This window comes from Megascapheus bottae, chromosome 8, assembly GCF_031878675.1.
Source record: "Megascapheus bottae isolate mThoBot1 chromosome 8, mThoBot2.hap1, whole genome shotgun sequence".
In the NCBI taxonomy this organism is placed as follows: domain Eukaryota; kingdom Metazoa; phylum Chordata; class Mammalia; order Rodentia; family Geomyidae; genus Megascapheus; species Megascapheus bottae.
Genome location: NC_143516.1, coordinates 7,103,330 through 7,247,508, shown reverse-complemented (window position 1 = coordinate 7,247,508; position 144,179 = coordinate 7,103,330).

The following is a 144,179-nucleotide window of genomic DNA, read 5'->3' as shown; positions in this document are numbered from 1 at the left end:
GCCATGGGCAGGCGTACACTCTCCTCTGGAAACCAGAGCTTGTACAGAGCTACAATCAATCCAGAAATTACCAGGCCCAGAGTACCACCAAATGCAAGGCCAAACCCATGAGCAAATCACCTGCAGCACAAAGGTGACAGCAGCTCTCATCCTTGGGGAGTGTGGGGGGAGGCCTAAAATCCCCACTGGATCCCCCTCACATAGTCCTTAGCCTTGAACATCAGTGTTTCCATCATAAATACACACTCACACACACACACACACACACACACACACTCGCCTATTCTGTTCAAGAAGCATGGTGACTGCCCTCTGACACACCTGGATACCAGTATCTTTACTCCAGCATATTGGGACCACTATGCATAAAGCAAAGATCCCTTAAGTGCAAACACTGAAACCACAAGAGTCCACCGAATAACCAGGCTCCAGGCAGGACAGACAGGGGGCAAGGTGCCCTCATGCTGAGCCTTAGGATGATTTTGTGGGTGTGGTGTTATGGATGGACCCAAAGTCTCAAGAGTGCTAGGCTCTCCCTCTGAACCACATGTCCAACCTATGAGTTTATTTCCAATATACTATTTATTTCCATTTACTATTATAGTCCCCAAAGTTGGCCATGGGGAGTCAGAAAATATAAGTGAAAGGAGATCACTAGACGGTCAGGCAGAAGAAGAATTTATAAAGGAATTACCCAGGGTGTTTCCAAAGTAAAAATTTCTGTCCCCACCAGTGGTGGTGTTTCTGGCACATTGCTAGTGTTTTCAGGTAAAGATCTCAAAGGTCCCTTCAGGAATCACACAAGCTACACACCTGCTCCACTCTGCTGTCTTGGGCCACGTGACCCTCTGGCTCCGTCACACAGCCGGCTCAACCTGTAGCCCTCATCCATGTCACAGGCAAGCTTAAGCTTCCCACAGTGGCCAGATAAACCATAGTGAAACCCATGTTCGGGGAAGAAATCTTCAATGCCATATGACATCAAGGAATCCCTTAATTCTGTGCTTCCATGACCTCATTCATGGCATAACAAGAAACCATCACAGGCCCTGAATAGCACATGGGAGAAACTGAATTTGGGGTGAAAGATACTCTCTCATCCCTGCACCCTACACAACCACAGTCAACACACTGAATAATCACATTGTTTTCTTTTTAAAAGACATCATGGAAATTGGCCCCTCATCCAGGTCTGCACACAGCTGTCCATTCCCATTCTGTTCTCTGCGCCTCCATGAGGAAGGGTGTGATACATAGTATATAGCCTAATTCTCCAGAGGCCAGTCAGCGAGAGAGGAGGGCACCGATGGGACCACTGACAGTGAAAGCGCAAACATAGCAACACATGGCATTAAGTGGTTTCCTATCAGAAAAGGAGGGTTTGCTTTACAAGAGCATTGATGAAAATTGTAAACTATCAAGACTCTGAATTATCTTTAATCATTCATTAGGAATAAGGTAGCTTCAAACCCAGCCAAGGCCAGACAGTGAATTCTAGGATGTAGACACACTTGGATGCTTGTCATTCTTTTCTTTTCTGTCAACTTGGCAAGTTTCTTGACCCACGCGGTTCCCTAAGGCTGGGCTGTAGCCCCTCACCTTGCCCCTGACTTTTTCTCCCTAAGGGATCTCTTCCATTTCCATTCTGTATCTATACTCTGACCTCTTTCTGAGCTTCAACTGCTGGTCTTTCTGCAAGCCAGGCTGGCATGGGTAGAATTGAATCACACCAACCACCCTTCCCTAAAAGACACATTGAAGTCTTAACCATGGCACCTCTATCAGTGCCATTCTTTAGAGAGAGGGTCACTGAAGGAACAATTAGCTACGCTGAGGTCACACTTCCAGGAGAGCAGGCTCCTAACCGAAAACGACAGGCGTCTATGAAAAGACGACCCTATGAGGACAGACACATGGGAGAGGACCTCGTGACAGAAACACGGGAGATCACCAACCGCATGACAGGGACACAAGCGATCACCATGTGACAGAGACACAAGAGACCACCAGTCATGTGACAGAGAGATTGAGTACTGTGTGGAGGCGTGGGCGACAGGAGTGGAGCCACTGCGCCTGAAGTTCAGACTTCTAAATCTCTGAACGAATGGCAAAAGAATACATTTCCAAGTCTGACCGTCTGGGGGTGCGGTACCTGTTCTAGAAAACTCATACAATGCCCATATCTGGTCTCTCCTCCCCTCACTAAGTCGGCCTTCTTCCCAGATGCCAAGCCCCGGCAATGTCTCACTGCCCTCTTCTTTTGCACATCTACCCTGGCCAAGATCCTTCCATCTCCACCTTCCTGCTCACAATCACCACCACCACAAGGTGACAGCCAGCGCCACCCAGCCAGCTCCATCCTCTCCTCAGTCCCGAACCCATAATCGTCGTCATCACACACACACACACACACACACACACACACACACACACACACACACACACACACACACGGTTATGCCATCACTTGGCCCTTTACTGCCACAGGGATGCCATTCTGTGGCAGATAAAATGCACACACCTCCTTGTGACCTGCAGAGCCCTGAATGACAGGGTCTTGGCTGCCCCTACTGGCTTCATCCAGTCTCCCTTTACAGGGACATTCTTTTTTGTTGTTGTTTTTTGTTTGTTTGGTTTTTTGTAGGTCATGGTGCTTGAATGGCCTGGGCGCTGTCCCTGAGCTCTTCAGCTCAAGGCTACCTCCCTACCCTTGAGCCAAGTCCCCCTTCCTGTTCTCTAGAGGTTCATTGGAGATAAGAGTCTCGGGTCCTTTTGTGCCTGGGCTGGCTTTGAACTTTGATCCTCAGATCTCAGCCTCCTGAGTAGCTAGGATGACAGGCGTGAGCCACCACTCCAAGCTTCTGGTCCCCATCTGTGAGTCCTCAGCCTCAGAGCCACTTCCTCCTGTTGCCAGCCCTACTGCCACAACCTCTGTCCGCATGCCTGGCGTTTGTCACAGCTCTGAGTCACATATTTCTTAGTGAGGGTTATTTGCTGTGGCTGCTGCTGCCTTTTTATGTCTTTCTCTCCCTCACTATGGGCCCCATCTGAGCAAGAACAATATCTATTTGTTCTCCTGGTGTTGGCAGAAAGCAGAACAATGCCCGACTCCTAGGAGGTGCTCTATAAATATTTGTGGAATGGTCCAACCTAAATGCCTCTTTGTGGCACGATGAAATATGGAGACATGCTGGCTCTCAAACAAACAGCATTAGCCCAGCCCTCAGTCTCCTCACCCTGGGAGGCTGAGTGAGCTGAGACACTGGGGAACACGCTGTCACCATGGCCTTCTACCACCCATGATGCTTTGGGAAGCTCTTCCTCACGTGGTCATACACACCCATGGCGGAGGCCAGGGGGAGTCTCAGGATGCCATGTCACAGAGGAGTGGATGGGTTCCCAGAGCCCAGGACCTGACCTCCACAACAAAGGGTGACCCCATAACTTAACAGGAACCAGTGCTGCCTTCACTTGTGGCTTGGGGATAAAGCAGCGCCTCCCTGGCTGGGAACTGCTTCTGTCACTCAGAGCAACATGTTGCACTGCACCATCAGAAGCTGTGACACAGGTCTACACAGCTCCTGGAACAAAAGAACACCAGGGCTATTCCATCATCCATTGAAAATGAGACAAATTAGACTTGATTTCCCCCCCCCCCGCCACACACACACACACACACGGAAGGAATTCTCCTTCTACCCGGGGAGCCGGGGAAATGGCTTCGTGAGGAATTCACTCATCCCTGCCACTGAGCCCAGGTGTCTCTCCTTGGCTTCTTTGGGGAGAAGAGCCAAAGTAAGGCAAAGCAGAAGCCAAAATGTGTTGGTTTGCCAGTCCTGCCCTCTGTCAGGTCCCCTGGAATCCCAGGAAGGATTTATGCTTCAGCTGAGAACTGGTCATGGCCCAGAAGCAGGGTGCCTGGACCCCTGCTTCTGCCCAGGGAGGCGGGGGATTGGCCCACCCCAGGGCTGGCACCACACCATCCTTTCCCATCAGTGCCAGCTGTGCTAGCGCTCTCCTCCCCAGGTGCCTCTTGGCCACGTCTCCCTCTCAGCACAATCCCTCTCTTCCTCTAGGGCCCTAGTTCTAACCACCTTTGTGGCCCTCCCAGACTGCCCCCAGGACCCTAGCTGGGTCCCCTCCTCCCTGAAACCAACCCTATCACAGAACAGCAGCTGAGGCCCTGGGCTCTGCCATGATCTCACGGGGCTGTATGGAGGATTTTAAACCATTGAAGGAAAAGCATGTCCAGGATCCCATTGAAAAATGACCAGCTCAGGGCAGCCTCTGCCCCTGACAGATCTAATGGGATCTGCCCTGCAATGCTATCCATCTGTGAAGCTGGGCATTCCAGATTTGGGGCATGGACATACCTTCTGATATGCCCAGAAGAAAGAACACAGAGATGCAGACAGGTGCTTGCATCCCAAGGAACAGAGCAGATTCACAACGGGTCAGAGGTGTGAACAATCCATGTGTTCACTAACGAATGAGAAGACGTGAAAACATGTGGTATGCCCATCAAATGGACTATTATTTGACCTGTAAAAAGAAAGAAGTACTCACATGTGCTGTAACACAGCTTAACCTTGAAAATACCATTTAGGAAGGTGAAAAGGGGCCACTTGAGAAAGAAGAAATGCATCATTCTGCTTACGAGCAGTGACAGCGCAGTCAAATTTATAGAGACAGGAAAAAGAGTGGGGGGAAGGAGCGGAGGATAAGATGGATGCATGCCTTTTTCCCCCCAAGATGATGAAGCCTTGAAATGGACGATGGGTGATTATGACTAATGCCATTAAATTAGACCCTTAGAAACAATGACAAGGTTTGGAAATGTGCCTTCTGTATATTCCTAGCATGCATGAAGCTCTCAGTACCACATAATTGGAAAAAGTCAGAAGTAGTGCTGTGGCTCAAGTGGTAGCCTTGAGCTAGGACAAGCTCAAGGACAGTGCCCTGGGTTCAAACCCCAGGACCGGCAAAACATAACATCAAATAAAATGAAAACAATGGTAAATGTCCTGCTGCATTTTACCCCCCCCTCCATGTACAAAACTAAAAATAGTTTGCAAAAATCCAGGTGAAAGCCAAAATGAAAGCAGTTATGTTTCATCTTTTAATCCAAGCTTTGAGAAGCTACTGTACCAGTGATCATTAGCGAATGGATGGAAATTCTTATTTTTCTTTTTCATACAATGCAAAAGGCCCTAAATCGTTAGACCACATAAATCCCTATTGGGCCATTTGAACACAAATACTTAATCAACTATCATGTGTTCTCTTGGCCTCAGGCTATCAAGAAGGACACTAGAATGTTGTGAACGGAGACAGAGTCTTCCAGGCTTGCTCACCCCAAAGCCCAACCCCAGCCCTCATCCATCCCCCATTTGCAGTAATGAGGGGGTACAGGGAAGAGATCAGATGATGCCACCAGGAAGCAGTCAGCAAACAGAAACCATGGGCATCCATACAGGAAGATGGAGGCCAGTCCAGCAGGCAAACTGAGCAGAAATGAGAAGACAAGAGAGAGAAAGAGGAGACAGGGAGACTTAAGAGACATATCTACTCTCTGCAACCTAGGGGCTGTATTGGATCCTGGCTTCCACCTTTAAAAATGCAATGGAACGTCAGGAGAAATGCAAGCACTGCCTGCATACTGGCTGATGTTTATTCATTATCCATATAACAATATTGTAGCTCTGATTTTTTTCATTTTTCTTTCTTTTTTAAATTAAGTAGTTGGAAAGGAGTTGCCATTTGACAGAGTAGTTTATGAATATTTTCTGTTTTGATCAGTCACCCCTTTCAACATCCTCACCCATCTATGCCAAGCCACCCCTTCCCTCGTCTTAATTTTGTAGGATATACATTGGATTCTTGACTGCATTCTCCCCTTCTCCTCTTCATGTGGCAACACCCCACTCCCTCCCCCCAACTCCTACTCTTTTCCCCTTGACCCCACCCCAACGCTTTTGAGTACCTACTTCCTGGTATTTATTTTGCTGAACTTTTTGGCTTTCCCTTTCTAAGGAACCACACCACTTGAGTTCTCGCTTGAATCCACCGTATGTCAGTTAATATATTGGTACACATGTGCATACCGCACAACGTATTTACTCATGGGTCTGTGAGCTAAATCTGGCTTTCACGTATAAGGGAAAATATGCATCCCTTGCCACTCTAGGCCTGGCATACTTCACTGAATACAATTTTTTCCAGGTCTTTCCATTTCTTTACAAAACTTTCTCAGAGAAATGCTTACACTTGGGACATGTGAATTTAGAATTCTTCAACTTTAGAGCAACAAAATATAAAAACACAGTCATTCATTTTTTTTCTCTTTCTGTTGAAAATTCAATAGATTACCTGAGATGTTCAACCCTCTATTTATAAAATAGGCTTTGAGTTGGATGGTTTTGCCCAAGCAGAGGCCAAAGTAAGAATCCTGAGTCCACGTAATGCACTAAACGAGCCTGGGCTGGTGGCTGGGTGAGGGTGTTAAACGGATTTTCAACGTGACGGTATTTTCAATTTAGAATGGATTGATCAAGGCTGTGCAGGAGCACCTGCACTCTAAGTGGGGAGAAAGAAAAAAGGGAGAGAAGACAGAAGGCCAAAACAACCACAAATTGCTCAGCCTGAGATCTGGTGACCGGCTCGGAGAGGGTCAGCTTCGATTCGCCCTGGCTCCCTTCTTTTGATGGCTCCTCGCACTCAGGACCAAGGTCAGACCAGGAAACACAACTTCTTCCTCTGCCCACCTCCTGCCTGGTTGACGGCAGACTCCACGTCTACCCCTCCTTCACAGCCCTTCCCCTCCTCTCCAGAAACCAGGCCCGTCCTTAGGGTCTCAGCACAGGCCCTTCTCCCCCTGGGGCCTGGCCCAATGCCTTTCCCCTGTGTCTCCATAGCAACACAGTTTCCCAGCCCCAGGACTTTGTACCTCATACGTGAACTTCTATGCGCCCACTGGTCCGAGTGCCAACATCTATCTCGCTCCATATACACCCATCCAATGAAGCACAGGATGCCTGACCAAACAACTGAATAAATACGATTACTGCCATCATTATTAATAGCTCTCACCGGTGACAGATTACCACCCCATCTGCCCCTTCTCAAAGCTTTTGTTAGGGAAAGAAATAGAATCTGAGCCTCCCTGGGAGAAGGACTGCAAAAGGCCCGAGCGTGGAAGCTACCGCACTGAGTCAAAGACAACCAAGAGTCAACCCAACAGGAACGTGTCTAGAAAAGCCAAACCCTTGCCAAGCAATAACAGGGCCTGAGAGGGCCCAGCCCAGCTATGGGAATCATGGCTCTAAAGGAACCCAGGCCTGCACTTCAGGCCCCTTACCTGACTCTGCAAGCGGCTACTGTGGCCTCCACTTCCTCCTCTGTCTCTGAAAAGCCACTCCCAGGCCTGAGGTCTTCAGTGCATTTCCTCAGGACACTGGAATTAGTCACTGGTCACTGGCTGTGCCCAGCCTGACCCCCGACTGAGTGCCAGGCAGTGAAGCTGAAGCTAAGGTGAAGCTGGCCGAGAAGGGAAAGCCAGGGAGAGACACGACTCTACCCATGCCAAGCCGGGGCCCTTGGGAGCCTGGCCGCAGAGGGTGGGGGGTGCGGGCAGGCGCTGTTCTTGGGGATCTTCTGGGTTGGAGGTTCCTCTGCAGGGTGGGCTCTGGGTCAGCAGGTGCCAGCTCAGGCGTGGCTGCCAACCTCTAGGTTCACAGGGGACAAGAGGGGCCACTGCCTCTCTGCTCTCTTCTCCTGGAAGAAAGCAAGCCCTCCCCCGCCCCAGACGGCAAGAAGCCACCTGCTGCTCCAGCTCCAGTTCCCCAAAGCCAGCGGGCCGGGGTCAGGGCCCGGGCCAGGTCCACCGTGGCCGGAGTAGATCATGGCTCACCTTCTCTCCACAGAGGTGGCTGACTGTCACCTGTCCCTGTCACCTCCCTGCTCGGCCCCCAGCGGAGCCTCCGCCTGGCTTCCTGCCTTCCTGAAGACGCAGGTGCACCTGCTCGCTTCCTAATTCTCAGGAGTGTGGGGGATTTTTTCTTCTTCTTTAATCTAGAATGATGCTTATCAGAAGAAAAACATCTGTTCCACTCTCTTTAATCTCTACTTTATCTAATCTCCCTTTGTAAAATAGGTAGATTGCTAATGACGAATTCCTGCCAAGGGAACCCAAACGCTCGTTTCAATGACTTGGTCTTCTCATTGGCTTCCCCCTCGGAGGGGCGATCTCACACAGCATAACCATAACGGATGGGCCGCTTTCTCCCTGACAACCCCATCGCCGGCCACTAATAAAGACACTCGGAGAGGTGTCATTTCCCACCAGGAACGACATTGGCAGGAGGAGATGTCGCCTAGTCCAGGCGCAGGCCTGGAGCCCTGGACGGGGGCGGCCATGACCGGGCGTGGCCGGCAGAGGGCGCCGCCGAGCAGCGCTGCCCGCCCCGTCCGGGCTGGGATCGCCGCCGCCGCCAAGGCCACGCCCGCGCCGCCCAGGCCACGCCCACGCCATTCCGGCCTCGTCCGCACCGCCCAGGCCACGCCCACGCCGTCCCGGCCTTGCCCGCCCCGCCCCGGCCTCTCCCGCACCGCCCAGGCCACGCCCACGCCACCCCGTCCTGGTCCACACTGCCCAGGCCACGCCCACGCCGCCCAGGCCACGCCCACGCCACCCCGGCCTTGTCCGCGCTGCCCAGGCCACGCCCACGCCGCCCAGACAGGCCACGCCCACTCCGCCCCGCGCCGCGGGTGCAGACGCCCCGGGAATTCTCTAACATCCTCTTACTCGCGTTGCCCTTGTGTGCTTTTTTTTAATGTTTTAAGTTACAATCAACCGTGCTGTGCTTTTGTGTTTGCAAAACTAAAGATCCTGCTCACGCACCTGGGTGGAAAGGTGCATGCAATGGGAGACTGGAGCGCTGTGGGGAGAGGGGGAGAGGCAGGGAACCCCACACCCGACCCACTCCCTGCAGCCTGCTTGCTGTCCAGTCTGCCCACCTCCACCGGGCTTCAGGCGCCCCCTCCCCTCTCCCTCAAAAAACAAAGACACGGCCCTTTACAACCCTGAGTGTGACGTGTGGAACCTGCTGTGTAAAACTTTCTCTTACTGTTTTCATTTCACGTTAAATGCACATCATATAATACTTCCTATTTTGGCCTCTTTTTTTGGGGGGGAGGACACTCAATGTGGAGGGACGCGTTAGGGACAGTAAGAACATTCACCTCCGGGCGTGGTGGCTCACACCTGTCATCCTGGCTACTCAGGAGGCTGAGACCTGAGGATCAAGGTTCAAAGCCAGCGGGGGCACTAAAGAACCGGAGACTCCTATTGCCAATTAATTACTAGAAAAAGGGAAGCAGGGCACTGTGGCTCAAGGGTAGGGCAGTAGCCTTGAGCTGAAGAGCTAAGGGAGAGCGCCCAGGCCCAGAGTTCATGCCCCACAAAAATAATAATAATAATAACATTTCCAACTTCACCTCCTAGGCAGCCATCGCCACCATTCCTCTCAGAACTTTCTCTGCGTTCAGACTAACCCCCCAGACCTGCCTCCCCAGCCCCTGATCATCCATCTTGCCATCCCTATCTGCCTACTCAGGATCTCAGGCCAGAGACTCATGCAGTGCCTGTCTGGCTGTACTTGGCCCAGTCGTTTAGTACATCACTTGCAAGGTGTAACCACAGTGTGGTAGAAGCCAGGACTCCGTGTGGACCTTCTGTGGCTGAATAATACCTCAGCACATGCTGCCTCGTTGGTGAAAACCCCAAGATGCTCAAGTGAAGCAGAGACCCATCCTGGTCCTCAGCCTTCAGCTGAGAAACTTGACCCTGGTGCTCAGGATCTCAGGCATGCCACCCTCCCCTACGTGTGTGGAGATGAAGCCAAACAAGGAGCAAAGCTCCACACTTGCACAGAGAACAGAGCCCTCTTTAGATCTTGCCTTGGCTGGGAGGTCTGTGCCAGGGACGCCAGGGACACCTGGGGCCCAGGTGAGGCTTCCAGGTGTGACAGCTCCCAGAACCAAGCCCCCTGTTCATAGTGAGATCCAGCCAGAAGCAGCTCAGGATGCCTTCCACCAGTGACATTCGTGGAACATCTCCCACGTCTCACAAAACCCAGCCATGCAGACTGTGATGCCTACCATTCATTCCAGCTCTCCAGCCAAGTTCCCAATGGCTGAGCTTCAAGCCCTCATGGAGACCCTTCTCTGCCTCAGACAGATGGAAGGTGCCTGGAAGGGGATTCACCCTCCCACCAAGGCCAGGCCTGCTCGCTGCTCTCTGTAAGCCCTATCCAGACACTTGCTTTGCGCCAACACAGCGGCTATGAGGAACGTGAACACGAAGTGACCCTGCACTTGCAGCACACATCTACGCAGTACGTGCTGAGCTGTACTGGGGTACCGTGAATGCTTTAAATCTTTTTGATTAGCAAATATTTGTTGTACAAGGGTTGTTCCTGGGACTTTTTCATACATGGATGCCATGCCCCCTGCCACCGCTCTCCTGCCTCCCTCCAGTAACATGAAATTGTGACCAAAAAGCAAACCCAAAGTTTAGCTGGGTTCTGGTTCTGAGTGAGTGTCGGGTGGGAAAACTCACCTTGATTCTTGTAAACACACTCTGGCTACACACGCATTTCCCAGGCTTGTCCTAGGTGGCAGAAGCTGGTTCTCCAGAAGACTCATGTTCTTGTTACAGTAACTCCAGCCCCTATCACCTGGGCCAGGAGGGTATGGTCAGGATTCCAGGTCCATAAATTCAGGGAGAGTTCTCTGAAACCATATGTTCTCTAGGAATCCCGAGAGATACAAAACAGGAAACTTGGGGCCCTCCTGCATTGCATTCTAAATACTGCTCGTTCTGGAACACTTCTAATTGTCACAAGGTGAAGAAACACTCGGAGAAGGTTGGCTTGAATCCTTTCCAGTGGGCCAAAGCCCTCTGCTAATTTGGCTCTTCAGGAAAGCACTGGAGATGTTTGCACTGAGCCTCTGCTGGGGAGGTGGCCGGCTCTGGGGTGGAAAGAGACAGTGGGAGTGACTGGCTTTCACACGCTCATGCCCTCAGCTCCCACCCCAATGTGGTCCTGAGGAAAAGGAGGCATATTCTCCAGTTCAGAGAAAAACAGGGACATTTCCTCTAATAACTGAGAAACAGAAAACACAAGCACTCCTCCTAAATAACCTGAGACCAAAACAGGAGAAATGTACCACCTGTGTACAGGATCTTGACTTACTATCCTGACCTCTCTAGCGCTGGGAAATAAACGCACACATACACAAAGAGTTTCTCTGAGGATAGCTTTGGGGAAATGTTCTTATAAACAAGGTAGTAACATTGTGCCCCAACAGGCTTGGTGCAGCCTGAAGCTGGGCATATTCTAAACCTGCATTAACCACCTTGGTATGTGCCTCCCAAATGCATCTCAAACCACTGTGCTCTGGTAGCTATAATCCCAGCTACTCAGAAGGCTGAAATCTGAGGATCATGGTTCAAAGCCAGTGCTGGCAGGAAAGTCCATGAGACTCCTATCTCTAAATTAATGCGCAAAAATAGTCACAGGGCTGTGGCTCAAGTGATAGAGCACTAGCCTTGCAAGGAAAACAACAAAACAACACAAGTAAGAGCACTTGGGCCCTGCGTTCAAGTGCAATCTTCATGAAACTCATGAGACAAAGAAGAAAAATTAATTGGGAGGGGGGATTTTTGCAGAACGGATTGGATTGGCTGCAAAATAATACACTTTTTCTGAAATTCTGCAACTCGAGTGTCTTAGTGAACTCAGCCAACACTTAAGCAATATCAGAGGGAAGAACTGAACGTTGTGCCCTCTTGCAGGCACAGGCAGAGGCCCACAGATCCTCTTGCAAGGTCGACCTTAGCTGCCACCTGCTTCTCCCTCGGGCAGGCCCAGCACTGAGCTCACAGACTGCGGTGTCATGTGTCCCTGCTCCACCCTGCCCTGCCTTTGGGCTCTCTCCCTGGCATCCAGAGCCACTTCCCTCTGATCTCAGCTGCAGGACACAGCCGGGAGCCTGGCAGTGAGGCCACGATGCAGACAGCTCGGGGACCCCTACCTCTGCGTAAGGGTGCCACACATCCAGGTAAAGCCACGTGCCGTGCACCTCAATCCTGTAAAACCCTTGCCACCACACCCCAGGGGCATAGGCACCTCTGTTCCATCTCTGTGTAGGCCTGAGAAGCCCGAGCAGCTAAGAACAGCCAGGCTGCCAGCAGTAAATCACTCTGTCAGGCTGGGCTTGGCGGTGCCCAGCTGTCCATTCCTTGCCCTGGTCAAACCCATTGATGTTCCTAAGTCTGAAGGCAGTAAGACTGGGGTGTTGCAGCCCCTTCCCACTGCCCTGCTGGGCGTCTGTGGTGCAGAGAGCTGGGGTGGACACCCCAGTCCAGAAGGATGGCTGGATCTCACTCTGATCCAAACCCAGCTCCGGCCTTAAAATGTACATTTCTCACCTCATCTCAATTCTTCACACTTGTTTTAGGATGTGATTTAACATGAAATGTGAAATATTTGCATTGTGACACATGGCTTTGGGCCACACAGCGTTCCACGGGCGCTAATCCCCTCAGAGAGGCACAATGTTAAACAAGCTACGGAAAAACACCAAGCTGGCAACCCCTGGCTCCCTGGGGAATGGCAGCCCCTGCTGCAGACAACCCAGGAAAGGGAAGAGGGGAGAAGGAGGGCAAGCAGCTGAAAGCAGCCAAGGCCACACCTCCCCCAGAAGACCTCGACCCCCCACCAGCGCTCACAGGCCCCCAACCTAAGACCATTTCCCCACCTTCCCTCCGGTCCTCCTTGCTAGGTGCAGAGCCCAGCTTGGTGTATAGTGGCTAAGACAACGGCTGGGAGACCCGGATGTTGGCTCACACGTGCAATCCTAGCTACTCAGGACACTGAGACCTAGGAGATAATGATTCAAAGCCAGCTCAGGCTGGAAGGCCCACAAAACTCCATCTCCAAGATAACCATTATTTAAAACAAACACCAGAGTACAGGCATGGCTCAAGAGGTAGAGTGCCAACCAAGCAAGCAAGCCACACAAGAGTACAAGGCCCTGAATTCAAGCATGTGCATGCACACACACACACACACACACAACCATGGGCTCTTTCCCTCTTGTTTCTCTGAGAGGCAGCTCTAGCAAAGTCTATAAAGTGGGAGATCATAGCTGCTTGGGAGGCTAAGAATGGGAGGATCATGGTTTGAGGCTAGCCTCTACTGAAAAGTTTATAAGACACCCCTCTCGACTCTCAGCTAGGCACAGTGGTATGTACCTGCCATCCCAATCTTCATGGAAGGCTAGGACTGAGAAGACAACAGAAAGTCCACAAGGCTCATCAGTGGAGAAAAACTTGATGTGGAGGAAGACCTTACCTCAAAATTAACCAATGAGCTGGGTGCTAGTGGCTCAGGAGGGTTGTGGTTCAAAGCTAGCCTGAGCAGGACTAGCAAAAAATAAAATAAAATAAGGGGCCGGGAGTTTGGCCTAGTGATAGAGTGCTTGCCTAGCATGCACGAAGACCCAAGTTTGATACCTCGGTACCACATACATAGAAAAAAGTCGGAAGTGGTGCTGAGGCTCAAGTGGTAGAGCTCTAGCCTGGAGAAAGTCCAAGGACAGTGCTCAGGCCCTGAGCTCAAGCCCAGGACTGGCAAAAATAAATAAATAAAATAAAATAAAATAAAAAGTAATAGCCAGTGGTAGGTAGAGCTGGAGTCACAGCTCAGTGGTAGAGCACCCACCTAGCAAATGAGAGGCCCTGTGTTCAAACCCACTGCTACCAAAGAAATAAAGCATATAGGTTTGTGAGGCAGCATGTACTTCTCAATGTCAGAGAGCACGTGTAGTGTGTGTGAAGCTCTGGGTTCCATCCCCAACACCGAGGGGAAAGGAAGAACGAAACCATCAGATTCCACACTAGACTTATACGCATCCTGAGTCTTCCAACGGCAGTGGTACCTTGAGCAAACCAATTGAACCTTGAAGCAGATTTAGTTTCCTCCTCTAGCATCTGGGAAGACAGTAGCCCTCGGCCTGCTGGTTTTGATAAGGACTAAATGGGTAGTTTGCAGACAATCCCAGGACAGCATGGCAGATAGCAGTCACTGATCAATGGCAGCTACTTTCTAAGAACTGTTTATCATGATTTCCTAAAAGGATAAAAACCCAGGATGAGTTTCATGGTGGTTATGATAAAGATAGAAAAGCCCAGTCGCGATATTCATTTTATAGGTACAAAACCAGCATTTCCGTCACTTGTGCAGAGCAGATGAACACGAACAAGGAAAGCTCAGCTTGCTGGTTCTCAGCATACCAGCCCCAGCTGGTGGACCAGCACATGGTGGGGCTCCCTTCCCATGCTGAGATGCCCCTCCTGCTAGCTGGGAGGAAGGGAGAGAGAAGAGGAATTACTTTGTTCCCACTCTTTCCCAGCCATGTGTGTCAGAGGCGAAAGCCAGAAAGAACAGTCATGGGAGCAGCCAAGAAATAAACACACATCATCATATCAGAACTTCATAGTGTAAGGCTGTTGTGAGCTCTAGGCCCTCGGGTGACCACTGAGGGAAAGAAGATATGGAATAATGTTTAAGTCTAGAATGGGCCAGAAGACAGGAGATAAAATGGAATGCGGGAGTAGAATAGATAGCAAATGGATAACAACTGCAGGATAACATGGGAGGAAGTCTTTAGAAATCGACAGCTGGGGGAGGGGGGTTAAGTAAATTACCTGAAATCACAGAGCAGAAAGCAAACATGGTCCCTGCCTCTCCGAGCCCACCGTGCCCCAGCCCCCACAGGCCCTGGAGTCCCCCTCTACTTCCTCACCCCGGGCTGGCACGGCAGTGGAGCCTCCAGCCTTCTTCCACGGTGGCTTGTGATACCCACATTCTACCTCTGCAGTTAGACTGCTCTCCACCGAAACGAGCATGAACCTGAGTCCACCTCGGCTGGTGGTGAAGTGTGACTGTTCCCAGAACGCCAGATTGCCACCCAAAGAAAAGCCGCCATCCCCACAATCCAGTTCACACTCAGAAACATCCCACAGGCGCACACACCGGTGCCAGTGCATCCAAGATGGCTCTAATGCCAGAGGCCCGAATTTGGTCTGAGGGCCAGACGGCAAGGAGGGTGGAGGAGGGAGGGGGAGGGAGGAGGAGGGAGGAGGAGGGAGGAAGAGGGAGGGGAGGGGGAGCACCAGAGCACATCACAGACTGCTAAACACACACCGCTGTAGGAAATGCCAGTGACTTGATGGCTTTAAGAACCAGTGACCTCCCCTTTTCTACCATTTGATAGTGTACTTCCAACATCTAGCCCACAACCACAAACAGAACTGGAGGAGCAGGAAATAATTGAGGAAGATGGGACAAGATCATTGAGGAAGCAGAAGCACCAGGCAGGAATCCACAGGGCTTGCCATGACGCCCTGGCCAGAGCAGACCTCAGGCGTCATCTAAAAATTCCGGCCCTCTGCTTCCCCTCTAATACACTGAGGTCTGGAAGTGGAGGGAGGTCTGCATGGGGTATGGGATGGCCCATCTCTCGTTCTTCTTCATCGCCTCGTGATAATATTGGTGACTTTATGGCTTTATGGTGGCTTTCCTGTTCCTAATCTCCGTATGTCCCTTCGTTATTCTTCATTTCTTTCCCTACATTTACTTTGTTTGTATATGAACTTTGATGATCATTGTCAGCATGAAAAATGAGAACCAAGGGAGCAGACATCCTCGCCCCTCCCCAAGACTTGCCTTGCCCCTCCCCAAGACCTGCCTTTCCCAGCATCATGCTAGCTACCGGCACCATTTCCAGCCAACTAATGCGTGCTGAAACCCACCATGCGCCGGACATGGCCAGAGGCTGAAGCAACAAAGATGGAGAAGGCCTGGCTCTGTCCCCGCCAGCAGCCCTCAGTGCAGTGATAGCCTCACGGTGATGAAGGCCTGTGGATGCTTCATTCAGAGACGGTAGGTGGAGTCCTGGAAGACCAGCCTGGCCGCTGCTAGCGGCCCTTCCTCCCCTGGCTTGCATGGGAAAGCATTTCACATAACAAGTAGAACTCTCGCACGGCTGGTGGGAAGACAAAAACGATGTGAGCAATTTGTAAAACTGCTTTCTAGCTTCTTTCAAGTTAGAGATACATTTACCATATGACCTTCCAATTCTACTCCAGGGGTTTTTCCTCAATAGTAGATGAAAATGTGTGGCTACACCAAACCTATACTTAAATGCTTATAGCAGCTGTGTTCATTGTAGCTAAAACTGTAAACAACTCAGATGCCCAGCAACCACTGATAAGATAAACTGTGGTGATTCAAGACATGGAACACAACTCATGAATAATAAGGAACAAACTAGGAATACACAGCGCACCGGCGGAAGAAGTCACGCACAACATTTCAAGGCAAAGAAATACATATAAAGGTATTGAAATGGACAAATCATTTTGCATTTGAAATCTTTGGGCTTTCAAAAGCTCTATGAACATTGTAAAGTTCATTCCTGAATGTTAAAACCAAGATGCTTTCTTTTGTCTGACCCAGACTTGGAGGGAAACTATGGCCAGTTATATAGGTAAAGACAAGCGGACCACAGGCCAGTCCAGATTCAACTTTATAACTAAAGTAATGGTGTAGTTTTCCCCAAACCCATGGTAAGGCCATGTATTAATAAGATCTTATTAAGGGGCCTGTGGAAATACATTCTCTAGCGTTCAGCTGGTACCATTCCTGAGTGGCTCACAAATCCAGCACAGGTTGACATCTAAGTTTTTGCTCTGGAAGTAATTCTAATGACAACAAAGTAACAAGACATCAGAAAGCCAGACCAAACACTTTCCTTTCATTCTCTGCAGTTAATACATTTTTGAAGTCAAATTCAATCCATGTTACTAAAAGAAATATTTTTAAAATATATGAGTAGACCTGGGCTCTCCATCCACCTAGCCTGGCCTATTGGGCCATGAGAGAGAAGCAGACACAGAGGGGTCCTGGGAGAGATTTGAGTTCAGAAATACTCAGTCATTGAAGATGCTAATGGATACTGCTTGCCTCTGCTGCAGACTGAGCATCTTTGGGGAAAGGATTTGGAGATGTTGGTATCACCTGGATATTGATGGTGACTACTTACTTCTACTTCCAGAAGAATCCCCTAAAGAACTGTGGCATAGCAGGAGCAGAAGGACTTGGGAATTTTTCAAGGATTTCGAGACATACCAAGAAAATGCATTTAAAGAGAGAGAGATGGTGAGGGAAGAAGAAAGGCTCCACCCCTGGTATGAGGAGGTTAGGTACATAGCGGTGGAGAGCAAGCCCTTTTGAATCTCACCATAAACTGAACAGTGAATGTAACCTCAGCTCCAGGGCTTGCCCAGATAGAAACCAGTTGGTGCCCATCTTTCACACATCACTACCTTCTCGTCTCAGGTTCCTCCACATAGAGCAAGACTTAACAGGAGCTGGGAGTTTCCTGAAGGTCAATATGCTTTAGAATCTGGTGAAAGGAAGACTGCATGAATGGCGGCCTGTGGGCTGTGACCCAATCTCCAGTTTATAAAGAATCTTCATCCTACGGTGTCCTCGGGTGTCCCATGAGGCTGGAACACACTAGAACAATGATATCTGACCTTTATCCTAGCATGGTGTCACCACAGCCAGTGATGCCACTTCATATACTGTGGGTGAGAATGAACAGCAGTGCAGCCACTTGGAAGAATGATGAACCGGACATGATATTGAGATAAAGCCCAAAGTCAGACAAGCACTGTTTCTTGACATACCAGAGTCTACACCTAGAAGGAAGAGGAGAAAGAAGAGGAAGAGGAGGAGGCAAGGAAGAGGAGGAAGACAAATCAGAGGAGGGAGAAGATAGAGAAGGAGAAAACATGCAGAATGTAAGACAGACTATCTAGGGAAAGCCAGCAGGAGAAATGAGGAAAAGAAAGATGATGGAGTTGTGAATACACCGAAAACACATCACATAAGTATAACGAAGCCTCTTAAAACATGAGAAGAAAGTAAAGAGGAAGGGGAGGGTATGAGAGAGTGAATTTCATCAAAACATATTATAAGTGCTTATGAAAATATCACCATAAAACTCCTCAGCGCAATTAATATGTACCAATAAAAATGTTTCAGGGAAAGACTCTTGTCCAGAAAAAAAAATGTTCTGATTAATTTTTCATCACTGGACACTTAAACATCTAGACAACATAAAAACATACTATCGTGTCATCATATTCCAACTGCAAGAGATTTTTTAAACAGGAAACTTGCATTTAACCATGGGGATGAGAAATCACATCTGCTGAAGAATATGCAGAATAGGATCAACCTGTAAAGTCTGTGGGGAGACAAAGCACCAAGAAAGCATTGCTCACCTCCAGTGCACAACTACCGCTGCCCAGAATCCACCTTCCCTCAGACTGACTGAAGCCTGAAATGCCACGGCGGACATTACCCTCCTATGTTTTCACTCAGGTCCGTGCCCCCTAGCTGAAAGTTGGAGAAGAAAGGATCACGTGAAAGCTGGCGCGGTAATAAATAACTTCCAAGCTCCCTATTTCCCTGGTGCAGGCAGGTATTGACCATGGATCCTGCTGAGACCAGATGAGCCCACACCATCTTCAATCAGCGCTCTGGACTGGATCTGCTCTTGATTTTATCTGTCACTTCCAATATTGGGTCCATAAACATTGACTGTAGTCCACAGTAGACTGGGCAGGATACTCAGATGGTTTCCTGAGAACAAGAGTGGAAAAACACAAAGCATCAAAACCAAACTTTGGCCTATATTTTTATCCTACAATTTCACCAAAAGTTGGCCGGGGTCAAGCTAAAGATTGAATGCATATGAAGAGGAAAATGAATACACAAATTATACTACATCCACAGTGTAGAATACCCAGAAGTAAAGATTTAACTATGGATCTGTGCTCCAACATGGACTAGTTATAGAATACAATGAATAGTAAAAAGGGGGGGTGGGGAGAAAAGCAAAACTAAGCCCAAAGTCCCTCTAAGGAAGAAAGACAGAGGATAGGAAAAAGTCACTAATGTAAAACAAGTTACAACCAATATTTGTGCGATGAAAAGCCTACTGTCACAATAACAAAATGTTGGAGGAGATTATCTTATAAACAAGGTTTATAAGGGGCTGGGAGTCTGGCCTAGTGGTAGAGTGCTTGTCTAGCATGCACAAAGACCTGGGTTCAATTCCTCAGTACCACATACATAGAAAAACTGGAAAGGGTGCTGTGGCTTAAATGGTAGAGCATTAGCCTTGAGGAAAAAGCCCAAGGACAGTGCTCAGGCCCTGAGTTCAAGCCCCAGGACTGGCTAAATAAATAAATAAATCAGGCTGATTTCAGGTCAGGAGTTTTTGGCCTGACACTGGAAGGGCCCCCATGCTCTGAGCCTCTGCTGGGGCTGCCATTCAGCAATAGTGGAGTGTGTGACAAGGCAAACCTGCTTACCAACGACCAGGGAGGTGGGAGGGGGCTGGCTCCCACAATTTCCTTCAAGATGCACCCCAAAGACCCAGATACCCCTGACTTCCTCACCTTCTCCAAGTCCCATAGCCCCCCAATCATACCATCCCACCAAATCCCCTAACACATAAGCTTTTAGGGAACACTCAGTTCTACTTATTGGGTGAATAAAGGATCTTTGGTGTCCATTGTAGTACAATAAATCCTTAAAGCCAGGTGTGGGTTAAGTAATGAGACTGTGGCATGAAAGAAGGACTATAGGGGCCGGGAGTTTGGCCTAGTGGATAAAGTGCTTGCCTAGCATGCATGAAGACCCGGATTCGATTCCTCGGTACCACATACATAGAAAAAAGCCAGAAGTGGTGCTGAGGCTCAAGTGATAGAGCTCTAGCCTTGAGAAAGTCCAAGGGCAGTGCTCAGGCCCTGAGCCTAAGCCCAGGACTGGCAAAAAAAAAAAAAAAAAAAAAGAAAAGAAAGAAAGAAGGACTACATACAATCTAGTTCTTTGTGCTGAGCCACGGTGAGACAGACTATAGTAACCTTGTCATGGAATAAGGATAATAAAAGCCACCACCTACACGACTCCAAACACCAGGAGTACAACTCATCCCCACAATTCCCTAAGGACAGAATCTGACAGGTAAGAGACACAGGCACAAAGGACCAGGCATGATGCTCCAATCCTTAGTCTGACAAAAACAAATCCTAGAAACCCCAAAGTCAGTCAATTCAGTGAGTTAATTTGCATTACTCATATTTTTTCCCGACTTTCAAAAGGAAGTTGGGAATACCCTGAGGAACGCTTTAGTTCCTCAAAAATCAAGAGAGTAAATAGAAAAAAATGTTGTATAACTTGTTTCTAAGAGAACTAGATGAACAGATTGACAGTATTCATAGGTTAATTAGGAAATTTGTTGGTGCTGGTGGGAGACTTGGCATATTTTAATTTAGATTGACATTCCTCAAGATATAGATATAAATGATTTTCATTCAATAGTTGTGAGATGTCACAGAGCCTATGAGAGACAGATGTCTAGAAAAAGCAGTCAAAGAATCCAGAAAATACACTCTGGATCACTTCCGATGTTTTCAAATCACAGCCTCGTCCTTGGGAAAGGACTCAGGATGTGAAACGGATGCATGCTTGAGATAAAAGAAAAGACTTAAAAGAGAAGGGCTATTAAGCTGATTTGAAACTAGTTTAAAAAGAATTCTCTAACCAGGTTTGAACTGTGGCTAACATCTTAAAGATGGTCACCACAGCTGTAAAAGGGGGGCTCGAAAAAAGCTGCTTAATTATTTAGTGTGTTATCTATTGGACTGAATTCTAAAGAGTGAGATAAAAAGAGTAGACACTTGGCAGGAGTGCTGCAATCATTTCTATACAGTCACTCAGAAACTATTTCAGAAGTACTTGGATCTCTCCTTGGAGTTTTTCTACTCATCACCTTACCTTAGTCCTCCCAACAACCCTAGGGGCTGAACGCTCTCCTTATCCATATTTGTGATGAGGGCTACAGAGATAAGTACCTTCAGAACAGTACTCCAGGACAGAAGCCTCCTTCAGCTGGAGTCACTACCCAGTCTTCTTAAGCCAATATGGTGGCAGGGGTGCAGAACAGTCCCCAGAGAGCTATGCTGGAATCAATGGGAAAAAGCGTAGACCTGGAGAAGAGGTCCAATGCGTTCCCTTTGACTGGACTATTTGATTTCTTATGAGTCCTGCTTGCAGCTGAGCCTGGTGGCCTCGTGTGTAAAGTCCCGAGTTCAATCTTTTCAGACCATGGGCACTCACCTTCCGCTCTGGAGTCAATGTAGGAGGAGAAACACGCTTCATCAAAACAAAAAAAAAGAACTGGCAACCAATCCTCCTGTTTTTCCCTAAAACCCCCTAACTCCAGTTCTTGAGGCTTCATTGGACCTGTGACTCCATGCAGCCTACATCTGGTTTCTTACCCACAACGCTTAGGATTTTCTTTGTCTCTTCTGAAACATCTGTGACCATAACTGTTCACTGTGCAATCTCCAATAGGGTGACGTACAGGGAGTCAGTGAGTATGTTTTCAGGTTCTCTTTGTCCTTCTAAAGCTAGGCCTTCTTATTCCATTATTAACACTTTATGTAACATTTTGGAGGAAACATGTTTGTGTAATCTACCATGCTTGACTCTTCTAAAACAAAACTGTGTATATTAAGCCATGTGCTGGAAGCTCATACCTTCAATACTAGCTACTCAGAAGGCTGAGATCTGAGAATCAAGGTTCAAAGCCAACAGACTCCTGTCCTGAAATACCCAGCAAAAGGACGGAAGTGGAGGCGTGTCTCCGTAGTAGAGTGCCAATCTCGAGCAGGAAAGCCTGAGGCCCTGAGATCAAGCCTTAGTACTAGCACAAGAAAAATAGTGCGTATAGAAAAGAAAGAGGTATGTCTAAGCCTTAGGTGTGTTTTACACATGTGTGTTTTCAGAGCCACAGCTCTGCTTGTAAACAGGTGTTCTGTGTCCTTTCTGCAAACGTATTTACAACTATAACTACAGATGCCCCCTTCCAAGCCTGGAGAAAAAAATGAGAAAATCTGGCCCAACCATTCTCAGTTGTCCATCTTTGCAATAACCAGGTCATCACTGGCAGCATGAGTTGGGTTATTTTTTTTTTTTACAAAGCTTACCACGGCTATTTTAGAGCTAGACTATGAAATGCTGGAGTCTACTAAATTGTATCATTCCCCACCGCTCCAGACTCTGTAACCTACATTTTGAAATTGCACAATAGAGGAATCATATTTCACTTGAAAAGAGAATACATGCAATTTCTTGCCACTGTTTATTAACACCAAAGTCAAGTCAACCAACCTGGTTGTCTGGGTTGTGTTTCTGTCACCCTTTAAAAGGGAGGACTTCACTGATTTCTGATGTACAGCTATTGCACCTGACCTTGCTCCCTAGTCTGGACAGCAGCCAACAGGCGAGAAGAAACTTGAGCAGACAATAACCATGAGGCTAAATTCCTGACACTTCCCCTCAGACGCACAGGAAGAGAAAAGCTATGACAAAAGCAATGTATGAGATGCCACCTCTAAGCTTACCTCTGTAATGCAGGAGCCCACAGTCCCTGGCCTGAGGTTGTCCTGCCTGCAGCCTTCCTATCCATTTACTCCCCATCCTCCTCCCTTCATTCGGAACCCTGAGGCCCACAAAAGAATATAAACAAAGCTGGGTGCTGGTGGCTCACACCTGTAATCCTAGCTACGCAGGAGGCTGAAATCTGAGGACAGTGGTTTGAAGGCCGACCAGTCAAGAAAGGCTATGAGACTCCTATCTCCAATAAACTACTCAAAACACCAGAAGTGATGCCGTGGCTCAAATGGAAGAGTGTTAGCTTTGAGCAAAAGGAGCCCCAAGACGGCGCCCAGGCCAAGTTCAAGCCCCAGGACTAACATTATAAAAAATACATGATCTCTTGATCCCTGCCCCCCTGCCTTTGGAAATCGTACTGTCAAAGACAGAGCCTAGGAGACCAGTGCCCACCTGCAAGCCGGCATCTGGGCAGGGCAAGGCCACAGCAGGCACTGTGTTCCGTCGGCAATCAGCTAGACGTCACCCACGGCAGGTGTGAGGCTCAGATGCTGTCATGGTGTCCAGGTCCACGTAGCTGAACACCCGAGAAAGGCAGCTGGAACAATGTGAACATTTCCAGCTGAAATGTGAGCTCCCCGAGGACCCCTGGAGACGCAGCCTGCTTTACTACTGGATGAATGAATAAATGATGAACGAATGAATGAATGAAGGATGAGCTTACAGACTGGCTCACATCGTAACCACAAGTGAAATACCAAACGCAGGCCATCTGTCACATCATCAACACATTACGGAGTTTATTTTCTTCTCTTTTTTCTCTGCTCCAGGACTGCCTCTCCACAGGGGCAGCCAAGGTTCTTCTGGCCCCTGGAGTAGCTAGAGGGAGAGCTGCCCTCACCTTCCACCACCCCCTCCTCCCCCAGCGTGTCCTGGCACCCTGCCACATGTCCCCAGGAAGCATGAGCTGGATTCAGAAAATCCTTGCAAAGCCCCATTTTCACACAGGAGTGTAAAAGAACCCCACAGGGAGCCCCAGCATCGTCACAAGAGGCAGGCCATCCCCCCCAAATACCACTTCCCAGTGTTTCCTACAGGGGTCTTGGGAGTCCATGGCAGCTCCCCTTCCGAAGCCCTCGCCTTCCCAGAGCCCCACCCTGACTTTTTGACGACCTCCCCACACACAGACCATCTGCTCCTCTGGCTTCTTGAACTGTCCACACTGCACATAATAGTACTTCATTCATTCTCTCTTCAGTTCTAGCATGAAACACACACTCGTCCTCCCATCCCCATCAGCAGGTCAGAGCCTCTCCCCTCACTTCTGTGATCAACCGAGGAGCTTCGCCATATTCCTGGAGAAGAATCTTTCCCCTCAGCATCAAGCGTACATGGGCCATTGCTCTTGGTCAGTAAAGACTGACGACTTACCTCCTGTCAAGAGCTGGAACCTTCTAAAAACAGGATCATTCTGCATTCCCTTTCTTATCCTTCCCATGCCCCTACCATGGAGCTTGAACTCTGGGCCTGGGCGCTGTCCCTGAGCTTCTTTTGCTCAAGGCTAGCACTCTACCACTTGAGCCACAGCTCCACTTCTGGCTTTTTTGTTTTGGTAGTTTCATGGAGATGAGACTTCCTTTCATGCCTGGGTTGGCTTTGAACCATGATCCTCACATCTCAGCCTCTTGGGTAGCTAGGATTACAGGCATGAGCTGCCATTTCTCAGCTGTATCATCTATTCCATTGTGTCTCTAGACTAGAGGGCAGGATCTATGCCTTTTTGTGCCTTTTTCATTCCTTCCATAGCTACTAGCTTGCTGATTGATGTGGCCAAATAATTGGTAACTTCAAAAAGGCTTCTGAGAACTTTTCCACCTTCCCCCCCACCCGCCCCCTGAATGAAAATGACTGAGCAGTCAGAAGATAAGCAAGTCATCATTGAACACAAAGGACAACTCTGTGTGTAAATATATGATAGGAATAGTCATTCAAACATGAAATTGAACCTGAAGGACTCATAAAATAAGCTGTAGGTGATCTGAACGGCTTCCGCGAGTTACCAGTCAATTAATTCTACTGACACCCTACACAGAATGGTTTCTATTAAAGCCAGTTTGGAACTGGCCATGCTAAGTCATTACCCATTACCCACCTTCCCCTAACGTGAGAGTGTGTCTAGCTGCTGAGCCAGATGTGGCTGTGACTTGCCCTGCTGCTGTGATAAACCCCAGCTGGAAGGGATTATGCCTAGAGTCCAGCCTCAAGGAGCTTGTCTCTTCCTCTGGCCCCCCCAAATACAGAAGATCCCCCAGAAAAAAGGAGGAGGAGGAGGAGGAGGAGGAGGAGATGATGATGATGATGATGATGATGGAGGAGATCAGTAAGGCGCAAAGAAAGACCCTAGCATTTTGCGTCATTAGTACCAAATGGTGTAAGACCATCGAATGCAAGAAGTCCTCGGGGAGGAAGGAAGGAGACTCCACAACATTCAGACAAGCTCTTCACCCTAGTACAAAGCCACTCCGCAGAGTCCACGGGAGCTGGGTTGTGATGTTGTTTCCTGGCACATGCTCTGTGACATGTAAATGGGCAGCACATGCCTGGCAGGCAGGGCAGGGCAAGACCCCTCAGCCCTCCGAGCCCTGTCAAGTGCAGTTCACAGGGAGCAAAATAAATGCTGTAAACGAGAGACAAAGTTCACTTCTGCGCAGCTCTCTAATGGGCAATTACCTCTTCTCTGCTTTCATTGCTTTCCTCCCCCCCCCCCGCCTCCTCCTCCCCCCAGTGCTAAGGACTAGCGGGCAGGAGAGGATCTGAGCGAGACGGCAGTTTATTTAGTCTGCCTAAGAAGGCAGCTTTTATGCATTTCTGAGGTGTGTATAATTACAGGTGCAGTTAATGTGCTTAAGAGCTTAGGGGAAGCAGTTGTATATGAAAGATAACTTCCTAACAGACAGCTTCATTACAGTGGGCCTGGCAGCGCTGGGCTCCGGAATTATGCACATTTCCCCGTGTTTTCACCCCTGGTAGGCTCTGCAAGGATGCTATCCCCTGTAAAAAAAAAAAATATATATATATGTATATATATATCCAACTGGGACTTCCGCAAGGCCCTGAGAGTCACACGTATGCACCATACATGTCCTCCAGTCTAATGGGCATAAAGAGGTCCAGACAAGGGTAGCTGGACAGAAGACCCAGCCATTAACCAAGCATGACACTGACCCATCAGAGACAAGACTGATGAGAACACACGGATGAGAAGCTTCATTGTAGACATTTTTTCCATGAAAAGGTCATTACAGAGCCTTTAGTCACTGCGTCAACCCAGCTATATATGCTTGTAGGAAAGGACAACAGTCAGCACCTACTGTTATCTGTCCATCCATCCATTACACCAGGCCACTCTGTTTGCCCCTCAACCAAGAACCTTCTCCATAGGGTGAGACTGTCCAGTGGGAAACCATACCCTACCAATGCAGGCTGAGCCAGAATAGGGAGAAAGAACCATAGATATGGGTGTGGAAAGGACCCTGTGTTTTCATTCTTGCAGAGAGAGACGTGCAAAGATCAACTCAAATGGAAGGAAGATCAAGAAGGATGGAGAGATAGGAAGAGTGAAAGAAAGAAAGGATCTGAGTGTGGATGGCTCATACCTATAATCCTAGCTACTCAGGAGGCTGAGATCTGAGGATCATGGTTCAAAGCCAACCCAGGCAGGAATGTCTGTGTGACTCTTATCTCCAATCAACTACCAAAAAGCCAGAAGGAAAGCTCTGGCTCAAGTGGCAGAGCACTAACCTTGAACAATAAGTTCAGAGACAGCACCCAGCCCTGAGTTCAAGTCCCACGACTGGAACACATTCAAAAATATAACACGACTATATAAAACCAATAGACAGACACCTGAGTCCCCCCATACACACACATTTCATATACATACATATATGTGATTATGTATATGTGTGATTTGCACACACATGTTGCCAACAACTATATCACAAGAGGAAGAAAGACACAGAACCTGAAAACCATATTCTTAGAGACAGATGCTAAAGCTAAGGGAGAAAAGTTCTAGCATGAACTCCCTCACGCCTTTGTGGACTGAGGCAAACTGTTAGGCAATATCAGAGCAGTGGCACTGGTGTGAATGGAAACGCGATGAGTGACATCATCTCCTGGTACTTACTACACGTTCTGGTTACACTGGGGCTGAGGACACCCTGTCCCTATCCACACAGGTTGTTAATGGTATGGGAAAAGCAACAGGCGAGGCAAGTTTATAGCCTCACTTTGCAGTCCCTTCTGACAATGACTCTCTAACTTTCTGTAGCAGCACAGACAGTGCAGCCTGTGCATGACCTAGGTTCTTGGTCTTTCAATGTGTTTCTTATTTACCAAAGGCCCACTGACATGGCTTTCCATCTGTCTCTCTCCCTTCAAATTATATTTGTTTTCATGACAGATCTAACACTTCCTCCTATCCTCACAGCCCCATGCCAGGTTTCCCACTCCAAAAGTGTTATTTTGGTTAAGTATTATTTTTTTTTTAATCTAGCATGATACTGTTTCTACTGCTGGTGCCACAGAAAAACCACTGAATATCGGTTTTCTGCTTTTCCATTTACCTTGTAGCTTTTGCCTTCAGTGTCACCTCATGGTTCAAAAAAATAAGCCACTGGACCTACAACTGACATGTCCACTTAGAAAGGGCAAAAGGGGCCCCTCTTAGCTGGGCCAGCTCTGCCTAAGCAGCCTTGCTGGCAGCTCCTGACAATTCTGCTTCAACAGGGCTGGATCAACATGGACACACAGTCAGACCTTTCTACAAGGGAAACCAGACAATCTGGTTTTTACTTAGCATATTTTCACTCTATATACTTTTATTAAGGACAATAAGAAAATCAGGTATTGGAAAGAACTTAAACGAAGCACGTTCTCATTCCTTGAACAAGTGCTTATTAGTGCTTATTGGGTGACTGGTCTGTGTGGGGGAACTTCTGCCCAGTCCATGCCTGGTCTGGATCAGAGAGGGAAGCCGCCCTCCCCTCCTGATCCCAACAGGGGCTGGCCACACCCACCTGTCCATGAGACCCCATCAGGGTGCTGTGCCAGCAGGCAGGAATGAGTACCGCTCACTGCTTAGTCTTCTCTTAGAAGATGCTCAGCTCCCTTGACCCAAACTCTGCGGCATAAACTGAGGAAGTCTCCCTCCTTCCTCTCACATGTGGGCATGGACCGCGGAACGCTGCACATTGGTGTCCTCTGCAAAGGCATGCTCGCTGTCAGCCTCAGACCTCCATTGTGGCTTTGTGCTATTTTTTTTCCTGAGTTCACTTCCTCGACAGTTCTGGGCTGGGGTTACCCAAAGACACTCAGCTCAAGATGTAGCAGGAAGACGTGATAGCAGCTGTGGCTCTGATGTCCTGAAGGGCTGCTGGCTGCTGGTAGATCTGCTGCCTTGCCTGGTTGCCGGGACAACACACACATGCCCAGCTTCTGCAGTCGTAGCTGTCAGATCAGCTCAGCCTCTCTGGTCCTGGGCTAAGAGAACCTCCCTGGTCCTCTGGTGAGTGAACAGCTCCATAGCAACCCGTATCCATGTTTCTGTAAGTCACCTACCGCATTGAGCTGGTACGAGCCAGTGGTCGCTCCTGGCTTGCCCTTGAAGGTTCCAGTCGTCCTTGTGGGCCCCAGGTCTCATCTTGTGAGGAAAGAATTAGAGAGAAAACTAAATTAATAAAAAAGTAGAAGAGACTAAATCCAAGAAGAATCAGAGTAAAGAAAAAAGAAAAGGAAATCTACAATCAGAGCTGGACCCCTTTGGGTCACACTTGTAATCCTAGCTACGTAGGAGGCTGAGATCTGAAGATGGGGGTGGGGGGTTCAAAGCCACAGAAGGCAAACAAACCCAAGAGATTCTTACCTCTAAATAATCAGCAAAAATCTTAAAAGTAGAGCTGTAGCTCAAGAGGTAAAGCACAAGACTTGAAAGAAAAAGTTAAGTAGCAGCACAAGGCCCCAAGTTTAAGCCCCAGTACGGGCACAAATGTGTATTTATCAGATAAAATGTTTCTAGTGGAGAAAGGAATAGTGAATATATTCAGAACAATGTATTCAAGAGTAGAACAAGGGAAACAGAAAGAACAGGTAGGGTTTGGATGGATGGTGGCTAAAAGAATGATGGAAATAACACAGATCAAGATGTATTATAGTCACAAATTGACATGTTGAACCAAAATACCTTTGTAGGACTATCTATAGATAATAAAAGTAAAGACAGATGCTGGCGGCTCACGCCTGTATCCTAGCTATTCAGTAAGCTGAGATCTTCAGATGGCAGATCAAAGCCAGCCAAGACAAGAAAGTCTATGAGACTCCAATCTCCAATCAACCACAAAAAGGACAGATGTGGAGGAGTGGTGTAGGTGATAGAGTGGCAGGCCTTAAGCAAAAATGCTCAGAGATACTGCACAGACCCTGAACACACACACACACACACACACACACACACACACACACACACACACACACACACACACAGTTAATAAAAATAAATTTAATGGAGTCTCAGATTGCTTTTCAAAAGTTAAACTCTGGTCATGTAGAATTTTTGTTGTTGTTTGCCTTTTTTTGGTTTTGTGCTGATACTAGGACTAAACTCAAGGTCTCAGGCTCTTGCTTGGCTTTTTCACTCCAATTGTGCTTTATGACTTGTGGCTACCAGGAGTTTGTTTTGGGGGTTTTTTTGTAATAAATATGCTTATAATGTCCTGTTAACAGAGAAATGACTATAAAGGAATAGAGACAAGGCAAAGCAGGGAGAGAGACAACTAAATAAAGACTGGCTTGGCCACATATGAGACAAAAGAAGACAAGCCAAAAAGCATAAGCAGAGAAAAAAGATACTTACTGCCTAGTTACAAAGGCAAAGCTCATCTGGAAAACATTATCATGTTAAACTTATATTCAGTTAATAAAGTAGCCTCAAAATATATAAAATTGCTAAAATTACAAGGACAAATACACTAATTCAAAAACATTGTGGGAGACTCTCATGCATAGCTCTGAGTGTTTGGTAGGTTTAGCAGAATACAATATAGGAAAGACATCAAAGGTCCCTATAGAAAACTGCAGAACACCGCCCTTACCCAGGGGAAATGCCCATTTATGCATCCTGAATATTTTCAAACACATGGAAGCCATTTCTAAAGTACTCACAGTAGCAGGCAAGATCACCAAGTTTCAAAGTCCTTGGCACTTGCAGAGACTCTCTTGAGTCTCCATGGTACGTGTCCGACATTTATTAGAAGCACCATGTTCTGTGCAAGCTGTCTAACTGGAGAAGGAATGAGAACAGTGAGGAGCTAAGCGGAGGCCAAAGTCTTAGAAAAGGACTCTTTCAAGCCAAGCCAGTAACCACATGCTTATATAGGTTTGTTTGTTTGTTTGTTTTATGGGGTAAGATGAGAATTTGTTTACACTTCAGAACAAGCCCATAGACTATAGGAGAATCCCCACAAGTTCTCCATTGAAGTAGGACCAAGAGAAAGGGAGTGAGGACAGAGAATCCAAGAAATCACATGGCTGAAATTTCTGGTGTCCTTGAGAACTGAGCCTCCCTCCCAATCTCTCATCAGCTTCCCGGCCTTTTTTGTGTTATTGTCTGTACACCTGCTCTGTTCTCTTTCCTATGTGGCCTTCACATCCTAGCAGCATGCTCCCATTGTCAGAATTCCAAATCACTGGAAAAGGGCCAAACCATACCAAGCCCAAGTCCTCAGACAGCGTGGAGCCTGGAGCCCCTCCCACCATCACCCAGAGCCAGGAGACGTGGTGGATTTCAGGAGTGAGTGTGCATTCACTCTTCCTCTGCACCAGTACCACAAATTGCCCTACCCTATTTCCAAGAAGAATGTAAGAGTACAACTTACAAAAAGGGAGATACTAGGGGTCATAAATAAGAAGTTAGCAAAGGAACTGTAATCACCTGGCTATTCACTCAGCCAAGGTTTATTGAACACTTAACCATGTGCCAGGAAGTAAGCCAGGGAAGGGAGATACAAAGGCAGGAAGTTCTGCCTGAAAAGACCTACAGTCTTGTATGAAGCACATCATAAAGGAGAGCTGTGCTTTCACCCCTCTAGGAAACAGGAGATCTAAGCTCCTGGAAACATTGGAAATCAAGGCACCGAAACTACTTGAAAATACTCCCCTTGAAATTACACCCAGCCCTCACTTGCTCCTTATTGTGTGCGTTTGCCTCAAGTTTCTTGGAAACAACCATCTCATCTTAGGAAAATGCCTGTAGAAAAGGTTAGAAATAAATCCAGCCTCACCTTTGGGTTTGGTTTTGTTTATTTTTGGTAAGGTCATGAACCATCCAGTCAATTTTATCCTCAAGTATATTCGGCACACAGTCAGAAGGAGGTGGAGTCAGCATCAGCTCAGCCGTCCTGCTGACACTTTGTATATAGGACTCCTGGCTCTAAGCTGCTCAGAGATCACATAGATTCTCCCTAGCTCACTAGTACCTTTCTACAAGGATATGAAATGCTGTTTCTTGGTAGAAGAGTTAAAGCACAGTTTGGGGACTCCATTCGCTGCACAGAGTTAGGAAGGAGAGAGTTCAGAGCTCCTAACTCTTAATGTCCTATGAGAAATTTAAAAGAACAACACCTCAGCCCACCAATCAGAAGTTTCCAAGCAGGATCCCAGAATCCCCTGCTTCTCGCCCTATGTGTGATGACAGTTACCTATGGTGGCACCTCAGAGCGAGCACAGAACCTGCTCACAGCAGAAGCATCTTTGTGGAGGGTAGGGCCTCCAACAATGGCAGACCTGGTTTTTCTCATCCCTTCTCCACTGGCAGATGATGTTTCTTTGAAGGCACCTTTGTGTGCTGCAGGCCAGAGCCCAGCTTTCTGGGGCCGTGGGCTGCCATCCACAGAAAAGCTGGAGGCTCTATGCAAAGGCACTGGGGTGTGGAGAATCAGCATGCCACAGTGTAGAACCTGAGCTCACTCTGCATCTTGGAGCCGTTCCAGGTGGCTCCTCACCAAAAGCAGCAGAAGGGCAGCTTTCTAGCCTGGCTCCCCATCGTTGGTACTGTCTCTGTGACTTGTTTCCCTGTTCTGTGCCTGAGTGGTCACTACACCTAATGGATCAAACCTGTGGCAGCCTTCCATGTTTGTCCTAGTCACCTCCCTACCAGAGGAAGACCTATGCACACTGTGGTCACACCTCCTCCTGTATACACACAGCCTCCAGAGACACAAGCCTCGATGGACACAAGCCTGCCTCCCCATCTGTCCCAGGGAGACCCTAGCACTAGCCACCTCCTGGCCGGGAAGATTCAATGAGAAGGTGCGACTCGCCTACCACAGTAATAATTATTCCGAGCAAGGAAGCATCAACAGGTAGAGGGAAGGAGGGGAAGAAAACAGGATATTGAAAGGCCCTCCAGGATATAGAACAAAAGCCATTTAACGAGTGATTGTTATCCTTAATGTACTATGTTCTCTCTCATCTCTTTTGCTGTCCCTTGGTTATCTCATATTGTTACAGCATTTCACCTGGTTATCTGATATATTGGATGTATGCGTATTTGGTTATGTGAAATAGGATAGGGAAGGCGGGAAAACAAAAGGGGTGGGGGTGAGGGGAGGGAAATGGGGACCAAGACATGAGAAAGGGTATCAATGTTTGTGAAGTAATGCACCTTCTATCTGGTGAATATAATGTAACCCTTCTGTTAATTACAATAAAAATGTATGGAAAAAATAAAATACCTTTCCATTAAAAAAAAGAAAACAGGCTATTTACATAGCTTCAAAAACTTCCCTAGGTGGTATCTGTGCAATACCAAGTTAAAAATAGCAACTTTACTGAGAAGAAAGTAACAAAACCACCCTGATCAGGGCTCCTACTCAATTCAGTAAATCCTGCTATTCCATAGCTCCTTTCTTTACAATTTCCACCATCCACGGTCAAACACTGCCAGAAGCTTCGAGAAAGATACAGTCTTTCAGTTTTAAATAAATTCCATAATAGCATTTGTTATCATTATTCTATTTTATCATCAGCTAATATTGTTGCGGTATCTCGTCTATAAAACTTCATCACAGAAATGTGTGCAAGACTATATATACACATATATGCATATATACATATATGTGTGTGTGGATATGTATGTACATATATGGCTTGATAATCTCTGCTTTCAGGTACACACTAAGGTCTTAGCTGAACGACGAATCCACAGCACCCACAGTCATGGAAAGACCTGCAGCATGCTGCTTCTCTAACATAGGAAGAACACGGAGTATTCCTGCCAAAACTACATTTCCTAAGTCTAGCCGTATAGAAATAGAAGATAAACTCTTAAAAGGGGCACCTACGAAATAAGCACCTCATCTCATTTGAGGAGAGACTAATAGCTAGAACTTGTAACCAGATTACCATTCATGGCAAGAATGAGTCCTTATAAATCTAGACATTTGCATGCATTGACTGTGAGGACCTAATTGAATGTCATCAGACCTGGCTTTACAGGCAATGGTCAGAGCTGAGAGCATGAAAGACACATCAGGAGGTGTGTGGACGTAAGAGGGACTCAATCCAGCACTCCTGACCTTGTAGATGGACAAAGGGACCCAGGTCAAGGGCAGAAGTGCAATCTAGAAGCTGGGAGAGCCCGGAGGCACTCAGCCCAGCCCCCACCATGATTTTAGCCCAGTGACATTGCATTAGACTTCTAATAACTCTAAGACAATGTACTTGAATTGTTAAAATCACTATTTCTTTATCATGGCAAATTGCCATACCACCAAGAAAAAAAATTCATATAGCTAGGAAAGACCTTTCCTGCATAGAGGAGAGGTATGATCCTGGATTGAATCCTGAACCACAAAGTAGGAGATGATGAGTACGTATCTGTCATCCCTGTGATAGGAGGCAAGTGATGAAAGGCAAAAAAAAAAAAAAAAAGGAGAGCCTACCTGAAAAGGAAGCCAAACGAGCCAGGGCAGGGCTCCAGCGAGCAAACACTTGCCTAGCAGATTATCCCCTGAATTCATTCATCAGTACTACAGAAGAGGTGGGGACATTAGTACAGCAATTGGAAAATTCTGAGCAAGATCTATAGTTTTCCAGTGTTCCAGAAAAAAATGCATATGTAAACGCACACATACACATGCCATATACACACCAACAAATGTATACACACTTGCAGAGAGAGGCAGACAGAATAAAAAAGACAGAAGTGTGATAGTACATTGATATCTGATCATATGTAGTTAAATGACAGTATGTACCACTGGGTGATCTACATGTCTCAAATTTTCAAAAAACAACTCCTGAAAAAGTAGGGAATGTGTGTAAAGTGCTTATCACCCAGCAATTCTCAAGGACTCTAGACTGAGACTGGCCCCCTCCTTGCCTGTGGTAGAGGGAACCAGGAAGGGGCACCGAAGCTAGAGCTGGATGAGGTGTGATTATTAGCTTTGCCACTTACTGAACGTGAGGCTTTGAACAAACCACCTCACCATGCGAGCACTGGGTTTTCCCATCTGTGAATAGGGGAGGTAGCTAGCCATGAAGTTGTGAGGATTAAATGATCTGTTGGATAAGAAGCACACAGAGCAGCCCTGAGCATGCAGTGAGTTCCACATAATTCAGGCTGCAAATGGCTCCTACCAGCTATTGGGTTTCTTTAGCCCTCACTCAGGATCTCTTAATTACCCAAATCAACCGGGTCTTATGCAAATCGGCCTTTCAGAGCCTCTATTAGGCACAGAGGCCTATGATGAGAGAATAATGCTACACAAAAGGATGAGTTCTAAGCAGTGTGACTTCCTTGTGGGAGAATAGTAGTAGAAAGTTAGATGCCAGCCAGGCGCTGGTGGCTCACATCTATAATCCTAGCTACTCAGGAGGCTGAGATCTGAGGATCGAGGTTCAAAGCCAGCCAGGGCATGAAAGTCTCATGAAACTCTTATCTCCAGTTAATCACCAGAAAACTAGAAGTGGCGCTGTGGCTCCAGGGATGGGCAGTAGCCTTGAGCTGAAGAGATCAAGAACACTGCCCAGGCCTAGAGTTCAAGCCCCGCAACCAACAAAAGAAAACCAGATGCCTCAAGGAAAGACAAATTACTACAAATCCCCAAGTCTATTTTGAAGCCATCCAATGAAGTGAAATGGAAAACAAAGGAACTAGAATGAGACTAACGACTGACTTCTCAACAACACTGAATTCAGGACAACAATGGAGTATACCCTTAAAATACAGAAAGAAAACTATGAACTCACTATGTTCTGGTTATCTGAACTATCATTTAAAGGTATGACCATATCTTACCTTCTGCTCATATTCTCTCTTGGTTCTCCACTGATAGGACTATAATTTCTTCTGCTACATTTGTTCTGGTGTTGGCCTTGAACTTAAGATTGGACTCATATTTGTTCCTATTGGTCTCTAATTGGAATATACTTTTCAAAGAGACTGTTCATGATAGTACATCCTGGCCTTGTCTTACATTGTGTAACTTCTTTTGGATTTACTTTTTTTTATTGCTTTTCAGTGTGGGTCTTTTACAGCAAACATGGTTTATCTTTCATTCAGAACACTTTTACATAAATCACAGTAGTGACTCAAGAGGAGACAGGACAGGGAGTGCCACAGGATCAGAAGAGTCCACTGTCAGTGATGGGGCAGTAACCCCAGGAACAGGCCACATCGAGAAGGAAGCACAGCCAGGACGCAGGCCACAGTCCATGTGGAAGAGGCAATACCCCAGGAACCAAACAAGTTCTCCTTCCTGGAAATGCTTCAGGTCAGCACTTCACTTGTAAAGCCCAGCTTCTCTCACCCTGCTACAGAGTCAATCTGGATCCTCTGGATCGAGGAGTGAGAATTTTAAACATACTGGAGCACTTGGTCGTGGGAAGGTCTGGGGTAGAGTTGTAAAGTTCCCAGGTGATGTTAGAGTACACCCACAGTGAAAAGGAATCTGTACGGGTTGTAATGTCCCATCGTAAGTACAGGTATAGACAGACAAGTGTCATTCGGTGCCCAGGGTCAGACCAGCAGGGATTCTTCGTTTCCTCAGTGCTAACAAAGTCTAAGCTCTTCCCTGCCCACTGCAGCATCCACTGCCTGGACTGGTTTCCAGTTAAGGGACAACCCTGGGCTGTCCCAAAGTTCCCTAAGGGGAAAGAGCCATTCATCCTGTCATCTCCTGGTCATGCCCCACCTCTGCCCGACAGTGTCCTCCAGGGTATTCTGTTATGGGTTTGTTGTTGTTGTTGTGGCTTCTGCTGCTGCTGGTGATGGTGATAGTGATGGTGAGTTCCTAGCTCTCATGTTCTCCTTGAATGTCGAAGGCTTCTGTAGAGTTGACTTCAAGAAAAGGAACCAGAAGCCCATGTTCATTCACATTTAGCAAAATCCCCTAGCTACCCAGCAGTGTGGCCTAGTGGTAGAGTGCTTGCCTAACATGCACAAAGCCCTGAGTTTGATTCCTTGAAACCACATACACAGGAAAGGCCGGAAGGGGTGCTGTGGCTCAGGCGGTAGAGCTCTAGCCTTGAGAAAGCCCAAGGACAGTGCTCAGGCCCTGAGTTCCAGCTCCAGGACTGCCCCCTCCCCCCAAAAAAATCCCTAAGCCTGAAGCACAAGGGATTGTGTTTGTAAAGACACAAGTCCAGAGAGCAAACAGAAGTGGAAAATTATTAGAATCCAGAGCAATAAGTACTCACTGTCCTAGCACACCTGAAAAGAACAACTTTCCAGCCAATAGCAGTAGAGGCCAAGACAGATTGACTCTGCAGGCTCCTTAAATGGCTCAGGTAATCACCAGCCAGACCTCTACTCCATAGTTAAGAGATGAGCCCCTTTTTTTCGGGACAGGCTGATTAGTCCAAGAGGAAAGATGGTGACTCTGGTGTCAGATCCCTTAGCCAATAGCTCACCCACACCATCCCACAATAAAGCTTCCGACTGACAGGCTTTACCCAGACAAGTCCCCATCCCACTTTATCCAGGAACAGAAGAACTGTGATGACAGACCTCCAAAGACACTTTCTAATATAGAAGACGGAGACCAAAATAAACAGGAGGCATCAGTTTGAAGGGAAAAAATACAAGGGAAAGAAACTTTTAAAAATATAACTATGATTCAAATCTCAGAGACGTAAAAACAGATCCTACATCCAAGACACAGAATAGGTTTCTGTTTGCTTTTTGAAGAAGGAGGAGATGGCATTTAGACAAGAGACAAGTCTCTCTTGGAAATTAAAATCCTAACAGCAGGCAACAGCTTTAAAAAGAATAAAATACATAAGAATTTTCCCTAATTTTTTATAGAATGCTTAGGAGAAAAGGAATTTGCACACTGAAATCTATAAGACATTGCTGAAAGGGATTTTAAAAGTTATAAATAAAAGGAAAGATGCCCGGTATTGGTAGCCTGTAAAGAAAACACACAAAGCAGGGTGCCAAGTCAATGCATGCCCTGTTAGAGTCATTCTGAATTTGAAAAACCTATCCTAAAGTTCATATAAAATCTCAAGGAATGTAAAGTAGTCAAAATAATCCTATAAAAGAAAAAAAAAGGAGAACTCAGAACTTATGTGAAAGCTAAAGTAATCAAAACAAAGTGATACCGACCTAAGGATGAACACATAACAATTAAATGGAAGAAAAAGCCCAGAATAAACCCTCACACATATGGTCAGCTGGTTTTCAGCAAGGCCATCAAGACCATCCGCTGGAGAAAGAGGCTCTTGACAATGCACAGTGCTCAGAATACTGGATATGCACATATAACAGACTCCACTGGACCCGAACCCGACTCAATGTACAACAATGTATAACTGAATTAAAACCTAAATTTGAGAACTTTGTGAAAAACTGTGAAGTCTTAGAAGCAAACACAGAAAATCTTCAGGACATTGAATATGACAGGGTTAATTATCTATATCAACAAAAGCACAGCAAAGAAATAAAAGACAAACTATATCAAAACTAAAACTACTTTGCATCACGTCTCTACCAACACAGAAAGATGATATCCACAAAATGAAAGAAAATAATGTGAATCATGTATCTGATAAAGGATCAATACACCTGAATAGAAAAAAAATGGTCTTTTTCTCTATTTCATTGTTTTAAACTGCTATGACTCAACAACCAAAGCCAAACAACCCAATTCAAAAGTGAGCAAGGGACTTGAAAAAGTCATTTCTCTAAAGAACATAAATAAACAAATGCGCAATAAGCAGAAGAAAAGATGCTCAACATCATTAGTCATTACAGAAATGCAAATCAAAAAACTACAAGCAATTACTTCAAATCCATTAGGATAGCTATTAGCAAAACGACAGAGGCTGGCAGCTCACGCCTGGCTTGTTATTCAGGAAGCTGAGATCTGAGGATCATGGTTCACTAGTCTGGGCCGCACAGTCCAGTCTGTAAGACTCTTACCACCCATTAACCACCAAAAAGCCAGAGTAGAGGTGTGGCTCAAATGGTAGAGCACTAGCCTTGAGCAATAAAGCCCAGCCAGAGCATCAGGACTGGGACAAAAATTGATAATTAATTTTAAAATAATCAAGTGAATCGTTTGAAATCCCCTGTCAAAGGTGGCTTGAGCTCTATGTCATCCCTAGGATCCATTTGGAAAGATTCCATAAAGTAGGAAAGCTGGGAAGAGGGGGGGGGGGCCTCCCTTCATTGTGTTCCAGCAGCCTTTTTACTCTACAAGATCAATTAATTATCAGCTCAAGCACTCCTGTGACGTCACAGGCTTTTAAAGGCTAGATTTTGGAGAGCCGCTGCTTCCGCGGTGTGACCTGCCTGGTTGACTGTCCGTAATGGCCATGGCAGACTGAACAGAACCCCACTCACGCTGTCCTTCCTGGTCCTTCGGCCCTTAGCAGGAACTCTCCATTGAACTGACGTGTCCAGTGGACTTTTCCAGTCTATCACAACTCAATGGAGGAACTTGGGTGTGTTTGGAACAATCCATGGAGATGCTGAAACTGCCCTGTCTCAGTTTCCTCCCAGGCTCAGCCTTCTGAAATTGAATCTGCAGGATGCATCTTAACTCATGAGACGTGCAGTAGAGCCAAGGGTATTTGCTCTGGGCATCAGCCAAAACCTCGTGATTTATGACAGGATTTCATGACACACTGCTGTGAGGACAAGTTTTGCTCACTCACCAGGTATTGTGTACTGACTCATAAATTTTCAGGAATGAGGCTGTGGGTACCAGGAAGAGTGAACTACTGCTTCCTTTTCCCCTCCTAAAATGCTCTTACGACAAAAAGATGGCTGGGGAAACTGAGGCATGGGAGCCCAGCCTAAGGAAAGGGGATGAACCCAAGCTAGCACAAGTACATGCTAGGCATATGACAAATCAAAGCCACAACCACCGGACGGGGTGTTCTTCCTCTTCTCACCACTGTGGCAAGAAACCCACAGCAACAGAACAGAGCTTCTGGAAAAAGCCAAGCTCTCTAGGGGGAAGAGCAAAGCCCAGTCACGTCTCTCATGCCTGGAGCAGATGGAGTTCACTGGCAGGGTAAGTTGCTTAATAAACACAGAATTTGAATCAACCTACCGAACAGGTTAGGTTGTGTAATGCCTGTTTGAAAGATAAAGTCGAAAGCCCTTTCTACGAAAGGTACATGAAACAGGTCTTTTGTACTTGCAAGATATTTATGTCAGGATTTAAAGAACTAAAACTGCATCTGAGTCATTTTAGAGGAATAAAGGAATAGCCTTTCTTAAACCGAGCATGCTATATAATAATTAACAAATACAATATCATTTCCTGATCAGCCTGATGACACATCCTAGCCACCCAGAAGCTAGAAACAAGAGTATCACAAGTTTGAAGCCAGCCTGGGCAAAGTTAGTGAGAGCCCATCTCAGAAACAAAATACAAAGAAAAGGACTTAAGGCAATGAGTGCAATCCCCTGCACCACACACACACACACACACACACACACACACACACACACACACACACACGAGCTACAACTCTTTTGTGCATTTGATATCTTTATAATAAAAGACATTTTAAGGTAGTAATTTCTAATTGGTTGTATTACACTTTCACTCAGCTCTGCCAGACCCTCTATTAGGATTTCCACGGGTCCCCCAAGAGTGAAGAATTGAGAGGTGATCCCGGGAGCTCTGCTCACACTAATGGGTAGATGGCCACAGTGGTGACTGAGCTGGCAGGGTTTCCACTGCAGAAGGAGCTCCTGGCTCCCGCGAAGAGTGAGCTGGCCCCAAGTTCACAGAACCAGAAGTTCATTTCTCTCCCTTATAAATTACCCAGTCTCTGGGATTCTGTTACAGCAGCACAAAATGAGATAAAGCGTCCTCAAAGCATTGGAGTCTGCTGAAGTATTAAATTTCTCACATTTACCTCCCCATTTAGCCGTTTGTTTTCTTTATCCCAAAGTATTTTTCAAGTTCTTTTTATCATTCCTTAATAAAATCTAACCCTGGTTTATCTTTGTATGTCACAAAATGTCTGCTTATGCACTAACTCATTTGTTCCTTACTTCATTTATTTTGGAACAAGTTGCACCCATTTTGATGAGTTTAATTTTAAAATGCTTAGAAAATCTCTACCACCATCAGGATATAGAAGATCCCAGTCACCCTGGAAGATTCTTTATGCCCCTTTAGAGTCTAACTGTAGGCAACCACTGACTACAGACTTGTTGCCAGTCCATATAGATGCCAGTACTGGGGCTTGAACTCAGGGCCTGGGTGCTGTCCTTCATTTTTTTCAATCAAGCCTCGTACTCTAGAACTTGAGTCACCGCTCCACTCCTGGCTTTTTGCTGCTTAGTTGAAGACAAGAATCTCGGGAACTTGATCTGGGCCCCCTGAGTAGCTAGGATAACATGCATGAGCCTTCAGCACCTGACCTCACTAGAGATTATCTTACATATTACATGCGTGAAATAATAGAGCATGCACTCCTTTGGGTTTGGTATGATTTTGTTCTTGTGTTCAGAATAATACAGTGAGTTGCTTTATTATGTTTCAGTGGTTGACTCCTTTTTGCTACTGAGTAATAGTTCACGTATTATACTTATCTACTTACAAGTTAATGGAGATGAGGATGTTTCTAGGTTTGACTCCTGTGAGTAAAGCCACTCTGGACATTTTTGGATAAACAGTATGAACACATTTTCATGCTTTTCACTCCTGTACTTCTCTCACAGCTAGGCATCTAAATCAGCTTTACATGCATTACTGGCATTTATCTTCTGAAAATTTTGCTAAAATAGTTGGCTGTCTGTATTGGATTTTCTGGGGTTTTTTTTAATCTATTGTTCAGTTATACGAGGTTTTCATATATGTATAGCAAATACTTTCATCTATTCTTTTCCTCTGTGCATTTTTTGTCTCTTTTTTTTCCTGCTTACACTAGGATTTGAACTCATAATCTCATGCTCATTTGATTTGCTTGTTCAACTGATTCTCTACCACCCGAGCCACACCTCCAGCCCAGCTCTTTGTTGGTTATTTTGGAGATAAAAGTCTCATAGACTCTTCAATCCATGAGCCTCCAAGTCTCAGCCTCCTGAGTTCAGACATGAGCCACTAGTAACCACCTCCAATGTCCATACTACCAAGCAAGATAAATACCATGTGGATGATTGAGGCCACAGCTTATTGCAGCTAAAATCTTTCCTGAATGGTACAGGAGGTTTTTCCCCTCCTCGTCCTGAAATGCATCAGCCTGGATTCTGGGAGGCCTGCTGCTCAGAACCCAGGCCTCTTCATTCCTTCTTTTCAACTCTAAGCCAGAGGGAAGCTGGGCTACAGACACCGCTGCTTCCACAGGCCACCACAGATAAGCAGTTTGCTACCTGCAGTCATTCCTGGTGGGTTTGCCAGAGCCTTCTCCACTTGTAGTCATAGGCATGGAAGAATGACTTCCAGACAGAGCCTGAGAAAAGCTTCATCTCTGTTCCATACCTGACCTGAAATCCCAGAGCCAGAGTTCCTCCTCTACCGCCTCCAACCCTGGGTGTCCTGGCCCCCAGCCTCTGCCACACTCAGGCCTCCACCCCTGAGACCAGGCCTCTAGCCTTCTCCACCAGTGCTCTGTGCAGGGTCCAGGCTTGCATCTTCTCTTCTGCACGCAGAGCAGGGCTAACTCTGGTTTCTAAGTTGTTCCCGACTATAAATAGGCTTACTCTCAATAAAATTTGGAAACATAAAGAAATATAAAAATAAACATCAACATTAACTCACCACTCTGCTAATGTTTTGATACACTTACTAGTCTTTTCTCCATGCGTATCTATAAACATACTGTTCCTTTATTTAATGTGTTATAGATGCTTTCGTAGACATTTACAGACGATCCAGACATCTACCATAACTTTCCCCCCTGCCCTGCTATGGAGTTTTAAATTCGTAGCTACTATGCATAATGTTGGATGATAAATATTTCACGATTTCCTTAGGAAAAGGGCCTAGAAATAGGATTAATTAGACAAAGGATATAAACATTTTAAACACACAGATATATACATATTGCCAAAGCATTCTCCCAACAAATGTTCATCCTTACAAACTCAGAGTATAATAATGTTTTAAACTTGCCAATTTGATAGACAAAAAAGTCTCCGTGTTCTTTTAATTTACATTTCTCTGATCCTCATAAGTTTGAACATTTTTCATATGGTAATTAGCCATTTGTCTTTCCTCCCAGTGCATTTTAAATAAGACTGTATTTACTTACAGCTCTGCAAAGACAGCTATTTCACAAATCAAATCAAAATACTCTCCACTCACACAGTCAGTGAGTAAGCCTGGAAAATGAGTTTGTGTTGAGATCTCTCTTTGTCAGGCTGAAATGTCATCCTCCTCTGACTTCAGGTCCTGGTGTTAATTGCACTCACGCTTACAACCACAGATATAGGGCTAGAGGATGGCTGAGTATGTAAATACAAGTGACCACATATGAATGTACATTTATGTATATGTGCATATTCACATAATTAACCACAGGTGCAAACGCTTTTATGTAAACTTCAATCCGATTGTCTCTTTCCTTAACCTCAGGTCATGTATAAACTCGTTTTGAAAACCATTAAATAGTTGATACACTTATTTGGAAATTCTGACTATCTTGTCTCAGAAACCATAAAACAAAGCTTGGAATGAACTAAAGGCGACTGCTACAGGGTCGGTAAGAAACATCATACCATGCTGCTCTCAGGCTTTATTACCATACCTAAAGCAACTTGCGCCCTTTCCTGCAGAGCTGGAGGAGGTGTTCTGCTCTTATTATTAACCATGGCGATACAGGACAACCAGCATGCCGGGTTCAGCGACCACCATAGGAGAAGGTAGCGAGGTTGAGTAGGAACTGGTAAGCCACACTTGGGGCAACCAAGTGAGTGAAAATGCGGCACAGACTCCCCCAGATCTGGGATGTAGAACACAAGCAAGAGGTGTTTTACAGCCAGAGGAAAAGTCACCTGACACAGGGTAAGAAGCTGTGGCCTCCAAGGCTAAGCAGGGATGAGCTTGAGGCCCAAGTGGGGAGCCGGGGAGGTGCACATGGCAAAGACATCTTCGCATGGTGCCTTGCTGGCTTTGAGGTGAGCTGCAGGGAGTCAGGAAGTCGTGATAATGATCCCATACTCCAACCGCGCAGTATGTTTCTGCACATGGTCCTTTCCTCAGCACTGTTTGCTTCCCACGAGCCTGGCTTCTCATAGGAGGCCCGATGGGAACAGTCCTTCACCAAGTCTGGAGATCATCCAGAGTTTCAAAGTTCAAGAGATCCAGCTTCTCAAAAATTATGTTTAGGAGGCTCACACACAGATAATGCCAGATAGATAAGAGTGCTTAGAGCTACCCGGTTTTTACAGCTCTTCAAAGCAGAGAACCCCTGCTTTATGAGTCCCTATCCAAGCCAAGTTTTGTGTTAACACACGTAGGTTGTGTTCACCGATTGTGGAGAATACATTAATTTCTCATTCCCTTCTTTCCTCCTCAGATCTGCTCCTTTTCCTGTTTGCACATGCCACGCTGTGGCAGCAGTCACACAGTCAGGCCACATTCTCCAAATCCAGGGTGCAATGGAGGGATGTAAGCGTGCACTTGGGAGTGAAGATGAAAACCTGAGTTGATAATTCCAGCTTACGTGCATCTGCTTATCATGACGGAAGAATGAATCCAAGGAATGACTCTCTCCATGTTTGAGGGGGGAATTGTGACAAAGCTTAAGCTTTTTCATGTCTTCAGAGCAAGTAACAGAAATTCCCCTTTCTCCCTCCTCTCCCCCCGCCCCCTCCCCCGCCAGTGTCCTGTGTGACTCAGGCCTGCTTAGTAGCAGAGCGAGATGTCTGTATCTATGGTGCCATTTTAATCAGCTGTAGTTTGAAGTTTAGTGAATAAATGGTTGCGTAAAAAGTGGTGATGGGGTCACGAAAGAACAAGCTATCAAATGTAGACAAGTTTCATGCTGTAATCTTAGCTCTGCATCTATGAGGACATCAATACTATCACATCTAATGGGGGGGACAGACTGGCAAAGACATTGAGAGACAGACAGACAGACAAGAAGACAGATAAGATAGAAACACTACAAAGGTTAAGGGCAGACTCAGTTCAGGGACGGCCTCACTACGCAGCATGCAGTAAGCTCCCATTCGTTATCTCCCTTCCTGGTTTTGCATCACCTTGATTTACTCTCTCAGGAGAATAAAAAAGCACAGGTTTTCATCAGAGAGCCTCGAAAGTCATGATCTATCTGTGAACCTATGCCCACAGCCCCTAGTCCTACTTCCGGCTTCCTCTCAGAACCTCAGCCTTTGTCACCTTGCAAGAAATCAGGTTTGCAGCCAGAGGTACCAAAGGAATCCCTAATGACGAGCCAGTATCTGCTGTAAGTATGGCTGCTCTGAGGCTCAAGCCCTTGATATACCCGTCAGTGGCTCTGTTCCCCACTCTCTCGGTATCGTTCAGGAACCACTTTCTTCCTGGTCGTCTTTCATACTCATCTTCCCCCGTACTCCCTGAGCAATGAACCTCCATTCTTAGCTCATATTGCTAGCATAATTCCAACTTCTCCCCTGTTCGTGATGCTGACATCTGGCCTATGTTACTGCCCGTGGCCACCTCAGATAAATTTAGCTCCCCCGCCTCCCCCCACACACACACACTGCAGGAGAGGGGAACAGATCAATGTTAGGGGTGATTCCATCACAGAATACACTCGAACACGTTCTACCGAGATTAACTGCAAGAGGATCCTGGATAGGCCACAACAAGCCAGGTCCCAGTGGGTCACCAGCAAGATAAGCACAGAACCGGGATTGAGCATGGGATCAAACTTGATTCAATGACAGGGCCATGAATACAAAGATGAACCCAAACCAGGAAGCTGCCTTCAAAAGATGGGGACCCAGCTCAGATGCAAGGGTCTGTTCCAGTTAGAGAAGCACAGGCAGCTCAGAGGCATTTGAGATGGGCCCCAAAATAAGCCTGGAGGCTGAGTCCTGCAGGGGCTCAGGACAGGTGAAGCCTGCGGGGCCAGGGCCCAGCCTGAGTAGGGATCTCACGCCAGGCTGCAATTGGAATAGTCGTGGCAGAACGTGGCCAGAGCTCCTCAGAGAAACCACAGCTTCCTGGTTCAGGAAGTCAGATGCTAGAAACAGCAACAGTCTGGCAGTGTTAAATGCCTCTCTGTGGCCAAGCCAGGCCTGAGGTAGGCAGCCTGCACAGTCCTCCACAAGAAGATGTGTCTGCCAGCGCCAGCCTGCACCCTGGCAGGTGACTCAAAGCCCACGGGCACACTGGGATTTTCCCATGGGACCTTGCTCTGCCAGAGCAGGTGTCCTTGACAAAGCCCCAGACTGGGGGCGGGGAACTGGTAGGAACAAAGACAAGTTTAGAGACTTACTGGCTGTCTGTACAACAGGCCAGCAGGCCTCGAGGAAGCCCAGGATTTCAGGGATGGCCGATAGCCCTCCACTTCACAAATCCCTCCTCAGAAGTCTGGACCGGCAAGAAATACACTGGCAGACTGGACACAAAATTAAGGCAAAGCAGGAGGAGAGGGCTGCTAGTTATCCACAGGCTCATGGAAGGGGTTCCTGCTGTTGTCCCGCTTGAAGCAGAGACAATGGTGGAAACAGCTTCGGCCCAGTATTCCTGCTGGATGCTGGGTTGTGTGTGTGCGCGTGTGTGCACACATGCATGGACATGCACACTACCCATGCACACACCATGAGGGTGGCTTGAACTCAGGGCCTGAGTTCACTATCCCTGAACTTTTTGTGCTCATGACTGTCATTTGAATCACACCTCCACATCTAGGTTTTTGGTGGTTAATTGGAGATAAGAGTCTCACAGACTTTCTATCAAAGGATGCCTTCAAACCTTAGAATCATCTTCAAACCTTAGCTAGAGCTTCTTGAGTAGCTTGGATTTCAAGTGTGAGCTGCCCGTGCCTGGGTGGACGCTGGATTTTTTCATGTGGCCTTGCTTCCTACCTAGTCTTGATGAGTGACCATCTATAGCTAGATTTTACACCAAGATTGGTAAGAGCCTCTGTAGGTTCAGTTACCCTCATATAACACATCTATCCAGGCTTTTAACAAGCACTAGATCCATGCGTGTCCGGACTCCTGACTCCTGACCCACTGGCTGCCCTTGCCTCAGTGTCTGCCTCCCCAGGCACCAGGCCTACAAGAAATCTGGAGTTGGCCCAGTTCTCCTGTCAAGAAGAATGCTTGCCACAGCCGTGGCCGTGACGGGAAGAACGGCATCATCCTGAAGCTCTGCCCCAGACAGACTCCTCACTTAAGAAGCTGTCGGGATTTCAAGTGCGGCTGCTCAGCTACCGACATCCAAAACGCTTCAACCTGAGAGAGAGGCAGAGCGTCATCAGCAATTTCAGCCCAAGCCCTTCAGCCGACTCTGTTTTCATACGCTTCAACTCCAATCCCTGTGAAAATAAAGCTCTGCTCCTGACTGTTGCCCCACGCCCTGTGATTCCAGGTGGGAGCAAATCTGCTGACTGTGCTGGCCTCTGAGCACCAGAGGGCGGGGAGTGGAGTGGCTGCATGTCTGCCCCTTTGTCCTATGTGGGTCGAAGGAACCCGCTCACCTCTGCCTCTCCTATCTTCTTTCAGACTTGCATTTTGCCATTGCAGCCAGCCTTGTCCGTTTTCAGTGCTAATGGATTGTGATGGGGTGTCAGGGGAAGTCAACAATCAATGTTTAAAAAAAAAAACAACCCAAAACCGCTAGTGAGTGGGTGTCCTGTCACCACGGACATGGCTAGCCAAGGACAGAAACACAATGGTGTGCTTTTGTAGAAAAATTGTCAAGAAACTCTGTGCTGTGTGTTTCTTTTTTGCTTGTTCTTTTTAATCTTCCTATAGATTTTTGTCCTTTTGAAGGCTAGCGGCCTGCCTCTGTCCCAATTGAAGCGGGGAGATCAGAAGTCTAGGAAACTCTAAGTGGCAATGTAGTTAACATGGGGATTCGTGTGGTGGGAGGAAGTTATTTCTTGTGGGAAGATAAAGCAAGATAGGTAATGTCTGCTGAGACAGAGGCCTGGAAGAAAGGTCTGGGGTGGCCAGGGCAACTCGGCATCTGGCTTCTTCCAGGAAAAGCCCATTTAGACCCAGTAGGTGTGAGACACGAGAACGCCATTACAGTAATGCTCAGTGCAATGATGCTGATGTGGAGAACATCCGTGCCCGACTGCAATTTACATCACTGAAAAGGTTTTGCCAATAATACAGTAGAGCCGTTACGACGCTGGTGCCAGAATGCAAAGTGATATTTGACTCATGGGTTGTTTTACTCAGCTCATCATGAGAGCTGACTTGACCCGTAACCAAATGTCACATCGCCTATGATAGCAAAGCACTTGCTAAATGAAGGCTTATTCTACTTATTTATGTGGATTACAGTCATGCCCGGAATCTCAAAGTGGTGATTAAGTAAAACCACTCTGAGCTGACTCTGTATAACACATGAGGTCCTGAAAAGCATTAGGTAACTCAGAATAAAACTCAGTCACAGATTTGTAAATCCAAATCTGAACACACCATGTTTCTTTAAAGGAAATCCATCTCTACTCGTCTTTCTTTTTTAAATTCAAAATCTTAATTACCAAGAAAGCTGTGGATGGAAAATATCTAAAGGCATAGTGACATAAGAAGCTTTCTTAACCCCACATAGACATAATACATGCATATACAACAGGTATTTAGTAGTTAGGAGTGAAATAACGTAAGTGAACCCTTTTGTCATCCACTAGCAAGATAGAGTAGATGTATTTTCCAATTCCTTCCACTAATTTCAAACAAAATATATATCCACTACCTGATTAATGTAACTGTAACCCCTTTATACATTACCCTGAAAATAAAATATAATAAAAAAATGGGCACTGTGTGTTTGTGAGCATGTGTATATGTATATGTATAAATAATATATGTGTATGTGGTATGTGTATAAATAAATGTGAGTGTATATAGATATGCGTATGTGTGATATAGATGTATATTTCAAACAAGACAGACTGAGCAGTAGTGAGAAGAAGGCATACTAAGTGCAGACCTTAGAACCTGAAGAATGACAACATTGGGTTCTTGGGATTTTCGTTGCTTCTCGTGCCCCAGACATTGAACTGAGAAAGCTAAGAGCCTAAAGGACCAATAATTGCAGACAAAAGTACCCCACCAGTAGTTTTTTCTCCTTAACCAAGGGACCTGGAATGGGCCTGTTATGCTAGACAGAAAAATGCTAGGAAATAATCACAGAAACCTCCTAGTACCACCCATGTCCCAGGGGTACAGTGGGGAGCCCCCAAGCAGAGACTTCTACTTGGTAAGACAAGAGTAGAATGAAAGAAGCAAGAAAAAAGAACCAGGCCTGCCTCCAGCCCCCCCACCCAGCCAGTCACAGACAGACACTCCTGAAAACAAGCCTCCAGGAAGACAGTGAGGGGCTACAACACCACACACACACACACACACACACACACACACACACACACACACACACACACACATTTGACAACTTACACAAAATGGACCGCTTCCTCAAGAAAAAACACCAACTGTCACAACTCACCCAGTATTAAATGATCATTCGAAAAGCTGTAAAACTATTCAGAAAATTGATTCATAATTAAATTCTGAAGGAAACAAAAAGAGAGGGAGAAAAGAAATTTCTGGGCCCAGATGGCTTTGTGGAGAATTGTACCAAACATTGGAAGAAGACTTAACACCAATTTGATATCATCTCTCCCAGAAAATAAAAGACAACATTTCCCAATTTGTTTTGTGAAACTAATGTTATCTCAAACCAGAAACCAAAAACCTAAAAGCAGAAAAAAGACAGTATAGCTCAACAGATGAATATTCCTCATGAATGTAAATGTGAAAACCCTTAAGAAAAGACTAGCACATAGAACTGAGTGATACACTAAAAATTACATACCTGCCCAATCAGAATTTAACTTGTGGATACAAATCCAATTGAGTATTTAGAACTCAATCAATATTAACCATCACCAAGTACCATATTGCCAGGCTGAAGAAAAGTCACAAGATACACTCATCAATACAGAAAAGGCATTTGAAAACTCTTTACATCTATCTGGAATTTTATGAAAAATTAAAACGCAGGAAAAAAACACAATGCACAGTTTTATATGGCAAATTTTCTTCTTCAATTTTCTGGCTACGTGATGTAGGGCACAATACTTAATCTCTCTGAGATTTCATTGACTCACTTGAAACACAGAACAAAATCAACACCTGAATCCAAGTGATATCAACTATTCCTACATAACTAGTTATTATAATTAATCAAATGAAAGTAGGCTCATTAAGCTGAAATTTTGTTTCTGTCTGGTAGTAGCAGTGTAATTTGAACTCAGGCCCTCACACTTGCCAGGCAGAGGTCATCCAGCCCTCTCCTGGAATGGCTACTGTCTTGGTTTTGTGCACTATGAACAAGCAAAATTACTTGGCCTGCAAAATCAGATAAAACTCTCCAGCCTGGAGAGGTGGCTCAAGGGGTAAAGCACCTGCCTATCAGGTTCCAGGCCCAGAACTACTAAAACAAATTGCCGTTAATGATACGGATAAGATTCACTCGGTTTGTGTTCTACAACCTGATAGGGCTCTTTAATTCAGAATGCCATAAAGAACATAAAACATAAGTTGTAGGTAAATGAGATTTAAAAAAATAAGCAATTCCTTTAGGCAGTTTTCCCCACAACAAACAAAGAATATATACTTCTAGCATGTATTATAATACTGCTGACATATAGTCACTGTGGACAGTAACCTTAAAGGATGTTGTAAACTTTTAGCCAAATATAAATAATAACAGCCACAAAAGATCTACTGCTCTGTCCATTTCTTAGGGTTCTTACATTTGCCAACCCTGCTCTCCTCCCGGGCCGGGCCCGTACAGTACCCTTCCTAGAACAAGTTGCACCTGTCTCAGTGAGTTTGCTCCTATTTGCAAGAAAGTTCTTGATCTTTGCTGAAGTGCTTGCTCGCTCTGGAAGTATCACTGCATTTCTGCACAGCCTGCCTCACACACTTGCATACAGTCACCCTGCCTTGCACACTTACATACAATTGCCCTGCCTTACACACTTGCAAGAGTGTCTGCCTGGCACAAGGACCTGCCTGTGGTGCTCACCCTGAGTTCAACCAACTGCACTCTGAACATACTTGAGAAACACTTTTATTTATCAAGAGTAGGTACAGACCTTTTCAAGTCCTTATTCTCTAAGCGATACATATTTACCCAGCTTCTACACTGTGTTAGAGTAGTCACTGAAGGATAACTTCAAGTTTGTAGGAGAATGAGTGTAGGATGTATGCAAATTTCATGTAGTTTTATCTAGGGGTTTTGAGCATCTCTGGCTCTGGTAGCCTCATGGGTCCTGGACACACACTCAATTATAACACACTATGATAAAATTTGTCACAAGAGCGAGGACTCAATAACTGCATACCCAAAGCTATGGACATGGCAATGGAAATATAAACATAACTATATAGACATAAAAACCTATGACCCTATAGACATAATGTTTTATTTCATAAATTAATATGTTTCTATGACATACAAACCCTTAGCCTAATTGTGATTAAGTTCTAAATACTAAGTCCCAGTGATTGTAAATAGAGATTCCCTTCTTGAACACTGGTTTGTTAAACTTGTCATTTAAAATAGGATGTAAAAATCAACGTTAATAAATTCTTTAAAAATAAATAAATAAATAAAAAATTGTCCCTTGTGGCACAGAAATGGAGGAACAAAGATGAACAAATGTCATAGTGGTACTCACGGGACATTATGTTGAAAATGCACTCTCCGACTTGTGGGTGGAGATCAGAGGGAAAAACTGTGTGAGGGAAGGGGCAACATTGTCCAAAAAGAAATGGCTCTAGATCTGACTTATGTAACTATAATTCTTCTGTACATCACCTCTAATAACAATAAAAAATTAAAAACAGAAAACAAAGCGACTATTGTTACAAAGCCTCATTTAATTCTTGACACACGAACAGTGCTGCTTCAAAAATGCGTAGCAGAAAAAGAAAATGTCCTTCACACACCTTCTCCTGTGAAAATGCAGGAAGATACTACATGCTAAGATGGAGGGGCGGATGCCACGGGCGCCGCATTAGAGTGTGGGGCCACAACTGCCCCCCACCCAGCAGTGTGACGCTGGGTCAGCGGCCGAGGTGCTGATGTCTTGACAGTCCCGTCCATCCCACGGTCCTCAGCAGATGAAGGTTTTATTTGAAGGAAGCTTTTGGAAGAGCATCGCGGTCAGAACGTTCTTTTCAACTCCTCAGCCTGTTGCTCCAGAGACTGCAATCCTTCCTTCAACAACCATCTGTGTGCTCACCACCACCCGGGCGTGAGCCAGGGTTTGCCCATAGATGTCTGTACAATTCCAAATGCTTGGGCTAATTTTTGTGGTGTCCCCACTGCTGGCTCTGCGTCTTCCTTGTCTCTCTTCCTCTGCAGATGGCTCAACTAGTTCTTCCAGCTTGTCTGTTAACCCCACTCATGAGGCACGCCAGCAAATCCTTCTCTACCCACTCTCTCGCTGCATGAATGATTTCCCTAACTGCTCCATCAGCCAAAGACTCCTTTCAAATGATGCCCAACTTCATTCTATTTGTCCTTCTGACAGGAATGTTCAGTCTCTGGGTTCTATCACATCACCTTCCTGCAACTTGGAGGAACAGTGTCGAGTTAGTGGTAGGGTAGGTGGTGGCACAGAATCACGTGTAGCTTAGAGCTTTGAACCCATAGCTGTTCCATGACATAAAACCCTAGGTGAGTTTATGAAGCCTCGACAAACTGTATACTGCCTGGATCTGGGGTCTGACGTAGTGAAGCTCTCATCACACATACACTCAAGATGCCTGGATGCAGAGTTCATTATTGGCAGGTCCTTCTATCCCAACTCTTCTGCTTCCAAGTATTATTTTACTGCTGGGATGGATGTCACATCTGTGAAATTATTCCATAAGCCAGACGGTCACCACTCACACGCTCTGTTTTTCTTGCCAGAGCACCTGGGTTCTTCTCTCTGTATGGTACCTCTACTCTGTGCCTGGCTTCCGCATGCTCAGTGGCTTGCACGGAATCTGTCCTTCTGGGTTTCGTATCCGGGCACCTCCCTGGCACTTTTAGAAGTGCCAGATTCTACTGGGCATTTCTTTCAAAAAAGCACGTGGCCTACCTGCTTCCCTCCCTCCCCCCTCCTTCCTCTCTCTCTCTCTCTCTCTCTCTCTCTCTCTCTCTCTCTCTCTCTCTCTCTCTCTCTCTCTCTCTCTCTCTCAACTGAAGACTTGCTTTGGGCAAGATTATTCTCCTGAGTCAGCTTCTCTGAGACTGCTGGATATGTTTCTTCATTGTCAGGCCCATGGTATCCTATAATTTTTATATATTTCAACCCAAACCCATCACTAAATGCCTTCCTCCTTCTTCACAGCTTCACTGGTAGAAAATGACGATGTTTAGCTGGGCACGGTGGCTCTTGCCTGTAATCCTGGCTACTCAGGAGGCTGAGATCTGAGGATCAAGGTTCAAAGCAGCCCAGGCACAAAAGGACCTGAGACTTTTATGTCCAATTAACCTCTAGAAAAAGAGAAGTGGAGCTTGGCTCAAGAGTAGCCTTAAGTTGAAGAGCTCAGGGACAGTGCCCAGGCCCAGGAGTAGGGTGGTAGCCTTGAGCCAAAGAGCTCAAGTCACCTCTACACATAAAGGAAGCCCTTACAGGCTTCCCAGCAAATCAAAATCGCCAGCCTTTTGGCTGTTGCCCTGGCGAGGCCATCGTTAAATAAAATGAAGGTTACTAGAAGACGAATGCTGAGATGCTGCCAGGGCAATTCTGATCATGGGATGATGAGTAACTAAGAGGCAAGTAGCAGATTCAGCATAGACAGACTAGATAAAGCAATGACTGACGTCCTGGGCTGGAAGTTGCTGGCTGGCACAAGATTTTACCAATGAACTAGCACAAAGCCAAGCTGGAGATGGGACTCAAGTCATAGAATGCCAGCCATAGTCAGGCAGGCCAAGGCCCTGAGTTCAAACCCCCTCACTAGTTAAAAAAATATCTTAAGCCAGGCACCGGTGGCTCACACCTTTAATCCTAGCTACTCAGGAGGCTGAGATCTGAGGATCATAATTCAAAGCCAGCCTGGGGAACGAAAGTCCATGAGACTCTTATCTACAGTTAACCATCAGAAAACCAGAGACAGTACCAGCACCCAGGCCCAAAGTTCAAGCCCCATAACCAAAAAAAGAAAAAAAACCAACAGACTTCAGTCCATTACTTATATTACTACTACTACTAATAGTAATAATAATAATTCTTCGCAGTGAGTCCCTTACGGTAGATACCTCCATAATATAGTATCATGAAATATTGCCTATAAATGGAACAAAAATGTTTGCCACGTTAAAGCTGAAAAAAAATGACAGAATTCTCAAAGTACAGGAAAGAGCTGTGTGGACCAGTGAATATAAATTTAATCAGATTGAACATGTGGCGGTGGTTTGAAGGAAAGCTCCATTATTAAAGAAAACACATCGCAGGTGGCACGGGCTCTTTCTTAGGCTCTTGAGCTTATGAGTTCACATCACAGTTACCCACGCACTCATACGTTTGCTGTTGGCACTGCCCTGATTCTACTCCAGGCGGAATATGTCGTTTATCATGGCCTCGTGTCAGGAAGGACGAGACTTCTTGGTACATACACCGTCACCTGGGCGAGTGTGTGAGCCAGCCCCTCCCCACAATGTGATTCTATTTACACCATGTCAGGAAAAGACTTTTCAGAAACATTGATTGTGTAAGTGGGGTGGGGTGGGGAGCCCTTTGGTCGCCACACTGGTGTCATTCCTGTAGTCACCATGTGGCAGAGCAGTTGTGCCACATACCAGGAAGGACACGTCACTGGGACGTTGCAGGAGCGATTCCAGAGAACGCGTGCCCTGGGCTTGTGTGTCATCACTTCTACTCTGTCCAGGCCCCAGAGCAGCGCTCAGAAAAGAGAGAGGACTCAGAATACAGGCAGCAGGAAGGTAGGGGTGCATATTGGAAACGCAAGGCTAGACAGCTCGGTTGCCTGGGCGAATGGAAGGTGACGAGGCTCCAAGAATGACTATGACCAAGTTCTAGGTCATAACGTGCGTTAAGAAATTGAGACTTGCTTCTGATTAGGTCGCACTAAACAAGCAGCTCAAGGCAATGGCTCAGTTGGAGGAATGGCCCTTGAGAGAAAGGGAGAAGGTAGAAACCGCCCAGAAGATTGCAGAGCACTCCCAATCCAGCCCTGTCCACTGACCCACTGTCAGAGCCACCAATGGCCCCATCCTGGGACAATCTCGGAACAGATGGCTTGTCACTTAGCGCCATTGTGCTCAGGGCACCCCTTCTCCATTGGGCCCTCTATGCATGCCAGATTCTGCCCTTCCCTCACACCCGGACAAGCTGAAAAATCTGCCCTCAGCTCCCTCTTTCTATGCAACACACCCCAACAGAGACCTCATGAACTGGACCGGTGCACAGAGGCCTGTCAGGTCCACACCACCCTCACACCAACCAGCTCAGAACGGCCTCTCTGTTGATGGAAGCGCCACCCAGCACACAAAGCACAAGAAGGGAGGAGGCTGAGAACAAAAGAGGGTCAGATGCAAGTTGGGTCAAGAAGAGGAAGAAAGTATTCATAACGAGCATGGAGCTGACCAGTCAGAAGACACTGGACCTGGACAATCACTCGGGGCAAAGTTCTCGAGGTGAGAGGAGCTAACCCTGCTCCCACAGATTTACAACCTTCCCAGAAAGCACCTCCAGGCAATGGGAAAATGATATTAAACGGTGCTCAGTGTGACGATGTCAGCCTCTTCATTACCACGGTACCATCGAGGGGATTTCAACTGCTATTTCTCATCTACCATAAGAATGGCTAACATCGAGCCAGGCATAGGGATGGAACAGCTATAGTTTCAGGCTAAGGCAAGAGGATCTCTGAAGCCAGGAGCTCAAGGCCAGAGGGAGAAACACAGTGAAAACCTGTCTCAAAATTAAAAGAACAACCTGGCTAACACATACCACCCATGTACTGTGCTGAGCTGCTCCCATTTCACCCACCTCGCATTTTAGCCCAGCAAAGTCAGGCCTGCTGTCTCCTGACAGATCAAGAGATCAAGGTTGGGAAAGGAAAACTTCCCAACTAAGCAGCATTCAAGAGCCGCTCAACATGGCAAGCAGTCCCAGAGCGCGGCGGGGCCTGCCTGGGCTCTGCTTTATGGTGCAGCATAACTGGCAAATACTACCAAAAAAAAATAAAAAAAAGAGTCCATCATGCTTGGGGAGGACTGAAAAACACATGCCTCAAAAACAATTTTAAGAAGATTACTATTCAAACGGATGAAAACAAACTGAATTTTGGTGCTGTGGGAGGTTCTGTTTCAAGTAATCTGAAAACGATGGTGATCTGAAATGACGCATGCCCAGTGCTGGAAAATGAATGAAGAGCTTCTGCACTTCCACGCTGGCGGTGGGGGCAGAGCAGCCACGAGACTCGTCGTCTTGTCAGGCTGGGAGGGTTACAAAGATGGGTGCAGACATGAAGAGAGAATTCAAGAAGCATGTGGGAACACTGTCCACACAGCGTGGCCCTGTCCCTCGTCCATGGCATCATCAGTGCTCAGGACTCAACGGTGAAAGGCCAGCACATGTGTCACGGTGATACCCTTATTTCCTGACACCAACACCCGGCTCTTGTGCTGGAGCTCCTGACTGTGGAATTTGGTGCAGCCAACATTAGACAATAAAGATGGACTGCAGCCCTGTGTGCAGGACGCGGCATAGTCGAAGCAAATGGCTTCTTCTTGTCTGCTGTATTTATGCTGTGTGCAGAAAACCAGTAAGTGCATGGCCTCCAGCCCCACACACATTCTCTAAACAGACTTCCGCTTTAAGGCAGCAAGTCAGCACTGGTCAGGAGAGCAGAAGAATTTTCATTTAAGAAACATGTACAGAAGTGGCACTGTGGCTCAAAGGGTAGGGTGGTAGCCTTGAGCTGAAGAACTCAGGGACAGCACCCAGGCCCAGAGTTCAAGTCGCACAACCCACAAACAAAAAAAAGAAAAGAAAAGAAAAAAGAAACATGTAAGATTCTCTACTTCAAGTCTTTCTTTATTATTATTATTATTATTATTATTATTATTATTTTCTTTTCTTGATTTCACAAAGTGTACTTGTAGAAATAATATTCTCTTTTTGGTTTGGGGTTTTATTTGTTTGTTTGTTTGTGAGCTAAGCCATCAACACAAGAATCTTCCTACCAGGATGGGAGCTTATTTTATCTAAGTGTTGGAACTGTAACATCGACTGCAGGGACCTACGCCATTTCTGATTCTTATCAGTCTAGCTAGAGGCCCCATAATTCTGGTTGAATTCCTGTCTGACCTCTTGACTATCTCAGACATGTGGATATATGGATGGACAGAAAGACAAATAATGAGATCCTGCAGGTCAATACCCACTTTCGAACCAATGCTATAATTAAGAAAGCCTTTGCTTTGATTTTCCTGCTCCAACACAATTCTTGTTCAGGGCTGAACGAAGTTGAGACTGATTTATGCCACAATCCATCAGGAATGAGGCTTTGGAAGCAGAGATGCATTGCAAGCAATGTTATATTTAATGTACTTATATATTGATAAGCTCTTAGCTTCCCCTCAAAACCCCAGAAACAGGCACACTCTCCATTCAGTGCTCTCCTCTGAGAGGTGCCTGCACCTTCTGATTGCCCAACATTGGGCTGGGGGCGGGGGAGGCTGGATTTTCAGAGATGGATAGAAAAGAAAAGGATGTTGGGGAGAAAGCCAACTGACGGAGATTTGTGGACATCGTTTGTTACAACAGCTGGAGCATGGCAGTGTTTCAGGCCGAAAACCACCTCTTCCTTTCTCCACCCATGAATCAGTCAAGAACAAAAGGAAACAATTCTGAACTTTTCCTTTCTTTCCAAACACCTTGGGAAGAGCCAGGCATGGAGCCAAGAAGAAGAAAGAAGAGGGGCTTCACTGAGGAAAAACACCACTCTGCTTGGCTTTGATGAACAAAACCAAAGCAAGCATGCCATGTACAGAGGCTTGAAGGATGTGCACAGGAAAGGAGTGGGTTTTTGTTTTGGTTTGGTTTTTGTTTTTTGTTTTTTTACAGATGGCTGCCATGGGCGAAATAGCAGATGGAATCAAAGGCTCTACACCCGTGGATATGCCCAGCCTCTGGGAGAAGGGAACTTGTACAAGGCCGGCTTTATCTGCGTTCCTTCTTCAATTCAACACTGTAGATAGACAGCCTTACTGTGGATAAAATATTCCTCACAGCCTTTCTGTCCTCTACAAGAAGGAAAAAGAAATTCATCACTAAGACAAACAATGAAACCTAAATTAGTATCACATTAATATCACCCAGGTGAATTGGATGGGAATTCCACGCAGTCCCCTTGGGAACGGCCATTCTGAACTGCCTCTTCCTTCCTCCTCCTCCCTCCTTCTTCCTTCCTCCTCTTCCTTGCCCTTTCTAGTTTCTCTGTCAAGCAGCTGCTGGATCAGTGGCGAGCTTCTTGGTACCGAGGAGGTGCAGCCGCTCGTCCGTCCCCTCTGCATGCCATCCTGTCCTCCAGGCTCAAGGGCCTCCGGGAGCCCGCCTCTCCAGCTCCTGCTCGTCTTCATGGGCGATTGCATAACACAGTTGCCACACACATTTGGGAACGTCTGAATGGGAAACAGGCCTGAACAGGCAGGAGTGGGAGTGGAAGTGCAGAGAGGAGGCAGGGCTTGACTCCTCAAGGCCCTGGAGAAGGAGAGGGGCTCTCCCAGGGGCAACATCTGCCCCCGTGCTAGGAAACAGCAGGACAGAGCCAGAGATAAAGAAGGAAGCAGAAGAAGACCAAGTTCTATTTCTACAGGGCCATTACCAGGAAGATCTCTGGATTTCAGAAAGTCAGATCAAAGAAATTGAATCCCCCAGGGCACTCAATCTCTAGACCCCAAATTCCTTATGCTGTCTCCACACAATACAACAAGGGTGGCTCAGAACTCATAGGCTTTTGCAGCACACCGGGCACTAAGCTGAGTATTTCAAGGATTAGCTCACACACTTCTGGTAGCTCCCCTCTGCCACACAGGCCAGCACTATCCCACTTCTACAGACTCTGGGGAAGAACTTGCCTGAAGCAGCCTAGCCAGGAAAAAGTCAGAGCTGGGATTACAGCCAGCCACTTTGACTCCAGCATTCACCTCTGATTCACAGCATTCTGTCAGAAACAGCCAGAAAAACTCACTGCTTCTAAACCCAAATGTGAGCTCCAGCTAGGCTGGACTCCATCGAGTCTGCCAAGATGGCAGAGTAAAGATATCCCCAATGCCTTTTCTGTCTTACTTAGCAGATGCCAAAGTGCGAGGAACATAGAGATGAGCTGCATCACCACGCAACCCCTGTCAGAAAATAAAATACACAGGTGGAGACTAGGAAGCCAATATCCTCTCATTACTAAGTTCTAACATTCAAGACATTTTTGAGATTATTGGGGGGGGCAGTAGTGGATTTGAACTCAGGGCTCTCTATTACTAGGCAGGTACTCAACCACTTGAACCATGCTTCCAGCCCTACTTTTTGCTGGTTATTTTGGGGATAAGAGTCTCTGCTGCTTTCCTCTTCCTAACTGGCCCCTCCTAGCCTCTCTCTGCCTCTGTCCCTCCTCCTCTGCTTGAAAACCCATGCTACCTGATTGAGCACAATAAATGAACAAGTTAAAAAAAAAAAACTATAACCTTTCTTCCACCCTTGAGCCTCCTGCAGCAAGATCTGCAGAACTCACTGAGTCACCAGATGCCCAAGGTCCTCAGTCATCACTGGGATTCCCAGTATCCACCCCCACCCCGGGGCAGGGGGGCAGGGGGGCAGGGGTGACTGCAGGCAAGTTTGGAGAACACCCCTGCCGGGCCCTGAGCACCAGCTTCTCAATACCTGTCTCATGCACGTGCAGGTGGGCACACACATGCACACACACACACACACACACACATGCATACATACACACACACACTCACACACACACACGTGCAGCATCCTCCCTCTGTCAGCTCAAGAAGGTCTCTCCTGCAGGTATTGTGCAGGGTGACAGCAGAGCGAAGGTCAACTACAATCTGAGGACCCTCACCTGCACAGTCCTGGCTGGCCAGCAGAGGACTGGCAGGTTTGGAAGGCAGGAGTGAAGCAGCAAGCAGGCGCTCCAGGGTTCATCTTGCACCCTGGCTGCAGCTGATCTGCTGGCTCTGGTACTGGCCTAGGGCCTCACTCAGGCCCAGGCTTCTCCTCCTGCTAGAGTTCCTCCTCTGGCTTCTCTGATCCTGGGCCAAGCACTGTGCAACTCCCCAGAAAGCACGCCAGCCACTTCTGTAGGTCACACACACACACACACACACACACACACACACACACACACACACACATCCCCACAGTGGACAAGAGGCAGCAAAAGCAGGCAGGAGGGACAGTCTGTCCTTGCTAGTGCACTTCTCCTCCCAGGCTCCCCTGTCTCCCCAGCACTGGGTCTAGTTTCTCTTCCTAACTTACAGCCCTGCATCAAAGAGTATGGAGCATCTCCTAAGTCACAGAGGCGGCAGGCTCCCCCAAACTCAGCCCAGCTTCCATGGCTGCATGTGGTCCATTTATCCGTAGGATACCTCACATAAAAAGGCGTAGGACAAAGATTAGCAGTAGAGCACTTGACCAGTGAGTACAGGTCATAGGTTCCATCACCAGCACCACACAATAAAACAATAGCATAAAAGCCACCGCGGCCATGCTTCTCTGACCAAACCCTCATCACTCCAAACATGGCCAACAAACTCAGTGGTAGAGACACAGAACTTCAAAGATGGATTTTTGACCTGGAACTGGTGAGATTTAGAGACATTAATGTCCCTGATACCAATGGCAGCCCATGGCAAAAATAGTTAGGGAATTTGTCACCAGTAACCCAGTATCTAAAAGCCAAGGTTTTGGTTAACCAAGCAGTGGCCACTAAAATACATTGGGGGAAAACAAACAATACAATGGAGGCATGTGCCTTTGAGAGTCCTCAAAAACGTAGCCAAAGAAAATGATGCACTTGTATTTCTAACTGGCAGCTCAAAGTCTGGAAAGATAACAAGACTTCTAGGACATCTCCCCGCGCTGAAGGATCTCTTGTTTCTTGTAGCCAAGATTTCTGAAAAGAAGCCTGAAGCGCGATCTTAAGGATTGATGAATCTCAAGGTGCATTGAATTCGCAGTCCTTAAGGTTTCTGATGTTAAAATCTGGGGTCCAGGCATCACCGTACTTGCCTGAAATCCCAGCTGCTTAAGAAGTAGGAAGAGCACCATCTGATGCTGCTCCAAATCAATGCATAGGAAGCCCCTATCTGAACAAATCAACTAATAGCAAAAGGACTGGGGTGTGCTTGGAGAGGTAAAGTGCTTACCTAGCAAGTATATGACCCTGAGTTCAATATACTGATGGAGCTATGGCCTGTCCATCTTTTCTCCTCCTAGCCTTAGTCCCTGAGCCTCCTATACCTGAGCCCCCTGCCTTACTCTGCTAGGTCTCTGCCCTGCAGGTAACTGCTGATTCTCTACCAGGTCAACCCACAGCCTCTTACTTCTCCTCATACGATCAGACTGAAGTCCAGGCAACCTCCATAGCGAAGGGTCAACATGTGCCCCGCAAGGACAGAAAAGAAGACCCTGAGTGCTTACCAGCAGCCTCCTGAGAAACAGGTACGGGGATGAGTCTGAAGGGTGTTAGGCCAGAGTACAAGGAAAGCACAGGCTTCCGCCAACTGGTTGCTGTGGCGGACACCCAGCAAAGAGTCTGGACTCAATCCTAATTCATGCAGCCAGAGTGGCTCTCAGAGTTTGCGCAGTTGGTCTCCCAATACACGGAAACCAAGTGGCTGGTGTGGTCTAAAGCTGAAACTTCCTTCGTGAACTTTAAGACAGCCAGAGCATCTGGGTGGATCAGAACTGTGGATTCCACTCATCCTGGTCCTTGAGGTAAACATTAGACATTTGGAATCCTTTATCACTGTCAGTACTATCGGATAGATTATCATTCTATGCCTGCTTCTTTCTGTCTCCACACAAATCATGCCATCTCCCCGGTCTGTCAGCCATGTAACATCAAATATCCTTGACACCACTTCTCTCTTTTCCCACATCTAATTAGTTACAAAATATTAGCCATTTGCACCATGACTTCCCAACCCCTGCTCAAATCCAAGGTCTCTCTGAGGAACTGTCACTGCCATCCACTTCCATGTCCACTCCCTGAGGCAATCTAAGCTACTCCCACAAGGGCACATTCCATGTGGCGTGTGCAAACCCACTATTCCGAAACCCAGCCAAGAATCCTACTTAACCACCACATGGAGTGTGAGGTTCCGAACTGGGTGTGTTTGTTCTGTGGTTCACATCATCACACATATGTATCATTTCTATCATCAAATGTCACTGTCCCCAGAATATGTGTAACTCACACACCCCCACCCCCAGGCCTTTAATCATCTGCCATGCCTTCCCCCTTCTAGCTACTGACAATACAGATTGTATTGACCATCTCCCATGAGCAAGGCCTCATCGGGGCATTATTCTTTTGGGGAATGCTTAGAATCTGGCTCACCGGCATCCTGCAAGTCCTTCAAGGTTTGGGCTGAGTGTTAGCACCTCTACCCACTTTGCCATGCGCTTCCAGCCAGCAGCCTCGCTGGCTGGTAGGTCTTCACCCTCCAAGGCCTTTGCCCTCCCCCTGACTCAACATAAGCAGTCTAAGCCTTCACCTCTTGCAGTCTCTGTTCAGTATCACATCCTCCATAATCACCCTATCTAAAATATCTGCCAGTCTATACCCTGCTTCCTTCTTCTTCCTAGGCTTTGTCAGTAATGTACAGATGAACTGGGGGAGGGGGGCAGGGTGTGCACACGCATACTTCATTGAGTGTTAAATTCCTTCATCACTAGACTATGCCTGCTATGGGAACCACAATGCTGAGTCCTAAAATGGTTCATTAGAAATAGCAGTCATCATTCTCGAATTCTATCTCTTACATTCATAAATACAACTATAAAACTGGAGTTTACATGTCTTTGAATGGATTTTCTTTCTCCTAATACGCATTACTACAAGCAGGAACGGGAAAGGAAATAATTTATCACCTTCTTTTGTTCCATTCGTTGCATTTGACTTTCTGGTTAAATCCTCTCCCCAAGCTTAGCTAAGTCTCATGGAAGAACTTGATCAATGTCTCCTAAGTGAATCCCTCTACCCATCTCCTCTACAGCTCAATACCCTCCAGACAGCCTGCAGCATGGGTGGCGCTAACCAGGAAGGCCAGGACCATTTCCCTGGGGGACCTACAGCATCACTGATTTTTCAGTCCTTTCTTTCTGCCCCATCAAAGGCTCTGCGCCATGTTGGGCTCTGTGACATGGCGGACCCTCTTGACACACACTGCAGTTGCCTACATCAGCCAGCTTCCCACAAACCAGAGAGGCACCGCTTCTCCACTTCTCCAACAGCTGCTCTGTACCTGTGACTTAGTTCTCTGGCCAAGATTAATTCAATTCACTCCAGAATCATGCCAACTGAAAATGGTCCATTCAAAGAAGTTCTTTGCACTACTCTGATGTATTTCTGAAGCTAATGCTGACTGTCACTTTTACACAAGCCATTGGATTTCAGTGGGCCTGGCACAATCAGTCATTGGTGACTCTATCCCTGGCTACATTTTAGAATTACCACAGCTTCTTGTAAAGCAACTGTGGTGCCTGCACCCCTCCTTTCCAGACCAATTAAGTTGGGATCTGGGGGACAGGGATGGAGGCCAAAGCCCTAGTATTTTTTTAAATGTTTCCAAAGGAACATTAACTGCAGCCAAGAAGGAGTAACCATCAGATTGGATGATCTTCAGATACCCACTCCACAAGGCCCTTCCACGTGCCCAGGGCAGCTGGCATGGGCTGTGTGGCTGAGCGTAGAGAGGCACCACTGCAATGGCTCACCCTGGAAAGCAAGCAGGCGACCTGACACTTGACTCACTTCTTGATGCCCTGTTGTTGAAAGGAAAGAAATTCAGGTCCACCAACATGATCTCCACAGAGAGGTACTATGTTCCTGGAGAATGTGCCATCCACGAGCTTCAGGATCCTCACTCAGCCAGGCAGCACCCAGAAGAGAGATGCAATGACCCAACGGTGCGGTGTTCAGAGCACTGCTTTTTGTGGGTGCCTCATACCCCCTCCCTGCAGACACCAGCACATCCACCTTCAAGGCCCACCCGATCCCACTTCTCCATGCCCGCCTCCTTGCCCATCCATCAGTCATGCAGCAGTATCCATGAAGGGCTGGCTGGTTAGGAAGACAGTGGTCTAGGAGCACGGGGAGATGAGGAAATAGAAGCCAAGGCAGAGGAGGGGAGAGCAGGTAAGGCTGAGGAGCGCTGGGACGCATCGGGGTAGAGGCTGTTGACAGAACAATGAGGTAACGCTCAGCCACCATGACAGGGTGAGATCTGAGCAAACACTTGAGCCTGTGTCTCTCAGTTCTGCTCCACAACCCTGTTCTCCTCAGAGGAAGTGAGGGGCCCCACAGTCATACCAATTCCTCCATGAAACGCAAAGTGAAGGGATGCGACTGAGCCTGCGCTGAAACTGCTCAGCACCCAACGGGCACTGAGTGAAATCAGCTTCCTTGCAGGACAGCCCATTCCTCCATCCTGCACACACACCCCGCACCCTGAAGGTTTTCCTTCTTCTACCTTTAGATCAAGTGTGCTTTCATATCCTAGAATCCTGGCATTTTAGACCAGAAAGAGCCCTCACACATCATCTAACCCACATCTTCCATGCTATAGACAAGGAATCTGCAGCCAGAACTTCTGTGATTCTCCCAAGTGGGCAAGTGGCAGACATTCCCAAAAGCCACAAAGGTCACGCTGTTGCTCCAGGAGCTGTCAACCCACTCAGGAGCTGGCAGCCCCTCACCCACAGCAAACATGGCGACAACACTGAGCTGAGGCGCTCTTGTGTCTCCATCAACTACAATCCCAGGGCCACATGGCTCTCCCCAGACAGCAGTCCCCTCTGTTTGTTCCAAATCCAGAAACTGGGCCAAATCAATCTCTAGAACAAAGCGTTTTCTCCATGTTTTTCTGTAATCAGCCTGCCTGCACATTGGCATCTTTCTTGGCAAAGATGTAGATGGGAAAACTTGCTCTAAGAGAGATGTGACTTCGAGATGCAAGAGGAATCCTTAGTAGTCTTTCAGACCTTCGTTAGTCCTTGTCCTCTGTGGGTCGGTGCAAAACACATTATTTTCATGACCATTAAAGCTGCCCAGTGAACCACAAACCACAGCCAGTTATGAAGCAGTCCTATTTAAAAGGCATTTCTATACTGAAAAGATAGTTTACCTTAAAATGTATGTAATTAGTTAACATAAACATGAAGCTTCCCTGCTTATTTGCTCTTAGCTTGTTTAGGAAAAAATTATTTTATTGTTTTCTAATTTTCAGAGTATAGAAATACCATATTGCTAATACTTTTCCAAAACTACCCAGGGTCTCATTTTTTTATGTCAAAAATTTTAATGGCAAAAAGTTGGATTTTTCAACTCCGATGACCTAAGAGTTAAATGATGCCAAGAAGCGCAGGAGTTTTGGGAATAAGCCTACAGCTTGGAACCAAGCACCCTGGTTTTTAATTCTGATAATAGAGGCACTTGGCAAGAATCACTTTGCTAAGTCTGCATGCTCTGACTCTAATCAAGAGTTCTGAAGCCTCTGTCTATGTCTTGAGATTCCTGAGCTCTTAGGGTCTGGCTCCCATACCCTGCCTGGCTAACATACATGGAAGATGAATAGACACTAAGCGCCATGTATGTAGCCTTAAAAAAAAGATTTATATGTCTGCAGTCTGCCAGAAGCTTCTAAGAGACCTTCAAATAATAGCCAAACAGGGAACTCAGTGAGGACTGGTAGTTGCCTCTTCTGTGGGAAGAAATCATAATATTGTCAAGTAGTGAGAAAAATGAAAAATTGGGAATGTTCTGGAGAATGATGGACAGAACTGCAGTCTGTATTACACGTTGCTGTCCTTGCGCTCCAGGATAATGTGCCTGACAGCGATTGTTCAAGCCGCCGATATGCCTTAAATACCAATGGGAAACCAATGGCACCTGCCGTGCCATTCAGGTTCATGATTAATCTGAAGCCACTGGTCCAGAGCTTGGGATGTCAGCCCTGCCCACTGTGATATGGTTGGCTCAAGGCTCTGATCCCCAAAAGCTGGTGCTACAAAAAGTAGCACAGAGGCTCATTCTGCCTACAATACAGGAAACAGCTAAAGTACAGGACACAGCTGAGCATCGTAGTGAAGCAGGTAGAGTAGAGACGCAGTAGAAATGGTGGACAGGCCTTCAGCCGGGCAGCTATGCTCACGTGAGAGGAAGCTCTATCTCAGCTGCCATCCAGCGAGCACCTCCACCAAGAAATGTGCATGCAGCAAGGCCTTAATTCCCACAACAATGATACCAACTAAGAATTACAATTGTCATTTACACACCAAGAAACTGATGTCCAGAACAATTGGATTGGCTGTTAATATGGCCAAGGTTAAAAAGTTAAAGACTTCAAGTTTCTGGTCTGGCAGGTTAGAGGCTGGAAAGACATCATTCCATCCTGACAACAGTGAAAAGCTGGAAAAAAAAAAGAAAAACCAACAACTCTTAGATCCTTCAAACAAACTGACACATCTGAGATTTTAAAATTCCAGGGAGAGCCACTCGAGGAGAAGAGCGGACTTTTGTGAGTTATACCTCTCGGGGGCTCAGCTGGGTCTTCTCAGTGAATGTGAAGGGAAATCCCTGTGGGTTTCCAGCAGAACGAGAGAGGGAGCCAGGTTTAAATATACAAACATTTTTAAGGTCTGCCCTCGGGAGAACCTATTATACCAGAGTCTAATCTGATGGATATTTTTCAGAGCCTAACAGAGAAATGAAACAAAAGATTAAGATAAGAGCCTAACTGTAGGATGAGAAGCCTCACCGTCCCTCACACCTGAGCAGTCATTAGCAAGGCCAGTTCCACCTTTTAACAAAAAAATCTTACAACGTAAACTAAAAGGCAAAAACAGTTCTCAGACTGAACCAGTATTAGAAGCACAGTAGCTGTGGCAGGGGGGTTAGAACTTCAGAAGTGAAAATCATTTAAACTATAATTAACATGCAAAGGACTTTAATGGCGGGGGAGGGGCATAGACAACATGGAAGGGCAGATGGATGATGTAATTAAAGATGGAAAAATTTAAAAATAACCCAAAAGAAATGTTATGAAAAAAATGAAAAAGAAATACTGTGACTGGGAGCCAGTGGCTCATACCTGTAATACTTGCTACTCAAGAGGCTGAGAACTGAGAGTTGCAGCAAAAACCAGTTTGGGAGAGAAAATCCAATGCAACTCCTACCTCCAATATATCATAAAAAAAAAAAAAAAAAACAAGTGGAGCCATGGGTCAAGTGGCAGAGTACTAGCCTTGAACAAAAAGCTCAGGGACAGTTCCCTGAGCCTCACAACCAGGAAGGAGAAAGAAGAGGAGGAGGAGGAGGCGGAGGAGGAGGAGAAGGAGAAGGAGGAGGAGAAGGAGAAAAATGACAATGGACTCATGGATAGATTGTACAATGCTAAGCTAATCATCTCTGAGAGGATATGAAAAATAGAAACTTCCAGAGCAAGAATCAAATTTTTAAAAAATACTGAAAAAGAAAAGCTAAATGGGACAACCAAGAAAGGTGTAACTCACGGTGGTAGGGTCGGGAAGGAATGGGGAGAGATGGACTATCTGAGGCAATAACATGAATTTTTTTCAAAAATTTATATCTGGCCCCAAACCAAAAAACTCAGAAAACACAATGCAGAATAAACATGTGAGAAGAAAAAAATTACATTTTCACATATCATGTTTAAACTTCAGAAAAATCAAAGAGAAAGAAAAAAATTTTAAAGCTGGGCAGGAAAATAACTTGCGTATAAAGGAACAAAGCTAAGAATTACATCTGGTTTCTCAGAAGACACCCAAGTGAGAAAAGAATAAGATACTTAAAGTATGACTACTAGCCTAAGAATTCTGTCTTGTGAAATTATTCTTCAAAAGTAAAAGAGGCAATTTAGGAAAGGTGAAAAATAAGTAGAGATAACAGATCACTTTGTGGTTACCTCATATGGAGCTCTCTTCTGCTAAGTCACAGACTAAATTCTTTTTCTTTTTCTTTGTTGCCACTCCTGGAGCTTGAACTCAGGGACTGAGCGCTCTCCCAGCCTGTTTGTGCTCAAGGTTAGCGCTCTACTACATAATAAATAAATTTTTTTTTCAAAATTTTAAAAGTAAAGGAGAAGCAAAGTCTTCCTTGAACAGAAATTGAGGAAAAGTATTGTCAGTTGAGCACTTTGTAGGAAATGTAAGCAATCTTCAAAGAGAAAGAAAATAATATAGGTATAAAATACTTAAATCTATATAATGAAAGGAAGACCACTGAGAAAGAATAGTGAATGTAAAATAAAAACTTAATTTTCTTCTTTTTTAATCTAAGAAGTTTTTTCAAAACAATAAAGAATGTTTGATTATATATGGTTTTGTTGTATATGAATGCTTATATATGCTTCTGTTTCTGAAATCAAATGACAGTAATGATAGAATGGACAAGAGAGAAAAATGAGGAAATGTTACAAAACATTTGTAACATCAAGAAAGTAGTATAATATTACTTGGAAGTAGACTTGGATTAGTTAAATGTACATGGAAAATGATCAACAACCCAATAAAAATGCTGTAACTGATATGATAAGAAAGGTGAGAGGGCCGGAGTGTGGCCTAGTAATAGAGTGCTTGCCTAAGCATGCACAAAGCCCTGGGTTCAATTCCTCAGTACCACATGCACAGAAAAAAACAAAAGTGGTGCTGTGGCTTAAGTAGTAGAGCACTAGCCTTCTGCAAAATATGCTCAAGGACAGTGTGTAGGCCCTGAGTTCAAGCCCCAGGATTGGCAAAAAAAGAGAGGAAGGGAGGGAGGGAGGGAGGAAGGGAGGGAGGGAGGGAGGAAGGGAGGGAGGGAGGGAGGAAGGGAGGGAGGGAGGGAGGGAGGAAGGAAAGAAGGAAGGAAGGAAGGAAGGAAGGAAGGAAGGAAGGAAAACAGACTCATATAAATGCTCAAATAAAACCACAAAAGGCAGACAAAGTGTGAAAGACAAAAATAGAAAAATGAACACTGCTTGTTAAATAGATCATAAAACAACTTTTAAAATGGTAGACACTAGCCTAACTATATCAATAATCATTTCTGATGGAGGGGTATTAGTGTCTTTAAATATAATAGCGCTCTCGTTTGTTTCTCCTTAAATGATCAGTTTTGACGTATTCTGATGCTTTGTTATTAGGCATAGATATGGTAAGAATCTAGTGGACATTAAATCAGTAAGGACATCATTGAATTCAATAGCACCGATTCAAATAGATGTAATTGACATCTATGAACTACTTTATCTAATGACAGATCCTAACACTTTCTTTTTAAGATCATATAAATTATTCACCAAGATAGGCCATAAAGCCCACTTAAACACATTTTACAGGATCAAAAATAAGTCATACAAAATATATTCTTAGGCCAAAATGGAAAAACTAAAAATCAATACAGAAAGCTAGGAAAAGGGCCGGGAGTTTGGCCTAGTGGTGGAGTGGTTGTCTAGCATACACGAAGATACAAGTTCAATTCCTCCGTACCTATGTATAAAATCCACAAAGAGTTGACAAAGTGATTATAGCAAGGTTTCCAGTTATTAAAACTGATTTAAAAAATCAACCACCTTACACAACAGTAATGAGCATGTAGAATTTGGCATTGAACCCCACTACCATTTCATGAGACTTAATACATTAAAATCCATGTGGAGGAACCCAAACTCTGATGAAGAATTAAGTAGAGATTAAATGGAAGAATATTCCATGTTCATGGATAGAAATACTCAATATTGTCAAGATGCCAGTTTTCCCCAACTTGATCTACAGATTATCATAAGCTCAATCAAACTCTTACCAAGTAATTTTATGGGTATCAAAGGATGAATTGTAAAGTTTATATAATGAGACAAAAAAATCCAAAATGGATGACTTAACATTGAAGGAAAAATTCAAAATCACAGAATAAATAGTACATATGAAGTTATACTTACTGTGAAGTCACACTTACAACAAAGTCACAATAATCAAGGGAAGGTGGCTCAGGAGAAGGAATAACATACAGAGCAGAATAAAGAATCCAGAAATAACTCCACACAAATGCAATCAAAACAAAACAAATCCATCAATCAATCAATAGAATAATATATTGGAACAATGATACCCTTTTATAACTGGTACTAAAACAACTGGATACACTAGACTTAAAAATTAATCTAGATATAGTCCTTATACTCTTCACTAAAATAGATTCAAATTGGATCAAAAATAAAAATGTAAAGCTATAAAACTTCTAGATGATAGCATAGCAAAAAAAAAAAATCTAGGTGACCTTTTGTATGGCAATGAGTTTTTAAATACAAGCCAACTCACCATCCATGAAAGAAACTACGGATAAATTGGACTTCATTGAAATTAAAAAGTGTTCCAAGAAAGAGAATGTCAAGGGAATGAGAAGATAAGAAGTTACATATCAGATGAAAATACTGAAAACAAAGGATTGTTATCAAAATATACAAATACAAAGAAGCCTTAAAACACAAAAGTAAGAAAATAAAAACCTGAACTGAAAATGGGCAAAAGACTTGAGTAGAATCTCACTAAAGAAGATATTGATGGCAAAAGCCACACGAAAACATATTTATCATGATATCTCATTAGAGAATAGCAAGCCTTAAAGATATCGAGCTGAGTGCTGTGGCTCATGTCTATAATTCTAGCTACTCAGGAGGCTGGGATCTGTGTGTTTTGAAACTAGCCTGGGCAAGAGAGTCTATAAGACTCTTAGCTCCAATTAGCCACCAAAAGGCTGAAAGTGGGAGCCTAGGAGTTTGGCCTAGTGGTACAGTGCTTGCCTAGCATGCACAAAAGACCAGGGTTCAATTCCTCAGTACCACGTACATAGAAAAAGCTGGAAGTAGAGCTCTAGCTTTGAGAAAGCCCAAGGACAGTGCTCAGGCCCTGAGTACAAGCCCAGAACTGGCAAAAAAAAAAAAAAATGTTGTGACTCAAGGAGGAGGGCAGTAGCTAAAGAGCTCAGGGACAACACCCAGACCCTGAGTTCAAGTCCCATGACTGACAGACAAAAAAAAAGAGCTGAAATTGAAGGTGTGGTTCAACTGGCAGAGTGCCAGCCTTGAGTGGATAAAGCTAAAGGACCGAGTCCAGGCTCTGAGTTCTGGAGCTTTAGTACCAGAAACACAAAAGAAAAAAAAAAGAAAGAAAGAAAAGAAAAAAGGAAATATCAGCATGTCTGAATGGCCAAAAATCCAAAATGTGGCCAACCCCAAATGCTGGCAAGGAAGAACCCGAAGCCGGGAGCTTTTGTTGAGTGTTTATGGAAATATAAAATTAGGCAACCGATTTGGAGGACAGTTGGCAGTTTCTTGCAAAACTAAACATACCCTTATCATAGTGCTTGAGATAGCAATTCGTGGCAAAAACTTGGCTCTACACAATAATCCACACATGAATGTTTACAAGAGCTTTATTTATAATTGCCAAAAATTGAGAGCAACCACCATGTACTCCGTATAGAAAAGTAACCAACTTGTAGTGCATACGTCAGACTGTGAGGTACTGTTCACGAGTAAAAAGTGGCAGAATGACACAAATAGAAGCAGACCTTGAATTCGTATTACTAAGTAAAAGAAGCTAATGTGAAAAGGCTGCATGGTTCCAGCTCCCATATTCTAGAAGAGGCAGAACAACACAGATCATAAAGCTATGGTGATTGGCAGCATTAGAGAAGAAGAGATAGGTAGAGCACAGAGAATTTTTAGGGCAATAAAACTCTACATGTCACCACAATGGTATTTGTCAAAACCCATAGAACAAGTCAGGCACTAATGGCTCACACCTATAAATCCTAGCTGCTCAGAAGGCTGAGATCGGAGAATCACCGTTTGAAGCCAGCTGGGGCAGGAAAGTCCCATGATATGCTTAGCTCCAATAAACTATTCAGAAAAAGCTGGAAGTGGCACTGTCTCAAGTGGTAGAGTGCTAGCCTTGAGCAAGAAGCAGCTCAGGGACAGAGCTAAGGCCTTGAGTTTAAACCCCCAACCCAGCACAAAAATATTAATAATACAGTAACAATGAAATGTATCCCACCAAAAATCAAGCCTCCTGTAAATTGTAGCTTTGGAGTGATCTTGACCCAAGCTATGTCACTGCCACTATGGGAACAAGTGCACAATTGCTGGCAGTTTGTCAGTTTTGGGGAGAAGTGTGCCTGTGTCAGGCAGTAGGAACCTAGAAACTTTTGTACTTTCAGCTCAAGTTTTCTGTAAACCTAAACTTGCTCTAAAAAGTAAAGTTTACTCATTTATTTTAATTCAGTAAATGTCAGAGCCAGAATTTGATGTCAAGTAGATGTGTTTGTAAATCTTTGCTTAATTTGAAAGTGCCAGCAGGCCCCGGAGATTAAAGAAACAAGTCCAAGCTTCTGAACTGGAGCTTGCTGCACATTATGTTTCTTCAACCCTTTTCTTCTTAAGGCCTTCCAGTTTTAACTTCTGACCAAGCCACAGGTCAAGAACTCTATTAGTAGGCAAATCTTTAAGGGGGTCTTGACTCACACCAACCATCAGTAATTTCCACTTGGCATTGGTTACCTATTGCTCTACTATAAACCATCTCCAAACTCCAGTGGCTTAGGAGAGCATATTATTAGTCATAGCTCCGTGGGCTGGCCAGACAGTTCTGCTGTTATTCTCACTGGAGCTGACTCACAGAACCACATTCAGTTGGTGTATTCACCGGGGTTTGTGCTCAGACAAGATGGCAGGTCTTACAGACAACAAAAGCACAAACTCTTTGCTTCATGCTGTGTCTGCTATATCAGAGCAAGCTATTTGGCCTGCCCATGTGAAAGGAGTGAGGAGCCAGACCAAGCCTCCTGATGAGAGTAGTAATGGCCTCACCAAGAACACACACACACACATACACACACACACACACACACACACACACACACACACACACACACACATCACTATTCTACATCTTCCTTGGGCCCCAACGGCTCACATCTTCACAGGAAAATCTCCAAAAGCCTCATCCAATCCCAGCATCCAGCTCAGAGCACACCATCCTACAACTCACATAACAGATCTTTGCCACAGAGACTCTTGACGTAGACATCTACTAACTAAGAAAACAATGATCTACCCCGGGGCCATCCCATCCGGGAAGGCCTGGAAAGAATAACTGGGAGAGATAATCCCATGCAAAACCAGACCAGGCAAGAGGCATGGAGGTACCGCTAGGTGGCACCCTTCCAGACTTCTAGTAACACACGTGTCTCAGTCCGCCTCGTCTAGGAACAGAGAACTGGCCAGCCAGTTCTGTGCCTTGATCTTGGCTTCCTAAATTATTATTGGCTCTGGCCCAGATTTGTGGACTTGCCTTCTGAGAGACCCTCCATTTCTCACAAGAAATGACCTGTGTTTCAGATGAAATGCTTTCTTAGTCTCCTTTCTTCCCACAGGTGATTGGGAACACAGAAGCCTCTTTTTAATTTTGAACTCTCTTCTTTTCTGTCCAAACTGACAGGGCTCTCATAAATATAATACTTTAAAAAAAAAACTTGTTTCTCTCCTTACCTCCAAAAAAAACACATCTATAATTCCTTTCAATACATACCTCTATTTGGGACATGTCAAACAGTTATGGAACAATGCCCCTAAGATTCTCAGAAACATTTTGTCAGCCTGACAGGGTCTAGAAAGCACCTCCTTAAATTTTTCTGAAGTCTTAATGGTCACCGCCAAGATTCAATGTTTACCTTGAGGCCATTTCTTATTTTGAGAATCTTTAGCTGACTGGAGAGACTAGAAATTTAACATAGTTTTATTTTAACTCAAAATGTCCTGTCTCTCTTATAGTGCCTGTAAATTCTAATTTATAAACCAACATTTCATTCTGGCTCATTTTACTCTTCTCAGGTTTACAGAAGAAAAAGAAAAGGAAATGCAATGGGCACACTTTTCTGATTATGCTGGAAATTTCCTCAGCTGGTGCACAAGTTTATGAGGTATCTTTTCTCTCAGCCAAGTTACAGGCGTCTCCCTGGCACACAACACGAACTGCCTCTGGTCCATGCAAGATGGCAGCTCCCTCACTTCTCTGGCCTCTGCTGGCCTTCTCCTAGATTCCCTTGCAGCCTCAACCTGCCACCAGTATTCTAAGCCAGGGTCATCTACTTTTAAGATTCTGCTACACTTGGGTCCAACACCGAGCACCACAATCTCTACTGGCTATTCATTTTCACCCCATAAGACATATCCAAAGCTAGCGGCTTAAAACAACTACAATGTCTTATTTCTCAGGACTCTATGACTGACGGGTCTTACCTGGGTGCTGAGTGAACAGGTTGGGAAGGGCAAGGCTCACCGAGGCCTTTTTCTCTGGAAGGCTTTCATGCTGCTCATCATTACCCATTAGAACAAATCACAGAGCCCAAAGACTCCATCTCTCTCGCCTCAGAAGGTGACCAAAGCCACTTCAACTGTAGTCAGAAAGGATGGAAAATGGGAGTGCATGTGTGTGTGTGTGTGTGTGTGTGTGTGTGTGTGCGCGTGCGCGCGCGCGCGCGCGCGCGCGCGCGCGCGCTCGAGCGCATCCTGAAATGAGGGCTTAAACTCGGAGCCTCATGCTCTCCTTGCGCTTTTTTTACTCACTCTATTACTTGAGCTATGCCTCCAGCTCCTATCAGCTACTCCAATCAGTTAAAAGAGCGACAAAGGTCATGAAGACAGAACATCCTCTCCATTTAGCATCACTATTGAAACAACCTATCATGTTTTGTTTAGTTTTGCTGAGTGCAGACATAGTGGATATCACACAACATGGTTATGTTACATCTGAATTCACATCGTGGTATTTGCCTTGTTGGTTGATTTAGATAAATTTAGTTGAGTCATAATGTTTTATGACAGTCGGGCTACTGAATGGCCTGTCATTTATTTGGTAAAGTAATGAATTCTCAGTGATTTGAGATTTGACTAGCGCTCTTGGCAATAAAATTTTGTTTCCTGCCAAGTAAAATGATATTTCTAAGGAATTTTTGTAGAAATGATAGCGTTTATGGATTAGCAAAGTGAGAATTAATGAGGTTCCTCTGTCTTTACTGCAACCTCGGAACTGGAGTTCCTATAAAGAAATTAGTTCTAAAGTAAAGTAAAAAATTAGTTCTAAAGTAAAGGCTTCTTCACGTCATTCTGACAAGGATGGCATCATATTCAAGGCAGAAGGCTCTAAACGCTTACATTTTGCCATTACAGAGATCATTTTTATTGCACTATATAATTTATATTAATTAAATTTTCACATGGATAACTTGGCAATAAAATTATTTGTAATAATTTTACCTTGATTTTTTTTACAAACTTTAGGACAATAGAAGCTACAGTTTTTCTATGTTTATTTCTCAGAGTTACTTGTAGTGTTTAAACTACAAAATTTTATACATTAGAATATAAAATGTTGTTGCTCAGATATTTGTGACTGAGACAAATGTTACTTTTACTAACTCTGGAAATGTATAAAATGAATAGTTATAAGAATACATCATAATATTTACCATCTTCTACACAGTAAACATAAAATATAGCTGAGGAATATTGAATTAGATTGTTTCCCCAGGAAAACATTTAATTTTCCATATAGTAGAAGGAACCAAACAAATCAGAGAAGGCAGAATCTCATGACATAATTTACAGTCACTCCCGTGGTATGGTTGTACATGAATTTGTTTAACAGTCTTCATCAAGCCAAGAGTTCTGACATCTCCCATGAAGAAAAACTTCAAAAACACTGTGAAAACCCAGCTTTAAAATAAATTATATAGTCACAGAAAAATTAAAGTCTGCATGCACAGGACTTAAATACACTAAAGTTTTTAGTAATTCATCCTATAATAAAATCTTGCTCATCACTCTAGTCTGTTAGCCATTCTGCCCCAAAGTTTAAACACATAAAACAATGGATTGGACATAGCAGTGCACACTGTAATCTCCGCTCCTTGTGAGGCAGAGATCAGGAGAATGCTTTTTCCAGGAAAGATGAGTCAGAAGTTAGTGACACCCATCTCAACCAGTTTGGGCATGGTAGCTCTAATCCAAGCTCTGAGGATTAGAAGAATTGTGGCCCAAGACTCTATTTGAAAATGACTAAATCTTTAAAAAAAAATTGCATTCGAGGCATGGCTCAATTGATAGAAGACATACCCAAGAGGCAGGAGGTCCTGAATCCTAGGGTCAGTACAGTCAGAAGAGAGAGAAGGACAGGGGGGAAGAGGGGAGGGGGGGGACCAGCTAATGTTAGAACATTTTTTTGAAAATCAACCATAATATTAAAGTTCAACCACAAAAATAGGAGAAAAAAAATTACTTTTCCAAAATCTACTGTCACAAATACAGATGAAGCTCTGCTTGCAAAGGAAGCTATTGCTGGGAAACACATTTAGTCCACAAAGCAATCCAGTGCTTGAAAGGACTCAAACGTGATCACTCACTTCAAATAATGTTAAAGCTGAGGACAAACTTAAGGATCTCTCTGTCCAGTGTCTGTACAGAAGCTGGGGCACAATCAGTAACACCCATACAATACCTTGAAAACCTGCAATTCCAGTCTCCCTTCTGACTACATTTTCCCATGCCTCGGCAGTCACCTGGCACATTCTCAGACATTTTTCCATTTTTCAACTCAGGCTGAGGATACTTCCCACTTGATGGCTCCCTAAGAATACTGAGAATGGCTCCAGTTCCCCTTCCAGGCATCCCGTGATTACTACTGCCAACAAGCAGTCAGAGGCTACCACCATCAATGTGTCCCTGGCACTGAGCACATGCAGGACTGGGAAAAACCAGCTTTAGGATAAATTATATAGTCACAGAAAATTAAAAATCTATATGAAGAACAGTTAAAGATTTTAATAACTCATCCTGTAACGGTAGACAAATACTGTGTAGTTATTGAATTAAGTAAATGAGTGCAACACTTGAAGAGTCAGACTCAACCACACAGACCAATCTGGAAGTGAAGATATTATAAGTCCCCAGAGAGAAGACCCAAACACTCAGAGACGGCAGCATGAGGGCCAGAAGTCACTTCCCCAGGACCACAGAAGGAGACAGGATACCTCCTGGCTAGGGCATTGTGGAAAGCAAGTTCCACTCAGAAAGACTGTGGAATTGTGTTCAGAGCCTAATTTTCAAAAGCTGTGAAGAGTTAGAAACAATGGCTAAGCATAAAAGGTTGGGGTTTATTTTGCTAGATTTGTTATACGCATGCATACTAGTATGTATCAACTAAATTTCATTTTCTTTTGTTCTGTATTAGAACCTGAATTCAGAGCCTTATACTCTCACTTGGCTTTTCTGCTCAAGGTGCTTTATCATGTGAGCCACAGGTACACTTCCAACCTCTGCTATTAATTAGACATAAAAGTCAAACTGTGATCCTCAGATGTTCTGAACAGCTGGGATTATAGGCACAAACAAAACTTTTAAGAGGATTTGTGATTTATCTATCTGTAAATTTACTTTAAATGTAAGAGGAAAAGCATATCATAAAAACTTTCAGGGGCTGGGCGCTGTGGCTCACACCTGTAATCCTAGCTACTCAGGAGGCTGAGATCTGAAGATCAAGGTTCAAAGCCAGCGTGGGTACTAAAGTCCATGAGACTCTTAGCTCCAATTAACCACCAGAAAACTGGAAGTGGCGCTGTGGCTCAAGGGGTAGGGCAGAATCCTTGAGCTGAAGAGCTCAGGGACAATGCCCAGTCCCAGTGTTCAAGTTCCACAACAGACAAAAAAAAAAAAAGCTTTCAGGGGTGGTAGAGTGCTTCCCTAGCATGCATGAAGCCGTGGGTTCAATTCTGCAGTACCACATAAACAGAAAAAGCCAGAAGTAGTTCTGTGGCTCAAGTGGTAGAGTGCTAACACTGAGTCAAAGAAGCTCAGGAACAATGCCCAGGCCCAGAGTTCAAGTCCCACGACGGACAAAAAAAAAAAAAAAAGGAAAAACTTTCAACTAAACTATAATTCTAGCTACTGAGGAAGCTGAGATTTGAGAATCATGATCCAAAGCCAGCCCAGACAGGAAAGTCAGTGAAACTCTTCAATTACCAAAACCCAGAAGTGGAGTCACAACCCAAGCGGTAGAGTGCTAGCCTTGAGCTGGGCGTAGGGACAGCACCCAAACCCCGAGTTCAAGCCCACTACAGGGAAAAACAAGAACCTTTCAACTAAAGAGATTCTAAATACCGAAGCCACGTCACCTTACCCTGGGACCCTCTTCCCTTCCCACAGCTGGGGCACACTTTCCTCTACTCCATACCCTTCTCTCCCTTTACATCAACATCACTGAGGTATAGGCATTTTTATTTTAAACTCGTGGGCAAGTTTATAACTTGTCAATCAAAAAAAGTTTTTTCAAAACAAACCCCCCCTTCCTTACACAAAAGGGAACCCACGATTCTGTGTTTTGTGTTTAATACCCTCGTGAATAAGGCTGGCTGGCACCAGCCATGGGTACTGAAGACTAACAGGGCATGAAGAGTGAGGCCATGGAGACAGCCACACCTTGGCTTATTCATCTACATTTATTCAGTCTCAGTACCTACTAAAAAATAATATATACCATATTAATACGATAACATAATGTATATTATTATATAATAACTATACTATACTATAGAGTAATAAATATTATATAATGCCATAATATATACTATAATACCATAAAATAAAGATATCATAAAGCTCTACCAGCAGTTTTCTGTTACTGTAACTAAATACACGAGACCAAGGAATTTAGAAAGAAAAAGAAGTCTACAGAACTCATAGATTTGGAAGTTGGGAGTCCAAGACCAAGCAGCCCACTTCTCAGCTTCTGCTGAGGGCCTTCTCATTGCATTAGAACATGGTGGAGAGCAAGCATGGACAGAGCAAGTGTGGGAGAGAGTGCGTGCACTCCTACGCAAAGCTGCTGCCTCACCAGCCCATTCACCTATCCATCACTTCCAAAGTCCCTCCTCCTAAATCCTATAAATGTATCCTTTCAGGTAGCAAGCTTCCAGAGAACGCTGGAAAACACATTCAAAACACAGATGTGTTGTGCACTCATTTTATGTATTTCCTATGTATTATCTTTCTGTGGCTGGAGCTCAGCTAGGCAGTTCTCTCATGTAATAGCAATCACAAAGCAGGTAGGGCTGGATTCACCAGAAGAGCCAACAAGACTGGATACCAAAGACGGCGAATTCCCCTGGTTGGCACTGGTGCTACCTCTTGACTGTGGGAAAACTGGAGCCGTGTTATCAACCCTCCATTCAGACATGACCTGACCTGCACACAACTTTTCAGTCTTGGAGATTACGGCTGGATCTTGAAAGTATGTGTCCAAGAACCAATATTCTACTCTAAGAAACCCAAGTAGAAGCAGCAAGAGTCTTGTGGTCCAGTCTTGCAGGTTGCACACTGTCACTTCAGCTGTACCCAGACTCAATGAGGGACGGCACGGCTGTGATTAATGAAGACATAGTCTTGAAGGGATGGAGGATTCTCGGTGCACAACGTATGTACACAATGCATATACACGGAATCAGGCATTTCATATTACAGGGTATTTTACATCCACAAAAGTGAGTCCTGGCAGATCAGTAGATTCCTCATTTGTGAAATGAGGAACCTAAAGTTCAGAGAGCCTGCCTTCCCCTCTGAAAACCAACCAAGCATACCACATCTCACTTTTAACCCAAAGCACTCAGTCAGTCCTTTCTTCATTTACTATTTTCCATGTGACAATCTTTATTCTACGGAGCAATGCCAGAATTGTGAATAAGAAAGGAGGTACCATCTCCTGCTTTCAAGGATTTTATAATCTAATGAAGACCAGAAATACTGAAAACTGTGCTGCAGAACAAGGAAACCTCAGCAAATCCTCTTCTACACAAACTGCTGAACTTCCAGTCACCATACCAGCTTTCTGTAACCACAGCTTCCATGTGGTTGGCCTAAAACAGTGCATGCATGGTAGTGGTAGTATATGAACAGACTGGTTTGTTTGTTTGTTTTTGTAGTAATGAGATTTGAATTCAGCTTCATTGAATCAGCTTCATGATTGCTAATTAGGTACTCTACCACATACATAAGCCATGCCCACAGCCCTTTTTTGTATTGGCTCCTTTTGGAGAATGGCCCTTTGTGTCTGGGCCAGCCTTGACCTCGACATTCTGATTTTGCTTTCCAAGTAGCTGGGATGACAGAGTTACACCACTGTACCCAGCCATTGTTGAGATGGAGCTCTCAAACCTTTCTCCCAGGCAGGCTTCCAAATGCCATCTCCCAACCACCACTTCCCAAGTTAGGTTAAGATGGCCTTGAACTCAAAATCATCCTATCTCAACAGAGTCCTAGGACTATACGCATAAAACTCCAAATCTAACTGTACAGACTCTTTTTTGTCCATTATATCCTAAACAATACAGTTCGACCTGTCATTATTCCCTGAACAATACTGTTTAACTTAGGTTGCAAGAGATGGCTTAAAGTCTACAAGAGACTGTGCCTACCTTATAGGTAAATGTGCACTGTTATATACAAATATGCATCCTGTTATAAGGGTCTTGAATCAAAGGAAATTACCCTGAAAACGCTCCTTGATCCTTTTTCTGTGTTCTTCAAAGAAAAAGGTAAGAATAGAAAATGGTATGGGATAAAGGTTAAGGACTAAAATTAAGGAGGAGGAAGAGCCCCTAAAAGCTACTGGAAGATTCCACCACTGCCCTCCTGATGCCCTCACAAACCTGGAAGGAATTTTCTTTGTCTAATGTGTAAAAGTGTAAGGGTGATTCTTTTCCAAAATGCCATGCAAACGGGTGTATAGTTGTCCTTTGTGTCCGAGTGGGTTTTAAAAACCTTTCCACTTTCCCATAGCTGTAAATGGATGGCCATAAAGCCCTCACCGGGCTTTATCACACTGTTGATCACTTTCCCTACCTACAGGGCAATAATTTTCCACTCTGTAGCCCAATCAATATGCCATCTACCAGGGTTAACTCTATTCCCTACTCTCTCCTTAATCCGGTATGCCTTTATTTTTATTACAACTTTTCTTTCAAGTCTCAGACAAATTTAAGTCTTTGGTATCTTTCAAAGCTACTCGTTCACTTTTGGGTTGTTGTTTTTTTCTTTAACTTAAAAAAATGTATGTGTCCTTGTTCTCAACTGTTAAACGCCAGAGACTTAAAGAACTTGAGTCTCAATATACCTTATTTGTTCCCTGGCGTGTCTTGTTCCTGCAGCCTTAGGTGTTCTGTATAATGCATGAGTGAGCCCCGCTTAGAAATAGAAATGCATTTTCAGGAAGTATTTATTATGTTGTTCTGGGCATACGGCTTTAAATGTGTCCGCTGTAGCTTGAAGCATTACACAAACTGTTGGTCTGCTGACTGCCTCTCTGGCAGCCACACACACAGAAAATAGATTGCTAAGGGCTTTTTTTTTCCCCTTCTCCTCCCCCACGCCTTTCTCCTCCTCCTCCTCCACTCTCTCTCTGCCTCCCTATTTTTTTCCCCCCTCTTTCTCCTTAAACACAAAACGGAACCAAAAAAAATAAAATAATAAAATAAACATAAAATGTATCCAGCCAGGAAACATGTTTTATAAAGCTTGTGGCATTCTTCCTCCACCCTACTTCCTCCCAGGACCTCTGCTCCCCTATGGATTCCCGGGGAAAAGCTTTCAGATCAGCCCAGGCGCGCGCGGCTGCGGGGCGGGGGTGCGCGGGGCGGGGGTGCGCGGGGCGGGGGTGCGCGGGGCGGGGGTGCGCGGGGCCGGGCGGCCCCCTCCCCCTCCCCCTCCCCCCCAGAACCGCGCTCCTGCCTCGACGAGGGGGGGAGGAGAAGACAACAAAAGGGACCGCCCCCCTCCCCGCTGACGTCAGCGAGTTCACCCTCGACCGGGGGCGCAGCCCTCGCGCCCCGCCCTCCGCGTTCCCGGCTTCTCCAGGCCCCAGAGCCGCGCCCTGGAGCCGCCGGCTGTCCGGGGCGGGGCGTTCCCGGCTCTGTGGGCCCAGCCAGCGCGGCCCGCCCGGCGGCGCGCCGAGGAAATGGTTCCCCACCACCACCACCGTGGCCCGCCCTTGCGCTGCGCGGTCCGAGCCGCGGGCGGCTCCGGGCAGCTGCGCACGGCGAGGCGGTGCGAGGGTTCCGGGCCCCGCTGACCCGGGCGCGCATGCGCGTCGTGGCCCCGTCCCGGGGCTACGGCGCCGGACTCGAGAGTCCGCCAGCCACGCGGAGGCCGGGCGGCCGGGCGGGGTGGAAAACCCGGGCCGGAGCTGCGCGCCGAGCGGGCCGCGCCGGAGAGCAGGGCGCCCCCGGGAGGGGTCGGGCCTGCCGCGCCGCCGCCCATCCACCGCCGGGGTCGGGGCACCGCGTGCGGCTGGCCAGAGCGGAACAAGGCCATGGCCGCCCTGGACCGACTCTGGGAAAGTCCCGTCGGCCAGGCGTCCGTGAGAGGGCGAGCCGGTCCTGGAACGGGCGCGGGCGGGGGGGGGGGGGCCGGGGCCTGGCGCCCGCCCGGCGCAGCCTGCCCGCCCGCGGAGACCCGAACCCACCACCCCGGGGCCTGGCACCGGCCCTGCCCGCCCTGCGCGCACGCAGAGACCCGAACCCACCACCCCGGGGCCTGGCACCGGCCCTGCCCGCCCTGCGCGCACGCAGAGACCCGAGCCCACCACCCCGGGGCCTGGCACCGGCCCTGCCCGCCCTGCGCGCACGCAGAGACCCGAGCCCACCACCCCGGGGCCTGGCACCGGCCCTGCCCGCCCTGCGCGCACGCAGAGACCCGAACCCACCACCCCGAGGCCTGGCACCGGCCCTGCCCGCCCTGCGCGCACGCAGAGACCCGAACCCACCACCCCGAGGCCTGGCACCGGCCCTGCCCGCCCGCGGAGACCCGAGCCCACCACCCCAGGGCCTGGCACCGGCCCTGCCCGCCCGCGGAGACCCGAGCCCACCAGCCCGGGGCCTGGCGCCCGCCCTGCCCGCCCTGTGCGCCCTGCCCACCCGCGGAGACCCGAACCCACCGGCCCGGCGCCCGCGGGGTCACTGACACACCTGTCACCTTAGCCAGCTGAGATCTGGAGGGTCACCGGTCAAAGCCGTCCCCACCGTAAAATGCAGGGATCTCCCTCTCCCAAACCACCTGGGAAGGGCCAGACTGGAGCCGTGGCTCAAGTGGTAGAGCACCGGCCAACACAAGCTCCCAGGCCCTGAGAATGCAGCTCCAGTGTCGAAGCACGGGCTCTGACTCTGATTTCTGGCTCTTGACCTTTCAAAAGGAAAGGCAATCTAGATGGGGCTGTATTTCCTTAGCACCTTAACCTCCACACCAGTCAGCACTTGGCCAGGGTTCCACAGCTTTAAATACCCACGCTTTCTTTGTGCCTGCTCTGGCTCTTAGTGGCTCACCCTAACTGAATGCTTTCTTTAATATAGTATTGTAAATCACAGTGGAAAGAACGATTCACTTAAAATTACATTAAGGTTGGGCCGGGAGTTTGGCCTAGTGGTAGAGTGCTTTCCTAGCATGCATGAAGACCCGGGTTCGATTCCTCAGTACCACATACGTGGCAAAAAGCCAGAAATGGTGCTGGGGTTCAAGTGGTAGAGCTATACTACCCTTGAGAAAATCCAGGGACCATGCTCAGGCCCTGAGCCCAAGCCCAGGACTGGAAAAAAAAAAATTTACATTAAGGCCAGGGATGGTGGCTTATGTCTCTAATTTTAAGTTACCTGGGAAGCTGAGATCTGAGAATGGCTATTACAAGTCGGCTGTCTGAAGGAATGTTAAAATGTTGGTAGTGCTGGAAAGTCACTGCAAGTGCATCTTTTACTTTCTCCATCAGTCCTGTAGTGTTGCCTGAAATTTTACAATCAGCAATTGCTGTCTTTGCAGTCAGAGAATAAAGAAGAATGGATCCAGGTTTGAAGCTTCTGAAACAGTCTGTGGTTCTTTCACTGCCACACGGAAGCGCTGTCTATGGAAATCCTCTGCAAATGGAAAGAATGAGGTCTCCAGAGTCAGGCTGACCCGTCCATGCACAGGCACGGTGTCCCCTCCCTCTTGCTGTCTGGCTCAGACTTCTGCAAGAGCTTTCTGAGCCTCAGTAACTTCATCTGTGCTGTGAAAGGTCAGAGTGGTATCTACCAGAAAGGCTGCCTTGAGAACCAGAAGTTGTATCTACAAATCACTTAGTGCCTGGCACCCACTCACCTGCTCCAGCCTGGGCAAGTGCAAGCTTTCACGGGAGGAAAGAGCTGGGGCTTTGGAAGTAAGCAGATACTTCCTCTGCCATTGTGGTCATGCACAAACATTCCTTTCTCCTCCCAGATTATAAGACTGCACTTCTTGGCTCTTGCAAGTTATAGGAGGCCATGTGACAGATTCTGCTCCCCAACATGGACAAAAGTAGCACATGAAAGTTGAGCACTGGGCCCAATTCTCTTTCTCCCTGTGCCATGACAACCAGCTGTGCTCAGGTAGTACTGCCAGAGCCCCAGACTGGGAAAGACAGTAGAGCCTGCTTGTGAGATGCATAACCTGAAGGAAGAATAAGGCTTTTCTATTGTAGATAACAAAAATGGAGGGGGGCTTCTTTTTACCGAAGCAAACTTTAACTGATCCTAGCCATTACAGTAACGTCCTCATTTTGAGACTTACTGGCTCCAGGTTGAATACAGTATTCCCCACCCACAGTGCTGGAGGAGAAAATGAGTGATGTCTGTACACCAGCACTACCTGGTGAGGAGATGCAAAGGGACAGTCTCCACCGTTGTGTTACCCAGCACACCGGGGGAGGGGGGAAGGGCTGGGAGGCCTGGCACCATCTCTTTTGCCACAGATAGGTGAATAGGAACAATTATACAGGAATAAGAGACCCAGAGTCCAAGTACATATAAAGCACTCACGCATTGCTAAATGCATGACAATCCCCTGTCATCTGTCAAAGAGATGCCTGGTGTTCAGGTCTTGAGGAATCAGTAGCCATGTAGCCATTCAAGTATTATATCAATAGTACTTATGTGCTTGTTTTGTTTGCTTACTTATTTATTGTGACATCTGGAGATCCCTTTTTATCAGAAAGTACCCCAAGGGACAGGGTCCCTTGGAGTGTGACTGATTTAGAGAGGAGTCTATAAGGAGAATGATCACCACTGTCTTCTAGTCTAAAACTAATGTTCTGCCAGGTGTGGTAGCACACATTTGTAATCTCCATATTCAAGAAGCCAAGAGTTCAAGACAAGCCTAGACCATATAGCAAGTCCTAGGCCAGCCTGGAATATATAATAAGACCATCTCAAAAAAAAATTTAAGCAAATACAATAAAACCAATATTCTTAGCCCAAAATTGGTAGATCACAGCTGTAATCCTAGCTACACAGGAGGCTAAGATTTGAGTATCAAAGTTCAAGGCCAGCCAAGACAATAAAGTCTGTTAGACTCTTATCTCTTGCACTACCAGTGAAAAGCCACCCATGGGGGTTAGGCTCAAGTAATTGAGAAGAAAGCCAAAAACACCACGCTCAAACCCAATTACCAACACACATTCACAAGCACACACACACACACACACACACACACACGCAATGAATATGCTTATCCTCTCCCAATTTAAAAACACAATGGCTAGTCCATATGCCAGTGTCTCACACCTATAATCCTAGCTACTCAGGAGGCTGAGATCTGAAGATTGAGGTTCAAAGCCAGCTCAGGCAAGAAAGTCCATGAGACTCTTATTTCCAATTAACCACCTAAAAGCTGGAAGTGGCACTGTGGCTCAAAGTGGTAGAGTACCAGCCTTGAGGAAAAAAAGCTCACGGAGAGCATTCAGGCTCCACGACTGACAAAAACAAAACCTGCAATAGCTGCTTGTGCAGAGACAGCCTCATGTCCTAGGTTGCTCTAATGCTCTGTGTTGTCTTCTGTGGAGATTGGGGGCGGGGGGGGGGGGGAGGGAGCACGTGGCCATACATAAACACTGGTTTGCAGAACATAGTAAAGCTTTATTTCTGTTCCTACACAATAGGGAAGGTTCTGGGTTCTGAAAGTGAGTCGTCCCCTGAGGGAGTGTGGGCACAAAGCCAGACACCCCAGAGAACACAGAGGGAGCACAGCTGCCATGCTCTCCTCTGCCAGGCTCAGCAGGGCCTACTCCAGCACCTGATTCGGGCCTGTGAAGTTCTCCTGCTCCTGAGGACTTCTGTTACTTGGTTTCCAGGTCCTCGAGGCTCAGAGACCCCCTTCAAGCCTCGCAGAAAGAGTAGCACGCACAGTAAGAACATGTTCACATTTCATGGACGTGGGAGTCATCCGGGTACTTTTCCACAGTGACTGGCTTCATCCTCGCAATGAAAGGACCAGCCAAGCCAGAGACACGCTGCCCTGCTGCGCGCTGCTTCAAGAGGCAGCAAGATTCAGGTACCCCACAGCCGCTTCTCTTTCCATCACCACTAGCCTCCAGCACCATGGCTGTCCTCCACACATTACTACCTCCCCGCCTTTCCGTACTCCCTGCCCCTCGCCTCTACCAGTGCCACCACTCTCCATGTTGAAGCCCTTCCGAGCCAAGGGCCACTTTCATTACAGCAGTTGCTCAGGAAGACGTTTTTCCGGTAGCTAGCTCCGTGAGATAGCTCATGCCTGTAATCCAAGCTATTCGAAAGGTAAAGGTTAGGCAATTCAAGGCAAGCAGAAACATTTATGAGACCCCACCACAGCCAATAAGAAACTGGGTTTGGCAGCGTTGGCGTGGCATTCCCACGGTGGGAAAGTGGGAGTAGGGAGATCATGGTGCAGAGCAGCAGAAGCATAAGGAAACGAGACCTATGTGGAAAATGGCGAGAACGAGAGTTGGGGGTTGGCACCAGTTATAGAGAGCCTGCCTCACAAGTGCAAAGCCCTGAGTTCAAATCCCAGAACCAGTACAAAAAAGAAGAAAGGAAGGAAGGAAGAAACTTCTCTCTCTCCCTCTCCCTCTCCCTTTTCCCCTCCCTCCCTCCCTCCCCCCTCCCTCCCTCCCTCCCCCCCCCCCCCCTCTCTCTCTCTCTCTCTCTCTCTCTCTCTCTCTCTCTCTCTCTCTCTCTCTCTCTCTCTCTCTCTCTCTCTCTCTCGCACAAGACTAACACTCTCTACCACTTGAGCCACAGCTCCATTTCCATCTTTTTGGCCTTTCCTGCCTGGGCTGGCTTTGAACCACAATCCTCAGATCTCATCCTCTGAGTAGCTAGGATTTTCAACTTGAGCCACCAGCATTCATAGCTCTGAAACTCATGGGATTCCCTTTCAAGCTGCTTCCTCCCTAGCCAGAAAGGCTTTTCCTTACCACAAATCAAAATTCTGCCCCCAGAGCTCAGCATTTTCCCTTTGTGACTCCCGCTTGCATGCCCATCTCTGTCCAATTTCCCCTTTGTATAAGGACATCAGTCATGGTGGATTAAAGACCACCCCAATTACCTCCTTTTTTTTTTGCCAGTCCTGGGCTTGAGCTCAGGGCCTGAGCACTGTCCTTGGACTTTCTCAAGGCTAGAGCTCTACCACTTGAGCCTCAGCACCACTTCTGGCTTTTTTTTTGTATGTAAGTGGTACCAAGGAATTGAACCAGGGTCTTTGTGCATGCTAGGCAAGCACTTTAACCACTAGGCCAAACTCCCAGCCCCAATTACCTCCTCTCAATTGAAGTACAAGAACTTATTTTTAAATATGGTCACATTCTGAGTGACTGAGGGTTCAGGGCTCTATAGATGAATTTTGGAAGATATAATTCTACTCAAAACATACAATTGGGCTGGGAGTTTGGCCTAGTGGTAGATGCTTGCCTAGCATGCACAAAGGCCTGGATTCAATTCCTCAGTACCACATACACAGAAAAAAGCCGGAAGTGGTGCTAAGGCTCAAGTGGTAAAGCTCTAGCCTTGAGAAAGTCCAAGGACAGTGCTCAGGCCCTGAGCTTAAGCCCAGGACTGGCAAAACAAAAAACAAAACATATAATTGGTAACAATTGTTTTGCAAACCAGGTGGGTTCCAATAATTTCACAAAAATTAAAAGAAGATCTAGTAACATGGGATCAAGTTGTCATAAGACTGATTATTAAAAACAATTTTTGATTTTGGTGAATAAATGAACACTTGGTTGAGTGAAAAATAACAATCTTGGATGTCAGATTATCATGTGTCTTGGGATAAACAACTCAGAAGCAGTTCCAAAAACAGAATGACATTTTAATAATGAAACTTGTTCTGTTCCTACCTCCATATGTATAAGTTCTCAACTATAAAAACAATTTGTAAAAATTCCAGCAATAGAACTTATGCCACATTTTTCACCAACCTAGCAGTCTAGGAGTAAGTAATATTTATCACCATTCACACAATATTTGGAGGAAAAAGAGGACAGCTGCATTTCTCCTCCTCTTCCTCCTCCTCTTCTTCTTCTTCTTCTTCTTCTTCTTCTTCTTCTTCTTCTTCTTCTTCTTCTTCTTCTTCTTCTTCTTCTTCTTCTTGCCAGTCCTGGGCCACAGCACTATCCTTGAGCTTTCTCAAGGCTAGAGATCTACCACTTGAGCCACATCACCATTCGGGCTTTTTCTTTGTATGTGGTATGGAGGAATCGAACCCGGTCTTCATGCATGTTAGGCAGGCACTCTACCACTAGGCCAAACTCCTGCCCTGCATTTCTCTTGTTACAAATGCAAACTCCCAACAAAACATTACTTTTTATGTTAGTATTTATCAAAATTTTCTATTCATTTATATTGTTTTGATCAGTCATATAAAACGAGTAATTGTGAAGATAATTCAGTCCAGAAACATTTAGAGCCTTAAGTAATAGGAATTTAAAAGTGTATAAATTTTCATTCTTATATATATGTTCGATAAAAGTACAACACGGTAGTCAGTATATGATTTTGTACATAACCATATTACATTAGCATAAAATTCTGAAGGGAAAGTAGAATGGAAATAAAGTTTCAGAGAAACACATTTTTCCCTGCTAAAGATGCATTTGCTTATGTATATCTTAAAAGAATGCTGGAGGTAACAAACTGATGGGATTTAGATTTTATTCCAATTCATTTAAAAGAATGATGTCACAGTTTTACTTTACAATATTAATATTTACAGTATGATAGAAATTACATTCTTTGTGACTATCTTAAAGTTCATGATCAAATTATAGACATCAGTTCTAAATTGTGCAAAGGAGAGCTTAGTTCTTTAAGCTATATTAGTGTCCTTGAGCAAAAATATTCAAAACTGCAAATACCCTGAAAACTTACAGAAAGGAATAGGAGATATACAAGGCACAGGTCGAAACTTTCTTAATAAAGGCCCACAAACACAACAAATTAAAGAAAATTTGGACAAATAGGACTACATTAGACTGCAAAGCTCCTGTATGGCAAAGGACATAGCTGGCAAGTTCAATAGAAAGTCCACAGAGTGGGAGAAGATCTTCACTAGCGATACAACAGACAAGGGCCTCATATCTAAAATATACCTACAGCTCAAAAATTGAATCTCTCAACAACAAATCTTCAAAGAAACAAGCATCCCATTAAAAGATAGGCTAAAGACTTGAAGAGAAACTTCGCTGAAGAGGAAAAAAGAATGGAAATAAACACATGATGAAATATTCAACATCTCTGGCCATAAAAGAAATGCAAATCAAAGCAACGTTGAAATTCCATCCACCTCACTCCAGTTAGAAATCTAATAACCACAGATGCTGGCAGGGATGTGGCCAGAAGGGAACACTACTACACTGCTGGTAGGAGTGTAAACTTGTTCAACCACTGTGGAAAGCAGTACAGCGCTTCCTCAAAAGAGTAAACATAGAGCTCCCTCATGATCCACCATCCTACTCCTTGGCATTGACCCAAATGTCTAGAAAGGACATACTAAAGCAACTAGCACAACAATGTTCATTGCAGCATTATTTACCACAGCTAAGATATGGAACCAACCTAGATGTCCCTCAGTAGATGAATAGATCAAGAAAAGGTGGTACTAATACACAATGGAATTCTATGCTGCTGTCAGAATGACATCACCCCATTTATAAGGAAATGGAAAGACTTGGAAAACATCATATTAAGTGAAGTAAGCCAGACCCAAAGAAACAGAGGCCCCGTGTTTTCACTCATTTGTAATAATTGGTACACATCTAGGATTCTCCTAGCAGAGGATTACAATGTCTCAAAAGCTATGTACATATGGCCATATAGGAGGAGGCTAAGCAAAATGAACTCCAAGATATGGAAACAAGAGGTTTATCATTGCGATTGTTTTTCTTAATGTACTATGTGAAGTTATTTCTTTTGTCTTTTTTCCCCCTTATGGTTTTTCTCATGTCATTACTGAATCTGATTGTGGTATCTGGTATATTGTATATACATTTATTTGTTTATTTGAAATAGGGAAGGGGAAAACAAGATGATTGGGAAGGGGAGGGGGGACATGGGAGAAAGACATAGGAAGGAGTGTCAGTGTTCAAGATGTAATGTACTCACTAGCTGACAAACGTAATTGTAACCCCTCTAAACATCACTCCGACAACAAAATACAATTTTAAAAATATATATTCAAAACTGCTCCAGAAGGCTGATCATGATGGTATATACCTACAATCCCAGCTACTCGGCAGGTAGAAGTAAGATTGCAATCTCTGAGGCAAACCTGACCACAAGACACAAGGTACTACCTAAAAAAATAAACTAAAAAAGCAAACAAGCCAAGAACTGGTGACTTGCACCTCTAGCCCTAGCTCCTCAGGAGACTGAGATATCAGGATTGTGATTTGAAGCCAGCTTGGGCAAAAACGTCTGTGAAATGCTTATTCCCGATGAACCACCAGAAAAATCAAAAGTAAAGTTTCTCAAGTGGTACAATACTAGCCTTGAGCAGAAAACAGACAAAACCAAAAGCTCAGGGATAGTACCAGGCTGAGTTCAAGCCCTAGAACCTTGTGAGCTCCCTCCCCTCCTCTCCCTCCCCCCCTCTCCCGCGCGCGCTCTCTCTCTCTCTCTTTCTCTCTCTCTCTCCCTCTCTCTCTGTCTCTGTCACTGTCTCTGTCCCTCTCTCCTCTCTCTCTCTCCCTCTCTCCTTCTCTCTCTCTCCCTCTCTCTCTCTCCCTCTCTCCCTCTCTCCTTCTCTCTCTCCCTCTCTCCTTCTCTCTCCCTCTCTCCTTCTCTCTCTCTCTCTCTCTCTCTCTCTCTCTCTCTCTCTCTCTCTCTCTCTCTCTCTCTCTCTCTCTCTGACACACACACACACACACAGCAAAAGCTATGGATGGGGCTCAGTAATTTAGTACTTGCCTAGCTTAAGGGTAACAAAGAAAGAGAGAGAGAGAAAGGAAAAGAAAGGAGGGAAGGAAAGAAGAAAGAGGGGAGGAGAGAGGGTCTGATTAAGTTTCTTAAAGGACCTTGAAAAGGGTGGACTTCCGGGGAAGCAGGGCCATTAACTGGATGGAGTGGTGGGACTGGGGTGAATTTGGAGCCTTTCTGAGACACAGCATGGCGACAATTGCCGGGTCTTAAAGCTGTGCAGTGGAAGGCTTCTTAACCCCACTGGTGATCAGCATGAGCGAAGCGGGCAGGGAGAGGAGGGAGGGCAAAATGACAAGTGTTGGTGAGAATGAGGAGGCACTGGACCCCTTGCAGAGTGCTGATGGTGATGGAAAATGGGAAGGAAGTGTGATTCCCTAAAGGAAAAACCTAGAACTTTAAAAAGTACTCCACAGGATCTGTCCCCATGAGTAAAAGCAGGGTCTTGAATTCCTGGTCCTGTTGTGCTCCTAGAAGCAGTGAGCATACTCCAAAGGGGAGACAAGTGGATAATGGTTCATGAGTGGATAAATTATGGTGCAGCCACATACTGGAATCTTAGCGTCTTTTTGAAAGCAAGGGCACTTGCCACACGCTGTAACGGAGGCAGCATTTTGTTTACAATTCATTCCTGTATATATCACTGCAATCCTTTAGAGTAGGTGGTCTTTGGATTCAGGGAGGCCTAGGTTCAAATCCAGCCTATTTCCTAGGTGTGGTGGCCCTTGAACCAGTGGCTGAAACTCCCTCCACCTGTTTCCTCCTGGCAAAAGGAACTGTATGCCTCAGTGCTGGCTGGTGAGGAGAATGCAAGCACACCTGATCTGTAGCAGCGGCTGTGCTATTCGGGGCCAGCTCCCGGAGTGTCAACAGCCGTGTCCCTCTTCTGCTCTGCTCCGGAGAGACGGGTCTGGCTCATGATTTTACAGCCTCTCCGGAGATGGCAACTTGTGGATGCCTTAACTTACAAAAGTGGGAGTCCACTCTGCCTTGCATCCTCCAGCAAGAGCTCCCGGATCTCCGTGTGGGGGGGGGGGGTGGGGAGGACATTGTCCACCTCAGATGACCCTCCAGGACCCCAGGCACCCCTCCAACCCGGACCTTCCTGAGAGCTTCCTCCTCATGCAATGGGAAATGCTCGTCCCCTCTTGGCGAGGCCCTGCAGGGCTTCCCCATTGGCCTCTGCCAGCAGCCACCTTAGCCTTGCCATGTCAAGTTTGTTCCAGGGGCACCTGCTGGGCACTCTCCCTGGGGCACTCCTCCCCCTGGACTCTAGCCAGCTCCCTTCACTCTCCCAGGTCAGGTTCTTAGAAGCCTGCCTTCAAACCCCTGCAGGGATCCCGTCCTTTTGTCGCCCTGCCCTGCTCGGTTGTTGCTCACAGCAGAGGTCCTGACCTGAAGTGACCGCGCTGGCTTCTGTGTGCTAGAACTTCCTCTCTCTCGTGCCCCAGCAAAATGCCTGGCACCTAGGAGGCCCTCCAGAAATGTTTATGGGAAGCATGGATGACTCATGAGAAAGCACACCGAGTTCACCGCACCGAGTGGCGCGTGTCAGGACCTCAGCTGGCCCTGCGTATTATTACTTTATTGTTTCCTGTCTGTCTGGCACAGACAGGGACTGTCAGGCTGTCGCTTAACTCTTCCGCTTCTTAACTACACCTGACGTGTCCGAAGGCCCACAGCGAGAGACACGGGGAGGACTGTCCTCCAAGCTGCTGCCAGTTGAAGAGCCAAGATCCTACGCCAGCACCCGAGGCCTCTGCGAAAGCTGATTGTGGGCTGCTGGTTCCATCCATCTCTACCCAAGGAGAAGGTCAACCATCCATCCCTCCACTGCCACCCGAACCTCACTGCCCCTGGAGCAGAGGTGGCAGAGCCCACATTCTTCATCCTGATCACCAAACGTCTTCAAACAGTTCTCAGCGATCTTTTAGAAAGTCCAGGAGGGGCGTGAGGGATGTGAGCTCCACCCTTTACCACGTGAAGCTCACACTTGTGGAGCAAGCAGAAAGAGAAGAGTGGCTCCATTACTCTAGACCTGTTGCCTAACCTGCTTTTTTTTGCTCACTGCCACTTTCCCTTCCTCTGCCCTGGGCTTCCCCCAGGTGTGACAGGCTGCGTGTGCAACCTGATGCTCCTTCTCCTTGGCATCTCTTTGGGGGGACTATAAAAGGCAGCGCACTCGTAGTGCCATGCATGCACAACGCCTGCTTTACCCCATTTCAAGAGGACGGAGTGTGTGTGCACAACTAAGTGTCCAGGGCCTCGCAGAGTTTTGGGTAAAGGAAAGAAGCCTTCAGAGTGCTGGAGAGAAGAAAGGGGCTGGCAACTCTGTGCTCTTCTTTCTTATGTGAAGATGCAAGAAAGCCTTGGAGACGTAACTCACGTCCATTCCACTAGGAATACTTTCAAAGGAAGAGAAGGAGGAGTGGGGGCATATGTCAGCAGGAAACTACCTGCCTGGCATCTATGACATGCATGGCGCCCTGCATTCCACACCCAGTACCACAAAGAGGAGAAGAGAGAGAGAGAGAGAGAGAGAGAGAGAGAGAGAGAGAGAGAGAGAGAGAGAGAGAGAGAGAGGGAGGGAGGGAGGGAGGGAGGGAGGGAGGGAGGGAGGGAGGGAGGGAGGGAGGGAGGGAGAAGAGAGTAGCTGGGAAAGCAGCACACATTCATTCTTTTGAATTAAATCAACTCATAACATTTTGTGTTAGTTGACATTGGTCAAGAGATTAAGTAATACACCTCGAGTCTTCCAGATGGTGAGGTAGAAAGCAGGATTTGCAAGCTCTTGCTGCTACACAAGGGCCTTCCTTGGGCTGGTGAGTTACTACTGCCTTCAAACCAAGCTTGGTGAATTCCTCCATCATTCCCTCTCTGCTCTGGATTCTATTTTTTTAACTCTGATTACTAAATTAAAAAATGTTATCAGTCTATAATAATTAGAGCAGAATCGTAAGCATGGAAATGTCGGAATTCTGGGCTGGGCATGGTAGCACACGCCTATAATCCCCGCTACTCCAAAGGCAGAGGTGGAAGACCAGCCGTGGCAAAGTTAGTAAGAGATCCTGTCTACAAATGTGAACTGGAGCAAATGGGGTTGGGGACACAGCTCAAGCAGTAGAACACTTGACTAGCAGGTGTGGCCCTGACTCCGCGGAGGGAGGAGGGCAGAGAGGGGAGAAGGGAGAGGTGGAGGGAAGCTGTGTGCACTCTTTCCCCGAGGAAGAATCCTGTTTCTTCGTGGGTCTGTGGGTAACTGCATGGTCTGCTTGCTTCCCTGTGCTTTCAGGGTTTCTCTCTTTTTGGCGAATGAAGGCCCCTGACTCCCCAGGAGTGAGAAGTAAAAGCAGATGCCTGTTGCCTTTGGAGCTGCTGACCGCCGCGTTCCTATTCAGGACTCTCTCTCTCTCTCTGCTCCTTCGTTTTTTTTTAACCTGGGGCTCCCCAGTTTACCTTTCCCAGAACAGTCATCACTCAAAGTATGATTCACCCACATGGCTTCCTCCCCTGCTGAGGAGAAATCACAACTTGAACATTTTCATCACCGTTATGTATACAGTGTGATTCATGGAAAAGAGGTTGCTTGGAGTGTTAAATAAGTCATTGTGTTCAATCGTCTACAGCATGTGATTAAAAAGAGAGGCGGTGTGCACACCTAACGTTTCAGGAAATGAGAATGGCCTCAAAGAAGCACAACCTGACTCAACAGGACTCTGAAAACTAGACACACACACACACACACACACACACACACACACACACACACACACACGTTTTTGGTTAATGCCAGTCCACCCAAAGTTCAAGTTCAGTCTACTCAAAAGTAAGGAGTTAACAAAGCAGGTCTCAACAGAGCAGCATTCCAGAAGCCTGTCAATAAATGTCTATTGAAAGTCTGACCACAGCTCTGAAGAGATCTTACAAGGAAACACACAGTCCCTGAACTCATGGAGTTACTTCTCTGGCATCTGCCAAAAGAGGGGGTTGTACAAGACAATCCCGAGGTGTTTCTATGTAATTGAATCAGAGATGGTGAAGCTACAGAACAGTAGAAGCAATGCTAATAACTGATAATGATACTTCTGTGATTTGGGTTTGCTTCCAGACATCTAATTGTAAGAGCTTTGTGCAAAGGAAGGCTGAGAATTGTGTGGGGTTTTTTTCCTGTCAACAAATCCAGTTACTTTGTTTTTCACACAGAAGGTGCTTTATCTAGTGAAAGACAGTCTAAGTCCTTCCAGGAACTAAGAAGGAGGACCACAAATTTAAGATTTAGCATATTATATTCTGGGTATAACTTCCTCTGACCCAGCTAAGATGGGGCTAGGAATGGCCAAGTATGTTTGAAAATTTTCAGCTTTTGTGAGGTGGGGCCACTGCCAGTAGTTGAAAGTTATGGTAATGATAATTCACAAGTGGGAGTAGCAGAGACAACCTGAGAAAATAGAGCACTATAATACAAGCCAGTCTGGGCATTGTCGGTGGCAGTGATTTCCCTTTATTGATTGTCCCCTTTGAAACACAGGGCTCTTTATTTGAGTCATTTGTATGAGTGTCACACTGGGTTAATTGCAAAGCAATTGGATTTAATAATAATATAACAGTGCACCCATGTACATCGATCGCCAGAATTGTGAGATATGAATTGCACTTGAGCTTGAGGTTGTGTACTTCCTGGTTGTGGGAACCACAATCGTGTAAATCTGAGCTATCAACGATGAGCTTTAACTATTATGCCATTTTGGACTACTGTTGTGAATACCTTCTAGACCATGAAGGAAGTGCCCTTGAACTTGAATTGTTTTCAAATGTGGCTCTATGATCTGCTAGAAGAACACCAGTAAGACTGGCCCCAGTGTAAACAGACTGAAGACTTCTGTGGGCCACACCTTCTTGCAGAATCTCATAGCTGCTGTAATTATTTCACTCTTAGCTAGATGGCTTTATCTTAGTCCACTGACTACAAGTAGGAATATAAAAAAGATGGCTTTCAAGGAATGCCTTGAAAAGCAAGGACACAATAAATAAAGGAAGTCAGTGACTGAGTTCTGGGTAGGTGTAGTGATACCTGGATTGGAATATTCCCATCATTACTCTTAATGTTTAACACTGGTCGCTAGTTTACAGTTTTCCAAGTGATGTCTGGAAAATTTTTATTTTTATGGGAAAACTCCAAATCCAAATGGTAAACAATAACATTCAAGACAAATCTAAGTAGAGGGATGCAAGAGGTGCTATCAAAAGAAGAAAAGGGAGGGCAGGGGAAGAAAGAGGAAAAGAAAAAGGAAGACGAGGAGGAGCTGGAGGAGGAGAAGAAGAGACTGAGGTAGGAGGATCCAGTGTTTGAGGTCAGCCTGTGTTATGTAAGATCCATCTCAATAATAAAATAAAAAATAATGGGCTGGAGATGTGGTTTGGTAGTTGAGGGCTTGCCTAGCATGCTTGAGGCCCTAGGGTTCAACTCACAGTACCATAAAAAGGGGGGGAGGGAGAAGAGAAAAAGAAAATTAAATTGACTGGCATGGTGAAAAGCATGCAGTAGTGCAGCTGTCACAATTGAGCCACTCACTAAATGTTTTTAAATCGATCACTTAATTAATCAAGCTTTTTTAAAAAAAGTTGGTGATGTGCAGAGACACATAACTGATTCTAGCCACTCAGAAGGCAGGAAGGAGGATCTCAAGTTTGAGCCTGAGTGCGAACAAGACCCGTCACCAAAGAAAAGAAAGAAGGAAAGTGAAGAGAAGTGAAATGAAGAGGCAAAAGAAAAGACAGGAAAAAGCCAACAGAGGAAGCAGAGATCTGAAAAATCATGGTTAGCCCCAACAAAAACTGGAAAGCCCTGACAGGAAACATAACCAAAGCTCCAAGATCTGATTCAAGTGGTAAAACCCCTGCCTAACACTTGCAAGGCTCTGAGTACAAAGCTCTTTCCTCCCCCAAAAGGAAAAATCTTACAAATGAGTGGCCTAGATTGATATGATTCATCTGTCTAAATAGAAATAATAAGTGTGTGTGTGTGTGTGTGTGTGTGTGTGTGTGTGTGTGTGTGTGTGTGGACCTGCCTGCACCTATTCTATAGCTTGAACTCAGGGCCTTGTGTTCTCCCTTGGCTTTCTGATCACGTGCTTCACAAGTTTAACCACACACTTCTGGGTCCAGCTTTTTGCTAATTACATCGGAACTATTGGAAATAAATTTTTTGGATTTGCCTGTCTGGGCTGGCTTTGAACCTCAATCCTCAGAGCACAGCCTTCCGAGTAGCATGAGCCATCATTGCCAGGCATGGGCCAAACTTTGTTGCCTGAGTTAATACTAAAATATTAATCTAATTTATTTTGCCATTGCTGTGGCCAGCGCAGTTGCTGAAACATTTCCTTCCTATCAGTTGGCTTCATGGTCAAATGGAGAATCACTGATTTCTATGCCAAACTCAGGTTGTAAATTCCCCTCCCAAAGCCACTTTCCTACCAGTCTTTCGCCAACCTAAAGGTGAAATCGTGATCCCCCCCAAAAAAACCAGACTGCAATCCGGGCACCAGTGGTCATACTTGCAATCCTAGCTACTCAGTAGATTGAGATCTAAAGATAGTGATACACACACACACACACACACACACACACACACACACACACACACGATATTGATTCACAGCCAGCTTGGGCAGGAAAGTCTGTCAGACTCTTATCTCCAATGAACTACCAAAAAAGCTGGAAGTAGTAGAATGCCAGCCATGAAGCTGGCATCCTACAAAAGAAGCTCGGGGATAGCACCCAAGCCCTGAGTTCAAGCCTCAGGACAAGAAAAAAATAAAAACAAGTAAACAAAGAAAACCTGAAGGCATTCATTTAACAAGTATATTAGTTGTGTTCACTAGTTTCCTACAGGCTGCTCTCACTGCGAGCACAGGCCCCAGTCCTGTCAGTCTCCCAGTGTTTTTCAGCAATGTGTGTTCATGGCTGGGACAAGTCACTTTCTGAATGTGAACGAAGGATGTGACCACATTCAGAGCTGTTCTGGACCCAAGTTGACAGCTGGATCAGCCTCACGGAGCAGCAGTGACAGAGAAGAAATCACCTTTTCCCTTCACAGACCTGTATTTTTAATTTGATATGGAGGTAGTTGCAGCCTTAGCAGCATCTCCGGAACCTGGGCAATTCAGAAAGGGAACAGTGGAAGATTCACCATGTTTCCCAGAGGGATAAAATTAAGCTCATGGTGCTTTCTAGTATATCAGGACAGCAGACATCACAGCCTTCTGTCTTGTGTTGTGACCATCTCGATGCCAGAGTGGAGTTTTCTTCATCAAAGCACAAGTCTGCTTCAGCCAAAATAATAAAATGGAGATAGGAAGAACCAAGCATTCCCCAAGCATTCCCCAAGAAGCAGCATTCACACACCGAATCTTGCTTTACTATTTGAGTAGTTCTCCAGTTTTGCATAAAACAAGGCAGTGTTTCCAAGGAAAGTTAAAAAAGATCGAAGATTTTTCTCATTCTAAGGAGCTCCTTCTGACAGAGTTAGGCCTCCTTGGTTAGGTAGATAGGAACCTTTGTCAAATGGCTCACATCACATGTGACAGATACAGCGTGCTCTATCATTGAACTTCTTCCCATAATGCCCTGGGTTCCTACTCAACTAATGGAAAGAGCCAGGGCGGTTCAAACACAATCCATCAAGCAATCAGTGCAGAGGCCATGGCAGGGCTATGGGAGGAACTTCCACGCTAAATTACCCGCTCCAAGAGGACTCCATGGGACTCATAGGCTGGGCCCTCTCTAGGGAGAGTCTGTTCCTCTGCCTTCCTTTCGCTTTCAAACTTGTTCTGTCCAAACACAATCCTGCCTCTTCATTCTTTAATCACGAGAGAAGCCACCTGTCCCCTAGACAGCGTGACTTCCTCTGAAGAGACTAACATTACTCACATTTGTGAATTTTAGGGGCACCTTTGTCTTTGCTCATGGGTATTTTCTTCATTGTCTGGAAAAGCAGAAAGCAAAAATGGAAAACTATTTGCCTTTAGTTTCTCCTGCTCTGTGAGGCCCAACCTCCCTTTTTCTACTTGCCTACAGGATCTGCGGAAAATCCCACCAAACTGCTCTGCCCTCCCAAATCAGTGCTCTGTACCCCAGGCCAGGCATTGGAAAAAAATGGATGTGGGAGAGGGGGAAGAAGAGAAGATTACAAAATATAAGCTGTAGGACACTGTGAAATGGTGCTCAGGTCTCTCTTGGACCTGGATTCCTATCTTACAAAAGATTTACAGGTTTTATCCTGTCGCAGAACAAACAGAACCAAGAAAAGCAAAGAGCACAGTTTCACAATCCCCACATGAATTGCAAACACGGATTGCACGTCTCTGGTTGTATAGCATTTTCTGCAGTGGCAAGGGTTTCTCCCCTAGGGACATCCAGATGTGGAATTGGTTTGTGACTGGGGAAAAGGGCAACACAGCTGCAACTGGCAGAAGGCAACGACACTGCTGCACCTGACTATTGCTGGGTTACTTACTTTCTGTCCCAGACACTTGCTGATATCCACAATGACACCTAGCAATTGTGGCTGGCCTTGCAAGACTGTCCCAGAAGATCTAGACCATCAAGTGGCCGTATTCGAGGCACTTTATCCCATCCACTTAGCTACAAAACTTTTTTTTACGATATTGCATAACTTTCCTTCAGAACCAATAATTTCAATAATAGTCTTATATCTCGTATACTGTTGTTTAGTATATTATGAAATTACATCTTCATCCATAAGATTTAAACATTTTTTATCAAGTAAAGTAAATCATGTACTGGTCAACCCACATTTTGATAAAAATATTAAAAGGGGACCTTTTTCAGAAATACACAAATATAAGTCAGGCACTAGTGACTTACGCCTGTAATCCTAGCTACTCAGAAAGCTGAGATCTGAGGCTCTTGGTTTGAATCTAGCTTGGGCAGAAACACCTGTGAGACTCTTATCTCCAATTAATGACCAAAACACCAGAAATGAAGCTATGACTCAAAGTGGTAGAGTGCTAGCACAAAAGATCAGGGATAGCACCAAGGCTATCCCTCAAGCCCAACAAAGAAGAAAATACACAAATATACCAGAACGCTAGAAAATGGAATTAACAGTCTCCCACTAGGAGCAAATATTTACCATAATTGAATGCTGTGTTCCTTTTGCTTTGTGGTGCTGATTAAAGCCAAGACCTCAAGCCAGCACCTTACCACTAAACTACAACTCCTTTAAATGATCATTAACATGGTACGTTATTATACTGGAATTTTTAATTTTCTAAGGTGGTTAAGTTTATAAACTATTCTTTCCACTCTCGTGAATCTCTAAATATAGTCAATAACCTATCATAAAGCCCAGCATGATGAAGTTTACCTATAATTTCAATTACTCAGGAAGAAAGATCTCAAGTGTGAAGCCAGCCTGGACAACTTACAGAGACCCTGTCTTGAAACAAAGAAAAAAAAATGAGGGCTGAAGACATAGCTCAGAGGTATAGCACTTGCCTAGCACATGCAAGGCCCTAGGTTCAGTCACCACTACCCTAATATTAACAGTAATATTAATAGATACCCACATCAACAGCCTCTTTGTGACAAACGTGGCTCACACCCATAATCCTTGCTACTCAGGAGGCTGAGATCTGAGGACTCTGGTTCAAAGCCAGGCTGGGCAGAAAACTCCTATCTCCAATCAACCAATAAAAGCCAGATAAATGATAAGTAATATATACATAAATAAATAAGTTGTAAGCTAACCAACAAGCTGTGGTACTCTATACACACTTGCAATATCTCGTGGTAACTGAATACTCATTCCCTCGTGTGCAGTCTCTGTTTGGTAATAGAATCTTGCCATGGACTGAGCACCCGTGCCTCCTTCCTCTGGCTCTACCTAGAATTCCCATTGACATTTTTGACCCTTGTCAACTTGACTTTTCTTGAACAAATCCAGGGAACTGAATACTTTTCATATCGATTACTAATGCCAATGAGTTTACTTGCTTACTTACTTATATATTAATGGTAATAGGCGTTGCATCCAGGCCCTCTCGCATTCTGGGTAATTATGATACACTGATCTATACTCCAGCCCAGCAGAAAGTCATTATTCTTCCAGTCACTCAAAATTTAAGTCACTACCTAACTTCTAAACTTTGGCTCTAAATACACTACAGAAGAACTACAGAAGAATTGACTCCGATTTGCCATGGAGGCCCTTTGTTTATGTACAGCTTCCTAGTTTGTTCTTCATGCATATTCTTTTCTCCTAGTTGTTCAGGCATTTCAACTTCTCTTTCACTCAGTTAACATTTAATGAGGACTCACCACAGTAAAAAACACAATAGTGTACCTGTCTATGCTGTGAAATGGGGCATGTTCTTGTTCTATGGATCTCAAAATCAAGTCAGAAAGGACAGACATTTAGCTCGTAATCACTTCTGGTGGTTGGAAGCTCAGCTATAGCTGGTCCAGCAGCTCACACGTGTAACCCAAAATATTTGGGGAGCAGAGATCAGGAGGACAGAGGTTTGGAGTGAGCCCTAGCAACAAAGCTAGTAAAAGACTCCATCTCAGTCAACCAAAGCTGGGTATAATGGCATGAATCTGTCAACCCAGCTATGCAGAAAGCATAAATAGGAAGATGGTGGTCTAGGCTCGGCTATACATAAATGAGAAACTCTATCCCTCAAAATAACGAAAACAAAAGGAAGGCGTGGCTCAGGTGATACAGTTCCTGCTTTGCAAGTTTTAAGCCTTGAGTTCAAACCACGGTACCACCCTAAACAAACGCTCAGCTATGTACTCTGATGAAAAGAACTGTATTTAGTGAGAGCTTGACCTACTCTGCAGGTCCAAGGAGGATTTCTCTGAGGGAGGGAGGGTTGAACAGTAGAATAAAGTGGGAAAGAGAGGACAGGAAAGAGCAGCATTCAGGGACACTGAAGAGAGGCCAGGTGACAAGTGCCTATGCTGAGAATGAGCAATCAAAAGGAGAAAAGTGACTGGATTGTGAAATTGTAATTCCTCTCTACAATACCTTCATAATAACAATAAGGTTTTAAAAGGAAAAAGGTCAAGAGTAGAAGTATGGCTCCAGAGGTAGAGTAGCTGCCTGGCAAGCATGAAGCCCTACGTTCAAATCCAAGAGGGGATGGGGGGAGGCACAGAAAACAGCAGCAGGCTAGGGGTTTGGTTTGGTGTTTAGCCTCAAAACACTAAAAGTCACTACCCTATCCACTGTCGTATATTCTGGCCTCCTCCCCTCCCTGGCATCTTCCTGTGACAGCCCTGTGCATCTCCTCCCTGCAGTGCACAGGAGAGACTTTGTGCCTTGCTTTGGCCAATGAGATGTGCTGCGAGTCTCTTCTAGACAGAAACGTCAAGAGCCAGCACGCCCTTCCTCTTTCCCTGTGCCATAATCAGCTTTGTTTCACAGAGAGACTATTCTATGGCCTGAATTCCCAAGTGAAGTTTCTGGAGAGCAGAGCTGTGGACATACCGTGAATGAACAATAAAATGTTGGTGACGAAAGCTAATGAGATGTCCCAGGCTGTTACTAAAGTATTATCTAACTTATTCTGACAGATATGAAAGGTTTATGGGGCCTGAGGGAACATGGCTGTCTGAGTCCATTCTGGATGCTATAACAAAAATACCATTGACTAGAAGGCTTAAACAATAGAAATGCATTTCTTACAGTTGAAGAGGCTGGGAAGTAAGCGCAAGGAGCCAGAGATCATGTGTCTGACTGCTCCCTTCCTATTGCAGGCATCTCCTGAGGTCCCCATGTGGTGGTACATGGTGGAGAGGAAGGTTCGCTATCTAAGACATCAATTCTACTTTGTGGGCTCCACCCTCCTGACGATTTTAACACATAAATTTAAGGACAAGTCAGCCCATGTGTTAATTACAATTCTATTGCTATAACAAAATATCTGAGAGAAGACAAGAAGGCAGAAGGCAAGCCTGGGCTGACTTAACAAGACCAAGGGGCTCTGTTTACATACATTTGGCCAGACTTTCCAGCTATTACCATGTGTGTGGATTTCTGTCTATTCTATTCTGTTTTGCAGTTGGTTTATTCTTATTGTTTTTCTTCAATAAATATCTACAACTACATTACAAGTCACTCAAGAATATGGACGAATGGGGTGATGATAAATATTTAACAGCTAGCTCTCAAGAAGAGGAGGAACTGAGTCTTGATGTTTGGGGGTATAAATCTCCCCACCGTGGCCAATTTCAAGGCATCAAAAGAAAGTCAACCAATCAAAATTTCCTGACATTTGAATAGTCAGTTCTGCTGGTTGGCAGCAGCATACCTTTGGTAGTTCCAAAGACAATGCTGAGCCCATAGAAAGCCTGAGCAAATGTCTAGAGCTTACAGTTCAAGGTTGTAAATTGCACATCAACAAAGCCAGGTGCTGGTGGCTCATACCTGTAATCCTAAGTACTCAGGATGCTGAAATCTGAGGGTCTCAGGTCAAAGCCAGTCTGGGTAGAAAAGTCCACAGACCCTTATCAATAATTAACCAGCAAAAAGCTGGAAGTGAAAGAGTGGGTATGGCTCAGGTGGTAGAATGCCACCCTCGAGCAAGAGTTAGAATAGCCATTATCAAGCAATCTAACAACAACAGATGCTGGCAGGGATGTAGGCCGAACAGAATGCTAGTACACTGTTGGTGAGAATATAAGCTTGTTCAACCACTCTGGAAAGACTAAACACAGAGCTCCCCTATGACCCAGCAATCCCACTCCTGGACATTTACCCAAACGTTCAGAAACAAGGACATACTAAAGCTACTAACACAACAGTGTTCATTGCAGCACTATTTACCATAGCAAAGATATGGAACCAACCCAGATGCCCCTCAATAGATGACTGGATCAAGAAGAGGGGATATTTATACACAATGGAATTCTATGTTGCCATCAGAAAGAATGCTAGCACCCCATTTGTAAGGAAATGGAAAGACTTGGAAAACATCATATTAAGTGAAGTAAGCCAGACCCAAAGAAATATAGGCTTCATGGTTTCCTTCATTTGTAATAATTAGTACACATCTAGGATTCTCCTAGCAGAGGATTACAATAGCACAAAAGCTATGTACATATGGCCATATAGGATGAGACTAAGCAAAATGAACTCCAAGATATGGAAACAAGAGGTTTATCATTGCGATTGTTGTTTTTCATGTACTATGCAAAGCTATTTCTTTTGTCTTTTTTCCCCCTTATGGTTTATCTCATGTCATTACTGAATCTGATTGTGGTACCTGATATATTGTATATACATTTATTTGTTTATTTGAAATAGGGAAGAGAAGGGGAAATGAGATGATTGGGAGGAGTGGGGAGGGAACATGGGAGAAAAATATGTGAAGGATATCAATATTCAAGAAGTAAAGTACCCACTACCTGATGAATGTAACTGTAACCCCTCTATAAATCACCTTAATAATAAAATACAATAAAAAAATCAAGCTAGGAACTTTGAAACCTATAAGGTACCTATCATCCCTGGGAACATTTTTTATATTCCTTTGGAAGAATTTTTTAAAAAGTAAGTTTATAATCAGGAATTATAAAGTCTATGAAGAGATAAATTGCCATGAGCTGTGTTCATCAGTTATAGTCAATAGAAAAATCAGCCCCTAGAGAGTTTCATCTGAATGAACATACCAGAAAAAGCCATGAATCCTCTGTAACAAGATTAGAAACAAAAATAAAGGCCACAGCAAAACCATAGCTAAGAAAGAAGAAAACATAAAGACAGGATGAATAACTTTTGAGAAGAACCAAGTTGAGTCTCTATAAACGAAAGACATCACTAAAATTAAAAAAGAAAAAAGAACTCAACAAATAAGAAAAGTGAAGGAAGGACCATAAACTACAAGTTAGATTTATGGAGATTTTTCAGAATGGAGGACAGACAGAGAAAGACTATGAAAATGTAGATAACAGTCTTGGGAAATAGAAGGTTTAGTATCCATCAATTGGATATTATAGATACCAAGAACAGAGAAACAGGAAGAAATGCATAAGAAAATAACAGCTGAGAATTCTCCAGAACTAAAGAAAAATGTAAAGGTGTCTTCAGCTTTAGAAGTATGCAATGACCCTAATAGTATATAAAGTAATCATTTGTACAAAGTTTGATAGCTCACACTTGTAATCTCAGCTACCGAGGATAATGGGCTAAGTCTAGCTCAAGATTAGGGGTGAAGGTGGGGAGATAGGTTGTAAGATTCTATCTGAAAAGTGACTAAAGCAAAATGGATTAAGGATATGGCTCAGGTGCTACAGTACTGGTCCAGCAAGTGCAAGGCCTTACTCTCTACCACCTGAGCCATGGCTTCAGCCTAAGCACAAGGCCTTGAGTTCAAATCCCAGTATACCACCACCAACAACAAAAATAAGCAATTTTGGGGCCAGGAGTTTGGCCTAGTGGTTAAAGTGCTTGCCTAGCATGCATGAAGACCTGGGTTCGATTCCTTGGTACCACATACATAGAAAAAAGCCGGAAATGGTGCTGAGGCTCAAGTGGTAGAGCTCTAGCCTTGAGAAATTCCAAGGACAGTGCTCAGGCCCTGAGCTCAAGCCCAGGACTGGCAAAAAAAAAAAAAGCAATTTTACACTATGGTGAAATTTCAGGGTATAAATGATAAGATGAAACTTTCATATTTTTTTTTGCCAGTCTTGGGGCTTGAACTCAGGGCCTGAGCACTATCCTTGGACTTTCTCAAGGCTAGAGCTCTACCACTTGAGCCACTGCATCACTTAGGGCTTTTTTCTGTGAATCAAAACTGGGCCTTTGTACATGCTGGATGAGCACTCTACCACTAGGCCAAACTCCTGGCCCAAGATGAAAAATCTTAAAAGCAATCATCCAATTAGATCATCCTCACACTTGTCTCCAGTCCCTGTCAGAAATGAATGGCATTTTCCAGTACAATTCACATCCTAGATCATTCTCTTTATGACTAGCTAAATGTTTACTCAAAAGCAAGAGTGAGGGGCCGGGAGTTTGGCCTAGTGGTTAAAGTGCTTGCCTAGCATGCATGAAGACCCGGGTTCGATTCCTCGGTACCACATATAGAAAAAAGCCGGAAGTGGTGCTGAGGCTCAAGTGGTAGAGCTCTAACCTTGAGAAAGTCCAAGGACAGTGCTCAGGCCCTGAGCTTAAGCCCAGGACTGGCAAAAAAAAAAAAAAAAAACAAGAGTGAATGGACTTCAAACCAAGTCTCTTAATTACTCTCCTCATTGACTATAATTTACCACTTGACAACTCTTTCTGAAAAAAACCTTCTGTATTCAGAAGGAAGAAGTATGTGGAAAAACCAAGAGAGAAATAAAGAAACACGTAAATATATATTTAAAAAATAATATATTTTAAAAATAATTCACTGCAGGGCCGGGAGTTTGGCCTAGTGGTAGAGTGCTTGCCTAGCATGCACAAAGACCCGGGTTCAATTCCTCGGTACCACATATAGCAAAAAAAAAGCCAGAAGTGGTGCTGTGGCTCAAGTGGTAGAGCCCTAGCCTTGAGAAAAATCCAGGGACAGTGCTCAGGCCCTGAGCCCATGCCCAGGACTGGCAAAAAAAACTAATAATAATTCACTGCTAAAAATATGATAAGTAATGTGAAAAGACTTTTAAAACAACATGATGTTCAGATACTAGGCAACAACAAAACATGGGTTATCCCTTCACCCCAAGAACAGATATATTTTTACATTATTTAACAATGTTTAGGGGTTGTGTTCATGAACTGACATGTTAATGAAATACGTTTGTACAACTAATTGAAGATAATAACAAAAAAATTAGCCAGGCTAGGTGGCTCACACCTGTAATCCTAGCTACTCAGGTGGCTGAGATCTGAGGACCGAGGTTCAAAGCCAGCCCCAGCACTAAAGAACGTGAGACTCTTATCTACAATTAATCACTAAAAAATGGGAAGTGGGGCTGTGGCTCCAGTGGTAGGGTGGTAGCCTTGAGATGAAGAGCTCAGGGACAATGCCCAGGCCTAGAGTTCAAGCCCCATGACCCACAAAAATAAATAAATAAATAAAAACAATCCCTCTCTCCCACACAAAAATGGAAAGAATGTTGAGGGGCCAGGTGTGTAGTTCAGTTATAAAATACACGTTCAGTGTAAGTGAGGCATGAGTTTCATCTCCAGCATAAATGAATGATTGAGTACATAATACATGAATGTCTAAATACATAAATAAAATGTGTAATAAATACATTAAACTTTAAAAAATGAAGAGCTTTAAGAATTAGTACCATTATGTCACACGCACTGGTGGCTCACACCTGTAATCCCAGCTACTCAGGAGGCTGAGATCTGAAGATTAAGGTTCAGAGCCAGCACAGGCACAAAAGGACCTGAGACTCTTATGTCCAGTTAACCTCTAGAAAATGGGAAGTGGGGCTTGGCTCAAGCGTAGGGTGGTAGCCTTGAGCTGAAGAGCTCAGGGACAACGCCCAGGCCCAGGGGTAGAGTGGTAGCCTTGAGCTGAAGAGTTCAGGGACAGTGCTTGGATTGAGTTCAAGCCACATGACCCACAAAAAAAAAAAAGAAGAAGAAGAATTATTAGTACCCCTGGGTAGTGGAGCTCACACCTGTAATCCTAGCTACTCAGGAGATAGATTTGGGAATCATGATCTATCTGGGGATCATGATTCGAAGCCAGTTTGGGCAGGAAAGTGAGTCAATTAACCAGAGAAAAAAGATGTTAACTGGAGCTGTGGCTCAAGTGGTAGAGGGCTAGCCTTGAGTGTAAAAGTTCAGGGATACTACCGGGACCCTGAGGTCACGCCCCAAGACTGATACAAGAAAAAAAAATAGTACTAAAGGAATAGAATGATAAAATATAATTACAATGTCTAATACAATAGAAATATAATGTATAATTTCTAAATCAATAAAAGGAGGAAAAGATAAAAGAAAAATCAACATTGTCTAGAAATCTAGATTATTGGTACACTATTTGCCTAGCATGCATAATAAGTCTAGGGTTCAATCTCCAGCACCACAGACAAACATCAAAGAACCAACTTCAAATATTTACAATCCAGTGAAATATAGGAATGGGGAAAAAAAGAGAAATACAAAACGTAAGTAAACCTACATGACCAAAAAATAAAATGTTTAGTGAGGCATACATATTTTATGTTAATATATGTATGTGTAAAATCATGAATAAATCATTAGTAGAGGCCAGATACAAAAAGAAAAATATGAAAAGACTTGTAAAAAAGTTAGTCACCAATTTCAGAAAACTAGTTTGTTATAAAAGGGAAGGGAGGAAACTGGAATGGAAAACAGGTATAAAGGAATATCAAGGTACCATTACAGTTTTTCTATAATATAAAACAACAAAAAAAGGAAGGAAGGAAGGAAGGAAAGAAGGAAGGAAGGAAGGAAGGAAAGAAGGAAGGAAGGAAGGAAGGAAGGAAGGAAGGAAGGAAGGAAGGAAGGAAGGAAAGAAGGAAGGAAGGAAATTCAACAAGGATAATTTTCCATAAATGGGAAATGATAAAAGCCTTGCCTCAACAAGTGAAAAACTACAGAGAAACTTAGAAAGTATGAATGAATATAAAATACAATCTATAAAGGATTCTTTGAAACAGCCTCATCTTCAGCTATGGTATTGGCATTAGCATTCTAACTGCAGAGGTTTCTGGGAGAGAAAATGGAGTCGATTTGCAAAAGAAAAGATTGATATTAGACCAAAAGAGAGATTATATGACTCTAAGGATTTATTAACACTCTACAGAGTTTATTGTATATATTTTAGAAGAGTCATACATATTTCCTTAAAATACTTACAAGCAAGTCAACCAATTTAATTAAAAAAAAAAAAAAACTCTTTCCAAAGACAAAATAGTCCATTAGATCACTGGTTCTCAAAGTTGTTAGTTTGTAAAAATCTGGGTAAAAAAACCTGTCAATAATGTAAAACAAATGAAAGCCTTTCTGACAATCCCAATTCTAGAACTCTCCAGATGAGGCAGTTCTTCCATTTGACTGCTGTTTGCCCTTATTCTGAAGAGGAGGAGAGGAAGGAGAGGAGACAGAGCACCAAGAGTCAACCATTCACCTCCTTTGTTCCTCACTAAAACCAAGCATCAGCTGCAAATGAAATGCTTGCATACAGTCTGGTGGCTTTCTTCATGGCCTTTCCCCAGTTGCCAGATGGCTGGTCTCTCTAACTTGGCCAGTGAACAGAAAGCAATTCACCTCAGCTTCTTTCCATTCATCCTGGCCCTGGAAACAGGGACCAGAGGGAATGACTGATCCTGGCTCTGCTTTTTGGTCTTTTCTCAAAGCGAGGATATCATGACCATCATTCAGGACTGGTGGGTGGACCTGAAGACCCCTCGTTCACTTGAGAAGAGTCCCACGAGGCCCTGAGACCCTGAAGCTATATGAGCTCTTCCACTTGAGCCATAAGTTACTCTACAATATGTGTTTTCTAATTCAGGTATAACGTATTTATTAAGGCCCGTAGTTTTGAAATTACACTGATCTTGATTAAAGTAAATGTCATGTCAACCTAGCTACAGTATACCAACATTTTGCAAGAAATCTTACAGCAATAAAGCACCATAACTTCTTACACCCAAAACCTTGTATTTGAAATCTTAGAAATATTACCCAAGACTTAAAGTTAATGAGATACAGAATAGCAAATAGCACATATTACTCCATTGATACAGATGGGTCTATTTCCCATAGTCACTTAGTTATGAACTGCTAAATGATATAAATCTCTCCAAAGTGATTTGTACTTTCAAGTACAAGTCTTACCATTTACATGCAGGAAAAAACTGATTAATCCTACATGATTTTCTTTTCAAAATTTGTTATTCGGCCATATAAATAAACTGATACAATGTACCTTGTGCCCTATCTAAAAACTCTAAAATACCAGTTTTACTGAATTCCATTCTAGCTACCAGGTTTCCTGGTAGCTGAAGGAAAATAACTACGAATACAAGTCCACCTCACTCCAAACTTCCTTTCTATTGGCTTAAACCTCTCTGACCAGGCTCTTTTCGGGTCTTCGGAGCATTATTAAAGGATCTCAGTATTGATTTTCTGTGTGAGGTGCAGTAGAAATGGAATGATGCAAAGCACTAATGTCCAAAACCCACTCACCATCTCAAGGACAGATACAAAGGCAGGGAAGGGACCTCGAACTCAATCCCACTGGAGATCATAACTTAGAATTCGACACAGAAAAACAGGGAGAGTAAGGTCCAGGACATAGAATTCAGTTTGTAGCTGACTGAAACACAGCATGGCTGCTCTATGACTAGATTTATGAGGGTTTATAATTACTGGTGTATTTTGCTCTTCAGCATAAAGCTGTATGCCTCTTTTCCATCTCAGAAATACTTGTTTCCACACAATCACTTCTAGGAACACATCCTGCTATGTTCAGAATCATTTATTTGTGACTCAGAGCCATTGAATATTCAGAAGTTTCAGTTAGAATTCCTGTTCCAGTGCCCAAACTTATAGACAAGTGCCTTCAAGACAAACCAACCACTTAAAGAAAAAAGTAAAAAAAAAACCAAAACAAAACAACAACAACAAAAAAAACAGGGAACAGAAATGAACAGGCCTTTCACATATGCAGGGGAAAAAAATAGTCTGCTAAGTTCAACCTCATAAATAGCCAGGAAAATGCAAATTAAAAACACAGTGAGACACTATTTCACACTTCATCAGATTAGTGAAAGTTTTTCCTCTGACTAAACCACGTGCTGATGAGGATGCAAAGAAAGTCACAGGAACTGTCACCCAAATTGGTACAAGGGCAGAGGGGGTGTCTGAATGGGTTAATCTTGTCAAAAAGCAACTTGTATTACTGAGTAAAGTCTGTGTGTATCTTAGTTCCCAGATATTCTATTCTAGCACACACACACACACACACACACACACACACACACACGACTTGCATTTAGGTAATATTGAGTAACTTAGTTTTTTTGTAAATGTAGTAAATTTGAAGTACCTATAACATCAAGCCTATCTACCTACTAATGACATGATCATGGGATAGGGCAGACAAATCTGAGAGACTCTTTATCTCCAATTAACCAGCAAAAAGCCACAAGTGGAGATGTGGCTCAAGTGATAGAATTCCAGCATAAAGTAAAGAAGCCAGATGTCCTAAATTCAAGCCCCAGTACTGGCACACACAGACACACACAGGAAAAGATATCCACAACCTTGAAATGGGTTAGTAAATAAATATGAGAACATGAGAGAGACAGAGAAAAAGAGAGAAGGTAGAAGAGGAGGAGGAGAATGAAGAAAGAAGAAAAGGATGAGGAGGGAGGAAGAAAGAGTTGGAAGAGAGGGGAAGGAGGCAAAAGGAGTGCAAAGCAAATGTTATTAAATGGGGGGAAGGTAGAGTTTAAGCTAGAATCAGAACTCTGAATGATTGTATCTGGGAAATGGTAGCTCTCGTCCAACTCCCTCCGCCCACCTGGAAAATGGGAGGAACAGTGGCAGGCATAAGAGAGATATTGCAAATACCTGCTTTCTTACAGACCTTCCTCTGTTTCTCCATTCTTTAGTCACATAAATGAAGACTGAGAAAGGTTAGTCACATGGCCTGTGCAACCGATGGGTCATGCATGTGAGCAGTTGTAGGCAGAAGCAGAGAGCCCAGGTGAGGGCATTGCCACCTCGCTGTGAGACAGTAGAATACAGGGTGCCATGTTCTGCAGCAGAGCTCTGCACTACTTGGCTATCCAACCAGAAGAATAGTAACAATTAAAGGCTTTTACTTTATTCTGAAAGATAATTCTGCAACAAAGGGACCAATTAAGCCACTGAAAGTACCATGAAGATGATGAATCAAAAATGATTTGGGGGGTGGGAGTTTGGCCTAGTAGTAGAGTGCTTGCCTAGATGCATGAAGACCTGGGTTCAATTCCTCGGTACCACATATATAGAAAAAGCTGGAAGTAGTCCTGTGGCTCAAATGGTAGAGCATTGGCCTTGAGAAAGACCAAGGATAAGTGCTTTGGCACTTGCAAAAAAATAAATAAAAATGATTGGGTTTAAAACACTATTGTACTTCTCCACAACACACCTTGTAAATTACTATCTTGATGTTTAACAGGTGACTGAGCCAAAGGAAAAGCAGTTATAATCCAAATAAAGTTCCTACAGTGAACTAACCTGCAGCCATTAAAATAATGTTTAGTAATGAATGATTGTTGTCCTTAATGTACTATGTTGTCTCTCATCTCCTTTGCTGTCCCTTGGTTATCTCATATTGGTATAGTATCTCACTTTGTTATCTGATATATTGAATTTGTTTGTATTTGGATATTTGAAATTTGATAGGGAAGGGGGGAAAAGCAAGACGGGTGGGGGGTGGGGGGGGAGGGAAACGGGTACCAAGACATGTGAAAGGGTATCAATGTATGTGAATTAATGCACCTTCTATCTGGCAAATATCATGTAACCCTTTTACTAATTACAATAAAAAATAAAATAAAATAATGTTTAGAAGCCAAGCATGGTAGCTCACACCTGTAATTCTAGTTACGCAGGAAGCGGAGATCTGAGGATCATAGTTCAAAGCCAGCCCAGGCACTAAAGTCTGTGAGACTCTTATCTCCAAATTAACCACTACAAAACCAGAAGTGGCACTGTAGCTCTAGGCATAGGGTGATAGCCTTGAGCTGAAGAGCTCAGGGACACACCCAGGCCCAGAGTTCAAACCCAGGACCACCACCAACAACAACAAAAATAGTGTTTATAAGTGAATATTCATTGTGTTGGAAATGAACTATACAACTTAGGAGAAGATGGACTGGTATGGAAAAAAAAGCTGGGAGAAAAATGAGGGAGGGGGTAACACTGTTTAAAAAGAAATATACTTATTACCTGACTTATGAACTATAATGCCTGTGTACATCACCTTTACAATAAAATATTAAAATTACAAAACAGAAGTACTTAGTGATATGATGAAATGCTCACTATTTAATGCTAAATTTTAAAATAGAGGTGGTGGTAGTAGTGGTATCTGCCTGCAACTGCAGCATTACAATATTACATTATTAATAATGCCTGAAGAATACAGAAACCCCACTCTCAAACTCATAGAGCTAATCAACCACTTAAGCCAACTAACAGGATACAAAATTAACCCACAAAAATCTGGCTTTTGCCTGGTAACAATGTACAAGTCGAAAGGGAAATCATGAAGACAACCCCATAGCCTCAAAATAAATAAATAAACCTAAGAATTAACCTAACCAATGATGTAAAAGATCTAAATAATGAAAACTATAAAAATCTAAGAAAAGAAATCAAAGAAGACACCAGAAAATGGTGCCTTCCATGTTCATGGTGCCTTCCATGTTCATGGATAAGTGCAATCAGTATCGTGAAAATGGCCACACTTCCAAAAATCATATGCAAGTTCAATGACATCTCGATCAAAATCCCAATGACGTTCTTTACTGAGATAGAAAAAACAATCCAAAAACTTATCTGGAACAACAAGTGACCTAGAAGAGCCAAAGCGAATCTAGGCAAAAGAAGCAATGCTGGTGGTATCACAATATCAAACTTCAAACTCTACTGCAGAGCCATAGTTTAAAAAATAACTTGGTATTGATACAAAAACAGACCTGAAAACCAATGGAACAGATTGGAAGACCCAGAAATAAGACCATGTAGTGACAGTCATCTGATATTCAATGAAGGAACTAAAACATAGCCTCTTCAACGATTGGTGATGGGAAAACTGGGAAGCCATATGCAGAGAACTAAAAGCCATTCCAGTCTGTCTCCATGCACTCACATCAACTTAAAATGGATTAAGGACCTCAACATCAGACCTGAAAGTCTGAAACTACTGCAAGGCACAGTAGGAGAGATATTAGAACTTATAGGCACAGATAGGAACTTCCTGAACAGAGTCCCAGAGGCACAACATATACAAGAGACTCAACATATGTGACTACATTAAAATAAAATATTTCTGCACAGCTAAAGCTATAGCTATTAAACTAAAAAGACAGCCAACCAGTCGGGAAAATATCTTTATCAGCAATACATCAGGCAAAGGTCTAATATCCCATATATACAAGAAGCTCAAGAACTAACCCTTTCCAAACCTAAGAAACCAATCACTAAATGGGCACGGGAGCTAAGGGGAGACTTCTCAGAAGAAGAGGTAAGAATGGCAAAGAAACACATGAGAAAATGTTCATCATCCCTGGCCATAAAGGAAATGCAAGTCAAAACAACCCCGAGATACCATGTTACCCCATCTTATTGGCCAATATTCTGAATTCTGACAGCAATAAATACTGGCAGTGTGTGCAGGAAAAGGAACCCTACTGCACTGCTGATAAGAATGTAAACTAATACAACCTCTCTGGAAAACAGTCTGAAGGTTCCTTTAAAAAACTAAACATACACCTTAGGCACCTACCCTGAGCATTATGAACCAGGATGTGACAAGGACACCTGTACATCCATGTTTATTGCCCCACAATTTACAATAGCCAAGATACAGAAACAACCCAGATGCCCCACAATAGATGAAAGGATCCAAAATCTGTGGTACCTATACATAATGGAATTTTACACAGATGTTAGAAAGGATAAAATAATGTCATTTGCAGGGAAATGCGTGGAACTAAAACAAATCATGTTAAATGAGGTAAGCCAAGATCAGAGAGACAAATGACACATGTTTTCCCTGATATACAGAAGTTAGATTAAAATGCAATGGTATATGACAAAATACACAGGTTCTAGACATTCACATACAATGAGATCAAAAGAGGATGGTATAAGGCGAAAAATCACCCAAGCGCCTTTTCATATGCATATAAAATAATATACACACTGAAATGAACTCCAAAAACTAGGAAACAAAAGACCTTTCCTTGACCTTTTCTTAATTCATCTTTTTGTTTTCTGATGACTGCATTCTTTACTTCATAAGTATGTATTCACGTGTACACCTGAGAGAAGGAAAAACAGTGGAAAACAGGTGAAAATGTGGAACAGCGGGCAGAGATGGGAGAGAGGCAATGAGAGAGAGGGAACAAAAGGAAGGAAATGTACCTACTACCTGAGGTATGCAAAGGAAACCCCACTGTATATCACTTCTAAAACAACCATAAGGGGTTTTTTTAATACTGGTTTTTTTTTAAGTTAAAAGCAAATTTCTCTTGATGGAGAAATGTGAGATTATTTTCCTCTACCCTCCAATCACCTATAATCTATTTTTCTTATATTTTCATTCTGAAAGCGTAAAACTGAAAGGCAATTTGGCAGTGCCCCCCAAAGTTGCTGGTTATGGTCTTGAAAACTCCACTCCTGAGTGAAAAGCTTTACGTGTGCACCATGAGAAATTTCACACCAACCCTTTACACTGCAAGAAGAGTAAGGAAGCCCACACCCATGCACAGAATATGGACTCCTAGACAGAGCTGAGGCAGACAGCCCTGTGGAGAAAGGAGGCACAGATACTGCAGCCAGTATGGACAGACCTCAAAGAAAAGCTGTGAGTAAAAGGCCTGCCCACTGCAGAGAAGCAGCTGCAATGAGATATCCGTTTACACAAAGACAGAAACAGGCAAAGCAACACTGCATGGTGCACTGCTGGTGCGTACAAACATAGTAAGAGAACTTTAAATATATGGAAGGCAAATCCCCAAACCCAATAGAGGGTGGAAACGCAGGATGGGACCCAAACTGGTGCCTGCAGTAAGTCTTTACCTCTTGGGTTGAGAAGAGGACAGGGGTTAAATGTACAATTCTCTGAAGTTTCAGGGGTGTGTGTGTGTGTGTGTGTGTGTGTGTGTGTGTGTATGCCCAAACTGTTTCATAATAACAAAGTTTCTCAGCACTTTCATAATGCAATATACATTTTATAAGCCTAGAATCAACAAAAAGAAATAATGTGGCTAGACAAGTCATTCATTTAACCATGGATTTTGGAAACAAAACAATTAAAGTTTATCATTTGGGCCAATACGGGATTCCCAAACTAGAAAACGGAATTTTCTGACCAAAAAAAAAAAAAAAAAAAAAAACAATTTGTAAGGAAAGCATTTGATTATAATAATTTCCCAATTTTATTTACCATTTTATGTGCACCAGAGGGAAGAATCAAGGTGCAGTGTTTCCTTCCCTAAAAGATCCATGTCCTTTTAAAGAAGCAGGAATCGGAAGAGAAATTGGATGTGGACAGTGGTCACTGCTTCGTCCTTCCCACAGAGCCAGCCCCAGGGTGAGAGCGGGCTGCTGGCCAGGCGCTGGCTGCAGGGCAGGACGCCCGGCGCGCCCCAGGCCAGCCCTGGCCTGCTCAGGCCGGGAGACCCAGCCACGCTTTTGCACGTGGCTTCCTCAGTGGGATGGATGAGAAGGAGTTTCAAGGAAGGAAAGTACAGGGCGCATTCCACATTCTCCTTGAGCTATTCTGTACCTCCAGACACACTGCGCTTTGCATCCCTCAGAGCTCTGCAACTGGATTTAAATGGTGTGCATGGACACTCCACCTCCGGGAAGCCTGTCTCCCTGGCCCAGGGAGGGGTGACCTGTCCCCTCAGGGCTCTCCCCACCCCCCTCCCCGTCCCCCAATCCAAGCGAGGCCCCCAGCCAGCCTGGCCCAGCCAGGACCACCCGCAGGTGCTGGGAAAGCCCGGGCCCCTGGCAGGCTAGAGGCCTGCACACTTCTGCTTCCTCCAAGCTCCCCACTCCCCCTCCACGGGTGGGTTCAGAGCTCTAATTTGTAACACTAGGGGCGGGAGCCTCCAGCCCAGGGTGTCAGCAGCCCCGGCTTGGGCTGGGAAAGTGCGGACAAGACCGGACAGAGGGACGGGACGGGCGGGAGCTGGAGAGGCCGCCTTCGGGACAGACCAGGGGGGCTGCGCCGGGGCGCGCGGGACCTTCCCGGGGGGCTCCTCGGCGGCTGACCCCCGAGACGGGCCTTGATTGACTGCCAAGGGAGCGGGGGGGGGGCTCACCCCAGAGCCCGCCTTCCAGGCGCTCCTTCCGCGGGGCGCAGGCGGGCGGGCGGGCGGGCCGGGCAGGCGGGAAGGCCTGTTGCTCAACCTTCCCCTCCTCCCGCCCGCCATCGCCCTCGTGGAGGAGGAGCTGGGGACCGGCAAAACAAGTTCGAGTGTGGGCTAGCTACCCCGGGGTTTGGCGGAGGAGGGCCGGGCGCCTCCTGGGCCCCCCGCGTGCGCCCCGAACAGCCGCGGGCGCCAGAGGAGCCTCGGAGGAGTGGAGGTGGCTTTCACAGGCGCGTGCACACATACACACACACACACACACACACACACACACACATACACACACACACACACACACACACGGCTCTCCTCTCCCATGGAAAGGGCTAGCAGAGGAAGAAATCCCGCAAAAGGCCGCTGGCTCCCGCCCTCCCTGGGGAGAAGGGAAAGCTCTGCCCCTGGAAACGTCTGGGCCCTCCGGTCTGGGGGTGCGCTGGGCCCCAGATCTGCGCCTGGCCTTTCACCAACGCCGGGCCACCACTGGAGATGACGAAACTGCTTTCCAGTGTCCACCCGGGAACCTCAGGTTCAGAAGGGAGTTCACACCCACCATGACAAAGCCCCTTGCTAGGGCCCCCCTGTACCCCCCAAGAACGCCCCTGGAGCCTGTCTCAGAGCCCAGTGGAATTGCTGCATCTCTATAACGAGATAAGCGAGGGGGGCAGGGAGATGCGGATCAAATACTGTCACCGGAGTAGCATGTCACATAGGAGGCAAATGGCCAGCCTTTTGAACCTCCAGTTCTCAGGGTCTGTGGGTTCCGCTGACTGCACCCTTTAACCAGCTCCTCCTCTCCCCTCCATCTCTCACCAACCATATCTCCCTTCTCCTCCTCTTTTTCTACCCTGATGATCTCGTTTCTACATGCTAGAAGTGCAGAGAAGAGGAGGGTTAAGGCCTGCACACAGGGGAAATCCTATCCACTGCAGGCTAGCTCCGAGCCAGCGCTGGGATTTCCGCGCCCAGCCTCCAGCCTGAGTTAATGTGCTATAAGAACCAGCTGTGTCAGGTCTGGACTTGCTGTTTTCTGTCCTGCAATTCACCGTACTTTTTTTTTTTTTTAATCTGGCTTGTTTTCTTTTTCTTTTGTCCCAGTCACTTCAGTGACCTTTGGTGCCCCTGAAGGCAGGTAGCACACCTGAATTGTAAAGCTTCAGTTGAGTTCAAAGTTTTCTTTCTTATTTTTAAAGCCCTCAATAAATTAGGCCAGAGGTAGTTGGAGTGGAGCCTCCTGGCTTGCTGTTCCTCTGGGATTTTTAAGGCTGGCTAAGCAATCTGCTCTTGGGAAACCAGGTATAAGGAGACCGGGGTGGAAGGATCTGGGGTTGTCCGTGGAACTTTCTCCACCTCTGTAGCTTCCACCAGTCTAGTCTCTCCTGAGCAATCTTACCAGGCTTGCCCTGGAGTGAGCTGGTGCCCGCCTGCCTTGGTTAGGCAAGTTTGCTAGCCAGACGCACCCAGGCCCAGTTCTGCTGGCTAGTGCAGGAAGAAGGAAGTGAGCCAGTGCGTTGTGGGGGAGCAGGCCTGGAATGCGGGTTCTCCTGGCCCCTTTCCCCCCCTCCCCAGCCTGTACCCTAGCATCTCTGCAATCAGGGCTAGCTACTATTCAAAGAGAAGGCTCTGCCTTAACGAATATGAATGGTGTCATTCGGATCAAAAGGATATAATGTAGTCAAAATAAACACGGAACAAATGGAAGCTGATCCTAGAGAAAGCAATTCATTCTTACTGTTCTGTGTCTCTTATCTTATGTGGAATCACATTTTGTCCTGACTCAACATTATGTTTCACAGTTTCCGTGAAATCATGGTTTCAGTATAAGACTTATTTAAAAAAAAAAAAATAGATCTTCTCAGGGACAGTTAGGAATCTGTGTTTTGCCTGATCCCTGTCTTCCTGAGTATCCAATCCCGGTTGTTAAAACACAACTAACTTTTTTTTTTTTTTTAATCCTGGCCTCAGAGATAACATTTGGTGTCCTCTCACATAGCTCTGACAGTTTCCCCAGGGAGAAGCCAGAGAGCCAGGAAATGTAGAGGATAGAAGACAGGTGTCAGAGATGGCTTGTTCCAGCACTTTAGAAAGCCCCCCAGTCACCCCCCCAAGTCCTGTTCTGGAAGGTCTACTCCAACCAACCAGGGCCCAAGGTCAAAAGACCAACACCAGCCCACAACAAGAACACAAGTGGGAGGGAGAAGAAACCACGGCATGTCCAGGCTGAACTGGCATTCATTTGTCCAGGATTTCTTTTTGAGGCATTTTAGTTTGCTCATGGTTTTGGTGATGCTAGGGTTTAAACTCGGAGCTGTTTTGCACTATTGGGCAAGCATTCTGACACTCAACCTGGCCTCCAGTCCCCATGACTCCCTTTGAATAAAATAGAACTTGGAAAGCAGAAACAGAGAAATCATTTTCCAGAGGTAAAGGAAACCTTTCTCTACTTTGTTAAGAGTTCTGACTTGCAGGCCTGTCCATAGAAAGACAAGCCTGAACTCACAGGGCTCTGAGAAGATGCTGAGAAATGCCCCCCTGCCCCCCAACTCCTGGCTGTCCAGGCACTCCTCAGTGAGCTTCACTGGTAGTACCTGTTACCCCAACCTGTTTCCTAGTGAGGTTCTGCTTTCTACCAGGTATCCCACCGTCCTTCATACAGTACTTTACCTCAGAGATCCCAAAGCATTCTGCTGAAGAAATGTATTTGTCTGTTATTATGGGAAGACAACAGACATGTGGGAACTGAGACCAGGAAAAAAAAAATCCTTTGGCTAGAATAATTTGCCTTTTATTTCACTAAGTCTCCCAACAGCATAGTAAACCTATCTGGGCGGTAAAGAGATTCAAACTCATGAAAAATATGAACCAACGATTTTGTTTTTGTTATCTGAATCCCTTTAGAAAAGACTGTATTGCCCCCCTCACAATCTGACATGCACATATGTTCTTTTAAAAATCACCAAAAACAAACCCAGGTGCTGCTGGCTCACACCTGTAATCCTAGCTACTCAGGGGCTGAGGCTGGAGGACCACCACTGAAAGCAAGCCACACAGGACTATGAGACTTGTTCTTTTCTCCAATAAACTACTCAGAAAAAGCTGAAAGCAGCACTGTGACCCAAGTGGTAAAGTACTACCATCCTTGAGGAAAAGAATCACAGGGACAATGCTCAGGCCATGAGTACAAGCCCCATGAACAATAATGAACAATCAAACAAAAAGAGTGAGAGAAAAAAGAAGAAAAAAGCATAGTTACTTAAATAATGCTGCAAAATAATACTTTGTTTCCCCTAGCAGATCACAGTACCATTCACAGATTAAAAGACAGAGGAGGTGAACTGAAGGGAAGTGTGAAAGAATCAATACAAGTTTCTGATTATTCCTTTACTCAAAAATTCTTTTTGGCTAAGTTTAACTTCTGCCAAATAGCTATCAGTTTTATGATGACAAGACTATCAAACTTGTTTTGCTAAATGCTTCCCTTCTCTTACAACTGTCTAAACAGGATTTTCCCACTTAGCATCCTATCAATTCAGTTCTGATTATGCCATAACTTAGGAGAAGCTGTGTATTAAATATTAATATTTGTGTAGTTCTTGATGTATTTGATGATTTGACTGTAATATTAAATACAGTACATCATTTATAATATTAGAAAACAGAATCAATAAAAAATTATTTGCCTAGCCTTTGACTTTTTTTTTTTTTTTTTGCTTGGAGTGGCAGGTATAATATGGAAATGCTTTTTTTTTTTTCTTCTTTTTTTAGTGCTGGTAGCAGGGCTTGAATTCAGAGCCCTGGTGTTCTCACTTCACTTTTTCTTTCAAAGCTGGCATTTCAGCACTTGAGCCACACCTCCACCTTCTGGCTTTTTGCTAGTTAACTCAAGACTGGAGTCTCCTAGATTTGTCTAGACCTCAAACTGTAACCCTCTGCCTCCAGAGTAGCTAAAATTACAAGCATGAGCTATCAGGACATCAAAAGGTCATGTTGATATTCCAGATCAGAACACAGTTACCTTGTTCCAGTAGGATAAATTTGCTCCTTTTATGTTTTGCTTTTGTGTTTGTTTTGTTGTTTGTTTGTGCCTCTTTGGAGACTTGAATTCAAGGCGCCTTAGCTTTTTTGCTCGAGGTAGCTCTACCACTGGAGACACACCTCCACTTCTGTGCTGTTTTTGGTTTTGCTGGTTAAAGGGAGATTATCAAGTTTTCTGCCCTGGCTGGCTTCAAATGGTGATCCACAGATCTCAACCTGGAGTAGCTAGGATTATAATCATGAACCACTGGTACCTGGATATTTCTTTTACATTTTACATTTGTGAAAACTTTAAGACTTGAAGATATCAAAGTTGACTAATGAAATTCCATTGTATGTTTCCACATCCGTTCAGACTAATCTGTCATGATATGTGTTTCAGTCCTAGTTGAAAAGCACAGGATGTGTCAGATTGAAATTGATATCAATTTTCTTACAAGGCCTATGGGAAAGGATTTTAGTGTTAAACATATTGAAGATCAGAGAAGGATGGGTGGGGGTCAGTCACTTTTTTTATGCCAGCACTAGAGCTTGAATTCATGGCCTCAATACTCACCCTTAGCTTTTTTGCTCACAGCTGGCACCCTACCACTTGTGCGACACAGTTCAGGCTTTTGGGGGATTAGAGATAAGAATCTCATGGGCTTTCCTCCTGGGCTAGCTTTGAACTTTGAAATTTTCAGATCTCAGCCTCCTCAATCACTGTGAGTACAGATATGAGCCACCAGCACCCAGCAAGGTCACACTTCAAAGGTTTACAAAGCACCTCTTACAACCTCTTGCAAAGCAGAGGTTGAACAAGTATACAAGTAGATAAATTAGCAAATACATGGATTGAGATGTTAAGGCAGCAACTTCAGTATTCACAAGTCTAGTATTTTCCACCTTTGAGGAAAAACTTGCCCATCTAAACCTATGGCAAAAATTGCATAAAATAATGCCAGTAGCTGGTCTTCTTTAAAATTCACAGTGTTAAATCTTGGGCTAAATGCAAAAGACTGATTTTTGGCCTGTGTTGCATATGTGTAATCAATACAAAGGAGATTCATATGGTTTTCATTTAGTATGCATATTTGTTTAAATGCCACATACATTTTCAAGTTACATAATTGGATACTTTACAGGTCATATGTCTTTAAACATTGTGATGCTCTGATTTAACTAAGCTGGAATCATTCATTTAAGTTCCTTTCACACTTTCAGGAGAAGAATTTGCTATGAACCAAATTAATACACTAATTTCCATTTTGGGTTTTTTTTGGCAGCTTTGTTTCTGCCAGAGGATATTAGTTCCTGTAATGTTAGTCATTGTACACTTAATTGAATATACAATTCTATTACATGCATTTCAATATTTGTAAATGCAACACCTCAGAGTGAGAAACTACCAGACTCGAAAGAGGAAGGTGCAGCAGTAGAAGGGCCCAAAGGTGGGGCTATCTGGTCAAGTGCATCTTCCGTTCCTATAATCAGTTCCAGTTTCTAGCCTACATGTCCTTGTGTATAATTCAGCAAATAGAAAATACTTGCCTTTGTGAAAACATTCTGGCAACTTGGGCAACGATAATATCTTCTATTCCGTTTATTAACCAGAATGGCTTTTGATAGTAAAATTCATTAGATGTTCTAGAACTGAAGACAGATCTCACTGGTAGAGGACCTGCCTAACATGCACCTGGCACTGGGTCTAATCCCCAGCACTGCACAAAATAATAATAACTATTATTATATGATCTGAATGGTATTTGAAGTTTCTTCAGAACACTGAAAGTAAAAAGAAATGCGCTTATTATCTATTACATAATACAGGGCTGGAGTGAGGATCAAATGAACATTAAAGTGAAAAAGGCTATTGCAAACTGTGAACTGTTCATATCTACAGATGCAGATAGATCTTTGATTGAATTTGAGCACTGAAGCAAACACAGGAAGTTAGATGAGCATATTAAGCCCATTCCACACAGATGACGTTGGAATTTTTCTTCAGCAACTTCATCGAAGTGTAACTTTCATAACATAAAACCCATTCCATGATTCTTAGTAAGTGCATACAGGTGTCACTGGAATCCAGTTTTAGAACATTTGCATGACCCTTAAAAGTTCTCTGCTCATTCACAGTTAATCTTTTCTCAACTGTCCTTCAGGCCCTGCAGCCCCAAGTAATCACTGATTTGCTTTTTGGCTCTATAATCTCCTCTTCTGGACATTATAATATAAAGTGGAATTATGTAAAAACAGTCTTGTGTATCTGGCTTCTTTCAGTTAGCAGCTTTGTGAGACCCTGCTATATATCTTGGCTTCTTTTTTTGCTGAATAATATTCCACTACATGGGTACATCCTGTTTTGTGTATCTAGTCCCCATAGATGGATATTTGGATGGTTTCCATTTGGGGCTGTCATGAGTCACGCAGTTAGAAACAATTTCACACGTATCTTGGATTGGAGGGTTTCAATTCTGTTGGGTAGATACCCAACAACTTTTAACTTTTCAACAACTACCAGCCTATCCTTTAAAGTGGCTCTGTCATTTTGTAACAGGTTCTAGGTCCTTCACTGTGTCACCAACACTTGGTCTTACCTGTCTTTTCAGTTATAGCCAGCCTGCTGGCTATGTAATGGAATCCCATTGAGGTTTTGATTTGCATTTCCCTGGTAACAAAGACTTTGACCATTCTCTCCTTGATGATATTAGTTTTTCCTCTGGCCTGAAGTGTCATCCAGGTCTTTGATGTATTATTAAAACTGTATGGGGTGGGGGGAGGGCTGCTCTAGGAAGAGGGAAAGTGGGAAAATTGTGAAGATTGCTGTTTGAGGCCAGCCTGGGCAAAAAGTGAATGAGATTCATCTCAGATAAAAACCTGGGTGTGGCGTCATGCATCTGTCACCACAGCTCCAAGGGAAGCTTGAATAGAGGATCTTAGACTAGATGGATCTAAGATATAAAGGTGTGACTTTCTTGGGAAGGTAACCAAGCAAAAAGGAGGGGTGTGGCTCAAGTGGTAGAACATTTGTTTAGCAAGCAGAGGAGCTGAGTTCAAACTCCAGTCCCACACACATTACACCACACACACACACACACACACACACACACACACACACACACACTATGTTGATTGCTTTATGATTAAGTTGAACATGTTTTGCCAATAATTTCAATATACCTAACACCTCTTCCTGCTGTCTTCTGTTTTTTTTAATTTTCTGTACCATTAGTTAACTTTTAGAGCATAGTTAGTTTCTTCTCCCAAACTCGTTTTTTAAACTCTCTCAAGAGAAGCACACATTTATTTATTTCTTAGAAGTCAAGCCTAAGGCTACTCTAAAGGTAATACAACTTTAATAAATACCTGCTGCAAGTATGATAAAAGGTATTCTTCCTGTAAGTATTCTAAAAGCACCGACATCATAATTTGCACATGATTTGTTGCATAATTTGCAACATGTAAGTTGCACTGACTTTGTTTCTCTGTTGCTTACTTTTTACATATGAAGCTTTACAAGTTTTTTACTTGATTTTATGCCAGTATTAGGTCTAGAACTTAGAGCCTCATGCTTGTTAGGCAAGTGCTTTACCACTGAGCCACACCTGCAGTTTCTGGGCAGGGGGAGTGGGTTGAGGGGCTTGAACTCTGGGCCTGGGTGCTGTCCCTGAGCTCTTCCTCTTAAGGCTACTGACCTACCCCTGGAGTCACAGGGCCACTTCCGGTTTTCTAGTGGTTAATTGGAGATAAGAGTCTCATGGTCTTTAGTGTCTGGGCTAACTTTGAAATGAGATCCTCAGATCTCAGCCTCCTGAGTAGCTAGGATTATAGGTGTGTACCACCTCTCCCTGCTAGTTTAGTTTGAAACTATTTCACAAGGAAAAAGGGCTTTAAATATCAGAGAAAAGTTAAACAGACTTCTAAGGAAACATTAACGTGTATGCCAATTCATATCCTTAAATAAAATAGATTTCCCAATTATAAGGCCCTGTTTTTTAATTCGTACGTCCCTGAGCGCCTTAACAAAAATAGCCACTACATAATTGATCACAAATGGGCAGACTCTCTTGAGTATGGTCACGAGGAGGAAGAAAGAGCTATCACTAGTACTTTGCTCAAAAGAACTATTTTAAATTATAAATATGAACATACATAGAAGCCTGAACATAAACCTAAATCAACTTCCCTTATTCCTTGTAAATAAAGGGGTGGGGGGGAGGAGAGAACGAAAGTTTTGAGTGTTACCTGGAAGAGTGCCAAAGATATACACTTGAGAATATTTTAAGGTAATTAGCATTTTTGTCTCTGTGTCAGTTAAAAAAGGCTTTTGCCTGCTCCTAATTTTCTATGGGTTACTGAGACTATTGTATGAATGAAGGACTGCTAAAGGCCATTTATATTGTGCAAACAGAGACCCAAATTAGAGGGGGCATGTTAATAAGAAAAGAGGACTTAGGAGTGCTCAATTATGAGCCAGAACTGGTTTCTATTTTACAGGAATAGAAAACACATCAATCTTGCTTTTAGAATATTTCCAATTAAAATGAACAGCTCATGACACATTAAGAGCCAGCAAACCCTGCTGCAGCCACACAGCTTTTGAATAATTATTAGCAGCAAAACTCAGTATCGAAAATGTATAGATAAATAAATATACACAAACATATATATATACATATATATGTGACTGAAATATAATTTGTGAAGATCAAGGATCCTGAGCTGCAGGAGAAACCCTAATAGAAAAGAAATAGAAAAGTGAACACAATTTTCAGAGTAGAAAATTCAGGAGAGGATGTTCCTGATCTATGTAACTGTAACCTTCTGTATATCACCTTTATAATAACAATGAGAGAGAGAGAGAGAGAGAGAGAGAGAGAGAGAGAGAGAGAGAGAGAGAGAGAGAGAATACTGTTTCGAGCCTGAAGAAGAATGCACTGCACATGGTGACAGCATCCCACGCCCTTATGCAACCAGTTGCATCTGCAAGGCCCGCTCCACACGTGAGGAACTGAAGCAGCAGTGGAAGCAGCTCCCCTCTCACCCTGTTGTCCCCACACAAAGACAATGGTGAGTAGATTCCCGGGCTCAGCCCATCCTGTGCCTGGAGTCTACTTGGAGGAAGCAAAGGGAGGCTTCCACTCTACATGGGAAGGTGTTTGAGCAAGTCTTAATTGGGGTCTGCACTGGAAACTGCTGCACATGTCTGGTTCTGGTTCTGCTCCTGTTGTCAAGTAGTAGTCGTACAAAGGGGCTTGAATTCCACAATATGTCTTGGTCAATGTCACATATACGCAAACAAATTGAAGTGTAGTATATTCAGGGGAGGATTCCAGTGGCATAACTCTTGTGAACAACTAACCAGCAGCTTATCAAAATGAATACGAGGAAACTGAAGCATGTTTTGTTGGCAGGAGTAAGCAAAGGGAAGGGCAGGCAAATGAATAGAGGAAAGGCATGCAAATAGTTATTATATTCAATGTACGTGTGTGAAAATTTGAGGGTATGGGTGGAATTGGGGCAGAGAGGAGAGAATGATGGTGTATGCTGTCGGGATTTCTTTCTTTCTCTTCTTCTTCTTCTTCTTCTTCTTATTATTATTATTATTATTATTATTATTATTTTCTGTGCGTATGACAGTCCTGGGACTTGAACTAAGAACTTGGGCATTGGGCTTTGTTGCCTCAAATTAGTGCTCTACCACTTGAGCCACTTTCAGTTTTTAAATAGTTAATTGAAGCTAAGAATCTCATGAGTTTCCTGCCTGGCCTTGCTTTGAACCTTTATCCTCAGATCTCAGCCTTCTGAATAACTAGGATTAGAGGCATGAGCTACTGGCATCCAATTTACAACGATGATGGGGTTTTAATAAGAATGTATGAAAGCATTGCAAGACATTATCCCTTCCGCTACCTTTTCTCCTCTGTGAACTATCTATTTTAGAATTACAGCTATCCATGTAGCCAGTGTTCACATAGTTCTGATAGAGTCGAACTGCATGGAATAAACCAATGAAGCCCTTCATTCACAAAGAAGAAAATTCATTATCCCTTGTACTTCTCCCTAAGTCTCAAGTTGAGCTTCTGCACACCTGTATTGGATTTGAGCCTTTCTATTCCGGGCGGTACTGGCCCTCTCTCTTGAAACTTGTGTAACTAGTAAGACTGAAGTACCATAAAAGAAGGAGAAACTGGAGGAGGAGGAGGAGGAAGAGGAGGATGAGGGGGGGAAGGAGGGGAGGGAGAACAAGGGGAAAGGGAAGGAGAAGAAAGAGGGAAGAGGGAAGAGGAAAGGAGGAGGAGGAAGAGGGGGAGGAGAAGAAGGAGAGGGGAAAGGAGGAGGAGGAGGGGAGGGGAGGGAGAGGAGGAGGAGGAGGAGGAGGAGGAGGAGGAGGAGGAGGAGGAGGAGGAGGAGGAGAGGGAGAAGAGAGAGAGGAGAGGGAGGGGGAGGAGGGAGAGAGAGTGGGAGGAGGAGATGGGAGGGGGAGGGGGAGGAGGAGGTGAAAGCAAGGAGATGACCAGAAGAAAGCCACAGTGAATCATTCCTCTACGCATCCTTTCTTGAGCTCATTGAGAAAACTGGCTTCAGGTGACCGGACCCTGGGCTTTATTTTAAACCAGTCTCTTATAACATTAGAGCTTTCGTCAAGGGAGATGCACAGGGCTCCTGACTGAGATGTGCTGCTGGTTGCTATGGAAAGGTTTGTACTTAACTATTTTACAGCGTTCTGTCAGGGACCGGGAGTCTATTAGGAAATAAAACAAAACAAAAAACAATGACAGCACATACCTCACCCCAGACATTAGGAAAATATGCCAGCGGCCTTTTTTATATTGCACGTATGGAGAAACCACAGTGCATCTGAGACCCCCATCACTGTCTCTCACTGCAGAAGCTAATGATATCATCCACGTGCCAGTTACCATGAATGAATCCAGTTCCTCCTCCTCCAGTGCACATCTGTGCTGTATTTCTCATTTCCACCTGGAGTTTGGTTGGTGTCAAATGCTCCTTCGTGGTGGCAATCTCAATGCAGTGTGACTAGGCCAGAGCAGCTGCCATTCGTGGATCCAGGACTGTTGGACATGAATGATGGGGGAGACCATTTTAATATGAGCATCTTGGCTTTTCTAGAAATATGTCACTTTCTAGAAAATTCACATTTTCTTTTCTGTTAATCGTTGAAAAGTACAGTCTTGTTTGTCTCCGGTTTTCCACCTACAGGAATAGGCCATGTGTTACTGATATACTTGTAGGGAATTTGGCAGGAAAAGACTTTGGCCAAGAACACACAGCATGGAACCAGAGCCCAGCTCTGCTAGGTGAAATTGGGTGGATTTTTTTTTTTAACCATTCTCCCCATCATGTGACATCTCTGACACTGAATCATAATAGCATCAGTTTCATCAGGTAGGAATTCCACAAGGCAGCTTTTCTATAGTTCTTAGAATTGCATACTTACTGCATACAATAAGCATGCAGCAGGTGTCATTTTATCACATAAGTGAATGTTATCATCCTACCTTTTTTTTTTTTTTTTTGCCAGTCCTGGGCTTGAGCTCAGGGCCTGAGCACTGTCCTTGGATTTTCTTAAGGCTAGAGCTCTACCACTTGAGCCTCAGCACCATTTCTGGCTTTTTTCTATATAAGTGGTACCAAGGAATCGAACCCGGGTCTTCATGCATGCTAGGCAAGCACTCTACCACTAAACCAAACTCCCGGCCCCCATCCTACCTTTTTTTGTATAATACTGGGATTTGAACTCAATACTCACGGTCTCAGCCTCCCAGAGAGCTAGAATTAGACACAAGCCTCATTGCCTGGTTCTAATCCTACAAGTTTTACTCTTGCTATTTTTTCCCATACATATGAAGTTCTGAATACGGAACTTATATTTCTGGAGCAGTGTGGAAGGATGTTTGGTAAACATGATGGGAATAAAACAATTTCAAACATCCCACAAATACTGATAAGGAAAAGCTTGTCAACAACTTGATACCTGATAGGACAAAGTGTCCTTTTTATGGAATAATTTGGATTCCCTTCTGTCCCCTGTTCCTTGGAAAGCTCTATTTGGGTCCTAGATCCTAATAATGTAACCATAATTTGTATGTGTGTACCTGTTTAGCCTATGATTTATAAATCTGTTTACCACAATGTTAGTCTTACCTGGTCCGTATTTATAACCTTCCCCCGGCCCCAATTCCTTTTTCCCTCAGTCCTTGGGCTGAAACTCATGCCTTATTCCCTTGCTTGGCTCTTTTTTTTTTTTTTTTGCCAGTCCTGGGCTTGAGCTCAAGGCCTAAACACTATCCTTGGACTTTCTCAAGGCTAGAGCTCTACCACTTGAGCCTCAGAACCACTTCTAGCTTTTTTCTGTGTATGTGGTACTGAGGAATTGAACCCGGGTCTTCGTGCATGCTAGGCAAGCACTCTGCCACTAGGCCAAACTCCCGGCCGCTTGTTTGGCTCTTTTGTTCAAGGCCACCCTACCACTTGAGCCACAAGGCATTTCCAGCTTTTTAGTAATTAGACTAAGTAATTTTTTTTTTTTTTTTTTTTTTTTTTGCCAGTCCTGGGCTTGATCTCAGGGCCTGAGCACTGTCCTTGGACTTTTTCAAGGCTAGAGCTCTACCACTTGAGCCTCAGCACCACTTCCGGCTTTATTCTATGTATGTAGTACCAAGGAATCAAATCAGAGTCTTCGTGCATGGTAGGCAAGCACTCTACCACTAGGCCAAACTCCCAGCCTTTTTAGTAATTAGAAATAAAAATCTCAAAAACTATTCATTTCTGTGCTAGCTTCGAACCATGATCCTCAGATCTCAGCTTCCTGAGTAGCTAGAATTACAAAGATGGCTGTTAGCTCCTGGCTAAAACCTATATGTCTTAACAAATGTAAAAAAGTGGTTTAATCAAGAATCAATGTACCCACTAACTAATGAATATAACTGTAATCCCTTTAAACATCATCCTAAAAATAAAATAAAAAATAAAAAAGTGGTTTAAAAGAATTTAGATGATTAACTTCATACAAGGCTTATGTAAACATACAGAAAGAAGAGTTCATTTTGCCCATCTAAGCAGAGGTCTAAAGTTTCATCCCAGATCTGGAATTCACTGTCACCATTGGCATTATTCTTAATGAACAGAACCTCCATTCGTGGAATTGTTTACTTTCAGAATATAATTTGGTCTATCAAGTCAATCTGGCTAACACTGAATGGCATTCTTTGTTCTTAGAAAAAAATTATTTATATATCATCACTAGTACAGTCAAATCCCCCTGTAAATTTTATCTAATTTATTCTCCTAACATCCCTAAGAGATAGGATGCATTTGTCTTTATTATTAGCATCTGGTGTGAGGAGATTCACATTTACTTTGTTGGAAATCACCAGGAATAAATCTCATGTAGACGCTAATGGAAAATATAATCGGAGATAAATACAGGTATGCTTGCAAATGAAGATATTTTCCCACCTTTGAAATCTGTTGACTAAAAAGATAAAAAGTGGAACAAATTATGATGATTGAACAGTAATAAAAAAAGCAGCATTTAATCTAAATCTCTCTTTCCTATGATTACAGCATGCTAAATATTACTCAATACTAGAGAGCCTGCTGATGAACTAGGTAAATGTTTTCCAATAAAATTAAATAGATTAGGTTTAGAAAGAGAATGCTAATGTTTTGAAGGCTTTTAAGGAGTCTTGAAACTTTTCTGAGAAAATAGCATTTCAGACCTCAGCAGAGTGTGTGGAATGAAGGCAATTGTCTCTATGTGGGTGAGGGGGTGTAGGGCTCTCCTCGTGTGTGACCCTGGGTTGTCAGTTCTCTTCCTGTGTTCTGCCTGCCACTTTGTTTTGGTTGTCAAAGTTTGTTACTAAGACTGGAATTGTCCTGCTCTGACGGTCACGGGCTGGCGTGGCATGATGCATCGTATGGTGAGTCTAATTGCTGTTAATGCTGGACAGATGAAAAGTCCTCCCAGGCAAGACTGGTTTAAAAACAAAGATAAATAAAAAGAGGCAAGTTCTAGATTGCATAAAAGCAAGACAGCTCGATGAGGGGAAAGTGCTCACCTGGAAGGAAGGAGACAGTATCTCATCTCTAATCTAGCAGATGGGAGCAAGACTGGAATTCTTACCAAGTCAATATAGACATACATTTTTTTTTCAGATTCACTTATAGACCTAAAAAAAAAAATCGGGTGTTCCAGCCCAGCACTAGTGACTCACACCTCTAATCCTAGCTACTCAAGAGGCTGAGATCTGAAGACCAGGTTTCAATGCCAGCCCAGGCAAAAAAAAAAAAAAAAAATTCATGAGACTTATAACTCCAATTAACCAAGACAAAAGCCAGAAATGGTAGAGAACTAGCCTGGAGAATGCCCTGGGCCCTAAGGTTGAGCCTCAGTACTGTGTGTGTGCACATGGGCACATGCATGCACGCAGGCTTAGGTGCGCTCTCTCTCTCTCTCTCTCTCTCTCTCTCTCTCTCTCTCGTCTCTCTCTCGCTCTCTCTCGCTCTCTCTCGCTCTCTCTCTCTCCTCTCTCTCTCGCTCTCTCTCCCCTCTCTCTCTCTCTCTCTCTCTCGCTCTCTCCTCTCTCTCGCTCTCTCTCTCTCCTCTCTCTCTCGCTCTCTCTCTCTCTCCTCTCTCTCTCTCTCTCCTCTCTCTCTCTCTCCTCTCTCTCTCTCTCTCTCTCTGTCTCTGTCTCTCTCTGTCTCTCTCTCTCTCTGTCTCTCTCTCTCTGTCTCTCTCTCTCTCTCTCTCTCTCTCTCTCTCTCACACACACACACACACACACACACACACACACACACACACACACACACTGCGGGAAGCTTGAGAAAACACACTCTTTTCATCTATGGAAACAGCAAGGAAGTTGGCTATTTATGGAGCCCTAGAGAAGACAGAGAGGAGAAAGGGACAATCTCTTCAAAAACGGACACACCAGCCAGGGCCATATTGTAAGAGGTCTGAATTTACGGTGTTGGCTTAGAAAGCTGACCGCTTCTTGGAATGGGTCTCTATGCAAATAAATTAACATAACACAGACTAAAATAGATTAAGAGCATGGAGCCCCTTAGAGATATAACAGAAGTAAAGGTAGAACCCTTTCACACACACACACACACACACACACACACACACACACACACACACACACACACACAAATGGATCAGAAGCTGTCTGAGTTTCCTTCTGCCTCCACGGATCGGTTGTCTCACACAAGAGGAATTTATTTTCTCAGAGTTGTTGAAGCTGGGAAGGCCAAGATCAAGGTGCCAGTAGATTTGTTTTCTTGTACCTTCCACAGCCTCTTCTCTTCCCTCATTGTTGTGACATCAGCCAGGCTGGTTCCGGGCTTCATTGAACCTTGTTACCATTTACCTCTTTCTAAGGGCCTAGCTCCAAACACAGCAACATCTAGCGTTTGGATTTTGCATTTGACTTGGCAGGGCTTTCCAAAGAGTACAGACAGGAAGCCAGGAAAGTTTGGTGTAGTATGAGGGCCTGAGAATTGGAAAGTTTTTGAGGGAGATCTCAGTTCAAGTTCAAAGGCCTGAGAATCAGAAAGACCAAGGGCAGGAATTTAATCCCAGCTTAAGCAATCAGACAGAGAAAATTCAACCTTCCATCACCCTTTTGTGTTGTATTCAGGCCTGAAACAAAGGTGGATGATGACTGTTTTGGTTTTTTTTTTTTTTTTTTTTTTTGCCAGTCCTGGGCTTGAGCTCAGGGCCTGAGCACTGTCCTTGGACTTTCTCAAGGCTAGAGCTCTACCACTTGAGCCTCAGCACCACTTCCGGCTTTTTTCTATGTATGTGGTACCGAGGAATCGAACCCAGGTCTTCATGCATGCTAGGCAAGCACTCTACCAGAAGGCCAAACTCCCGGCCCGAAAAGAGATTTTTAAATACATGCTGATATAATAAAAAATACAATGAAATATTAAAACACCACAGAAAAATAATAGGCAAATTTCAAATAAATGAATAGGATGTCCAGAAATGAAACATAGCTCTTAAAAGTCTCAGTGGATGGGTGAAATAGCATCTTAGACACATCCACAGATAAAATGAGTAATTGGAAGATAATAGAAGGACAGCACCACGGAGGAAGTACAGACAGAAAGAAGAAGATCAATAGCATGATTCAGAGATGAGGAAGATAGAAAGAGAAAGTCCAACTTGCATCTAAACATCCCTGAGAGACAGAGGAAGAGAGTAGGAAATGGGAGAGGCAATATTCAAAAAAAAATCAAAGATAATTTTCTGTAAAAAAATGGAAGAATCTATGTTTTGCACCAGTGGCTCACACCTATAATCCTACCTACTCAGGAAGCTGAGATCTGAGGATCACAGTTCAAAGCCAGCCCAGACACAAAAGTTTGTGAGACTCTGATCTGTAATTAACCACCAAAAAACCAAAAGTGGTGCTGTGGCTCAAAGTGGTAAAGTGCTAGCCTTGAGCTAAAGAGCTGAGGGACAGCATCCAGGTCCAGAGTTTAAGCCCCATGACCCAAAAGAATCTAAACCTTGAAGAAGTGTGCCAGTTCCAAAGCAGGTGAAGCAAAAACAGGAATGCATCAAGTTTGGGGGGAAAAGCTGTGTTTCTCACAAAGGAAGTGTCAATAAATGATAATAACCACAATGGATTTCACTTCGAGCACATTTTCTGAGCACTTCATTTCTATAGATGAAGAGATATTGTAAGATATTGGTATGAAGTTATACCTGATCAGCTCTCATTCTGTTTTCATAAGTGAGTACTTTTCCTTGGCTGCATGACTCTTCCTGAGACTCTTTCATCAGCTTCTGACTGGTCTTTCAAGTTACTTTATAAAGTGCCTTCACAAACATCCTGTCATCATTTAATTTCCCCCTTTCCATTTGTAACATCCTAACTTTAATAACATGCAACTTGCTTAACAGTATGCAAATGAGCAACTACTTCTAGAGTCAGAAATCTCTTGCCAAGTGCCTCTCGCTCTTACAACATCTAGGTTTCATTTAATTGTAAGACTGAAAACAGTCTTACAGCAGAAAATTTGCTGCATTAAAAGGATAAGGAACTTGAAGTCTGTGTTCTTTCACCTTATTAGTTATTAGGTATGTTCAGAATCGATTTGTTGTTTCATTGATTTTTTTTAAAAAAGTCATCCAATCGTTGGTGGCTCATGCCTATAATTCTACCAGGGAGGTTGAGCCATGGAGGATCAAGATTCAAAGCCAGCTCAGGCAGAAAAATTACTCTATTGCCAACTGACCAAAAAATTCAAAAGGTGTAGTTTAAGTGATAATGTGCCAGCCTTGAGTGAAACAGCCAAGGAAAAGTTCAAGTCCCATTACTGGTACCAAACAAATAACAACAAGACCAGTTACTTGTCCACATTCTTGTGTCTAAAAATGAAATAGTGGAACAAAAGGTATGAAAATTGAAAGGCCAGGTATGGGGGTTCATTCCTGTAATCCCAGCCCTTGGGGTGCAGAGGCCTGAAGCACAAAGTCCTTTTGGAAACAACAGCTTACATAAGAAATCCAATCAAACCACAGAGTTCTTAAACATTTGCTAAAGGGTCATGGCAGCACTATCCCATTTTCCCCCAAGTTCTCTTGAACATCTCTCCCTTCAAAGACATGACACCCTCTCCATCTCCCATCCTTCTTTTTCCATAATTTTTGAAAATGAACTTGCTTGCCAGCTATCCTTTGCCTTTACTCTACTAAGCATAGCAATTCAGCCATCAGGCTTTATCTTATCTTATCCCAGAGATCTTTCGGTTATAATTTTATCTCCACAGAGCAATGAGGCCTCGATCAACAGGAACTGTGTTACCTATAAAAATAAATTCCTTATCCAACTATCTGTACTGACATGTTCCCCCAAACCATCTTTGTTTTAGGAATAAATTAAAATGTAAAACAGAGTAATTTTAAAATAAAGACCGTCATCTAACAACAGATTGGCCATATTTCCAATCTGTTAAATGTATCATGATTTGAATCTGAATTTGGTTTAGGGTAGACAGAAACTTTACGATTAAATTTCCTTGGACTTGTGAGATCTGAGCAATCTCAAAGTTCAAAGTTCAGTGAAAATCAACTCTGAAAAACCAAAGATTTTCAGAAAGTCTGAAACCAATTGATCCAGATTTCAAATGGTTTAAGTTCAATTCTTATTCCAATGATCCTCCTTAGGTGTTCAATGTTATTTATTTGATATCACACTTCAATATCCCTTGGACCAAAAATGAGCCTATTTTCTGATATACCTTTTTGGTTTGTCAGCCTGAGTCAAAAACAAAAACAGAGCACATTAATCTCTATTATGCAAACAAGCAAAAAAAAAAGGGAAAACAAACATGAATAAAACAATACTTTATAATGACTCCACTGAAATGTTAAATAACATAATGTTTTAAGTAAACTTCACTTATCCACTACACAAAGCTAACATATCTGCTTGCTACAGTCTGTCTCAGTTCAATCAAAGCAGATTTAAATTAGTCATTTCATTACTGGTGAGGGTGGGTGGATGGTCTAGGAGGTAAAGATCCAAAATTCTTGGACAGAGAGAGAGACAGAGGGGGGGGAGGGAGGGAGGGAAAGAGAGAACATCATTAAAGCTCAAGAGCAAACATCTGGAGAAGGAAAAGTCAGCTTCCAGTGATTCCGTGATTTGGAAGGCGTGGGTGGAATTCATTCATGATAGTGAGCTGGCCTTAGGGAAATGAGGGATCCTGAGTTGACAGGGTTTTGTGTTCAAGGGTTGTCACCCTCTACTTTCAAGTGTATGTGTGAGATGCCTCAAGCAAGAGTTGCTTGCCTGAAGGTTAGACCAAGGACACACAGGGTTCCACTGCACAGGTGCCTCCGTTTGGTTGGAAGTTACTGGGAGTTCTTCCCCTCAGGAGAAGCCCTAACCACAAACTGATCACTAATTACCCCCCCCCAAGGAGGCGTGGCCTTGGGAGGCCGCAGGCAGATGTTACTCAGAGGTGTCTTCTGCCCCTAGACTGGGAGAGGTGGGTGGTTTTGACTTTCTTTCCCTGCAGCTAACTTGCCTTCATATCATCCCTTTGGTAACTGCATAGACTCGCTCATCTGAGGAATTATTTATTTCTGAAATTGCTCAACTGATTAGCTAATTGATGGACTAAGAGGGAAACAAAGAATCCACTGAGCAACTAAACTTGAAACAATAGTCTGTAAACATACTTAAAGAGAGATCTTTTTTTTTTTTTGCCTATCTTACACACATCAGAATCCATCGAACTTAAGTCAAAGGATGGAATGATTCTCAGATATCAAGAAATGTACAGACTCTCATTTTACATAAACCAGCAGCATGGCTACTAGTTTTCCTGCACTGGCTCCCTTGGAGATGACACCTGCTACAGTTATACTTGTCAGGTAAGGTTCAAATGAAGCTACTCAGCTGGGGACATAATGTTTGATAGTGGCAGAGCACTTAACTAGGTTTGACCCCCTTATGTTGCAAAATAATAATAATGAATAATTATACTCAGCAACCAATAAGCTGTGCATCTGGTGAGCTCAAGTTTGGCAATGGCCTTTATGTAAAAGTGTGTATAATATATCATATTGATTAATAATAATCAATACTTAGCTCTCTTAACCGTATGAAATTTCAGAAGATATGTGAAATTACTTGAGACAGATGGAGTGGATAAAAAGAAGGAATCTGGCATATATTCTCCAAAGAGGACCCTGAAGTAGAAACAATAAAGAAAAATTTTGGCAAAGCAATGAAGGGCAGAGTTTCAAGTCAGGCTTAAAATTTCCATGAATGTTCTGAACCTCATCTTCTTAATTTATTTTATTCTGAAGGTTTCATAAGACCTGAAGATGGGCTATCATTATTCTTTGACTTGTCATTGTTCTTTCCTAATTTTTTCTTCTTTCTGAAATATAAATCTATCTTTGAGGTAATGACTATGTATTAAAGTTACATCAAACAACTTTCTTAAGATTAAATCAAACAGAAGAATGCACTTCTTTGGAAAATTTATGAAATCCAGTTTCTCTAATAGCAGATTTAAATAGAAATGATTTTAAATCAACTTCATCCTGGATAAGGGACCTGGTAATAAAACTGGCATATTCTGTTACATAGCATATGTATTATGCATTTAAGACAAAATATTTTTTATATCTGTGACAAGCCATTATTTCCTAAATATCTAAATATTCTAGTCAATGTAAAAATAAAACCTTTTGGTTTTAGGGAGAAAACTGACCCCAAACAAGTTCAAACTCATTTATAATGGGAGAAATCAAATTTCTAAAATCTATAAATGCATTTTTCTCATTCACATTGACAGGGAGAAGGCCCAGGTTGAAAACTGGGGTTGGTCAGAGGTCTCAGGTACCAGCAGTGGGACTGGAATTTGATATCACTTTTTCACCAGGCAGGAGATTTTGAATTTTAACACACTGTGTGTGTGTGTGTGCGTGTGTGTGTGTGTGTGTGTGTGTATGCCATTCTGGCCTTTTCTGTTTATATGATACTGAGGAATCAAACCCAGGGCTTCATGCATGCTAGGCAAGCACACTACCATTCAGTCAGCTTCTCAGCCCCAACATATACATTTTATGGTTAAATTTCAATAACACATCATTTGATCTTCCTGTGTTGCCTAGAAACTTACCAGATAGTCTTCCGTCCAGTTGTACAAGAATGTTCATGATGATTCTGCTGCAAATAGCAGGGGGCAGGGTGGATGGGAAGAGCCTGGAAGTTCATTACCTAAGAGTCTGCATCTCTTCTATATTATAGCGTATCATGTATTTGCACACAAAGGCCCAACAGAAGAGCTAAACGTGTAGAGAAAGACATCCAAAATAATACTGTTTTGTACAAGAACAAAAAGTAAGTCGAGTGGGCCGCCCATGGCCCATGCTCATAACCTGAGTTACCTGGGAAGCTGAAAACAGGAGAATCATGGTTGAAGGCCAAGCCAGGCAGAAAGTGTGCTGCCCCTTTTCAACCTGCAGTTACACTCAGTGGTACACGCCTGTCATCCCAGGCTATGTGGAAGGCTGACACTAGCAGGACCATGGTGCCAGGCCAGACCTTTTCCAAACAGGAAAGCTGGGCATGGTGCTGCAGGCCTACAACCCCAGAAATGATAGGATAGGGTCTCAGGTGAGCAGGGGCCAGGAAGCGAGAGCCTATCCTGAAAACAACCAGTGAAAATCAGGTCAGTGATATCCTGGCAGAGAATCTGAGTTCAGACTCTGTTAGGGCCCCCAACCCCTGCTACCCCTCCAAAAAAAAAAAAAAGCCAGTTGGACATTGTATAAATGCATTCATGTATGTGTGTGTGTCTGAATAAGTCTGCTACCTTGTTTGTCTAAAATATTTTACTGGGAGAGTATTTTTGCTTTGTACATTACTCTGAGGCTTTTCTTTCTCTTTAGGTTTGGTTGTTAATTTGGTTTGTTACTATGACCTACGTATTATTATAATAATTGTTATTATTTTATATCAATTTATAGTGAATGAGAATAGTCTTTTTAACCTATCTTCAGCATTTTCTTTCCATGTCCCCAAATCTTCAGGGCTCTACCATCTTTGCTTTTTCCAGCAACATGAACAAGGCTAAGGATGTGAATAGAGCCTGTTTCTTTCATTCCTTGTGGCTTTGCTGGTGTAGATTCTCTGCAGTACTTGACTAAAGAGACGAAGATGCTGCCGTGTGTTGTTATTATTAGGAAAACTAGCAGCACCAGTTCCCAGGACCAAGTGGAAGTCCAGTTAGTTCTCTCTCTCTCTCTCTCTCTCTCTCTCTCTCTCTCTCTCTCTCTCTCTCTCTCTCTCTCTCACACACACACACACACACACACACACACACACACACACACACACATATTTTTCAAAAGCAGACATTCTGAAACTTTCTTTTGTAGGATCAATTCAACCCCAGAGCACTCTTCTAACTAGCAGAAACAACATGAATCAAAGGCATTTTGCTTCGTTTCCTATAGATGCCCATGAAAAGTTAAGGGGAAAAAAATGAAATATTCATGTTAGAGGAAAGTGGCTTCTAGTGTATCTGTGATATACTAGAAATACTTATCCCAATGACAGTTTATGGTGTTAGATTCAATGCACTGAAAGGAAAAAGGAAAAAGAGAGAGGGAAAAATGAGGGGAAAGACAGGTTGTCCCAACTGCTGTTTTATTTATTCCTCTTATTTACCTATTTGATCAACTTTTCCTGCACACTGTTTTTCAGATTGAAGTTTCTTTTTATAAGCAATACCTTGGCAGAAGCTGCTTTTCAATAAGGCGAAGAAGGGATTAAATATCCTTCTCCTAATTGCTTTGTGAAGCCTTTGCTTCTCCTTACTCTCACTGCAGTTTCGTAAGAAACGAGGCACTTAATGTATCCCAAGGGCTTCAATGGAGATTTCTGCAGCAGAGGGTAAAGGACGGAGCTCGGTGCATGAATCATTGAATAACATTCATCACGCAGCCACTTGGGCAGTTAAATTTCTGTTGAACAAAGTACAGAAGTACCTGGGGAGTGTCTCCTTCTTTGTAAGTAGTGTTATTAGACATCTGTCAGGAAGGCCTTGTAAAAACAGATTTTCAGATGCAAACAAAGTTATGTGAACGCAACACAACGCTAGGCACACAGCATGTACATTTCACAATAATGACAGCAATTCCTTACACAGACTATTAAAATTACTTGTACAACCCCAACTCATTTGCTATTGAGATAGTTTCTTTTGGTAGACCATTGCTATTTCAGATCCATTTTCAGAGATGAGCAGAGGCCCAAATTGTGGTGCGATTGAAATCTATAGTGTTCTTCTTGCTGCAAGGTCTTCTAATGGTTGTGGTCATTTTCTTCCTTATTTCTCTCCCTCATTCTCCTCACTGGCCTAGGGCATTTGTGAATTTGCTTCTCCAGAGAAAACCCTCTGCCATCTGCAATGTCTGGAACACCCTCCTTCACCACTCCAGTCGGTCCTTCTGTTCTTCTTGTCTCCTCTCCTCCGAGCCTGTGTGTGCAGAGCAACCCATTTTCAGTAACAAAGTCACGGAGACATCAACACTGTTTCCCAGGAATTATCTCAATTCAACCAGCCTTAATTGTCCTTGCTGGATTATGAACACACTGAGCACAAAGGCACATTTGTGACTTTCTCATCCTCACAGGGGGTTCAGAATCAACAAACAGCTTCACCATCTAGTTAATTTCAAAAGTCTAACATAGCTTACAAAAAGAAGGTGAACATTACTTCGTTTGGAAATACACTGATGGGAAGAATGAATAATTAAAATTGCTAAATATTTACAAATTAATCTAAAACTATAATGAAACTCAAATTAAAATGATTATTGTGCTGGATGTATAGGGGTGTTTGTTGTTGTTTCATGGACACATTTTTTTTTTTACACCAATACTGAGACTCGTACGGGGGCCTAGATGTGTCGCTTAGCTTTTTCACATAAAGGTGGCACTCTACCACGTGAGCTGCAGCTCCACTTCTGGCTTTTTGCTGGTTAATTGGAGACATGAGTCTCATAGTTTTGTCAGCCTCATTTGGATAAGAACAGTGACCTCAGCTTCCTGAATAGCCAGGAATACAGACATGAGCCACTGGCACCAGCTTCATTGGAACTTTTCTAAAAAAATTTATTTTCCTGCTCCTACGGCTTGAGCTCAGGGTCTGGGTACTGGGTACGGCCCCTGAACTTCTTTTGCTCAAGGCTGGTGATCTGCCACTTGATCCACAGTTCAGCTTCTGGCTTTTTTTTTTTGACAATTTATTAGAGATACAAGTCTCACAGATTTTCCTGCCTAAGCTAGCTTCAAACTTCAATCCTCAGATCTCTTTCTTCTGAGTAGATAGTATTACAGGCACCCAGTTCATGGAAAAAAAAATCTTAAGTATTCTAAAATCCATCTTCAGGGCTCGGATGTAGTTCAATGGTTTGTTTAGAATGCACAGGCCCTGGGTTTGATTCCCAGGGCAGAAAAAAATCAATCCACTTTGAGTGATGAATTGATATTTGTGGGAAAGATTTTTGAAATTTCCAATGAGGATATACCATTTTAGTTATTCTACAGAATTAAGAGACTAGAATAAATCAAACTAATTGGTTGAAGAATAGATACAGACCATTGGAGTAAAAATTCAAGTTCAAAATAATCTATGGCAAAAGAAGAATATAGAGTTTCCTAGAGAAAGAATTTTGAATGGGGAGATAAAGAATAGTGTGTTCAAGAAGGCTGAAGCATTTGGTTAATACTTGTAAGAAGAAAAATTTTTGCTTTCTAGTTTTTGGTTTTGTTTGTTTGTTTTTGTTGGTCATGGGGCTTGAACTCTGGGCCTAGGCGCTGTCCCTGAGCTCTTTAGCTCAAGGCTACCACCCTACCCCTTGAGTCACAGTGCCACTTCTGGTTTTCTGGGGGCCTAGAAAATAAAAAAATCCACACAGATACTGGTAAATATTGGGGGAATTTCTTACAACAGTTAAAAGGAGAGAACTATGTAAACTTGGTACAAAAGACAGAAAATAAAGCAAGCGAAATCCTAATAGAGTGTTTAAATTCTGCACAAAGATATCTTTTTTTTTTTTTTTTGCCAGTCCTTGGCTTGGGCTCAGGGCCTGAGCACTGTCCCTGGATTTTCTCAAGGCCACTTGAGCCACAGCACCACTTCTGGCTTTTTGCTATGTATGTGGTAATGAGGAATCGAACCTAGGTCTTCGTGCATGCTAAGCAAGCACTCTACCACTAGGCCAAACTCTCAGCCCTGCACAAAGATATCTTAAAGTTTAACAACAAAGAACTAACTGAAGAAAATATTTTAAATATGTAAAATAGGAAAATGGCAAATATTCACTATATAAAGATCAATTCAAAATCAATAAGAAAAAATGCTTTAATATAATAAGGAGCCAAAAACTTGAAAATAGTGGCAAGGAAAAAGAAACATATTGTTTAAACATCTTAAGCCATACTAACAATCAAAAACTGTGACCATTGGCAAAGACTAGAAGAAAAATGTCTACTATTGGATTCATCTGGAACAAAAATGGTGGTCTTCTGGAAAAAGAAAGTGGTACAATATTATGGAGTGAAGTGGTCGTAAATCTTAAAAGATTTTAAAAGGAAGAAGGGAAATACATGTATACAAAAATGCTTACAACACCTGTGGCCCATGCCACTTAGCTACTCAGGGGGCTGAGATCGGAGGATCATGGCTCAAAGTCAGGAAGGCACAAAAGTTTGTAAGACTCTTATCTCCAATTAACCACCAGAAAACTGGAAGTAGCCCTGTGGCTCAAAGTGGTAGAGCACCAGCTTTGAGCTAAAGAGCCCAGGTCCAGAGTTCAAGGCCCATAACTGACAAAAGAAAAGAAAAAGGAAAAAAAAGAAAAGAAAAATGCTTATAATAGCTGTTCATTATAGCAAAGTGTTTGGTAAGACATGCATTATTTAAGAACACCTGAAATATTTTAAATCTCAATAGTTCCAATAAGGTAGAAATTTATTCTCTTGATATGTTAAACCAAGTCTAAGATAAAGAACCTGTAGAATAAAGTCAGTGCCCTGACCTGTAGTGACCCAAGTTCCTTCTCCTGGAATTTACCATCCCAGCATGAGAATTCTTTTTTGTAGCCCAAGATACTTACTTGATTCCCAACTTTATCCTTTATCCCCTCGCCAGGGAAGGGAGTTATAGAAAGAGACAGTTCTTTTCTTTAATACTTGCTGAAAGTTGCAAAGAACACTTTAGTTTAGTCATGTGACCAAGCTTAATTGCAAAGGAATCTGGAAAATACATTTATTCCAAACAGCATCTGTCAGCTAAAACTAAATGCAACTGTCCTTATAACTAAAAATAAAGAGAAGAGATGTTAGGAGAAAGCCACACATAATCAGAATATTAACTCATAAATTAATTATGGTATAGTCAAACAAGGAAATGCTATACATTATTAAAATTGTGATATGGTTTTATTGTTACAAGCATACAAAAGAGATGATGTATTATTAAATGATTAAAACAGTTCATGATACTGCTTCTGTAGTATCATCTTAACATCTCTTATTTAATTATCCCTTCACATAGTGATCTATCATCAACCTACCTACATACCTGCTTACCTTTATTTTTTTGTTTGTTTGCTTGTTTTGTTTTTCAGATACTGGGATTTGAACTTAGACCTCACATTTACTAGGCAAACAACTGCTGAGCTACATCCCTAGCCCTCTCTGTATCTATTTTGAAGTAAGTTTTTGTTTATGTCCAAATTATCTTTTTGGCTCTAAATTATGGTGTGACTTTCATTCTGGATGAAATGAACACTTAGTAGATATTCAACTAACTAGACTGTACTCATTCTATTGATTATTTGATTTCTGTATCCATAGTGAAACTCTGTCCATGTACATTGGAATTATCTTGGTAGCTATGTTGTGAAATACATTTCCTAATTCTTAGTTATTTGTTATCTTACTATAATCCATTTCTTTCTAAGAGTTATCTACTCAAAATACCCACCATAGTTGAAGAATTTAATAATTTCCTGTAATATATCCACCACTACTTGTGTATATTTCTGAGGCTATGTTGTTGGGTATAAGCAAGTTCAGAGTTATTTCATTTTATTGGCAGCTGTTTTATTTTCATTATTAGATCATGGCTCTCTTTATACTGAATAGGACTTCCATAAAATGTACTTTATATCATTGATATAATGTTATCAATATTACTTAATATATTTCCTCATAATATTGCTGTAACATTTAAGGGTCATAGGATTTGTGTTTCAATTTAGATAATCTGTTTTGTAACAGGTAAACAACAATAGTAGTAGTTGTTAGAAGAAGAATTATTAGTGTTACTGATATTGAATTTATTTCTAACATCTCATTTCATGTTTTTTATTTACCATATTTTTTCTTACTATTTGTAACCTTATTTTTCTGCTCTCTAATGGACTGTTTGAATCTGTTCCAATTTTTTTTAGAAGATAGGTTTTCTATTCCTTTTATAGGTATTTGAAATTCAGAATATGCTACTCTTACTAAGAGAAATTATAATTAAGCAATAGTTCAATACTGTCTTCTCACATGTTATTGTTATGT